At 39.6% G+C, this 144,179-nt stretch overlaps 1 protein-coding gene across 3 annotated transcripts; it reads right to left on the minus strand.

Moving 5' to 3' along the window:
• Positions 1-27,401: 27,401 nt before the first annotated feature.
• Positions 27,402-79,281, minus strand: mdfic (MyoD family inhibitor domain containing). 3 transcript variants are annotated; one of them, XM_043709555.2, is made up of 5 exons: positions 79,096-79,281; positions 78,136-78,270; positions 64,767-64,901; positions 40,679-40,954; positions 27,402-28,718 (listed from the first exon to the last, which is right to left on the minus strand). In XM_043709555.2, the coding sequence occupies exons 2-5, from the start codon at positions 78,218-78,220 to the stop codon at positions 28,468-28,470; spliced, it is 747 nt and encodes a 248-aa protein (XP_043565490.2). In that variant the 5' UTR covers positions 78,221-78,270; positions 79,096-79,281; the 3' UTR covers positions 27,402-28,467. The 3 variants fall into 3 exon arrangements, with proteins under 3 accessions (XP_043565490.2, XP_043565488.2, XP_043565491.2); XM_043709553.2 differs by lacking the exon at positions 79,096-79,281 and adding an exon at positions 78,725-79,050; XM_043709556.2 differs by lacking the exon at positions 79,096-79,281 and adding an exon at positions 78,547-78,718.
• Positions 79,282-144,179: the final 64,898 nt, after the last annotated feature.

Raw genomic sequence — 144,179 nt, forward strand, 5'->3', positions numbered from 1 at the left:
AAGTCAGGGATACCATTGAATTCAGTTTCATGTTGAAATGCATAAATATCACATTTCGTATTGGTTATAGCATCTGAAGTAAATGCAATCAGCCATATTTAAGGGCTGCCCTGTCAGTTTATCCACTTAAATGACCTGCCTATCAAGCATACTAATTTTTAAGCCACAATTTAAATTCACAGTGAATTCACATTAGGGATTTCCAATTTTATAACCTTCTATAAACTTTAAAGGAAAAATGATCAAAAGTAATTATTTGCCAATATTCATTGCTATACTGTGTATTTAAAATGTTCATAGAAATATGGATGACAGTGCTCATAAATTGAGATTTTCTGATGTTAGTTGAAACCACCGCATTATCTATGAAGTGATGATTAGTTCATTCTTGATGCTAATGGGAAAATTCACAAGTTTTGGTAGAATCTGAAATTAATTTGCTGTTAGCCACCTAGATTCAAGGGACATTGAAAATAAACATATAAAAAACCTCAGGATTTTGAATTTAGAGAAATATAGTTGGTAACTTCTCATTCTTTCAACTCCCAAATTTCCACCTTTCTGAAACATGGGGTTATTTTCATAGATGCCCAAGATTTTAAGGCAATATTAAAGTAAAACATCTACAAGGCAAGTGGATAAGTGGTACCAGTAAAATCCAAAAATGGTTATTATTTACCTTTATAGTATTTTCTTCTTACTTCTGAGAACAGATAGAATTGAATGTTGATGCCAATTCAGATGGTACCAGAGATTTACATGCTTTCCTTGTAATTAACTTCTCAGATACTCTTTAGGACAGAATGCAGAGAATGAGAACAACAAGGCTTCTTGCCACCTCACTAAGGTTGGAGTCTGGGGTTGGGCTACATCTTCTCAGCTCATTTTCTAGGAGTTGATCTGTGGACTGTAAGATAAAAAGAGGTGATATAAGCTCTGAGCTGTTGTCACACTTTCCAAATCTGACCCCCACTAAAATTCTGGTGTGGATCTAATCTTTGCTGAGAGCCAGCAAGCTGCAAATTGCCCAATCTTCAGGTTGCTGTATAATTATTCAGTCATAACTCCAGGTTTGAAGACAACCAACAGAGTTATCCCTCATAACAATAGGAATGTCGCAGAAAAGCATCATGCATTTTGATCACTCACTGACGTAAAAGAAATGACCGAAATGCAAGCTTAGTATCAGTTAGGAGTTACTGCAACCTATCAACAATACTGGCCCAAATTTTAACTCTCTCCCAGCTGACTAAAACGTGAATGAAAAGTAAAATGTAGCCAGTCACTTAACCTCTCCGATGCCACTGCAATCTCAGCGTCCCTGTCACTCAACCCAATCTTTTGAGCGGGCAACTATGTGATTTTCAGGAAAAAGCAGGCCTATTAATTAAATATACACCTATTCAAAAAGCTTTTGAAAAGCACTTCCTGTAGACAGTATCCACTGGTATACCTTGGATGCAGAGTGATAGATGAATTGCTGAACACAAGGGTAGCTTTGCCTTTTTTTATCAACTTGTTTTGAATCATTCTGTTCAGAGATTTTACTACACACCTCTGAAGCAGGTGGGACTTGAACCCTGTTTTTTTGGTACAGGGTTTGGGACATTACCACCTTACCACAAGAGGAACTGCTTAATCTTAGATTGTACTGAGGTGTTGTTGCACATGTACTGATCCTAACAACTGAGGAGAATTCTATCACACAAATGACTAGTGCCTTGAGGTGGAGGAGACATTATGGAGTCAGAGTGTGGGACCTTTGCCACAAATAGACTTAGATCTGTTCTAAAAGTCATGCTAATCATGTGGCTGTCCATTTAAGATTCCAGACAATGGCAATCCCTAAAAGATCTATGGATAGGTCATGGATGTTACAGGGAGGTAGCTAGATTCACATTGGATATAGTTACCACCTAGCATGTGTGCTACAAATGTTACTTTCCATTCCTCAGTCAGTGTCTAAATATTGCAAGGACTTCAAGAATGAAGGCTGGACTTCATATCTGATGAACTGCAAATGGACACAGTACAATTCTCAGAAAATAGCACTATTTAAGACCTTATGATGGAGCAAATATCATTGATGAGAAAAACAGACATTTGTTGGGATATGCCTTCAGCACAATAGTTGGGATCCTGCTCTAACCTGTAGCCTCTAAGGTGTTCAGCATACTCAGCAATTTCTTTAACTAAAACAATTTTACCTAGCTCTAAGTCAGGTGGTTTGACATTAGAATGTCAGATGGCTACCGAGAACAGACAGACACCACATCTACAAATAAAACTTCATGATTCTCATGCCCTAGGAGGCCAGAGAGGGAACCAGCTCTATGTCACTGACCCAGAAGGACAAAATCAAATAAAATTGAGAATCCAAGCTATAAATGATCAGCAATAAGTTATTCTAACTTGACTCCTAATATAAAAAGTAGACTCTTTGTTGTAGTTATATGATCTGTCAAATCATTAACTAACCTTCCTGATTTTATGCTGCTCTTAGACACAGTGTTTAATACCAATTTATATCAGCCCAACTGATGCTGAGTTACGGAGAAACACCTGAACCACCCTCATCTTTAACAGCTAGAAAGGATCATTACATCTGCTTATGTACTTGGCGGACTTTGTGTTTAGTATTAAACGCTGCTTAATTGGATTATCGTAAGTATTAAAGAAGTGTTAGTTCATGATTTGGCTCCTTGACTGGGACAATTTATCAAGAAGCAATTATTCATTCAGTTAATTGTGCATTGGTCCTTTGAAGGGTGGTTAATTGTATAAAAAGTTAATGTAATTTATTTAGCTAACCTAAAATAGCTCAGATTTGTGCATCTAATAATTATCTAGACATGGACAGCAAATCCTTAGATAGTTATTGATGAGGAGTTCAGGTCAGAGGTATCGAAGATTGATATCCTGTAAATTGTATGTGCTCGCTGATCATATGCTCCTTGTGCTCCCACATCAGCAGCAACAAACCTAGTTTACACTCTGGTGGTTTGAGTATCTGTAAAAACAACCTGAACCCTCGCCACTGCAGGTTTGGCTATTGCAAGGAACAATAGCTCTTTTATAACGTACAGGAAAAGGAAGAGAAAGATGAATGATAAGGTGGGACACCAAAAACCATGCATATATAGTGTTACATTATCTGTAATATTTATTTTATTAACCAAAAGCAGTATTAATAGCTAGAACTCCCAAAATGTGTTAAAGGCTAATCTCCATATGCAGCAACCATGACTTCAGCTGGATATCTGCAAGGCAGCAAATTGAAGCACTGTACAGACTTTCTTAATATGGCTTCCTGGAGGCAACTGCAATGCAAACAATTTGGCATTGCGGAGTAAAATGGATCTTCCTCTTCTGGGGTACAATTACCCACACTATAAGGAATTCAACTGAAGAATACAATTTCTCATCTTCCGCTGAGATATCATTCTTTGATTTAAGACTGAACATCGCAGATATTAAAACCCACTCTCCTCCTCTAGGCAACCACCTTTCAGTTATAGGGGATGGTATGTACAAATGCATGTACATTTTAATTGGCAGAATTAAGAAATGTGACATTTTAACTTTTTTTTGTAACTTTGCTAAATACAAATGCAAATCTTTCAAATCTGCAGAAATTTGTTTAGTCTGAGATGGATTTTATTCCAATTATACATCTCATATGTTCAAGGTTTTAGGAACTCATTTCAGCAATTCTTTTAACAGATCCCCAGCTTAAAATGCTTCTTACCAAAAGTGCAAGAGCTGATACAATGAAGATAAAGTTTGTACTGTTTACAGGTATAACAGCTAACCAATGCACAACTGGCAGGCTTGTGGTATTACTGAAAGTGCAAATAACCCCCAAGAAAGCATTATATTTTCAGGGTAAATATGGGAATAAATAATGCTCTTTATTTAACCTTCAAAATCTTGTTGTTTTTTGTTCAAATTGATCAAACACCCAGAGGTTAAGAAATACATTAACCTTCCTTTTCTAAAAGGTCATTGATTGCCAATAGTTAATAAAAGAGAATTTGGTTTTCAGTTCGTTTTCTCTTTACCCATAATACAAAATATTTTATTTATTCAGGAATAGTGATACTGTAGTCAGGATTGTCAACTGATATAGTTTGGAAATAACTCTGTGTGGAAAAAAATCATTACCAGTTTTGTCCAGTTCTATTGCCTAGTTTATAGCTGATAGGTCAATCTAAAATTTCTCTCAGGATTCGAGCCAGTGGCAGTTATTTTGTAATCATGCAACATGCTAGATGACTTCAGGAAAACATGAGTCAGTCACATACTATGGTACTTGAATTACATTTTGGCAAAGAAAGGCATAGGGTGGCAAGTTCCCTTTCCTGAAAGATGGTAGAGAAGCAGCAGCTTTCATTTCTTACATTTTCTTGTTGCTAGATCATAAATGACAAGATTTATTGAATTCAACTACATACTTGCTGTGGTGATATTTGAACTTTTTAACACATTTATGGTATCATGATGAATAGCACCATTAGATTAGCCATTCAGAGGAATGTGGACTATTTGAGTAAATATTAACTAAATTCAACTGTAAAATTCATCCTAAAGTATTTGTGCTAATACCATTTCAACTCATTATCTTGACTCATTTTAATATAGTACTGGGTCGTGCTCAATATGATGAGGTAATTCAGCATAGTTGTGAGTTTCTGAAATGATTAGTTAACAGTTGTGGATGAGTTTTTCCAGATACATTCAAGTCTATTCCTGCACATTGCCAAATAAACTGCAACATTTGATAAAATATCATGCAACAATGTCCTCTGAGACAGCCATTACAACAGTTGAACATATCTGCCTCTATTTGGTCACACCTGCAATGTCAATCTTCACTTAAAATCATCACATTCATCATAGCCCCACTCTGAAGGCAGCAATTCCATCCACTGCAACCCCAAATGATTTGGGCACATTCTGCAACTTCTCTGACCATGTCTTCTTCCAAGGAGACCCTGAAGACAAGAACTGCCTTTATTGACTTATCCTTTGGCACACACATGTATCTCTCATCAAAACATCAATGACAAACTGTTTCATGTGCACACTTGAGATCAAATCAACCACTTATACATAATTACTAAATTTTTGGAGAGGATTCTGAGAGACAGGATTTATGATGACTTGGAAAACCATTGTTGATTAGAGATAGTCAGCATGGCTTTATGAGGGGCAGGTCATGCCTCTCAAGCCTTATTGAATTCTTTGAGGATGTGACAAATCATATTGATGAAGGTAGAACAGTGGATATGGTGCACTTGGATTTCAGCAAGGCATTTGATAAGGTTTCCCATTGTAGGCTCATTCAGAAAGTAAGGAGGCATGGGATACAGGGGAATTTAGCTGTCTGGATACAGAATTAGCTGGGTCATAGAAAGCCGATGGTGGTAGTAGATGGAAAGTATTCAGCCTGGAACTCAGTGACCAATGGTGTTCCACAGGGATTGGTTCTGGGATCTCTGCTCTTTGTGATTTTTGTAAATGACTTGAATGAGGCAGTGGAAGGGTGGGTTAGTAAGTTTGCTAATGACTCGAAGGTTGGTGGAGTGGTGGATAGTGTGGAGGGCTGTTGTAGGTTGCAATGGAACATTGACAGGAAGCAGAACTGGGCTGCGAAGTGGCAGATGGAGTACAACTTGGAAAAGTGTGAAGTGATTCATTTTGGAAAGTCAAATTTCAATGCAGAATACAGGGTTAAAAGCAGGATTCTTGGCAGTGTGGAGGAACAGAGGGATCTTGGGGTCCACGTCCATAGATCCCTCAAATTTTCAACCCAAATTGATAGGGAGGGAGGTCAGAGAGGAGGGTGGGGCAACTTAGCAAAGAGTACAATGGGTGGTGGGGTGGGGATGAAGGTGATAGGTCAGAGGGGAGGGTGGGAAGGGAGATTGACAGGTAGGACAGGTCATGAGGACAGTGCTGACCTGGAATCAGCAGGCTCACAACAGTAGGAGTCATCATATTTTTCAGTCCACATACCATTAAACTGCCTATCCAAAAGTCATGGCTTCTAACAAATGCTGACAACTAGGTCTTGACTTTCTAAGCTAAAAACTTCCAAATGCTGAGAAAGTGCTCATTGAAGATTAGTTTGTTAGAATCTTACTTTAAAAGTAAAGAATGCAACAAAACACTTCCAAACGCATCATATCAGCTGCCCGCTTGAACAATGTGAACAGGGAAGAACTTCATATCCAGTCTTGTGGGTTATGAGTGAGTGATTGGTCAATGTTAAAATATCTTTATTGTGCATTTACCTACCAGCAACACCTTCATAATTGTGGAATAAAAATTAAGATGGAAATGAATCTCATGCAGAAATTGGCATCTATCACTGAGGGATGCACAGCCAACCCATTATGCATTTTATCACAACCCTAGTCCACCCAAAATTAGTTGACATAGAGATTAAATGGACAATTAATACAGTTCCACAGGAATTAGTATCAAAGCCTCAGCTAGTTACAAGCTGTATCAATGATTTGAATCAGGGAGTGAATGTACGGTCGCTAAAATTGCAGATGACATTAATATCGATAGGAAAAGTAGTTATCAAGGATACTCTACAAAGGCGTAGAAATAGGTTAAACATGTAAGCAAAAAAAAAATTGGTGGACAGAGTATAATGTGGGTAAATATGAACTTTGGCAGGACGGTTAGCATATCACTTAAATGGAGAAATTTCATAACTTGATAATGCAGAGAGATGTGGATGCTCTGATACTGAATCACAAAACATTTGTATGTAGCTACATCTATGATGAGGCCAGCAAATGTAACAATAGCACTTGCTGCAAGACGAATGGAACATAAACTGAGATATGTTGCTGCAGCTGCATAGGGTTTTGCTAAGACCACATCTGGAGTACTGTATGATTGTTCTCTCATTTTAAAAAGTAAACAGTTCAAAAAGGGCTCAATTGATTCACTCCTGCAGGCATGATTGGTTTTATTTATGAAGAAAGGTTGAAGAAATTGGGTCTCTCCCTTCTGAATTTAGAAGAATGAAAAGTGCTTTCATTGACAACATCCTGAGGAGTTTGATAAGGTGGATAGCAGGTTGACTCTTTCCTCTTGTGGCAGAGACTAGACCGAGGAACCTTTTAAGGTGGATACAAGGAGAGTCTTTTTTAATCTCTCAGAGATCATTAGTCTGTGGAATTCTCTTCCCCTGAAAGCAGTGGAGATTGGGTCACTGAATATATTCAGAGCTGAGTTAGATACATTTTGAATAAACCGGATATTCAAGGGTTACAGGAGGCAGACAATAAAGTGAAGTTAAGACCACAATTAGATCAAAAATGATCTAACTAACTGAGAAGGCTAGTCCAAAGGCCAGAATAGCCTATTCCAACAACCTATATTTCTATTCCCAAACCTGGCTTGAAAGCTTCCACACAAACGTAATTGGTACCTACCCCCAGGAAACCATGAGAATACTATCAACTAATTGTTGACATAGGACCTGAAAAGAAAATATTCTTGCACTCATCTGAAATCCCATACCATGTAGATCTTAATAAAAAAATACTTCACACCCTACAAATTAAGAATAGTCCCAAATCTCAATGGCACTCCTCCTGACTGACTGCAAACATCATCAACTGGAATCTCATAATTAATTCAAGAGTTTTCAATGTTCCACAGAAAACCTGGACAACCCTAAACCACTCAAGCACAGGTCAGGGAAGATGTAACCATTTGGTCCAAAAGAGCAGCATGATGAACAGTTTATCTTATAGCCATGGTCATCTAAGTCACACCATTTCCTTTTGAAAGATCTACTCGTGTGGCATCACATCATTCATAACATCCATTCGCCAACTTTAAGTACATTTAAGTAGTCATTGGACAAGCATATGGATGTACATGGAATAGTGTGGGTTAGATGGGCTTCAGATTGGTATGACAGGTCGGCGCAACATTAAGGGCCGAAGGGCCTGTACTGCACTGTAATGTTCTATGTTCTAAAGCTCCTCTGCACCCTTTCCAAAGCTTCCACATCCTTCTTATAATGCGGTGACCAGAACTGCTCACAATACTCCAAGTGCGGCAGCACCAGAGTTTTGTACAGCTGTAGCATTACCTCCTGGTTCCGGAATTCAATTCCTCTCTTAATAAAAGCTAAAACACTGTATGCCTTCTTAACAACCCTGTCAACCTGGGTGGCAATTTTCAAGGATCTGTGTACCTGGACACCGAGTTCTCTCTGCTCATCTACACTACCAAGAATCTTACCATTAGCCCAGTACTTTGTTCTGTGGTTACTCCAACCAAAGTGAATCACCTCACACTTGTCCACGTTAAACTCCATTTGCCGCCTCTCAGCCCAGCTCTGCAGCTATATATATGTCTCTCTGTAACCTACAACATCCTTTGTCACTATCCACAACTCCACCGACCTTAGTGCCTTCTGCAAACTTACTAACCCACCCTTCTACGCCCTCATCCAGGTAGTTTATTAAAATGACGAACAGCAGTGGACCCAACACCGACCCTGCGGTACACCACTGGTAACTGGACTCCAGGATGAACATTTCCCATCAACCACCACCCTCTGTCTTCTTTCAGCAAGCCAATTACTGATCCAAACTGCTATATCTCCCACAATCCCATTCTTCCGCATTTTGTACAATAGCCTACTGTGGGGAACCTTATCGAATGCCTTGCTGAAATCCATATACACCACATCAACCGGTTTACTCTCATCTACCTGTTTGGTCACCTTCTCAAAGAACTCAATCAGGTTTGTGAGGCATGACCTACCCTTCACAAAACCATACTGACTATCCCTAATCAAATTATTCTTTTCTAGATGATTGTAAATCCTATCTCTTATAACCTTTTACAACACTTTACCAACAATTGAAGTAAGGCTCACTGGTCTATAATTACCAGGGTTGTCCCTACTCCCCTTCTTGAACAAAAAAAATGTTTCCACCCAAAGGATCATGGGAATCTGGAACTCACCATCATCACTGGTGTCCCCTCACAGACTAGGATGGCTCTCTCCCACTCCCAGGGTGAATCCGTAGGTGGCTGTACAGACCAAAGCAGTTGCTGCAGACTCTATTATACTTGGGGCGGATGGTGGTCACAGGAAGGGAAGGGTGGGGTATTAGAGCTCACTGCCAATAGGGATGGTAGAGATAGAAACCCTCATAACATTTAAGTAATATTTAGGTGTGCACTTGTGATGTCAAGGTATTCAAGACTATGGGCCAAATGCTGGAAAATGAGATTGGAATAGTTAGGTGGTTGTTTTTAACTGGTTCAGTCTTGATGGGCTGAAGGGCCCTTTTCTGTGCTGTAGACCTCATGTATATTGAAAAGAAATCTGCAAATACAGATTTTGCCAAGGTGCCAGAGGCTTTTCGGCAGTATGCCACTAAAAATTGGCATCAGATTTGGGGAATTTTAACTGCAATATTACTGCAAAAATCTACATCTCATCAGTAAAGCAATATCAAGTTCAACAGGACATCCTTTCGGCAATGTAGAATCACTGATCACAACTTCTTGACTCCTCAAATGGACTTTTGCAGACTCCAGAAGTTGCTGCCAGCCTTAGAGAAGTAATGATGGTAAATGCTGACTATTTCACCATTATTATCACAAACTCTGATCTAATTTAGAGGTTTTGGGATACACAAAGTATCATTGTGGAATTATCATGTCTGAATAGATTAAATGGTTGAAACATTCGGAAAGCATTCTGCATAAAACAAAATCAAGCATAATAGAATCTCTATTTAATGGTAGTGAATTATTTTAGCAGTTTTGGAGCACTTATTCAATAGGCATTAATAAAGATATTTGCATATGATTATTGGCTAACTTTTCATGCAAGTGCACCTCCAATTTGGATTAATTAGATTAAGTATTTATCTTTGAATGCTGAATAAATGCTTCCAAATATAAAGGTGAGGAAAACAACAGCTTTTAACTTAGAGTGCAGCTATTCATATTCTAAGCACCAAAAAGATCTGTGAATATAGAAGTTATCAACTCCCCACTCCACAATACAGTACAGTGAAAAGGGGAAGCAGCAACTGTAATCTATTTGGATTTTTATAAAGTACTGCACATTAGGAAACTGAATAAGATAAAAGCCCCTAGTGTTGGACGTTGCCATAGGAATATGAACAGGGGTTTTGCTAACTAACAAAAGACAAAGAATTGGGATAACCAGCTTTTTCAGGATGGCAAACCATAACTAGTGGAGTGCCACATAGAGCTGAAAAATGTGTTGCTGGAAAAGCGCAGCAGGTCAGGCAGCATCCAAGGAGCAGGAGAATCGATGTTTCGGGCATAAGCCCTTCTTATTCCTGAAGAAAGGCTTATGCTCGAAACGTCGATTCCCCTGCTCCTTGGATGCTGCCTGACCTGCTGCGCTTTTCCAGCAACACATTTTTCAGCTCTGATCTCCAGCATCTGCAGTCCTCACTTTCTCCGAGTGCCACATAGATGAATGCTTAGTTATTTACAAGATATATTAATGATTTGGATGAGGGAAGTGAATGTACTATAGTCAAGTTTGTGGATGATACAAAATAGGTGGGAAGGCAAGTAATGATGATGACACAAAGAATCTGCAGATGGATACAGACAGGTTAAGCAAGTGGGCACAAACATGGCAAATAGAATATAATGTGGGATTATACACTTTGACTGGTGATTATTTAAATGGAGGAAGACTGCAGGAATTTGGCACTGAGGAATTTGGTAGTCCTCGTCCATAAATCACAAAATGCTGGCATCCAAATTAGCAAGTAATAGCAAAAGCAAATGGAATGTTGGCATTTATTTCAAAGGAAGTGGAGAATAAAAGTTGGGAGGTTTTGCTAAATCTAGACAAGGCACTAGTCACACCATAGCTGGAATACCGTGGACAGTTTTGGGTGCCTTACCTAGGGAAACATATACTGCCACTGGAGAGAGTCCAAAGAAGGTTCACGAGGCTAATGGCAAGTATGGAATTACTGCATTATGAGGAGAGCTTGCAAAGATTGGACCTGTACTCGTAGAATATACAGGAATGAGAGGTAACGTCATTGAAACATACAGGATTCTTACTGTCTTGACAGCTTAGATGTGGAAAGGTTGTTTCCCTTTGTGGGACAGTCTAGGACCAGAAGGCATTATCTCAGAATAAGGGGTCACATATTTAAGACAGATGTGGAAGAATTTCTTCTCTCAGAGGGTAATAAATCTGTGGAATCCTTTAGCGCAGAGGGCTGTCAAGGTTAGGTTTGTTAAGTATATTCAAGCCTGAGATTACAGATATTTTCATCAGTAAAGGTATCAAGGGTTATAGAGAAAATGCATAAAAATTGTATTGAGGATTATCAGATCAGCCATGACCTCATTGAATATCAGATCAAACTCCATGGGCTGAATGGCCTACTTCCACACGTACACTTTCCAGTTTTATTCATTTTTACAGCTTTCTTTTCTTTGCAAATAAAGACTTTATATAAAAAGAATATTTAATAAGAAAATACAAAGTATACATTTATTTTACTGGACAGAGTGGTGACCCTGTATAATTCTCCGACACAGAAAGCGCTTGAGGTCAAAACATTGAATGTTTTCAAGAAGGAGATCGATATGGTTCTCAGGGGCAAAGGGATCAAAGGGGCGAAAGCAGGAACAAAGTACTGATGGTCAGCCATCATCATATTGAATGGTAGAGCAGATTCAACAAGCGAAATGGCCTATGCCCACTCCTATTTCCTATGTGTCTTATGTTTTTATGGATTCACAGGACAATACAATTAAACATCCTGTAGAAATTCTTATCATGTGGAACATTAATCCCAATGCCAGCCAATGCATACATTCATTGTACTCACAAAGTTCTTTATCCTAGACACAATACAATTAGAACACAAAAATATTGATTTGTGATAACAGTTTTGGCAAAGAAATGGGAGGAGAATTGATACCCACAACTCAAATCAATTAACCTATACTTATATTATTTATATTGCTTTTTAATCTACATTTCATAAATAAAGTTAAAATTCTTGCAGAAGTGACATTTATAGCTTTCTATCGTGCAAATGAATACAGGATGCTGACACTGGTATTATTGCTATTTACATATTTGAAATACACTGGAAAGAATTTGCATAATATATTGTAGCTATTTACTCTTGGGAGTTGCATTATAACATATTTGTGCTTAATGAACTCTGAAAAATTAATTTTCCACAGAGTAAATTACAGAATGCATTATAACTGTTAAAGCAATCTTAAGGGAAATTGCAAGTTTCAACTGCAGCACCATGCTTGGTAAGTAATAAATTACATGTTATACTTATTTGCCTTAATTCATGCTAATTTTGCCCAATTAATGTATCACAGTAATTCAGAAGCCTGTCACAGGAGAGCTAATTATTTATTGGAATTTTGTGTTCTGCTTCCTAGGAGTTTACTAGCAAACAAACTAGGGATTGTCTTTCAATTGGGGCCACTCTGACATTTCCTTGGTTCATCTGTGTGGGTGTGCTCATTTCTTAGTATTCTCAGAGTTGGATATACGATCATTATTATCTAGAGTAGGCTTTGATTACTTTACAGTTGTAAAATGCTGACAGGCTGTCATCCAGGCAGAAAAACCTAGAAGCTTGTCCTGAATCATTTCCTGTAGGTAGTTCCTATTCTAAAGAAGAATGTGAACACCTAATAAGAACAGTCAGAAGAGTCAATTAGTCTTCAGCAATTTCTGGAGTTTGACAAAAAGGTGGTCAGAAACGCAAACTTCCACATTCGGGTTTTACAAATAAGGTACCAGATCAAATCTTCTGAAGTGAACATTCAATTAATGTTATTACACATCCAGAATGTGTGCAATTTTATACAGAGAAATCCCAGGATCAAGTTTTGCCAATATATCAAACAACTATCAAATACAATTATGTGTGAGAACTAGACCAATAACTTCTTGCCATAATGACAAGTAGTCTTACAATGCAAAGCCAAAATACTGCAAATGCTAGAAATCTGAACTGGAACAGAACATGCTGGAAATACACAATAGGTCAAGCAGCAACTATGTGAGAGAAAAATATCTACAGTCTCCCCGTCAAACCTTTACTTCGGAATCAGATATAGGTTTTAAGCAAGGGACCGGGTGGTGGGGGGATAGTGGAGGAGTTGAAGAAGAATACAAAGGGATAATGTAACAAGGTGAAAGAGAGAAGACATTAAATTACAAAAACAATATAAGTACCAAGAGTGTACTGAATCACAAAGAGTGTCTGTCTTTCCCGTGCAATATTAAACCAAGTACCCTCCTCGGTGGATGTGAAAAATAAAGGAAAACTATTTCAAAGATGACTAGGGAGTTCTCACCAGCACTGTGGTCAACATTTGTCCCTTAAATATCACAAACAAAATTACCCAGTCATCACTACGCTGTGACTTGTGGGAGTTTGCTATACTGGAATTTAGAGTATAAATCATGGCTATACTTCAAAATTAAAATTACTTAGTTACCTGGAAAGCACTTTAGAATGTCTGGTGGTCATGAATGAATGCTGTATAAATGCCAAAGCAAATAGATTACTAGATAGAAATGAACTGAATTTGTCTGGACCTTATTTTGAACACTTTGTCCAGTTTTAGTGACATCATACAGTAAGTGATTTGAAAAGGTTAGAGCAAGGTCACAAAAACGATAACTGGCAAGAAACCAGGTGTTTTCTTTTTAATTTAGTAATGCCTAAATAGAAGGGCAAATTGATAGAAATATTTAAAGTCGTGAAGTACCTTGTCTGTGCCAGACTGACAGATTATTGAATTTACATAAATTACAGAAGACAAGAGGTCAGGAGTTATATTATACATGAGGCAATTCTTCTTTTTCCAGAGAGTAAACCTATGAAATGTGTTGCTGGATTGTGTTGACGTGCTGTAGATCTTCAAAGAAGAAGCTGAAACAGCTCCAAGCTGGAGCAGAGATCACAGCAGTTCTAGTAAGTAACAAGTCAGTGTCAATGTGGTCTCATTTTTTACAAATTGCATTTGGGATGTCAGCATCACTGGAAGGGCCAAAATATATTTGCTTATCTTTAGCAGATTGTGGTCTACTTTCTTGAAACATTGCAGCCCACTCTGGTATAGGTTTCAGTATTTTAATCCAGTGAGGCTAGGTTAAAGGCAGCAGTGTAGTTCTAAATCAAGATGATTTAGACAGTTTGGTCAGTACTGGCACGATCGAGCCATTATCAGATGTAAAAAACAGCAAAAGTTGTAAATGATACATACTCGTCTGACTTCTCTTGTAAACCTCCAGTGGAGATCCAGTATGATCAGTACATTCATTTCCAAGTGCTAACTTTTTCCAAATTGGACTTTCCCTTTGGTTTCTGAGTGGTGCATATTGAAGGCCTCCAAAGAATATTCTGTCTCCTTGCTACCCTCAGTGCTTCCAAATGTGTTTGATAGGTACCTAACCAGATTCATCATTCGAGGGAAGGCAATAAATGGCAATCAGTAGATTTCCTTATGGACATCTGACCTGATACCAGGGTGCAGTTTGGAGTCAATATTGAAGACTCCCAAGTCCACTCTCCCCTGGCTGTATATCATTGTACTGCCAACAGTGGTCATTTTAACTTGCTGAAAGGGCAGAGTAGCCAGGAGTCGTGGTGGAGGTGTTTAGGATATTGGCTAGATGTTGGATTTCAGCATGACCTTCGAGCGTAAGTGCTCAGATGTTGGCAAAGTGGAGTAGTTTTGATCATTCAACAAGGAAAAACAGGAGTTCTCATTAAATTGAATAGTCTTTAGAAGGAACAAAGTTGACAGGAAGTATGCCAAGATGCAAAAATGTAAACATTAAATAACAGTATAGATATGCCGCTACATAATATATATCTCCTACTGCCAGAAGTCAATAAAATCCAACTTGGTGATTAAAAAGATTTTATCTGTGGACTTTTGTATCATAGGTGCTTTATTATTATTCAAGTGATCACAAACTCATATTTCTTACTACTATATCTCTTTACTTACTGTTGCACAGTCGGGCACTGAAAGCAGCAGAATATGGAAACCTAAAATTCAGCAAATTCACCTCACTCATGCAACAAGTGAACTTTGTAATCTTTTTCAGCTTCAATTTTTAGCAGACAAAAGGAACCATAAAATCATATTGAACACCTCTGGGAACTAATATTCTAGTATTATTTATTGCAAAACTATTAATTTCTCCATCATGACTTCTTTCAACCCGAAAACAGCATCTGAAGGCAGTGCGTGCACAGTTTAACATGGAAATTCAGAACGTGCCCTCAATGATTCTATGCTTCTCCAAAAGCAGCATCGCTGAAATCCCTGTAAGCTACAATTAGGACTGATTAAGCAGTGGGAACTTCCATTTTTATGTAAAAATGAGTAAAAATCATTCCAAAAGTTAAACCTTATAAAATGGGATACAACCGTGTTTAAATGACATAGTCAGTTTTATTATGGGACTACCTCTCTGGCACTGAAAACGAATATTTGTAAAGATTAAAAAGAATCCACATATGTTTAAGATTTTCATATCAATTTCCATTCCATAATAAGTCCAAACACATCTAATTCTTTATTACACACTGTATAATGATTAAAAGTAATGGAAAGTAAGTGTTTTTATTGCTTGTTTTGCTATTTGTGAGGACTTACCAACATGATTAGCTGCTCATCTGGCTGGACAGTATCAATGTTACTTCACACCTTGACTTAGATTCAGATCAAGCCAATATTTGGAAAGGTTAAATCCACACCTCAACTATTACCTGATCTTTGTGAGCAATGTCTCTCGCAGGCCGCTTTTCAAAGTCAATGGCAAGTACTATCACTTCACTACTAATCATAAAATTTGGGCCATTAATTTGAATTATTTTTCAGGACTACTGAAAAATGTATTGCTTACTTTTAGTTGGGGATTGTTCTTTTATTGATCTTTAGACTTACATATCCATGTTACATAGTGAGATTTATAACAAAAGGGAAATGAACAATGCTGTTTCTCAGATAACATCTCGCTGGAAATCACAGGCTTCACTTAACCAGTAAATAAACAGCATATTTCTTCACGGTTCAATTTCTTAAATGAAAATAATTGCATCAAAATAATCTATAAACAGTAAAATCCACTCACTTTATAGGCCCTTATGAAAGTCAGTGATGATTTCTTCCTGTGATTAAAATCTTCATGACTAAAGTAGAAATAATTATATTATCAAAATAAACATCTGGTTTTCTAAAATAAAAGAGCTTTCATCACCCATTTGTTATTATAATAGCCCACAGTGAATATTCAGAATGAGATAAGTCCAGCCACCTCTGAAGCTAAGAATAGATGGGTGTGCACTCAGAAGGAGTTATGTTGTTGTATTGCACTTCTTTTAACAAATCAGAAAGTTATCAAAGATTTATGTACAATAAAACATTAATTCAATCTCCTCACACAAAAAAGGGCATTGTAAGGTACAATAAATTGGCAATGGGATTCTTAAAAACTATGCTGAGTATAGCAACATCAAATAACACTGAGGAGCTGTCCATTTCCAATTATATTGTGAATATGTTTAATAAAAGCAAACATATTACAACAGATCAGTACCTTTGCTGAAACACCTAGTCATGGAGTTATACAGATATACAGCATGGAAACAGACCTGCGTTCCAACTCATCCATGCCAACCAGATATCCGAAATAAATCTAGTTCCATTTACCAGCATTTAGCCCATATCCCACTAAATTCCTTCCTATTAGGATACCCACCCAGATGCCTTTTAAATGCTGTAATTGTACCTACCTCCACCACTTCCTCTGGCTGCTCATTCCATACACCTACCACGCTGTGTGAGAAAAAGTTGCCCCTCAGGTCCCTTTTAAATGTTTCCCCTCTCACCCTAAACCTATGCCCTCTAGTTTTAGACTCGCCCACCCTGGGAAAAGACCTTGTCTATTTACCTTATCTATGCTCCTCATGATTTTATAAACCTCTGTAAGGTCACTCCTCAGTTTCCGATGCTCCAAGGAAAATAGCCCCAGTCTATTCGGACTCTTCCTTTAGCTCAAACCCTTAAACCCTGTCATTATCCTTGTAAGTCTTCTCTGAACTTTTTCAAATTTCACAACATGCTTCCTGTAGCAGGGAGGCCAGAATTGCATGCCATATTCCAGAAGTGGCGTAATTAACATCCCATACAGCTGCAACATGACCTCCCAACTCCTATATTCAGCGTAATGACCAATAAATGCTTTCATGTAATATTTCACACTTAGACACAAGTAGACATTTAAAGCACAATGAACTTAAGCATTAAAAGTAAAGAACTTTGAAAAATCATTAAGAATCTCTTTATATTTTACAGTTCAAGACCCCAACTTGGTGTTCCGACCATTTTTTCAATCTTACCCATCTTCAGAAATACAGTAGTTGTGCCCATACTCACAGGGGATACCTTCTAAGCCCTACCGCGGAAACCCGAAACCATGGATAGGAGTGAGCCCATTCATTTAAATGGGAAGTTTGCCTTCCCTGCAGGTTCTGCATCCCTGGTTCTGCAAAGTTCCCTGTAATATGTTTGGGCAGTGGTAAACCACGGTTAACTGAAACTGTGGAAATCAACTCCACAGATATGACGGTCGCCCTGTACATGTAATTATCTCTTGACTTATTTGTATTCTTTGCCTTAACAGCTAACCTGGGAAACTTTTCTCCAGGAATTCACTTTCACTGTTTCTTAGAAACAGTTCATATGAGTAACCTTCCTTTGATTTTTTTTGATTTCCAATTTCCAACTTTTATTTTTTTTTAAATAACTTGAATGATTAACATTTATGGTGGAATTTCCCTTGTTAAAGAGGAGGGCAGCAATATCAAAAAAGGGCTGTTTAAATCAACAACAAAGTTATAAAAATAATTGATACTTCCTTTAATACATGGAGAAACATATGCAAGTTTCCACAAAGAAGCAATCTACTGGCAACAGCAATATATTTTAGACATCAGAACAGAACTCCAGTGTTCTCATTCTGGTGCATAGCATTCCCTATTATTCCATGCACCTCTTCTTTAAAGGTGGAAAAAAATCTATCTGCAGTCATTAATTACCTACCTAATTCCCAAAGGCAATAGTGTAGAGGTCACAAATCTGCCAAAGCCACAGCCTGCCAAAAATTATCTTATTTCAACATCCTGGTTGCAAAGATCATCATTTAGTAAGGAAGTCAACTTCATGCAACCTCAGTTCTGAATCTGAAAATGTTTTACATTTTAAAATATTGTGCAATTACAGAGGACATTTGAAGACAGCTGTTATGGAAATTATTGAATGGGAGGGGCTCAGTCACTGAAAATACTGAGTGATACTCGGCAGGTTCCCACAAACAACTGCAGCCAATCAATGTATTTTATCAAATTCAAGTAGGCCTCAAAGTCAAATTATAGTGGCCAAAATGTAACTAAAACTTATCAATAAATATATAATAAAACAAGCCCAAATTCTAAAAAGAAAATATCCTGCTGAGTTGAAAACCAGTGCAAGTAATTTGTTTGGTGAACAGAATATCAAACAATAATCATTGAATTTGGGACAAGTACCAAATAGCATCAAAATACACAAACAGTTCCAAAACAAATTAGAAAAACTAGATTAATTGACTCCCCTTGTATCAGTTCATTCTGTATACTGCTGGCACAGAGAACTCTCAATTTAAAATAAATAAGTTCCTTCTGAACTAGAACATGATGTGACAAAGTTTGCTTTTTGGTAAACGGAGGTCAAACTTATTTTGAAATGCTTTAAACTAAGTTAACAGATCTAATGAGGCAAATGGAAAAACTTATTCAGAGTCTGATTTTTTTTCCTCTCTTACATAGTGTTGAACTGTGCAAATCCACCCTCCAAGGAATATAGAACTCTTGGGGCAGTATTCTTTCCATTCAGTCTGTAGTGTGTATATAACAAATGGCAACATTCTAAATACCTAATCATAAGTCAGAATGTGCAGAGGCATATGAGACATTAAAGGAAAATGGTAGCTGTTTGCATTGAAATACAATTGGTTGTTCTCGTCTGACCTCTACTATGAAAAAGATTGTATCTTTTTTACTTTTCTGCACTTTTGATCTGGGACTGAAGTGGAAAAAGGACCATTTTATACACCAAGGATTGTAAAAGGAGTTGTTGCTCTTGCTAAAAGCAAGTTAATGGATGTCCATTCGAAGTATTTACATTTTGCTCAAGCAGTGGAGGAGGTTTAGTTGCAGACTAACTGTCATAAAGTGGGTGTGTACAAAGTGAGATCCAACTGGCATCAAGTAGATGATTGGTCTATGAGTGGTCACCAGTTTTCAATGACAAAGTTAAAAATTACGTAACACCAGGTTATAGTCCAACAGGTTTAATTGGAAGCATTAGCTTTCAGAGCGCTGCTCCTTCATCAGGTGGTTGTGGAGTACACAACCAACTGATGAAGGAGCTGTGCTCCGAAAGCTAGTGCTTCTAATTAAACCTGTTGGACTATAACCTGGTGTTGTGTGATTTTTAACTTTTTACACCCCAGTCCAACACCGGCATCTCCAATTCAATGACAAAGACCTTCTACCTGTCAACAACTATGTTATTGGTTCCCAGATGGCTGAATAGCATGTGGCGTGAAGAAGATAGCCAAAAGCCTTCAAACCTCCCAGAGGAAAGATTCTGTCTTTTCATCTGCAGTCTCAAGAATAATTAAAGCCTAAAAAAGTCAGTGGAAGCTGTTACTTTTAAACAATAAATCAGAGACTTTATAAATGTGCATCAGCTGCCCTGTGCCTTGTTCAAGCAAGTGAACGTATCTGGAGAATAGAGGTAGAGAAACAGCAAGTTCTGGAATTATATGTCGTCAGTTTATTGTTGTTCACCTTATTTGTAATAAGTAGAGATTCTTGTTAAGTACAGAAACCTGATCTGAGGATTCTGTCAACCTGGATTTAAAATGACAAGTTAACTGAAGAATTTTGAGTATTGTGGTAATAACACCTTTAACTTCTGTGATGACTGCTTGGAAAGCAGGGCTTGATTTCCAATATACCATCCAAGTGAGGTGTTCCGACAGACTGTAGGCAGGTATCTTGAAACCACTTCAATCAAGTCCCATTGTTAACACACTGTTGTGTTGTACACTTGAAAGTAATGCATGCTTTAAAATATTTAAATTACAATTAACCCCACTGCTTCAAAAATGTTAAAACACGCGAAATAAAATACCTGACAAAATAACTTTGTAACTTTCAGGTCAAAACCGAGCAGTCAGCTTTCTGACCAGCACAAGAATCATCTCAGCAAATCTTGTGAACAGAGGCCACTGAACTACTTTCCAAATTGTCCTATTGTTCATAACACCCATATTCCTTCCCAGTCTATGAGTGAGTGAGTGCATATGTGTTGCAGAGGGAGTGTATAAAGGGATTAGAGTTTTAACCAGTTATATTATTTGCCAACAGTTTATAATTGTTTATCTATCGCTAGAGCCTATTGACTTGTAATTATTGTTAGGGACAGAAATCTGGTTTGTTCTCCGACTCATCCTGGGTTTGAAAATTAAATAAAGTGTGGAATGCTCGTACTTTTTGAGATCTTTAATTGTTGTGTTGACTCTGGGAAAATTGGAACTCAATTGCCAGCACACTATACAAGTAAGGCATGATACAAGGGAGAGTTATGCACAGGAAGTATGATAAATGATTGAAACAAAAACAGAAATTGGTGGAGAAACTCAGCAGGCCTGGCAGCATCTGTAGAGAGAAAGCAGAGTTACTGTTTCGAGCTCAGTGACCATTCTTCAGAGTTCATACTGTTTGCATTACATGCAATTTGATAATGTTGGTCAATGTAATCTTTAAAATAAAAAATTTTCCCAGAAAATGTAATTATCAGCTTACCTTCTCAGTCTCAATATTTGGAGGAAGCCACATCATCATCATGCTCATTCCAGAGTGTTATGTTTCAAAACAACAACAACAATGGTCAGTCGTAAAGATGGATCACTAAAATAAAAGAACTATGGATTTGGGAAATTTTAAACAAGAACAGAAATTGCGATATAAGCTCAGCAGATCAGGCAGCATCTGAGGGGAAAAAACAGAGTCCAGTGAGTTCAATTAATGTTTGTGATCTAACTCACAGCTAGGAATTTTACATGGCAGTGTTACTAAGGTAAACTTCCTTCATCCTCATGCTCCACTTCCGTTTCAGGGAACTTGAAGGTAGTTCCATTTTGTGTAGGTGGATTATGGACCATGCAGCAAACAACGATAAATCACTATAATACTTTGAGCTGCATTCAAGAACTCATGTACTCTTCAAGAAGTAGAATCATTCAGCTGAATAAAGCAAAACTGTAGCTAAGTGCAAATTTCAGCAAGTCTAATGGACAGCTTCTCTCCATAAGGTCTAACAACATACCTCACACAATTCTCATGTATAAGCGTGGTGTTGTAGAGGCATAGTGTCATATTGAACTCACTAGTGAGGGATGCGGCCAGAACCTTCCAGATTTCCAACCACCAGCACCATATTTGAAGTCCATTTGTGGACCAAGTTAAATTGCTAGCCAGAAATAACCTTTCACAATAAATGTAGTGGGAATGATAAGGCATCTCATATTTGTAAACATATTGCTACTTTCTATCTTCATGTGTCTGATCAAGTGTCAATTTAAGTCCAGCTACATGAATGAAGTAACATAAGCTCATCTCCCACAGCACAATACAATGAAGGTGCCTAATAGAATGCTACTTTTCCCCTAATGCCCAGTGAGCCTAGCTTACCATTGTTTGATTTGCAACACATGTTGGAAAGATTTCAAACTGTTGAAAAAGTTGGCTTTCCTGTCGTTTGATAAAAGTTGAAATAAGAACTAGAATAAAGTACATTTGCTTTTGGGAATAAACTGTGGCTGCTTGCTTTTTCATTATCAACACACTTCCTGTCAATGAATGTTTAATTCACACAACATTGATCTGCTGGAACCAGCTGTCAACAAAGTTCAGTCTGATTTGAGACACCCGACACTATTCCATTCTAGGTCCCAGAAGGTGATATTGCTCCTGCTCAATTTCTTCATTTTCCTCCTCAGAAGACTGCTGCTGCTCTGCCAGTGCTTCAACATCCATTACATTACCTCTTTGTGACCTACTACACAATGAGAGCAGGCAAAGTGTATTGCAAAGCCCACCTCTGACACCCCCCCATCCCAACTTCTGTCCTTCCCCCTCCAACACCTCCACAAGCCAGTCCAAGTGTAGGAACCTCACCTTCAGTAGGCCTATCATCTACTCCATGATGATCACAATGGAAGAATGGGCTATATAATTTCTATGCTTAGCCTCAATGTATTGCATAATGGAATCACCAACCATAGTTGAATAGATCTTTGAAAGTTGCCACCCAGTTTGATAGGGTTGTTAGCAAGGCATAGTGTGTTAGCTTTTATTGGTAGAAGGATTGAGTTTCGGAAATATGAGCTGGAGGTGTACAAAACTCTGGTGAAGCTGCACTCGGAGTATTGCATACAGTTCTGGCCATTGCATTATAGGAAGGATGTGGAAGCTTTGGAAAGGGTTCAGAGTAGATTTACTAGGATATTGCCTGGTAAGGAGGGAAGGTCTTACGAGGAAAGGCTGAGGGACTTGAGGCTGTTTTCATTAGAGAGAAGGTTGAGAGGTGACTTAATTGAGACATATAATCAGAGGGTTAGAAAGGGAGGACAGTAAGAGCCTTTTTCCTCAAATGGTAATGGCTAGCACAAGGGTACACAGCTTTAAACTGAGGGGTGATAGATAAAGGACAGATGCCAGAAGTAGTTTCTTTACTCAGAGTTGCAGGGGCATGGAAAGCATTGCCTGCAACAATAGTAGACTCACCACTTTAAGGGCATTTAAATGGTCAATGGATAGGCATATGGATGAGAATGGATGGGGGGGTGTCAGAGGTGGGCTTTGCAATACACTTTGCCTGCTCTCATTGTGTAGTAGGTCACAAAGAGGTAATGTAATGGATGTTGAAGCACTGGCAGAGCAGCAGCAGTCTTCTGAGGAGGAAGGTGAAGAAATTGAGCAGGAGCAATATCACCTTCTGCGACCTAGAATGGAATAGTGTCGGGTGTCTCAAATCAGACTGAACTTTGTTGACAGCTGGTTCCAGCAGATCAATGTTAGTCAGGCTTCAGATTGGTTTCACAGGTCAGCACAACATTGAGGGCCGAAGGGCCTGTACTGGACTGTATCATTCTATGTTCTAGTTGTCTCCCAGTAATAATCCTGAAGGAATCTGTTGTTTAACTGGAGCAGGAATCTGAAAAAGTTCAAGGATATAGGCATCCTGGCATCTTAGAAGGTCCCTGACAGACTTCTAAGATGTATTATTCATCATCACAAATGACTTCAAAATCTTTCCTGTTGATGAGTCAGGTTGATTATATGGCATTCTGAACGCAAGGTGTATATAGCCGGTCACATCTTGCATGTAGGGAAAACCACCTATACTGGCAAGGTCTACTGCCCAGATTAAAACACTGACCCCATATTACAGAACTAAGATGAAGCAGTACAATCTGTCACAAATTCCATCAGGAATAACCTAGGTACATTTGTGGGCTGGACAATAATGTGGTCACAGTTCCAATAAATCTGTGTGGGCCGTATCAGAAAGAAAACAAGTTGTCCAAATGCTTTTGGACCCATTAGAGACTTTGAACAATAGGTTACAAATGAACTTACCCAGATCTCTCACAAAATCAGATTGGTCAAATCACTCTAGACACAAAGTTGGTACTGATGCAAACTGTCACAACTTTATTAAGGAACAAGTAACAATAAGACTTTAGTACTAACAATACTATTCCAAATCTGCTCAATCCCCTGATCAGAATTCTCTTTCTCTCACTCCAAATGGTTAGTTAGTGTTTGCCAAGCCAGTCACTTTTTCTTTGTCTCCAGAATGTCTAAGAGATCCATCTGCAGGAAAGCTGTATTTTTAGATCCTTTGTGGTTTTATGGAACTTTCATAGTTCTGTCGAATCAGGGAGACTCGCTTCATGGTTCAAAGCATTGTCAACTATTTAGGTGGCTTGCTAATGTTTGTTTCTTTGCGTAGCAGGGCCTGGATACCCTTCTGTCAACCATTACAATGTACTGTTCACCCCAAACCCCCCCCACCCCCAAATCAAACTCAGGGAGGTAGAGCCTGATAAACACCACTCTCCCAATCTCTGTAATAACCCATATTCTCCAGTGCACTACCATCTCCCACATTTCTTTGTTGAGTTTGTCCCTGTATAATTTTTGACCAGTCTACAATTGAGACTGCTGCCTCCAATCCCCAAAAGTGATTTCCCCAGAGACCACACCACAGCACCACAGTAGTGGCTCCTGATAAGCCTCCTTGACTTCCAGTGAGCAGGCCTTCAGTCCTGATTGTGGCCCATCCCCTGACTAACTTGGACCTTTGGTCCTGACGGATGGCTGTACAGGATGGCTGTAATGATCCCTTATCATTATTGCCCCGACCGGTTTGCATTGGTGCTGTAGGACTGACAACGACCCCTTCTCTACACTTATGTTAAGAACCCTTGACCCTGAATACCTTGACCAGCTGACTGTCTATGTCCAAGCCTCTGGATTGTGATTAGACACTATAACTGACTGGCCAAGGCTGAACCCCAGATTGATGACCATCCCCTTTACACAAGTGAGGACTATCCCTTTATACTTTGAGACATGACCATTTGGTTGAAGCACAGTGAGCTTGCCATTGAAGCTGCTGGCATCATGCTGGAGGTGTAGCACTGACATTGGCATGGTGCCATACAGCAACATGGCCAACCTCTTGATGGATCACTACTGACAACAATGACAAGCTGCCTGTCTAAACTTAAAAAGAAAATGCAAGAACCGAGAGCCTGAAAGTTCAGAATGAGGCAAAGTGCACAAGCAATAGGCAAGGCGGAGGCATCAAAGATGATGCAAAGCAAATGAATGCAAGTAAGCAAAGAGCCCAGAGGTGTATCCTGCTTCAAGGTGTGCATAAAGCGACCTGGCAGCACCATTATAATGAAAGATGCTGGTGTGCTCCAAAGCACAGCATTGGGGTAGATAGCTGTATTCTAAATGAGTCAGGTGTGACATGACGAGTTGAGGCTCAAAAGAAAAGTGCCGACCTCCATCGACTGGGGGAGTAGGAGGGGGTGACGTCTCTATCCATGTGATGTATACTGTAGCAATATGGGTTGCTAGCTAAGATGAAGGCCTGGAGGAGTAAGCTGCAAGCTGGAGACATAGGATACTTGCTTTTATTTTCACATTAAGAATCCTTGCCACCTACTTTTTTTCCACCATGTGAAGAACAGAAAACCATGTATAAAATGATGTAAGAATAGGTAACGAAATGTTAATGCATGCAGATTGGCATTTTGCGAGTCACGACTGATAACCTCATTTTGCGTTCAAACCTCAGGTGAAAAACATCTGACTTTTTTTTCCTCAACAGTAAGAATCTGAGTTTTTGTCATTTTTTGCCACTGACCATTGCCAATCTTGTTGAAGGTTCGGGAAAATTCTGGGCATTGTTTCAGAAAGCAAATAGTTTACTCAGAGCCCTTATAACCCTGTGACTCTCATTAAATTACTATGCATTACCTATGTCAAGGTTCCATTTAGAGTCATGAATCAGTTTGTAAGGGGTTAGTCTAATCATCACTGGCCAGCCTGCCATGCAAATAGTGAGAGTAGTATTAAATAGGGAGACAAGTATGTGTTATGATTTCTGGTCAACAATCTGTACATATTTTTATATGCACTGACAAAATATTAAGCATTGATAGATTAATTGAAAGAATTTCCTATTAAAGGATGATTGACACTCAAAGGAGGGGTATGATGGTTGGAGAGAGAAGGATTCAGGTTTCCATGACTGCATTCCCTCCCTAAATTTGCAAGAAGCCATTATTATGGGAAAAGCAGTGCCCTGATGCTTTAAATTTCTTTGGAAATCCTCCAGGAGGAAGATGATACATTGTAGGAATGCATCAGTGACTTGCCAGACTACAAGCACAGAAATCTGCACTGTTTTACTGATGCCACTAGATGCCGTTTGCAACAATTCAAACATATGAAAGTTTATAGACACAGTGATCTATAGAATTTCCTTGGGCAGTGTAGTGCATACACTAACATTGGGCTGCAATTCTCACTCCAACAGATGGCACAAATAGTAACGTCTCTTTCTTGTTCAATACATCCTGCTTCTCCACTTGCAGAATGTTCAGTTTTGGAATGCCTTTTTCACTGTCACATCCTTTACAGCTCTTGCTGCTACTGTTTAATTGTGATGCCAGTTTAAAAGGTACAACTAGCAGCATTCTTATGTTCAGCCATTATGAATAAGTATCAAGGACTTTTCTTTTATAAATTCATGCTCACAAATACCTAAAACATGGGCCAATCAACCAAAAAGATGCCCAAAAGCATCCCTGAAGCCTAAAGTAAATAACCAGAGACTAGCCTTATTGAAGGTGATGATCTATTAAATGCTCATGAAAAGGTAGTCACCAACTCTTCTTCCCATGTTTTGCTGTGCAAGTTAAAGGAAATAACTTTTCAGGTGTGCACAGAATCAATTTTATAAAGTACAATATAAAGATTACCATTCTTAAGTTATATATTCTTTCAGAAAGCCACCAAGGAGGTTTGTACTGTTGGCAAACCAAAAGTACTAAGAGAAATGCCAAACTATCAAATTTCACTTTTTGGAATCAGCTTTTTAAACACAAAGTACTTAATAATACTGGCCACAACATTCCTAATATAATAAAAGGCTACTCTCTGCAAGACCGTTTTTTGCCTCAGGAATTGATTTAAAATCATATTCATTCATGTTGTTTATAAAAACGCACATCTCACAGACTTGTGTGGGGGGTTAGGTTGATACTTTATAGCCAACATTTAATCTCAAACCATTATATACCAATCCATTACTCTTACACAACTCATGAATGATCATTTTTTTTAAAATGAAGAAAAGTTTGCCTAGCAAAGCTGCCTTGACTACATATAGACTTACAGCTGTACCTATTGTCTAACAAATGAAGTAATATTCAAGGGCTTCATTATTTGCACTGTCAGACTCTTAGGCTGTTACGTAGTTGTCATTTTCATTGTTCAGTGTGACCCATATTTGCACATCCTCTTAATGTTACTAACTTTTTAAGGAAGAGAAATAATGCTTCAATTCAGAAAATATTCAATAAAGTTCAATTTGCCAATCCAGATTACACATTCACACAGGATTGAACAAAATATAGCCACATCTTTAAAGTCTAATTACTTTATTTTGATGTTGGTTGTTTTAGTACATGGCTTAGGGTAATGTTCTAGTCTTTAAAAAAAATACAGAAAGGCATAAAAATATATGTATCTGGCTTCCTTTCGTTGATCTCACAAAATAAAGCTACATACAAATCAAAAGGAAAAAAAAAACAACTTTTTAAAAATGTAAGCAAATGTTTCCATCCAGCAATACTATATTGCTTTATCAGCTTAATTTGGTCCATTATTACTCAACACAATAAAGTTTCCAGAAAATTTCCAGAAAAAAAAAGTCTTAAATTAAAGGAAACAAGAGTATGGAAAATCCCTCCCACTTTCCCCATGCAGGTACGCTTAATCTGGTTTTCAATTAAAAAATTACTTCAGGAAATTAAGCAGAGATGAATATTTGTAAAAAAAAAATCATTGTTTTTAAGAGTGCATCAAAAAGCATTTACACAATTAAATCCTTAATTTGTTTTTAAACCAGACACTTAAAGAATGTTCTTAACAGTAGTTTACAGTAAAATGCATATTTAATAATTTAATATGGTATTTAATGGAATTCACAACCAAACAGATTCCTTTAATGTGATCCAAAAGCATCAAGAAAAATTAAGGCAGAAAGTTGTGAACCTGGATTGTAAATCTAACTATATAATAAAGATTTTTTTTAAAAGTATGTATCACAAATGACATACAACATGAATGCATTTCAAAGGTTTGAGGAGAAACAGCTTTGGTTTTGAAACTGCATACATACATGTTAGTTAATATACAATGTTCCATGGCAACACCTTTGCCTAATAACAAAACAACATTTGCAAACTCGAACTGCACATTTTTTAAAACAAAATCACCAAATCTATGGTCCATATTCATATAGAGAGATGATATAAGATTCCACACAAGTTATTTTTAGGTCTATGTAGAAGTGAGAGTGCAACCATTTTGTCTTCACAATGTTGAACACGACCAGAGTATTTTGACATCTCCTGTCTTGGCAACAGTATGAACATTGTCTCCACTTTATTCAGCTTGCTTTTAGAAATCATGCTGCTCCAGATGATCAAGAAGGAAAGCAAATCCCACAACATTCCATACAGATTTCCAAGCAGTCCGAAGACTCGCAGCAGGCATCCATAATGCCACAATCCATGTCACATGGGCAGTTACAATCATCCCCAAGATCATCTGCTCCACAACAGCAGCAACAGTTTTCAGATGTACAGATACCACAGGAAGCTTGTCCCAGGATAATGTTGCAGAAGGTGACGAACTCACAGAATAGACAGGTGAGAATGCAATGTACACAGCCATCTTCAATGGGGGAAAACAGAATGCAAATTACTAGTTACACCACAAATTGTAATTGGGGGAAGGAAAGAGAATCAAAGCATGGCATCACACAATAGCAAGATAATAGACAACACTAAGTTAAAACACATTGAAGATGTTTCCTGATCAGCAGTAATGTACAATGATCATTTTGTTACTGTAAAAATTAATTATTTGAGAAATCTACAGGGGACATTCAAATTGGCCAAGAGAAAGCAGCAGATCTGAGCACTGGGAGCAGTTCAGGTTTCAAAAAATGAGGCAGGATCTCATAAAAGCCTACGAAATTCTAACAGGATTAGAACGGGTGACTGCAGAAAGGATGGCACAAATAACCAGAGAACACAGAATCAGGGCTCACAGTCTAAGGATACAGGGTACACAGTGTATGATCGAGTGGAGGAGAAATTTCTTCACCCAGAAAGTGGGGAGCCTGTGCAATTCTCTGCCACCGGAAGCAGTCGAGGTCAAAACACAATGTTTTCAAGAGTTAGATATAGTTTTAGAGCTAAAGGGATAAAAGAAAAAAGGAGAGAAAGTGGGAAAAGTGTACTGAGTTTTGATGACAAATTCCAATGGTGGAGAGGCTCAAAGTGCCAAATGACTTGCTCCTACTCCCATTTTCTATATTTCTACATTTAATGTCAATAATGGGTAGCAGAAATATTGAAGTATTTCAATATTCCTGTTTACTCAATTCACACTGCAGTGATCCTGATAGAAAGAAAGAGAAAAAAAAACACATTCTACTTTGTGTTCCATTCCCAAAAACACCAAAAGCAAATATTATGACAGCGTACATCTGGCTGTGGCAAGGGATACTAAATGAAGCATTCAATTTCCTTTCATATGTCCAAGGAAATATTTCATGCTATTTTGAAGTGATTAAACTGGGTGTTCCTTTCTTGACCATGTTAAGATTCTAAAAAGACCAGGATTGTAAAGTACTTTTGAACTGTGCTCGAAGTAACCAGAGGCACCAGTATACAGGCTGGATAAAAGACACATTGAAGTTTTAGTGGCTTCTGCATTCTTCACAGAATGTTACACACAAGTATAAACCATTTTGCTTAATTTATATCAAATGTTGGAGTTCATAAAAAATAAGTTCTTTACTTAAAAGTTAATATGTTGATGAGTATGCATTGAAAAAGATGAAATCACATGCAAGTGACTAGCTGGAATCATAAATTACACATTAACGAAACAAATATGAGGCAAGTAGTTCAATTTAAAGATAATATCTAAAATGTTTATCCAATACATCCCTGCCTCACAGCACCAGGGACCCAGGTTCAATTCCAGCCTCGGGCGACTGTCTGTGTGGAGTTTGCACATGCTCCCAGTGTCTGCGTGGGTTTCCTCTGGGTGCTCCAGTTTCCTCCCATAGTCTAAAGATGTGCAGGTTAGGTGGATTAATTATGCTAAATTGCCCTTGTGTTCAGGGATGTATAGGTTAGGTGCATTAGTCAGGGTTAATTATAGGGTAGGGGGAAATGAGTCCGAGTGGGTTACTCTTCGGAGGGTCGACATGGCCTTGTTGGACCGAAGGGCCTGTTTCCACACTGCAGGGATTCTATCTAATATAACTGAAGTCTTCCAAACAGAGTTTCAATGATTTATATGAATAATAAAAACTGTTTGGTGATTGCATTTTGTGCTATGCAATGGAATTCTTTCCACTTGAGTATTCAATATCACCAACATGAAACATTCCCTTTTCAGATGCAGAAACAAAACTTCCCCTGCTCTATCACGAAAACATGCTTCCATTTCAACTTATGAGCAAAATCTATTTGAGCAGTCAGATTTGATTTGCAATTTCTATACCACCCACTGGGAAATTGCCAATCAATGCCAGTTTTGGTTTGTAGATCCCTGTAGGCCAGGTTCGAAGTTTGGAATAACCAACTGATTTCACATAGGGTCAAACAGCAAATCTTCAGCTGATGTATATGGGCTTGATTTGAACTTATGTTCCACAGATCATTCCACTTCCATCCAAGTTTCTGATCATTTCTTTTTATTAATATACTAACTTACTGTTTCTTACATTCAACCAGAGTTTTTATTTTGTACAAGATTCTTGAATTAAAAATAGATCACACTTACATAAATAAAACTAAATCAAGGATTCTAAAGAATTGCACTGGTTATATCCTTATCGGTACATGTAAATTAGATAAAAATCAGGGATGCTCATTTAATCACTTAAACAATGTTTCTGATGTTACATCAGTCGATCTGGAGAACTCAAGAAAATGTTTGCCAATGCATATATTTGAATTGCACGCAAGTAGACTTTATAATTGAAGTTTGTTACCCAATTTAGTCTTTGAACTCTAATTTTTTGCTGACTGAAGAGAACTAATTCAAGGTTTTCCCTTAGTAGCTAATTTAAGGTTTGAACATGACATTAACATATCGTTAAGGTCATTTTTACAACATAAACCTTAGGCCAGTACGGTCTTAGCCAGCTATGCTGTCAGAGTTCAGAGCACTCAAAGCAAATCTCCAGACATTTGGTTGTCTCACACCAAGAATCAAAGACAGTGTAAAGTTGAAGTCACAGATGTGGTTGGGGTCCTCAGCAGGGGCTTCCTCAAGTTTCATACAGAAACAGGCACTGCAATCACAGCAAGAATCACAGATAGTAGGGTGGCAAGAGCAAAACTAAAGGTGATCTCAGAACAGTGACAAAAACAAAGATCCTGTACTAAAGAAGCCCAGCAATCTGGTGCAGAAAGGAAAGTCTGAATAAACAAAACAAGTCCAGTAAAATAAATAAATCCAAGATCATGAAAATTATCACATTCTTTCAAATCTTCTTCCCACATATACTCTTAAAAATTTGAGTCTAATTATTGTATACATGAAGTCTAATATACAAATAAAGAAAGGAAATATTCAAATGTTTAAACCAATTTATGATCTAATACAAGGACAAAAGAAAAAAGGTAAGAATATGCGAGGTGACTTGTTCCTTCAAAGTAGATAAACATGTGTATGTAGCAGTTAGATATTGTAAGCTTTAATTTCGTATGGCATTTATAGTGGACAGTCCAATTGCACTCTCTATAGTTTCCAAGATTCCTAATAGAGGCACTCAAATTCAAATCCACACCTCAGTTAACAGTAATCATTCATCTATCCTAACAGATCATGTTTTGCCTCTTAAAACTTGTGCTTGCAGGTGCAGCTCAAAAAGTGGTTCCCACAAGAACAAATCCAGTTAATACCAAAAGAATGCAGCTTCTTGTTAGCCAGCAGCAGAGAAATGCTACTGCTAAAACATAACCACCTTCATAACAAAAAAGGTCAATGGCGAAAGCTCATTGGAACACAAGAAATGAAACTGGTTTCAGTTATTTTAATGCTCATTAAGGTGTAGGTTGACCAAAATGAAGAAATGAATATTTTTCCATGAAATTTCAATTCAGAATCTTGGAGATCTCACATATTAAGCGTGTGGTAAAGTTTCTTCATTCCGTTGGAGTGTAGGATAGGATATACTATTCTAAGAAGGTGACCCAAATTCATCAGGACAGATGTGTGTAAATACCTGCAATGCAATCAAGTGGATTGAGACTGCAAAAACTAATTCAGAGTCCCTGTGTCAGTCTAAAGGACAACAAAGTTAATGGATTGTGTTACATAAATCAAGCTTAACTTGTACATTTTACACTACACAGACACTCATTGAAGTCTATAACATAAGGATATCAAACTATACACTTAGCAACATTCAAAATATAGAAGAGTTGAAAATTCTGTTGAGGTGTACTCTTTAAATTTAATACTAAGTGGACTTAGTGCATACTTATTTTCACCAAGACAGAGTAATTCACTGACAGATTTATCTCAATGAAAGTTCAGATGGCTTTAACTAAGTTTGAGATCTAGAAAGACCATTTTATAATAAAATTCAAAATGCAATTAAGAATACAGTATCATCATTGAGTCATAGAGATGTACAGCACTGAAACAGACCCTTCAGTCCAACTCATCATGCCGACCAGATATCTCAACCCAATTTAGGCCCACCTGCCAGCACTCACCCCTTATCCCTCCAAACCCTTCCTTTTCATATACCCAACCATATGTCGTTTGAATGTTGCAATTGTACCAGCCTCCACCACTTCCTCTGCCAGCTCATTCCATACATGTACCACCCTCTGCCTGAACAAGTTACCCCTTAGGTCCCTTTTATATCTTTCCCCTCTCATCCTAAACCTATGCCCTCTACTTCTGGACTTCCCCACCCCAGGGAAAAGACTTTGTCTATTTATCCTATTCATGCCCCTCATGACTTTATAAACCTCTACAAGGTCACCTCTCAGCATCCGACACTCCAGAGAAAACAGCCCAGCCTATTCAACCTCTCCCTATAGCTCAAATCCTCCAACCCCGGCAACATCCTTATAAATCTTTTCTGAACTCTTTCAAGTTTCACAACATCCTTCTGATGAGAAGGAGACCAGAATTGCATGTAATATTCCAAAAGTAGCCTAACCAATGTCCTGTTCAAGCCACAACATGACCTCCTAAATGCCTTCTTCACTATCCTATCTATCTGTGACTCCACTTTCCAGGAGCTGTGAACCTGCATTCCAAGGTCTCTTTGTTCAGCAACACTCCAGGAGGAGGAAAATATAAATTGGAGAGACATTCCATGGCAGGTTATTCTATTTGTTGTCATGAAGTGAGGTTTGCACTTTAAACCATATTCTTGTTAGTAAGCACATCAATAGGCAATGATCGGGGGACTTTAGACTTACTCGCTGGCTGGGAAACCCACTAACATCAAGTGGAATGTTGACTCCACACAAGTCTCTGGATTGATTTGAATGGATAATTTTAAAAAAATTTTTTTAAAAAATCGGGAGTAAATAACTCACAATTCTACCAATTGAACAGGTTAGCTTAAAATTGCCTCCAGTGAATTTATATATGAACAAGTGCTCAATTTGCAATCTCATTCAGCTGCAGGCTCTTAGCGCTGAGAATACTAACCTGCAACTTGGTTTTCCTTTTGACTGACAGTTTCACCAACAGCATGGGTGTGCTCCTGGGAACATCTCAAGATGCAGGCTACTGCTCTCACCAGAACAAGGCAGTCATATGATTACCTAGTTCACCATTCACAGCAAGCATAGCAGTAGCACAGGTTTACAGAAACAAAGTTCTGCTGCTGGTGAACACACAAGAATAATAACTCCTACTCTATGCACATTTGTTTTTGATAGCAGCATGAATATTGCTGAAGTGTTAAGATGAGCACAAAAAGTATAGAATAAGATTTTCGGCCAGCATGGTGCAGTTGTGGACGTGGTGGATTTTCTAGTATTTGTCCTCTACAAAAGTTACCAAAATAGTAAACATTAAACATGCAAAAAAACTAAATCTCTTATAATTTTGGATTCCAGCAAAGTACAGAAGGAGGTCACAAATATAGTTCTAGTAAGCTACTTAAAAAGATAGAAACAGGGCAATTAGAGGTTAACAAAAAAAATGCTGGCCTAGCCATCAACACCCACATCCCATGAACAAATATAAAGGCAAATAATACAATAGATGATTGGTCATACAAAATGGGGGTGGGGGGGGGGGGGGGGGGTGCAGGGAAGAAGAGAACTGGTTACATGGCTTGAGGAACACAATTCTACATCATGTTCAGGACAGAGCCTCCACGAACCATAGCAACCAGTACAGGGATTGAAGCTGCACTATTGGTATCGTTCTGCATCATCCTATAACCATCTAGCCAACTAGTCTAATTGCATCCTAATACACCTGCAAAGTTACTGCAGATAATTCATTTACATAACTGAAGGTTTTTTTTGTCAAATAATCATATTGCACATAGTATGGGGAAAAATAACTATACTAAACAAAAATGCCCTCCAGGCTATATCCTATTTTGCTTATTCAACAGCTTTCAACAACTTTGTTGCATATGCGACAGTTTTATATATTTTGTTGTTTATTGTACAGGTACTGCACTTGAAATGGATTGTGGCATACATTTTCTCTGTCCCAATTTGAATTAATTAAGAATACTGCCATACCAAAATGCACTTGAAAAAAAGAGATATTCTTCTTCAGGGATATTCTATTTTTGATCACTCCCCTTGCTTCATACATTCCCCAAGTCATATGTAGACATGTAACCTATTCTTGTAAGAGACAAATGCATATTTAGGTTCCAGGAGAAAAAAAAAATGAATGAGCTGCACACATATTCTGTCTACAGATCCAGTGAAATATCTGTATTGTTTATGGAATAGTTTCATGTGTAAATTTGTTTTCTGTCCCCAAAAAAATGTACAAAAGTGAAACATTACAAAATTAGATCAATGAGATAATGAGTTGAAGTCTATGAAGCCTACAGGCAGGAATGCTGTGTTCTTTGGAAAAAAAATCACCCATTAACATTCTGCTTCAAATAGAGCCCTCAACTCACTTCCTTCATGTCTTGTACATCCTGTTTTGATTTCCTGAAAAATTAGTTGCTCACTAAAGTCTATTAATTATCATTAATATAACTGACTGTTAGGCCCCGAAGGCAGAAGCAGTAATTGACTCATCAATTTATCTCCACTTTCAGGTATTATGCAAGTTCAAGACATCGATTAAAAGACTATAAATGCACTTTCTAGCTTCACTAAACGCAAAGTGATTTGAAAAGACAAAAAGTACATTAAAGACTAGAGAGAACTGGCATTCCTTTGGTTAAATACAAATACAAGAAATATGTATGACTGAGTTGCTCCATTATAAAATGCAAATAAGGCACTAGTAAAATAAACTACTGGCGAAGATTTAACTGGAAGAGGGAAATTCGCAAGTATGAATAAATCACATTTTTATTCAATACAGATCAGAAACTCAGCAGACTAGTCTCTGTTTAAATGCAAATTAGAAAAAGGATCTAACTAAGCATTTGATGAAGCCACTATATTTTAAACCCAATAAAGGTATCCAGTTCAGAAATTTTCATATTTATGCAATATATGTGCCAGTCCCCTGCAGAAGTGAAAATTAAATTGAATAAACACCTAGTTACATTGCAAGAAATGCAAACCATCACCAAATTGATGGCAGTTTCGAGTGTAATTTGTTGAGCGGCATTTAGAAAAGAAACAGGTGACATCTTCTTCTCTAGAAGCTGCGGTGTTTCTCCAGTGTCAGAATTCAATTTCAGCCTAAAAGTGTCCAGCCTGGTTGATACATGAATTCATTGGTCAGCTACATCATTGCTTGCCCAACAGTTATGTTCAAAATGTTCAGACTTATAGTCATACTTTAAATTATTTGAATGTAGGTTTTTGAAAAAAAAAAGTGCTTGAGGAGTGCAGTTGATCCAAGAGATTTTTTTAAAATGGGATGTAGGTAGTATTAATATGGCCTACATTTATCCATAAATGTAGACTGCAGAAGGTCGAACGCCTGCCCATTTACTTCCTCCCTCCTCAGTACCCAAGGTCCCAAACACACCTTCCAAGTGAAACAGCACTTCACTCAATCTAGTCCACTATATCCACTGCTCACAATGTGGTCTGCTTAACAGTGGGGAAACAATGCGTATACTGGTGATTGCTAGCAGAACACCTACATTTAGATTAGATTAGATCCCCTACAGTGTGGAAACAGGCCCTTCAGCCCAACCAGTCCACACCGACCCTCCCAAGAGTAATTCAGCAAGACCCATTCCCCTCTGACTCATGCACCTAACACGATGGGCAATTTAGCATGGCCAATTCACCTGACCTGCATATCTTTGGACTTTGTCTGCAAAAGAGACCCTGAGCTTTCAGTTGTCTGCAACGTCAACATGTCTTGTCCCCTGGCCAACCTCTCTGTCTCAGGCTTGCTGCAATACTCCAATGAAGTGAAGCTCAGGCTGGAGGAGTAGCACCTCATTTTCTCCTTGGAAACCCTACAGCTTTCTTATCTCAATGTTGAGTTCAACAACCTTAGGGCTCAAGGCACCAGTTACCATGTTCTAATGCCAAGCCCCACACACCAGGCCTTGTTATAGACCATAAGACATAGGAGCAGAAATTAGGTTATTCAGCCCATCCAATCTGCTCCACCATTCAAAGAGGGCTGACAAGTTCTCAATCCCATTCTCCTGCTTTCTCCCTGTAACCTTTGATCCCCTTGACACTCAAACATCTTTCAGTATTAAATATACTCAATGACCTGGCCTCCACAGCCTTCTGTGGCAATGAATTCCATAGATTCACTATCATCTGGCTGAAGACGTTTCTCCTTATCTCCATTCTAAAAAGATCTTCTTTTTACTCGAAGGCTGTGCCCTCGGGTCCTACTCTCTCCTATCAATGGAAGCATCTTCCCAACATCTACTCTGTGCAGGCCATTCAATATTCTGGATGTTTCAATTAGATGCCCCCTCATCCTTCTAAACTCCATCGAGTATAAACCCAGAATCCTCAAACTGACACTGAATGGAAGCAGCATGACTCTTACGTTGCTTTGGTCCAGAATCAGGCCTGAAACATTGGATTTGCATTATTCTTAAGTCAAAAACCTCAATTTGCAAAGGTTACACTGAAACTAAAAGTAGCTTTTTTTTAAGATACAATTTTGGTGTTGATTGTATGTGCCACAGACCAGTGAGAGCCTCATTTAAGAAACAAATTAGGTTACTTATCAATTATCAACATCCTTTTAGAATTCCTGCAATTTCTTTTCCTTCCTAGGATTTTAACATCCAGTGTAACTAACAATCATGCCAAAGGTTAATGCATCTTTTTTACAGTCCCAGGAGATGACATTTTCACAAGATGGTGAAAGTAATAGCAATTTAAATGCTATATTAAGTTGTAGATCTATCAACTACCAGCAATCTTCAACGCCATTTTGGGATTTTAGATCATTTCATTCACCCCCGCATCCCTCAGTTTCAAAGCAGGGATACACAGATTCAAAACTTTGTATTTCTCTTATTCACAAGTTTAAGTGAAGCCAATGGTTTCTTTTTACTAACCATCACTCTCCAATTCCTTAGCTATCTGCACAATAAAGTAACAATGATTTTATATGTGACCTCATCTCATTGAAGTACTTTGGCCAACCAACCAAAACAAAAACTGTCCAAGTGCACAAGGGCTGATACAAAAGCCAAAATACCAAGTTCAGGTCATCCATGTTAGTTTGGCCATCTTTCTAGCACACCTCACCCCCATCATCCACCATGATTAATGATTGTATTGGTCAGTGTGACACACACACAGATCATAAACCCCATGCTGTGCAACCAATGCCACTGAAAACAAAAGAATACTTAAGACAAAGTTGTGACAGCTATTCCAGTACATTAACAAACAACTGAATTGGTTGGATAAGTTCAAAAGAAAGTTAAACATCAGTCTTTTAGTTACTTGATCAGAATTCAAGCATCCTAGGAATGTTAATTTTTACTGCCTAAATTTAAATGAAGTGTGTACAACTGCAGTCGTAAAGGACTCGGTGTCATCTACACCTGCAAATCGTATCTCATCGTTGAATTATTCATCTCAAATTGGGTGAAAGTAAAAAGTGAGACTGAAAAGATTTGTTGAAAAGATTCCTCTTTTTCAGAGATCCAGTATGAAAATTGGTTATGGTTTATTTTTCAACCTGCAAACTTTTGCAGGCTGATTGCATGCAACCAAACTGGAAGGTCTGACAATTGTCCAAAATTGTTTCTCAGTCTGTATCAAGATTTGCCTGGTTACCGCTTAAGAGGCACCAATGCCTAAGAATTCCAACCAGCGTATTTCCCAGCTTCTGCTTCACTACTGACAAGTTTTACAAGCCTGAAGACGTTTCTCCTTATCTCCATTCTAAAAAGATCTTCTCTTTACTCGAAGGCCGTGCCCTCGGGTCCTGTCTAAGGCAAACTATATTCCCCTCACTTATTTACATTAACAACCTAGTACTCATTTTAGGCAGTCATCTCGGAAATCTGCAAAACAGCATTTATCAGAAGGAGTTGCACTCAAAAAAAAAAATGCTTGTTTTGTCCCAAACTTTTGCTACGAAGTCATCAAAAGCAGGTGGTTTTCAACTTCAAATTTCACTCCATGCTGAGTTAGCTGATCTCAGCAAGATTATGGGAGATGCAATACAGTCAATCATCAATATGATAGGGAATGGAAAATCAGCCATAACTACTGAATGAATATAGCATCCAATTACCCTACATCAAGAGCAAAGGAATGGTTGCCAAGTGAGGAAGAGGTGGAATTGGCTCATGTACAATTTTTGTGACGTGATCATAAGGGTGTCATAGAGTCACAGAGATGTACAGCATGGAAACAGACCCTTCGGTCCAACCCGTCCATGTCGACCAGATATCCCAAACCAATCTAGTCCCATCTGTCAGCTCCCGGCCCATATCCCTCCAAACCCTTCCTATTCATATACCCATCTAAATGCCTTTTAAATGTTGCAATTGTACCAGCCTCCACCATTTCCTCTGCAGCTCATTCCATACACGTACCACCCTCTGCGTGAAAAATTTGCCCCTTAGGCCTCTTTTATATCTTTTCCCTCTCACCCTAAACCTATGCCCTCTAGTTCTGGATTCCCCAACCCGAAGGAAAAGACTTTGCCTATTTATCCTATCCATGCCCCTCATAATTTTGAAAACCTCTATAAGGTCACCCCTTTGCCTCCGACGCACCAAGGAAAACAGCCCCAGCCTGTTCAGCCTCTCCCTATAGCTCAAATCCTCCAACCCTGGCAATATCCTTATAAATCTTTTCTGAACCCTTTCAGGTTTCACAACATCTTTCCGATAGGAAGGAGACCAGAATTGCACACAATATTCCAACAGTGGCCTAACCAATGTCCTATACAGCCGCAACATGACCTCCCAACTCCTGTACTCAATCCTCTGACCAATAAAAGAAAGCATACCAAATGCCTTCTTCACTATCCTACCTACCGGTGACTGCACTTTCGAGGAGCTATGAACCTGCACTCCATGGTCTCTTTGTTCAGGACCTTACCATTAAGTGTATAAGTCCTGCTAAGATTTGCTTTCCCAAAATGCAGCACCTCGCATTTATCTGAATTCAACTCCATCTGCCACTTCTCAGCCCATTGGCCCATCTGGTCCAGATCCTGTTGTAATCCGAGGTAACCCTCTTCGCTGTCCATTACACCTCCAATTTTGGTGTCATCTGCAAACTTACTAACTGTACCTCTTATGCTCGCATCCAAATCATTTATGTAAATGACAAAAAGTAGAGGAGCCAGCACCGATCCTTGTGGCACTCCACTGGTCACAGACCTCCTGGATGTACTATTTAACTTATTTATTAAAAGTGAGGCACCTTACATCTGATATGACACTTCCTTAAGAAAGGAGAACTTGTTTTTTTTTTACAAGGATAGAAAGACAAAGGAATTCAGGTCCTTGAATACGCACGTCTTGCATAATCTAAAGGGGTTTTGTCATTAAAAAAAACCTGATAATATTTTGAGGGTGACAAATCGGCAAAATCTATGTGAAATACAAGATAAACCATTATGAATGATCACGTAAACAAACAGTTTGCAAGATGTCAGATCCTTAAATTAGAAAATACTTCCGGTTGGTAAATCAGGATGTCCAGATAAAGAAAAATGAATCACAGGCAGAAAAGGGAAATAACTCATTCCTTTCTGGTTTAAAAAAACTGTCCTCAAAAGTTTACGGAATGAATTATTTCTGGGGAATCAAAATAGTGGTGCAATTTTAAAAATTCTAATCAGGTGAATGATAAAAGCATATCTAAAAAGAAAACAAAGGCTGCTCAGGGAAAAATTCAGCACAGATAAGTGGTGCCAAGTTTCACAGAAATATTTAACGGAATTGTTCTATGGAATTATTTAAAATGAATACTGTAAGGTTATAAAAAAAGACTTCTGCAGAATGACAAACTTACCTTCTGGTGTGGAAGTTGGTTTCTGAGAGTTTGTAGAGCTTAATTTGCTTTTTCTGCTACCATTACTACTCACAGAAAGGCTTGATTGAAGTTTTCTGTGCATTTTTTGAGAGACTGGAGCAGTGAGCTTTCTGTGGTCTGAAATCCCACGTGTGACCCCATTGTGAATTCCATTTACATTAGTCAGACTCATGTGGCCATTTTGTAATTTGCCAGTTTCCCCCTCAGTCTGTTCCAGTGCTGAAGTAGTTGGCCAAGGCAGTGATTGAGGTTGAGCTGAAAGAATATATGAAAGGAAGACAAAAGAAAACTCAGTTTCATTCTCCAAACAATAACTGACTTGTGCAATAAAATCAATATCAAAGATAAACTCCTGCAGAAATCCTTGAACATAAACTTTCAACTCAACACTAGAGATAACTGCTGTGGAATAATTTTGCTTTCTAAAAATGCTAGAAAGCAGCATTAGTTTCAATACAAGTTAGTGCACAGTTGGTACATAGTGAAAACAACTGAATTGACTCAAAAAAATTGAAAACAGCAAGAACAGTTATTCTGTAAGTGCCAAAGTTTGCCTTTTTTCAGGAAGCAGAAAGCCACACAACAGTGACGACATCTCAAAAATACTTTCAGCTGTAAAAAGCTTACAAGATTGTTATTTCTACTGAATAAGCACAAGTCTTTTATCAATCTAAGTTTGGTGAAATTTCAAAGCATAGAATCAATTCCTGCGGAAACAAACATTTCAACAATATACCATCTATAACTTGCACTTGCATAGCATCTGTAATGCAAAGAATTTCCCAAGATTCTCCATGGCAATGCTTTGAAAAAGCTTTGATACTGTTCCACAAAAGGATACAAGAGGACATTTGACCAAAAGTCTAGTCAAAGATGTAGGTTTTAAACTGCAATTCAGAAGAGGAGGGGTAGAGGGCTCAAGAAGTTAAGGTAGGGAACTTTAGGCTGTGCACCTAAAGCAGATAAAAACAATAGGCATCATTAGTGGAGTAACCAATACAAGAGATACAGCAAAGGCCAGAACTAAAAGGAAAACTTCGAGGGCTGAGGGATTGGAGGATGTTGTGGTGGTGGCTAGGGAGGGGTGGTGGGATGGGGTGGGGGATGCAGTGGAGGAAGCAAGGCCACAGTGAGACCCTCCCTTAATCCTCTCTGAATCTGACCACCTCAGCATGCTTCGGATCCACATCCCTTGCCCCACTCTGGACCCCACTGCCTCTCCTCCCATTAGGACTCTCTGTACTCCTTCCCCTACCCCAGAGCAGAGCCCATTGCCGCTCAATCGCCCAATCCAACACCCACCATTCTCTGTCAGACCCAAATTTCTTTTACCTATCCTGACCTACACTAAGCACTGCATAATGTACTTAGACCACTTTCCAACTTGTATCACACAATGTGCCTTCCAACTCACTTTGCATCCTGCAACCCACCCAACCTACTAGCCCTTAACCCCTCACTTACCATTGCAGAGCAGCTGTCAAAGTGTCTCAATGGTGATTCTGAACCTTTAAATGTCAGAATACAACAGCTGGTTGCTGTGGAAAGCAAGTGACGTTTGCTCTCCTCTGATAGTTCTTCACTATGTGAGAAGTGTCAAAAAATGAAGTACAGAACTGCCTTTCTGAAGGAGGCGTGATCAGAACCTCCTGCCAGAACTGCAGAACTCTTGCCTTCATTAAAAAAAAGGGGCAGAGTAGCAATCTATAAGAAATTAGCATTCCTTGGAAACTTCAGCCGATGGTATCCTCAGAATTTACTAAGCTACATAAAAACAAACATGAATCTGGGCTGGCAATTAGATTATTGTGCAATCTGCACAAGCTCAACAATATTGTTTATACGCTTAAAACATAACCCAAATACACTAACTAGGTCATGTGAGAACTATAAAAAAGGTTCTATGAAATCAAGGTGATCACCAACCTCATACAGAAGCCTTTCCTGATGAAGGGTTTATGCCCAAAATGTCAATTCTCCTGCTCTTCGGATGCTGCCTGACCTGCTGTGCTTTTCCAGCACCACACCCTTGACTCATATAGAAGTCAGTCAAGAAACATTTTCAACAAATGTTGAAAGGAAGGAAATGTTTAGAAATAGGTAGTTAGCATTCTGTTAACCTTATCACAATCAAAACTAACAGCAAATCCATGATTATCTTCTCTGAACCAATTTAACAGCATTCATAAGACAACAGTGAAGCAATAAAAAGGAACATTCAGCCAGCATGGACCAAATCTAACATGGAACAATTAGACCACTCACCTTCACAAATGTGTCCAACCCAGTTAAAACTGACCAGAGTTTGCATTTATCAGATTAAAACCCTCACACCCTTCTTGGTAGATTGTACATCACAGCTAGTACACAGTTCAAAAATATTCAATGGGGAAGTAGTTTAATAATCAACAGAATCCCACATGTTTTATGTAATTCCAGGGAGCCAACCTCCCATCAAATCAACACCACAATATATATCATGTCTGAAATTCTAAATCTATGTGGATAACCAATTATCTACTGATCAAACAGATAGTTACCAACAACTTTGTTGATCCAAAGTCAAAGCCAGATATTCCAGGATGAGAAACGTGTAGAGAATTAACACAAAGACAAATATCTCATGCACATTTTAGTCTATCCTAGATAATGTGAGGGCAGTACTAGATGCCAGTATTGTAAACCTTACGGAGCAGACATTTCTACTAGTGAGGAGCAGAAAATTCAGAAATACAGAGGAACCTCAATTATCCAAACGAGATGGGCAAGCAGTATTTCATTTGGATAACTGATTATTCAGATAATTGATTCAATGCCTCTCCTATGGGACTCTGAAGTTTTCTGAAGTTTCCTTTTTCCTCGCTCAGCCTGCTTTGCTCCCTCTCTTTGTCTCAGAGTTTGTTTCTGAGCAGACACACACCTATTTGTAAGGGACCTGCAGCATTGCTGAAGCCTCTCTCCAACGCTGCTTCACTTCAATGGGATTGACAGCGTGAGCACTTGTTATGTCCTCTCCCCTGTCTGTATCCCAATCATGAGTCAGACTGGTTTTATTTCCAAAGTGGAATTTACAGACATATTTGCAAATACATTCTATTTTGCTCAAACAAAAACACAATCTGCAGGCAGTCAATAAATCATGTAATATTTTATAAATTCCACTTTGGAAATAGAACAGGTCTGACTCAAGATTGGAATACAGACAGACTCTAACCTCACACCTTTAATGCACTGTCTAAGCTGAGATGTCACTGTTTTTTCTAAAACCTTAAGTTATCTCGAGAATGTGACTGAAAAGTAGTTTTGGGATTTAAGTGTTAACGAACCGAAACCTGAAATCCATTCAAAAGATGAAAGACCTAACAGCAACCTAGCTTTATTCAATATATCATTTTAGTTGCATGACACTAATCTTTTGCTACAAATTCTGTGTCTTATGGTCCTGCTCCACAGCTACTTGATGAAGAAGCAGTGCTCTGAAAGCTAGTGCTTCCAAATAAACCTGTTGGACTATAACCTGGTGTTGAGAGATTTTTAACCTTAATTAATGGAGGCACTCCAGAACAGCTATCGTAGTTGATAGCTAACTATGCTACAAAAATTTCTTGAAATAAGACACAGTGTTGATAATCAGCTGCTTAAAGTTTTTTTTTCAAAAAATCATTTTCTGAACTATAGGTGGCTGAGTCAGTGAGGTATAATACTTCATTTCCTAATACCTTGTTCATTTGCAGGATTATAATTATAATTTTTAAAGGTACATTCCAGCATTCAAATCAAAATATCCTGTAAACAACAAAAAAGTTTCATTTGAAAAAAATCTGAGGGCAGAAGGAGAGAAGTCTTCTGTTGGTTTCACAATCATGCTATTTTTGGATAATTAGTTGTGCAATTTTATTAAAGTTTTTTTTTTAAAAAAGATGGAATATTTCAATTGGTAAGAAAACATTTTCACTGCAAAAACCATTCCAAAATGATGTTTTATATCATCTTCATACTCTGTTTTGGAACTACTCTATGTAGAAATCATTGGAAAAAAGTTTGTAAAATGTCAATCATAAATATATGTGAACAATCAACTGTTTACAGTCTCAAAATACAAACTCAAGAAAATATTGAACAGAATGCAACTAATTTTAGAATTAACTTTGAAAAGCAGTCCTGTGTTTCAAATTTGCAAGACACAAACATCTGCTGTGAACTTTACGAGATTTTCAATATTCCCATAACAACAACAACAACAACAGATTAACTGACCATACTTTTATTTTGTATACCCTTCAGGGGGAAAGTATAAATGTAAACACTGCGGTGACTTTAAAGTACACAACTGGACTTTAGAGGGCTCAAGTCCAAAACATCTGGTTGATCATCTATAAAAGTGGCTAGCAATTGACAAAGATAAAATTTCTCCCATTGCATTTGTAATTAGAAGCACACATGGCCACCATACAAAATACCTTGCCAATGATTAACTTCCCAAATTCAAAAGCATTTTGTGGTGTAAGATCAGAGCTTTACATTGGAACATTTTTACCCATTCCTCTCATTCTTGGATGAAAAATGTTGGCATCTACACTCAGGTAGCGACCTATTTTACAATTCAGATTAAAAATAAAGTTCTGGCTCCTAAATTATTAACACGTGTTTGTGACTCTCCAACCTCATAAAAACAAAATTAATGACTTTCAAATGTTTTCCAGTTACAGAACCACCCTTTGCTGGGCATATAGAAATGCTCCTATTTAAACATCTCCAAGCTAAATGACATTGCTCAGGCAGAACAGGGAAACATTGTCTTCAGAAAACTTAAGTTCTCTATATCTTAAATCACAAACAGATGTGGAAAATAACTGTCCACAAATTTATTCATATTCAAAGAAAATACTGCTTGAAATAGGTGACTTAAATTTAACTTTCAAAATGCTCCTGTAGTCTACTTTCGAACAGCACACAATCATTCACATTCTTTGTCAGCTTTTCAATTTCTTCAAAACAAAATGGATGAACTGACCACTTGTTTTTCACATTCTTCATAGTGCAACATTTAAAGTCAATAAGACTATGCCTTGCACATGGCATGCACAGCTTTTGTTACCAGTGCCACATCATGATTATAAGGCAAGGAACACCATGTTTCTGAATGTGATAAAGTTCAGCCTTTTCCAAAATTCTGAATGCTGGTGCAAGTGGAAAAAGTGAGTCTTCAATAAAAGTTTGGTATGGAATTTCAGGTTTCTGCTGCAGAATGCACCTCATGCACTAGGTTTGCTGCAACCATCCTTCAAGGATCTACAGGGTGTGCTTGATCTCGAGTGTTAGAAAAAAAACTACTTACAACCCAACAGATCACAAGGATCGAGTGACATCATTACACAGACTTTGAGGAGGACTGGGATGTTCAACCTTATCACTGAGATTCTTATGACATGACAGCCTTATAGCACCCCTCCGTATTAATACTTTCAGGCACACATACAATAGCTTCAAACCTTATTCTGTTTTTTTGAGTCAGACCCTGAACAAAAGGGAAACTGAACCTTCAAGTTTGTGGCGATGAAAGCCAAAAGGAAACCTGAAGTTCGAGAACTTTGGGGAAACTAAAGCTGCTTGAAACAAATGCAAGATAAAGAGCCAACCATGTTCAGATCAGCCAGTGGTGAAGCACAGGCAGAAAATGAAGAGTTGGTCCTGGAGCCGGGAATAAACAAAGTCAGTGGTTGCTACAGCTGGTTTTTGACTGCCAAGCCTGACCCCACAATTCACAGATTTGTCACCAATTGTTCAAAATTAGTGTCAATAGATAGAGACTGCTGGGAGCAGAGCTGCCCAGAATCTGGAGAAATGCACTATTTTGAAGACATTGCCTCTGAAGTCAAGCTGGTCGGGAGCAGTCACTAAAATCAAAATGAAAGGAACTGGAATTCTGCTGATGTTCATTGCTTTGAAGGATTTTGTAGTTGGAATTGGTGCCATTTAGTCCAGGGGCACTGTCCAGTGAGTACATGAAACATATGTTATATTTTTTATTACAAGTTCAATATTCAATAGAAGTTGAATTAGTATATATGTCATGGTCGGGTGTAATTTATGTTGACTGATATTGGATTGTTAAATTAAAGTTATAAGAGGTGAAAAACATTCAGTAAAATTTGTTTTCTGTGCTGATTATAGACGTTTTTGATTTTTTTTTCCACCAGATGTGGGTGAAATTGGCTTGGCCAGCATTTATTTCCATCCCAAATTGCCATTAAAAAGTGATGGTAGTCTACTTTCAGACCAAAGACACAGGAACAAAAGCATGCCATTCAGTCCAAGTCTGCCCGGGCATTCAACAAGATCATGGCCAGTCTGATCATTCTCACCTCCACTTTCCTGTTTTTTCCCTGTAACCCTTGAATCCCATACGAATTGTTAGATCTGATCAAGGATGAGAGAGACAATCGAGCTTTGACAGGCCTTCACAATAAAAAATTCCGCAGATTCACTACACTCAGAACAAATTCCTCCTCATCACTGTCTTGACGCCTTACTGAGATTATGCTCTTTGGTCCTAAATTTTCCCATAAGGGAAACGACCTTTCCATATCTACCCTGTCAAGTTTTCAAACACACATGTATGTTTCGGTAAGGTCACCTCTCATTTTTCTCAACTCCAATGAGTAAGAGACAACCTACTCAACCTCTTCTCATAAGATAGTCCCTCCACACCTGGTATCACTCTAGTGAACCTTCTCTGAACTGCCTCCAATGCCAGTGTATCTTTCCTTTGATAAGGGGCCCAAAACAGTTCAGTATTCCTGTTGTAGTTTGACTATTACCTTGTACAGATATAGCAAAACGTCCATATTTTTAGATTCAAATCCCACTGAAATAAAGGCCAACAGTCCACTTGCTTCCCATAAGAATAGGAGCAGAAATTAGGCCATTCAGCCCATTGAATAGTGGAGCAGACTCAAACCAGTTTCCTGATGAAGGGCTTATGCCTGAAACGTTGATTCTCCTGCTCCTTGGATGCTGTCTGACCGGCTGTGCTTTTCCAGCACCACACTCTTCAACTCTGATTTCCAGCATCTGCAGACTTCACTTTCTCCACCCTTCCTGATGAAGGGCTTTTGCCCAAAACATCGATTTTACTGCTCCTTTGATGCTGCCTGAACTGCTGTGCTCTTCCAGCACCACTAATCCAGAATCTGATTTTCAGCATCTGCAGTCATTGTTTTTACCTACATTCAATCGTGCCTGGTAAGTTTCTCAAACCCATTCTCCAGCTTTCTCTCCATAACCCTTGATCCCCTTGGCAATCAAAATCCTACTTTCCCTTTTACCTCCTTAATTTGAATGCTGGCTTTTTTGAAATTTAAGTATGAAGACTGTCAAATCACTGTGCTGTAGCTTTCTGCAGCCTTTCTTCAGTTAAGTAATATTCAGCTCCTCCATTTTTTGTTGTGGTTTGTGACATCATTCTGCCACTGGTCTTCTTGTGGTTCGGCCTCTTGATTCATACTTTTTATTCTTTCCCACTGACCTCTCACTCAGGAAAGTTTACTTCCTGCAGTAGACTTTAGTGAAATCATTTCTGTCCCCCTTTGCACCAAATTCCCACTTAAACTCAAATTTCCAAAAACATACACACTCAGCTTTCGTGTCACTCTGCTGAAATTTCCTCACACTGACTGTGGGGTGTAGGAATTCCCTTTCTTATATGGATGTGGTTAAGGAGAGAGTGGAGAAGAACTTTCTTTCACTCAGAGGTTTTGGAAGTCTGCACTTCACTGCCTGAAAGGGTGTTTGAGTCAGAAACTCTTGTGACATTTAAGCAACAATTAGAAATTCACTTGTGTTGCCAAAGTTTCCAGGGTTATGGGTCAAGCACTGGAAAATGGGCTTAATGCAATTGGATTTTTGTTGCCTGACAAGCTTATGATGGGCCAAATGGCCGCCTCCTGTTGTGTAATTGTTCAACAGCCTGCAAAGGTAGATTGATTGGTTAAAATGAGTGCACAAAAAAAAAAAAACTGGCAACTGGAATAAAACGTGAGTAAATGTGAACTTGTCCTCTGGGAGAAAGAATTTTTTAAGAAGTTGAATCTTTAAATGGAGAGAGAGATGCAGAAATTGGCAATACTAAGGGATCTGGACATCCTGGCATATGATCAGCAAAATATTAATTTGCAGGAACCACAAGGAAAGTTGAACATTGAGGTTTATGCATTAGGAATGGAATACAACAGAACAGATGTTTTACTGCAGCTGTACACGAGGATGTGGTCTCACCAAGGCCAAGTACGATGCACAGTTTTGGTTTCCTTCTTTGAGAAAATATATATAATTTTAATGAGAAGCAGTTTAGAAAAGCCTCATAAGCCTTTTATCTCAGAAATGACCTATGAGGAAAGGTTGAATAAGTTGGGCCTATAATCACTGGACTTCAGAAGAATGACAGGTGATCATATTGAATTAGATAAAATCCTGAGGCAACTCGACAGGATAAGCACTGAGGGAGTCCTGATGAAGGGCTTTTGCCCAAAACGCTGATTTTCCTCGGATGCTGCCTGACCTGCTGTGCTTTTCCAGCACCACTCTTATCTTGACTCTAATCTCCAGCATCTGCAGTACCCACTTCTGCCTAAGTTAAGCACTGAGGATGTTTCCTCTTCTGAGGGAGACTACAGCTGTGGGATGCAGTTTAAGAACATGAAGGTCTCCTTTTTATGATAGAGATTAGTAGTTTTCTTTTCTCCCCGGAGGAGAACCAGGGGATCTGTGGAATTCTCTTCCCTAAAAAGGCTAGGTCACGGAGTTTATTCAAGGCTGAGTTACATACACACCTGATAGATGAAGGCATCATGGGTTAGCAAGGAAATGTAGAGATAAAGATGAGACAGGAGAATAGATGGATACCACAACAATGATTAGCCATGATCTTGTCAAATGGAGGGACAGACATGAAGTAATGGCCTACTCCTGCTCCTGATTCATACACTTCATATGATCTGAAACATATAAAACTTATGTGGTCAAGAAATAGGTTATAAAGTTACTTTTCACAGGAGATCAGAATTCAAAAGAACTTTACTCTATAAAAAGGTCTAAATGAAAAAAGTTATTTATGGCATTTTCAAATATTGAAATTTGGATCTCGGGAAGTTCTTCCATCAGATTTTGAGCACAGGGTGGGGGATTGTTAAAAAGTGTAAACGTGAAACAGGAAGCTCCAGCAACTTATTGCTTTATATTGGCATGAAAGTGGGTGATGAAACAGATGATCAGCAGGTGAAAGCAAAAACTTTGTGAAGTTTAAAAACGGCATGCATTTAAATACTCTTGAAGTATTCTTAACTATACTCTTCAGCTTTCAGAATTTTACATTTATTTACTATTCAGCCAGATTGAAACTGAAACCAATGACTACTGTTGCTGTAAATATTTCCAATACATTCTCACCTACAAGGAAATTAAAGAATAGCCAGAGAGCATCAAATAGATGCAATTTGATCAGACACGTTCTACAATTGTGAAAGTTGCACTTTAACAAAAGAAATTAAGTTAGTTTTCCTTCCTGCGTCTCTTGGGAGCACACACCAGTCACTTAAGTCTGTAAATACATGGATGTAAAGCATGGGAAACACACTTGTCAAAAGACTTTTAAAGATCGATGGGCAAGCTTGAAGAACTTACCTAAAAGGGGAAAGCCATTTTAGCCCTTGGACCCTTGTTTCAATGGTATCAACCATGATCCTTTGAATGGCAAAGCAGGTTAGAGGGGACAAATGACCTACTCTTATTCCTATGGCTTTATAACTGCTCTAGAAACTACATCTGTACACTAATCTTTTCCACATCCCCTTCAATATGCTGAGAACAAAAATGTCCAAATCAAGCTCAGATTTCAAATTTGTAATACATTTAGCAAACATTTGATGACAATTCCAAACCCCCTGCACTTTGTACACGGGAGCAGAAAATTGACCCTACAAAATAAACCTTTGCAGAGACAGACATTAAAGAAAGAAGCATTGCAGTGAGCAGCTGCAAATGTCAAGGATAGTATCACATTGATCTATATTATATTTTGCTGCCCTTTGCTGTTGTAGATGTAGCTAGCATCATACATCAATCCAGATGGACAAATTCAGTAGCACTTACATCGAACAGGAAGAAAGGAGATTTTCATTTTGAAATGCAATAAGAATTCTCCTGCACTTATATACATCAGTTTGACATTTTCATAAATTATTAAGCCCCAGTCAATTTGAAAGTAACTATTGAGTCACATTCACTTTTTTGCACCACAGATAAGCTTTGAAAATAATTTCACAAATGTGCCGTATATGTAGCTGGGTTGGTGAAGGTAGTATTTGGAATACTTGCCTTCTTTGTCAGACCACGGAGTATAGGAGTTAGGACATCATGTCGCAGCTGTACAAACCAATGGGAAAGCCTCTTTTAGAATACTCTGTATAATTCTGCTTGCCCTGTTATAGAAAAGATGCTGTTGAACTTGAGAAGGTGCAGAAAACATTCACAAGGATATTGCTGGATCCGGAGGGTTTGACTTATAAGGACAGGCTGGGATTTATTTTCCCTGGAGCATCAGAGGCTGAGGGGTGACCTTACAGAAGTTTATAAAATCCTGAGGGTCATAGATGAGGTGAATAGCCAAGGTCTTTTTCAAAGTGTAGGAGAGTCCAAAACTGGTGGGCATGGGTTTAAGCTAAGAGAGGAAAGACTTAAAACAGACCAGAAGGGCAACTTTTTCCACACAGAAGGTACATAGAACGAACTGCCAGAGGGAGTGGTAGATGCAAGTACAGTTACAATATTTTAAAGCTATTTGGATAGATACATGAATAGGAAAGTTTTAGAGGGATATGGGTGAAACACAGGAAAATGAGACTAATTAAGTTTGGGATACCTGGTTAGCATGGATGAGTGGACCAAGGGTCTGTTTCTGTGCTATATGGCTGTGAGTACAGCAAAATTAAACCGAACAAATGTAACCACATCCGCTAATTGTATACTTTATATGACAAACCACAAGAAAATTGCAGAACCATGAATGTAAATTGAACAAGTGGTTGAGAATATCAGAATTGCTAGAAATAATATTTGTCGAAGAAACATCAAGGCTGTGGTTACTTCATGGTATAAAGTTTCTTTCTCTCCCAAGTTCAAACTTTCCAGCCCTCGACAGAGATAACAAACCCAGCAAGTCAATTATCCATTGTTTTACAGATTGCTACCTAGATGACATAGTTCCTTCGACCACAGACTTTCATGTGAGAGGAGCCCAGAGTCTGACAAAATGGAGGCCAAACCCACTTATCCAAATAAGAGAACAAAAAGGTTCTTCCAGAAAGTAAGCAATGTGGTGACCGCACTCCCCCCTTCCCCCTACACCCAGAAGCCTATCTCTTGAAAACTGGTCAAATTGAATCAAAAACTGCAATTATTTGGTCCAACGCACTCACCAATCCCTAAAACATAAAATTAGGTGGATAAGAGGAAAAGTGAACGGAGGAAAACTCTTCAGGGTTGCCAGCTTTGGCTCAACATCCCAATCAGCTGACAGGGATGGAAGAGATCATTCTGGCAAGTACCATAGACCAGGCCATTCCATCCATCAAATCCGGGACCTGGAAGCCTTCTCACTTGTTAAAGGTCCTATGTGTACTCTGACCATTCTAACTGTGTTATTATGGAATGGTCACAAGTCAATGAAACCCTTCAAAGCTAAGCCACCTGCCATTCCTTGTCTAAGTAAGGTTACCCCAATAACATCTTACTGAAGTATTGAAGTATCTACCAATTGATATTTCACTTAAAAAGCAGCATGGTAGGCAGCAGGGAAGACAGAACCTTTAGTATTATGGCACCCACTGCATAAATTGAGGGACTGTTCCATCTTACAAGATGTTCTAATGTTTCAAATTAGTTTCATTAAACCAGTTATTGGAATCCTCTCTCTCAAATATATTATCCCTTGATGCAGCCACATAAATCAAACCTATAGCATGCCTAAACAACGCCTTTTAAACTTTAATTACAAGTCACTCTGCTATAATGCGTGTTTCGTCAGCATGAATTGACTATAATGCGATCAACAAATGGTGGACGTTGCTTAGATAATGCAAACTTTCTGAGCGGATATAGCGATTTTCTATTAGCAATCTTCTACAGCGCAATTTTCTGCAGCAGTTTCCCATAGTGCAATTTTCTATAGCATGAGATTGTACAGGAACACAACTGTTGCTTTATAGCACAAGGACCTGGACAGTTTAATTGTAAAACAGAAGTTGAGTTAACTTAATTTACAGGCGTGATTATAGAAAGAGTTGATAACCAATCTAAAGGTTCCCCAGTTCTCAAGTTAAAATACCACAACACCAGGTTATAGTCCAACAGGTTTAGTTGGAAATGCTAGCTTTCAGAGCACTGCTCCTTCATCAGGTAGCTGTGGAGCAGGATTATAAGACACAGAACTTATGGTTTCATGCAAGTTAAATGATTTATTGAACAAACATAGATTGTTCAAGCACCCAAAGGAAACCCACATAGACACAGGGAGAACATGCAAACACCACAGATGGATACCCAAGGCTGAATCAAACTAGAGTCCCTGATGCTGTGAGGCAGTAGAGCTAATTACTGTGCCATCATGCTGCCACCTAACTTTCCTTCTGGGGTCTCCACGATTGCTGATATTGTAAAATGTTCTCTCTCCTCTTGGACTGTCCATGTACTTTTCAAATCTTCCATCATTACCTTCCTGATCTCTTTGTCCTCGCAAACAATCAATCAATCAATCACCAATCTCTAACTACTCATCTATCTTTTGGTATGCTGTCATGTGGAAATCCATATCATCTATCCCATCACTGCATGTTTGAATCTCTCAATTACGCTTTTACCCCCCCAAAGAAGTGAAATAATCCATATCATGGCACAATCCTTTCTCATTCTTCCCAACCTGTAAAATAGCCTTGACCACAAGTCACTCCTACTAAATCTTGCCTTTTTTTCCCTAGTGGGAGTACTGCAAAAGGGGTGCTTTGATGTTGTTTCATTTTGGAATTTATAAATGAGTATTTTGGAACTAATGTCGTTACATTTTCACTTTGTGTTTATAAGTCTGTGTTAGAAGTAAATGGTTTGGTTTGTTTTATTTTATTGTTTCTTTCAGTTAATAAACATGTTTTATTGTTAAAACAAAATCTGCAACTTTGTGTGCTTATGTTTCAGCGAGATGCTACCTCATTAAAACAAAAACATTTATCAATCCACATTTCAGTCTGGGATCTGATTTGAATAATAATAATAATAATAATAATAATAATAATAATAATAAATCAGCTGGGACCGTAATATTTGCAGATTAAAATGGGTGGAGAATTGTATAAGGCAAACAGATCCCACTGCAATACTCCAAGATAAGATTTATTGCAAACCCTCTTTCAACAATCCAACATTGTCCAGTGCTAAATATGAATATTTTATGAATTACACTTCCTCAAAAATCAAAATCAACCATACAGATCATCCAAACAGCATTTTAAAAAACCCTTAAATTCTGAAAACTGAAAATAAAACAGAAATTACCAAAAATATATAGATAATACAAGACCTCTACAGAGAAAAGTTACCACTGCAGTTTGAAGTGGTCTTTAAAAGGCTTTTAACCACAAAGAATTTGTAAATGCTGAATGACCAGATGGGCATTTTTATTTATATCTTCAGCCACAACCCCTTCCCTATGCAATCTGAGCACACATTAGTAAACCATTTCCCTATCTCCACACCAATGTTCATCATATCAATCTCTTTGGAGGTCCATTAAAAAGCACCTAAATCTCCTTCCAAACCAACTACATACCCTTGCTCCAATTTTGCTAAAGTCACTCTGTATCCCTTCATCCTCTTGAAATATCAAGCTATCAACAAATTCTCTGTCTTCTCCATGTCTTTGAATGTAATGAACACCCAACTGAGTGCTAATCTCTCTGAAAATTTCTATTCCCAAAACCTCTAAAGCCAGCTCCTAGACTGAGCAGAATCTCTGACATTCCTGTTTACATCTGGTTAACAACCCCAAACAGGGTACTCAAATTCTATGACGTCCACCTGGCTGAACTCCTTACAATCACTACAATCATCAGTTTAGTGATCAATGTCTAAGGCATGTTCTGTAATTGCACCTATAATAGGGCCCTTTTAATCATATCCCAACCTTTGAGATGTTGAAACAGTCAACCACACTACGTTCGTCCACCACCATTTCTCTGGTGTATCCACAGAGGAACTGATCTTGCATTGCTCTACCTTTATTTGTCTGCCACACAAGACTTCTACTCACTTTTGAACAAACATTTCATTCACAACACCCCTATCTTCAACAACTTTATTTTCCTATATTAAAACAAAGAACTGCAGATGCTGGAGATCTGAAACAAACAGGAATTGCTGGAGAAACTCAGGTCTGGCAGCTCCTGTGAGAAGAAAGCAGAGTTAACATTGATTCCAGTGACTCTTCATCAGAACCTTATTTTCCTTTATTGTATGATGCTGACGATTGAAACAATAGCAATGGGCAAGTTCTGAAGACAACTGGAATTGTCTTTATCTTATGGTAAATGCAGCCTTTAGGCAACATGCTATGATCAAGTTTACTTTCAGTTTGAAGGTGAAAATTGTGGGTCTAATGCATGTGTTTTAAACTTCAATAAGGGAGTATGAAGGGAGAGCCAAAGTAAACTGGAACAACTAGTGAAAAGGTAGGACAAGGGAGCTGCAGTGGCAAACATCATAAAGAAGTATTTATTGACTCGAAGGATGCAACATCCATTGCAAAAGGTTGAGAATTGTCTCAAATCAAAAGAAACACCGAACAAATCTGCGAAGATTTGTGGTAAGATTAGATTACATTACAGTGTGGAAACAGGCCCTTCGGCCCACCAAGTCCACACCGACCTGCCGAAGCGTAACCCACCCATACCCCTACATTTACCCCTTACCTAACACTACGGGCAATTTAGCATGGCCAATTCACCTGACCTGCACATCTTTGGACTGTGGGAGGAAACCGGAGCACCCGGAGGAAACCCATGCAGACACAGGGAGAACGTGCAAACTCCACACAGTCAGTCGCCTGAGGCAGGAATTGAACCCGGGTCTCTGGCGCTGTGAGGCAGCAGTGCTAACCACTGTGCCACCGTGCCGCAGTGATCACATTTTGAAACCCAGTAAATAATTACTAAACCAAAAGTGAGAAATAATAGAGTTTGTGAAAGCTAACTCATAGCAATAAAACACTATGATACAAGTTTCAATAAACATTCAAATTTTTTTTTAAAAGTCAGTCTAGATTTGGTCCTCTGGAGAGGGGCTGAGGAATTGATGGAAAACAAAGAAATGATAGAGATGTTAAAAGAGTGTCATGTTGTGTCTGTTCTCAGTGTTGAAGATGGAGTTCATTGTCCAAAGTTACTTGAAAATCAAGAGACGAACAGAAAGAAGGAACTTAAACAATCACCATTATCAAGGAAAATGATCTTGGAAAAGCAACGAGACCTGAAGACTAACAAGACCTCAGGATCTGACAGCCTACACCCTAGGACCTTAAAACAAAGTGACTACAAAGATAGAGGTATTGCTTATTATCTTCCAAAATTCCTCTGATTCTGGAATAGCCACACCAGATTGGAAAATAGCAAATGTAATGTCTTTGGTCAAACAAGGAGGGAGACAGAAAACAGTAAACAACCAATCATTTAGCCCAACATATGAATAGGGAAATTACTAGAACTATTATGAAGGAAGTCAAAATAGAACGCTCATAAAATCATCGTGGCAGAGTTAATATGCTTTCCATGTCCAAAAGGCATTTGATAAGTTACATAATGTAGGGGATTAGGATTCTTTAGCTAACAGAAGGCAGACATCTTTTAACTCCATTTTGATTTAGCCGTCTCCCGACATCTTCCTCACCTTTGACGGTTTGCATCGTCCTGAACGAGATTTGCATGTAAATGAATCAATTGGAAAACACGGGTGATTTACTGGTGATACTTAATAGATAGAGAGAAAAAACACAGGTGATTTGGTGATGGGAAAACAAGTCAGTTTTGTATCAGAGCACTTCTGGATATTAAAAATATTAGGGATAATGTATCATTTTCATGATGTGGAGGTGCTGGTGTTGGACAGGGGTGGTCAAAGTCAAAAGCAAAGGCAAGCTTTTGGAGCCCCCACTCCTTCCTCAGGCTCCGAAATCTTGCAGTTTAAAGTAAACCTGTTGGACTATAACCCAATGTCGTATCATTTTCAGGTTGTCAAACTGCAACCTGTGTGCCACAGGGATCCGTGCTGGTTCCATAACTATCTATTATTTATGTCAATGACTTGGATGAAAGGACCAAACATAGGAAGGTGGTGGCACTTGACTTGTAATCCAGCATCCTAGGCAAATGTCCAGGCAAAGTGGGTTGGAGTCACACTATTGCAGGCTGGGAAATTTGGATTCAATGAAAAATCTGGAATTAAAAAACTATTGATTTAATAGTGACCATGAAAATACCTGTCACAAAAATGTCCTCAATGGAAGGAAATCTTTACCTGGACTATCCTCACCTGGTCTGGTTTACAAGTTTATAACAATATGGTTGACTCTTAACTGTTCCCTAAAATGGCCTAAGTCGTCACATTTTGAGGGCAATTAATGATGGGCAATATATGGTAGACATACCAGCCAATGCCCATGAACAACTAAAAATAGATTGGCAAATTTGCCAAGGCCACCAAGAATTATAGGAAAGTAAGTTATCAAGAGAAGGTAGAAAGTCTGCAAAAGGGTAGATAGGTTAACAGAGTTGTCAAAAAGTTAGCAGGTGGAGCAAAATGTGTGAAAACATGAACTTATCCATTTTGACAGGCAGAAGATTGATGAAATTACTATTTAAGTGGAGAAATTGCAAAGCTCAGTGGTACAGAATGATATGGACCCGCGAGTACGTGAATCACAAAAGGTTAGTATGCAGGTACAGCAAGTGACCTGCAAGACAAATGTTAGCATATATTGAAAAATGAATGGAATATAAACATAGGGAAGGTTTGCCCTTTGCATAGGACATTAGGCAGACTACATAGAGTGTAATGTGTAGATTTTTGGCTCCATACACAGGAATAATAGTACAATTCCTTGAAAAGCAGTTCAGAGAACATTAACCCAACTCACTCCTGAGATGAAAGGCTTATATATGATAGAAGGTTGAGCTGTACATATTGCAGTTTACAAGAATGATTCTTGGGGGTATTTGACAGGGTGGGTACCAAGGAAATACTGCCTCTTGTGAGAGCAAATAATGAGTATTTTGCATCAGTATTTACTGTGGAAAAGGATATGGAAGATATAGACTGTAGGGAAATAGATGGTGACATCTTGCAAAATGTCCATATTACAGAAAAGGAAGTGCTGATGTCTTGAAACGCATAAAGGTAGATAAATCCCCAGGACCTGATCAGGTGGACTCTAGAACTCTGTGGGAAGCTAGACAAGTGATTGCTGGGCTTTATGCCGAGATATTTGTATCATTGATAGTCACAGGTGAGGTGCCGGAAGACTGGAGATTGGCTAACGTGGCACCACTGTTCAAGAAGGGTGATAAGGACAAGCCAGGGAACTATAGGCCAGTGAGCCTAACATTGGTGGTGGGCAAGTTGTTGGAGGGAATCCTGATGGACAGGATGTACATGTATTCGGAAAGGCAAGGACTGATTAGGGATAGTCAACATGACTTTATGCATGGGAATCTTGATTTTTTTGAGGAAGTAAGAGGATTGGTGAGGGCAGAGCGGTAGATGTGATCTATATGGACTTCAGTAAGGCATTCAACAAAGTTCCCCATGCGAGACTGGTTAGCAAGGTTAGATCTGAATTGGCCATACTAAATTGCCCGTAGTGTTAGGTAAGGGGTAAATGTAGGAGTATGGGTGGGTTTCGCTTCGGCGGGTCGGTGTGGACTTGTTGGGCCGAAGGGCCTGTTTCCACACTGTAATTTAATCTAATCTCATGGAATACAGGGAGAACATGCCATGTGGATATAGAACTGGCTCAAGAGTAGAAGACAGAGGGTGGTGGTGGAGGGTTGTTTTTCAGACTGGAAAGGGTTCAGAAAAGATTTACAAGGATGCTGCCAGGATTGGAGGATTTGAGCTATAGGGAGAGGCTGAACAGGCTGGGGCTGTTTTCCCTGGAGCGGGAGAGGCTGAGGGGTGACCTTATTGAGGTTTACAAAATTACGAGAGGCATGGATAGGATAAATAGACAAAGTCTTTTCCCTGGAGTCGGTGAGTCCAGAACTAGAGGGCATAGGTTTAGGGTGAGAGGGGAAAGATATAAAAGGGACCTAACGAGCAACTTTTTCATACAGAGGGTGGTACGTGTATGGAATGAGCTTCCAGAGGATGTGGTGGAGGCTGGTACAATTGCAACATTTAAAAGGCATCTGGATGGGTATATGAATAGGAAGGGTTTGGAGGGATATGAGCCAGGTGCTGGCAGGTGGGACTAGATTGGGTTGGGATATCTGGTCGGCATGGACGGGTTGGACCAAGGGTCTGTTTTCATGTTGTACATCTTTATGACTCTATGATTCTAAATAGAGATCACAAAGTTTAAGAATAAGGAGTCTGCCTTTTAATTGCTGATGAGGAGGTCTTTACTTCCCTGCCCTCACTGTCTCATTAATTTGTCGAACTCTATTCCCTAGAAAGCAATGGAGATGAGGTAATTGCATTTATTTGAGGCTGAATCAGATAGATCCTTGATTGACAACGCAGTCAAGGTATATGGAGGAGAGGAGCAGACAGGCACGTCGAGATGAGATCATAATCAGATCAGATCAGTCCCAATCTTGGTGCTCCCAGGAGGACCAGTTCCAAAACCGTACAACCCAGATGGCCTCCTTCTTCAAGGACCTCAAATTCCCGCCAGATGTAATCGACGATGCCCTCCACCGCATCTCTTCCACTTCCCGCTCCTCCGCCCTTGAGCCCCACCCCTCCAACCACCACCAGGACAGAACCCCACTGGTCCTCACCTACCACCCCACCAACCTCCATGTACAATGTATCATTCGCCGTCATTTCTACCACCTCCAAACGGAGGCCACCACCAGGGATATATTTCCCTCCCCTCCCCTATCAGCGTTCCGAAAAGACCACTTCCTCTGTGACTCCCTCATCAGGTCCACACCCCCCACCAATCCAACCTCAACTCCCGGCACCTTCCCCTGCAACCGCAAGAAATGCAAAACTTGCGCCTACACCTCCCCCCTTACTTCCCTCCAAGGCCCCAAGGGACACTTCCATATCCGCCATAAATTCACCTGCACCTCCACACACCATCTATTGCATCCGCTGCACCTGATGTGGCCTCCTCTATATTGGGGAGACAGGCCCCCTACTTGCGGAGCGTTTCAGGACCAACCAACCCAACCACCCCGTGGCTCAACACTTTAACTCCCCCTCCCACTCCACCAAGGACATGCAGGTCCTTGGATTCCTCCATCGCCAGACCATGGCAACACGACAGTTGGAGGAAGAGCACCTCATCTTCTGCCTGGGAACCCTCCAACCATAAGGGATGAATTCAGATTTCTCCAGTTTCCTCATTTCCCCTCCCCCCACCTTGTCTCAGTCAAATCCCTCGAACTCAGCACCACCTTCCTAACCTGCAATCTTCTTCCTGACCTCTCCGCCCCCACCCCACTCCGGCCTATCACCCTCACCTTGACCTCCCTCCACCTATCGCATTTCCAAAGCCCCTCCCCCAAGTCCCTCCTCCCCACCTTTTATCTTAGCCTGCTGGAGATAGTGATGGAACCAGGAAGAGCTTTTCCGGTCAGAACTAAAAAAACTGAGCACATTCAACTTGAGGAGCAGGAAATGTCAACGTAATAGTCAGACAACAAACATACTGACTGTTGTTGTTAACAGGTTCTTTTCCCATTACTCACTTTTCAAAACCTGGCCTATCTTGATGAAGGTGAACTCTAAATTAGGGGAGTAAATGTAAAATTATCCTAATTAAACTGATCCTCAAAACACCAGTAATTTGAGTAGTGTCAGTATCAACGTCATCGAGTGTGAGTCATACTCATCCTGCCATGCTTCCAACAGGATTTCCATCCTCGTGGAAAATCCGGACTTTCATAACATGAAAAAAAACAACTTTTGATCTCCGCTTTGATGATGCTGTAACTGTTTTAACACATGCCACTACCTTGTAAATATAACCCCAATGTTTGACCTCCATTAACCTCTCAGAGGTTTTCTTGCATATAAATCAGGAAATTGAGAGTACAAATCATGGATGTGAGGATGGAATCTACACTGATAACTCTGTATAATACGGAGGGACAGCAATAAAAAAAAACTGCAAAAACCTCAGCAGGTCTTACAGCATCTGTGGAGAAAAATCAGAGACAATGTTTCAGCTCCAATGACCCTCTTTCAGAACCAACAGTAGCTAGGAAAAGGTTGATGAAGGGGTGAAAGGGGAAAGGAATAATCAATAGATGGAGATGGAGCCCAGAGAGAGACAGAGAGAGAAAAACAAACAAACTGTTGGGCAGACAAAGGACTAGGTAAAAATCAGTTTGGGATAACAGCAGCTAATGTCAATTGGTTGCTATTGGTAGCAGCCCATGTAGTGACAAGGCCTGGTGTGTGCAGGGTTGGGATAAAGACATTGGAGAAAGTGCTCAAGGCCTAAAATTACTGAACTCAGTATCAACTCCGGAAGGCTGCAGGGTTGCCATGGAGAAAATGCGATGCTGTTCTTCCAGCTTGTACTGAACTTCGTTGGAGCACTGCAGCAAGCCCAAAACAGAGATGTTGGCCAGGGAACATGGTGGTGTGTTGAAATGGCATGTAATAGGAAGCTCAGGGAGTCATTTCTGCAGTCAGAACGCAGGTATTCTGGAAAGTGGTCACCAGTCTGTGTTTCATCTCCCAATGTCCAGCAGTAGGGCTAATAGCAGTACTGCTTTCGTTGGCCTATAGTAATGACCTTGATTGGTGTGTGCAGCATACAATTTCCCCACCTCCAGATAACAAACATTGGAATCATGAAATAAGAAAGAGGATTGTGAATGACTTTGAATGGTAAAAGACAAGTTCATAGAGCCGCTGGATATGTGGCAGATAAAATTTAAAGCAAAGTGCAGACCTGCAACACAGAATTTAATACAAAGTTTGAAGTAGGAAATTTTATAAGGAAGAATGATTGGTGGGGGGGGGGGGGGGGGGGTGAAAATTAACCCAGATTACACACTACTAAGGGGCTACAGAACCAGACAAGCACCCGGAGGTGTATGTGCTCTATTCAACAAATAGTTGAAGATAACATAAAGCATTTAAAATGGTGTAGGTGATCCTGGGTATTTTAAGTAGGGTGACAACTACAAAAATCAAGAAGGTTAGAGTCACAGAGATGTACAGCATGGAAACAGACCCTTCGGTCCAACCCGTCCATGTCAACCAGATATCCCAACCCAATCTAGTCCCACCTGCCAGCACCCGGTCCATTTCCCTCCAAACCCTTCCTATTCATATACCCATCCAAATGCCTCTTAAATGTTGCAATTGTACCAGCCTCCACCACATCCTCTGGCAGCTCATTCCATACATGTACTACCCTCTGCGTGAAAAAGTTGCCCCTTAGGTCTCTCTTATATCTTTCCCCTCTCACCCTAAACCTATGCCCTCCAGTTCTGGACTCCCCCACCCCAGGGAAAAGACTTTGCCTATTTATCCTATCCATGCCTCTCATAATTTTGTAAACCTCTATAAAGGTCACCCTTCAGCCTCAGACGCTCCAAGGAAAAAAAGCCCCAGCCTGTTCAGCCTCTCCCAAAAGCTCAAATCCTCCAACCCTGGCAGCATCCTTGTAAATCTTTTCTGAACCGTTTCAAGTTTCACAACATTTTTTCGATAGGAAGGAGACCAGAATTGTATGCAATATTCCAACAGTGGCCTAACCAATGTCCTGTACAGCCGCAACATGACCTCCCAACTCCTGTACTCAATATTCTGACCAATAAAAGAAAGCATACCAAACACCTCCTTCACTATCGTATCTACCTGCAACTCCACTTTCAAGGAGCAATGAACCTGCAGTCCAAGGTCTCTTTGTTCAGCAACACTCCCTAGGACCTTACCATTAAGTGTATAAGTCCTGCTAAGATTTGCTTTCCCAAAATGCAGCACCTCGCATTTATCTGAATTCAACTCCATCTGCCACTTCTCAGCCCATCAGCCCATCTGGTCCAGATCCTGTTGTAATCAGAGGTAACCCTCTCCGCTGTCCACTACACCTCCAATTTTGGTGTCATCTACAAACTTACTAACTGTACCTCTTATGCTCGCATCTAAATCTTTTATGTAAATGACAAAAAAGTAGAGGACCCAGCACCGATTCTTGTAGCACTCCACTGGTCACAGGCCTCCAATCTGAAAAATAACCCTCCACCACCACCCTCTGACTTCTACCTTTGAGCCAGTTCTGTATCCAAATGGCTAGTTCTCCCTGTATTCCATGAGATCTAACCTTGCTAAATCAGTCTCCCGTGGGGAACCTTGTTGAACGCCTTACTGAAGTCCATATAAATCACATCAGGTTAGGAAAAATAAAAACATTGCACTAGAGAAACTCAGCATTTGTTGAGACAGAAACAGAATTAACAGAGTCCAATGATTCTTCTTTGGTAGTTATAATATACCTACAAACAAACACTGATTCAGTACTCGATTTCATCTGTCTCCTCCAGAGGCTCCCAACAGTGATGCCAGCCTTCATCCAATTTAGTTCATTTTACATAATATTGAGAAACAGCTGAAGGCACTGGATACTGCAATAACATTGTCCTCCGACAACTCCAGCAATAGTACTGAAGTCACGTGCTCCTAAACTAGTCCTGTCCCTGTTTACCAAACTATTCCAATAAAGCTACAACATCAGCATCTACCTGGCAGTGTGGAAAATTGTCACATCTGCCCTGTACACAGAAAGCAGGACAAATGCAATCCAGATAATTACCACCTCATCAGTTTACTCTTGATCATCATTAAAGTGATAGAATGGGTCACCAATAGTGCTTGCAAGCAACACCAGCAAAATGAGAGGGAGTGGAACCTGACAATGTGTCAAAATGACCATTTCCATTAGATTGGATTTCCTTTCAAGCATATATCAGAGAGGCTCCTAAAACCAGGCACTAGTTCCCTTGGATATGTCCATTATGGCTTTATATTTGTTGTAAGACTCCTTTACAAAAATAATTGCCAATGAGTAATAGCAGTAATAGGCCTTGCTGATCTCTCAACTTTGCTATCACATTTCCATTTTGCTTGACTAAAATTCAACAGTGGAGTTGGTTTTCAGAGAATACTTTCTAGAACTGGTTTCTAAAATAATTGTAATGATGATTAATTTAGGTAGATTTAATTGAAAAAAATACAAGCAAAGAGCAGAATATCAGATTTTGATTCAAAACTATGCTTTCCATATTGTAAGATGTACATACTAGTACAAATTTCCTTCCTAAATATTTTGACAGGGAACTGTGAGAAATGGAATTTATAGAATAGAACTGTTCTAAATCCTCAACAGAGAATATGTACATTCAGACAGCAGCCAATGAATTGTGAAATTATTCTGGCACACAATCATTTTTTCTTGTTCCTCAAAACAATGGCAACAAATCTGTAACGCAAATATCGTCATAAGTGCACTCAAGTTTGACAATATGCATGGTAATCAAAGTAGTGCTGGCTCAGCAAATACCTGTAGCAGTTGCGCAAACTGTTAATGCACTCAGACAGCGATCATTCTGTTAAAGCGATTCCCGTTGATTCATGTTACTTTACTGACATTATCACATTTGACACAAGTTAACTGTATGTCAATATTGCCACTCTGTGTAATTGTGGTATTATTGTAATACTGTCAGACAGCAATTTGTTCCAGAATGCACTACATTAGTCAAAAGACCTTCCATGCACTTACTTCTGATGAGGTCACCAGTAGTGTCATTCACCAGGGATGATGGGTGCTCTGCATCCTGATGTATGGGCCAGTTACCTGGTGAAGGTAAGTCCTCCCGCTGTGTTACTTCTCTCCCCTCATCATGTTTATTGGTATCTGAAAGAGGTAATTATTCAATGTTTACCTGAGCTCTCCAAATGATAAAACTATGTAAAATAGCATGTTTATTCCAGTTTATACAAACATGTTTTATGAACATGCTTCCTTTTTGCTGGCTATATGAGAAGATAAATATACTAGGGATTTCTCAAACATTTGAGCAAAAGTCATACAACCTAGTTACATTAGCAGGTTATACATTTTGTCTTAAATTTGATGGAAAATAACTTTACAAAATATCAAATGACAGACAACAGAACACACCTAGACAAAAAAAAGAAAATCAATGATAGAATCAAGAAATATTACCATAGGAAAGTAAAATAAAAAAAAATTGTAAAAGCAACCTTATCAATCCTGAACAATGGTGGAATGGGCTACACAAGTGTCGGCATTGTCGATATGATAGCAACATAAACAACAAATAACAATCCTGAAGATTAAACCTCTGATTAACCACTTTTTTTTTGAGGAAAGACAGTTCGATAAAATTCTATAATGCTTGCAATTTCAGACCAGAAAGACTGGGGATTAGGGGTGAACCCTGGGAGCAATAAAAAGTTTAAGGATAGATGGTAATAAATCATTTTTGAGAAGTTATGTCAGTAAATAGATAAAGATGAATGGGATGAATGAATATCTCCAAAGATTGATATTGAGAACCAAGCTGCTTTAATGTTCATTCAGCATCTGAGCACAACCTGGTCAAATTTTCAGACAACATGAATGGTGGAAAGGGTGGAAAGTAACTGCAAAGGATACAATTCAAGATCTAAACAAATGTTACGTAGAACATACTCAGAACATCAATAAAAAAGGTAAACTTGCAAGACAAATAAATATCAAGTAATACAAATATAAATATCAAATTGTGCTCAAATTGACGAAGGTGGAATTGAAAGAAATCTTGGGTTTTAGCAAACATTCAACTGACCTTATCACAGCTGGGCAGCTACCAACATAGCAAGTTGAATACAAAATGATAGTGGCAAAAGGACAGAAGACGTGCCTGCTTTAACTATAAAATGCTCTGGTCAGACAGTACCTTGAATGCTGTTACCCCATTATGTCAGTGAACAGGATACAATTACGTGCTAGAAGTGATTTAGTAACTAACTAAATATTAAATATTTTTCCTTACAATTCTGCAATAGGTAGCTTAACTTGGGGTCATTGAAGAACCACATAAAATCATAAAAGATAAATTTAGAACACAATTTCAAATTTCTACATGAAAGTAAGACAATGGGTTTAGCTTCAAAGTGAAGTGCAAATTCAGAAATGACATCAAGAAGTTCTTCTCCACATTAAATACCATGGATGGGGTTTTCAGGTTGAGAATTTGAGGCAAATTCCTTGAGATAATATGAAAACAGCTGGCTACCAATCTGGAAGTTATTGGGGTCTTCCTGGATGGATAAGCTACATTAGACTGCATGACAAATCATTTGTAATTTAATTGGGAATGTTCAACAAACCCCAAGACAGTTATGATTAATTCTTCCACATCTATGAAGACTTTTCTAGATCCTGTTTGCATGCTGGGGAACAAGTAATGCTGATTATCAGATATTGAAAACCTGTAAATCTCTGACATTCCAATTTTATATCCATTGTAATTATTCTACCTTTCTTTGTTGCAAACTACCAGGTCAATGCTGCTCCAGAACATTTTCAGCTTCACATTTAGCATCCTATATGACCTTGTTCCTCCACTGTCAAAGATTGCATGATGGGTATTATCATTTGAATTATTTATGCATTTTTTGGGCTGTGCCTCAAAATGGACACCCTTTAACTATCTCAATTTTACATTCTAACAATTCTCAAACATTTAAATGGCAAATTTAGCGTCACTATTGAGATAGCGTGTTTTAACTTTGGCTTATCTATTTTTTTTTAAAAGAAGAAAATCTGAGTACCTTAACAGATACTCTCAGAAAGGTTAATTCTATATTAAAATGCAATTATGCAAAGGGACAGTGAATTGAGCAATGACACTGTGAATACCACAAACACGGTTAGTCATGTGTGAAGATTTACTTATGTTCAGTGCAGACTCCTTTGGACGGTGTAGTAATGCACATTTTATGGAACCATGTTTTAGATTAAAAATCCTGCTATTGTATTTGCTTGTCAACTCATTTTTAATGCCTCTATCTGTCCATTATTCAACCAAATGGATGAGTTAACATTTCATTATTTTCCAACTCACCATGTGGCACATACACAGTTCAGTGGGTTGCTTATATCACTTCTTAAGAGACGGCAAGGCTAAATTAAAAAAAACTTAGATGATGATGTGTTACTGCTTTCACTAATTTGCTGCTATAAGCCACGATACAACTGAAAGCAGAGTTTGCTGTTACCAAGCTGCTGGCTGACCGGAGGCAGCTTACTGAAGGGAATTTGGAATTTAGAGCCACATTAATCACATGCATAAGGCCTGTTGACAAACTGGAAAAGAAACAAGAAGGATAGACAACTGGAAGGAGTGGGTGGCAGTAATGGTGTGGCACAACTGCAGTGGTAACTAATCAAGAAATGGAGGACTGGTAAATGTGTGTGGGAGAAGAGAAGGAGAGCCAGAAATAACAATTCTCAAGAATTTTTGATGGTGATGTTTTAATGTCTGTTGGTTACATTATTAATAGTCTTGATTCTTGAATGATGTGGGCTAGGCATCCTAAATGTACAAAAATATTCTTTTATTTACATATACAAAGTTTAGTGCAGGTGCAAACTCTGTACGTTTTTTTCTACTTCAAAATATCATGTAGGTCTTCTGCCCTACAGATACGATTTGGAGGTGTCGGTGCTGGACTAGGTTGTACAAAAGTTAAAAATCACACAACATCAGGTTATAGTCCAACAGGTTTATCTGGAAACACTAGCTTTTGGAGTGCTGTTCCTTCATCAGGTGGTCGTGGAGTATAAGATCTTAAGACACAGAATTTATAGTATAAGTTTAGAGTGCAATTCAAATGAAATTATACATTGAAAAAGACTTGGATTGTTTGTTAAGTCGCTCATCTTTTAGAATGACCAAGTTGGTTTCAGTTCTTTCATACGTAAATCCCAGAACTTTTTATTTAAAAAGTTCCATTCTCAGGTGACACCCTACAGATAGTCAATTTCTACTCTCATTCTGCTCGGATTACTTCATGCCTGCTTGCCACGCAGAAAACAGATAAAACCCCACCAAAGGTAGAGGGTACTATATTGATGCAGATGCACGCAGAGAAAACAGGGAACCTTTGTTAAAAAGACATTATGATAACATATTAGTCAGACTAATCAATCAATTGGCTCATATTAACAAGTCCGCTTATAAGTTTTTCTTAGTGACATATTTCGATTCAGGAGGTCTTTTGCATTTCTTTTTTGCTAAAGATGCTCTTCTTTCTGTGGGGAAACATCCTCCAGAACAGCAATCAGGAAAACAATGTCCCTGGAGGATCACTAAATTGCAAGCACATTTCTGTCACTAACTGACAAGAAAATTCACTCACACATGCTAGAATTTGTCCAGGCAAACTACTACTGTCATGACCAATTATGAAAATTGTTTGTCAAAAAAGGTAGACAGAAAAGAGAAATTAGAATTTAGAAAATTGTTCTGAGGAAGGGTCATCAGACCAGAAACTTTAACCCTGATTTCTCTTCACACTTGCTGCCAGATCTGCTGAGCTTTTCCAGCAATTTCTGTCTTTGTTTCTGTTTACAGCATCAGCAGTTCTTTCAGATTTTAACAATTAGAATTCCTTAAGACAGGACACATTTTTATGTTCAGACTTGTGTATGACATTCAGAATTTGTTGTTTAAATACACTTCATTACTATGAACCTACCCCTATAAGTACAAGTATCATGAACTTTTTTTAAAAAGCTGAAAATTCTGGAAAGACTTATCAGGTCAGGCAGCAACTGGGGAGAGAAAAACAGAATGAACCTTTCAAATCAAGAACCTTCTGTTCAATCATGAATACTGCCAGCATTTTGCTTCTGTTTCAAATTAGCTCTCTCACTGGTGTTTGATGAAGCTACACAATAATGGAGTCATGAGTGACACTGTGTCCCTGCCACCAGAATTCATAAGGACTCAGCAAAACGGGGGATAAAAAAGACCTTAAATCTTCAAGAAGTGTTTTCATAAAGCAACCAACTGGTCTTGGCAAACTGCTGTTGTCAGTGAGCAATGTTTTGTGAAGTTCTCAGGGAGAAATGAGTTGGAGTTAAATTCTTCCATATCAGCTAAAACAAATGCCCCATGCTAACCGAGTATAAATAAACATCAGCCTATATTATGTTGACACAGGAACTTGGTAGAGAGCCAGCAGTCCATCCATTGGACAGACCTAAGACATATCCCAGATCCACAAAGAGGCCTTCCCAAGAATTTTCAATCCTTGACATTTAAAAATATCAAGTTGTGTTTATGAACATAAATGGTGTCCTATAGAATTGTGTTTTCACAATTTGGAGCAGCTGGCAGAGCCAGCGGGCAGCACAGTCAAAATGGAAACAAAATGCAATGAATGGAATATTCAAAAGAAAGCAAACAGTGTAGAATCCTCTACATTCCTGACTAACAAAGTAACACTCAAAAAACTTTAGGATGGCACAGGGAATAATTTAGAACAACTGACCTATTCACTCATTTACAACATTAGAATGGTAAAGCCTGAAAATGAAAACATGGTGGGAGTAGGAAAAACCAAAAACTAAAGCTCTCTAATCACCCTCACAAATCTCACTCCCAGAGATGAATAGAACTACTCCCTTCCAGAAGGTTGTGTGGCATCACTCTCATGCTGAACGAGATGGATTTTGGATAGACCTGGCAATTCCTGACTGGGCATTCATGGAGCACTCTGAGAAACCAGCAGCAGCAGATTCAGACCCAAAGATGCAATCTGTATCCATGACTCAATATATCCATCATGCTCCCAGCTGGAGATCAACCCTTGTATAATGAAGAGTGCAGGAACAGCACCAGGCAGATCTACAAATAAAATATTAACCTGATGGAGCTAAGCACAGGATTACTTGCCCGCCAAGAGGTGCAAGCGACACGTGATATGCTAGGCTAAAGTTATTCCACAAACAATAGACCCCAATTTATCTCTGCAGTCCTGCCGCAGTCTCAAATGGTGCCGGGAAATTAACTACCAGAAGTAGGTGGCTCCACAAACATTTCCATCCTCCTTGATGGGGGAAACCAGCATGTTAGTACAGAAGATAGGGGCTGAAGGGTTTGCACCCACCTTCAGCCAGAAATGCCAATTGGACCAAGCCATCTCAAGCAAACAAAACAGATATTGCTGGAGAAATGCAGCAGTCTGGTAGCATCTGTAAGAAGAATGCAGTGTTAGCCTTTCAAGTCCAGTAACTCCTCATCAGGACCTTATCAGTCCCATTAAGGTAGTATTTGAAAGAGTGTGGTGAATTTGGAGTCAATGGGAAGCAGTGGTCAATGGTAAAAAACTATGTTTGCTGGACTTATGCTTGACAAAACGAAGATGCTGGAGGTTGTTCGAGATACTGATCTCTGCTCCAGGATCTCTCTGCAGGAGTTCCTCAAGGTCATGTGGTAGGTTGAACCATCTTCAGTGACCATCCCTCCATCAAAAATTCAGAGGTGGGGACATTTGCACAAATTTCAGCAGCATTTATGATTCCTCAGATACTGAAGCAGTCCGTGTCAAAATGCAGCAAGACCTGGACAACATTCAGGCCTCAACTGCCAGGCATTGACCATCTCCAACAAGAGGTAATCTAATCATCTCACTTTGACATTCAATGGCATCATCATTAAATCCCCCAAGATCAACATCCTGGAAGTTACATTTGACCAGGAACTGAACCAGACAAGCCATACATGTGGCTATGAGAACAAGTCAGGGGCTGGGAATACTGCGGTGAGTCCCTTACCTCTGAGCACTTGAGAGCCAATCCACCATCTACAAGTCACAAGTCAGGTGTGTGATGGAATTCTCCCCCCTTGCCTGGATGAGTGCAGCTCCAATGACATTCAAGAAGCTTGACACTAACCAGGACATAACAGTTCACTTAATTGGAACCACTTCTAATACCTTTAAATATTCATGCCCTCCTCCACCAACCCACACAGTGACAGTGATGTGTACCATGCACAGTAATAACTCACCAAGGCTTTTTAAACGCCATGTTACAAACCAACAACCTCTACCTACTAGAAGGACAAAGGACAACATCACCACCCTGAATTCCATTCCAAGCCATGCACCATCCTGACTTGGACCAATAGATTTTTCCTCCTCTGCTATTGAGTCAAATTCCTGGAACTACTTTACGAACAGCAATGTGGGCATTCCAACACCAGATAAACAATAGCTGCTCATCACTTCCTTCCCAACGACAATTAAAGTTGGGCAATAAATGCTAACCTTGTCAACGAAGGCCATTTGGCCTTAAGTCAATTTTTTACAAGTGTTATTTTGACAGAGGAAACTTCTAAGAGCCAGAAAGAAATGTGCACTTGGGTATAAACATACAGAAGACCTGATAAATCATCATTCAATCAACAGCATTTAAATCCTGATGCTCCAGCAGTCATGTAACAATCCGCCCTTTCTGATATCAGGAACATGTGCTCTCACCTTCTGGGGCTCATGCGAGCCAATGTTATGCTGATATTTTCACTGATTGTGGATAAAAATCACTCTAGTATTTATTTATAAACAACCACAAGTGGTTACGTAGGCAGTACTGCTTCCACCATTATACTGATGTTAAAGTATATATTATTGGACAAATAGAACCTTGTGGAGAACTAAATGAGAATGCTGTGAAGGTTTCTTCACTCCTGGATAAGATTAACATCTTGGTGCCCCCATCAACTGATTTGCAGGAATATTAAAGAGCACAGTGAACACAAAGCATTTGTGAACAATTTCTATTTGTCTTACAGGTTTCAAAGTGAGGTTACATTGTTACATTGTTTCAAAGTGAGATGGCCAATTTAGTGCCAGGTCCAATCATTTCAATTTATTCAATTGCATCACCAGAGAGACTTGTGGTCTGACCAGCTTTTTTTACCCCTGAAATGTCAATCTGGATGTCGAAGGCTGAGACAAGGGAAAATAAAAAAGGGAAATAAAGAAAATATGACTCTGACTCTAAATAGCAAAGATATTAAACAAATAATTTGTGACCTTCTTCATAGCAGAGGATATAAAGAATTCCTGACATACTGCAGAATCATGAGCCAATTGAGAGTGAAGCAGAGAAAAAGAGGTAGGTAACAGGAAGGGCTAAAGAAAAGGAAAAGGAGAAATTAATGGGCATCAAAGTTGACCCAACCCAGCAATCTGATCACCTAAATCCTGGGATTCTAAAAGAGGTGATTACAGGAATACTGGATGCAGTAGTGGTGATCTTCCAAAATTCCCTAGATTCTGGAATTGTTCCTATGGATTAGTAGGTGGCAAATGTAACATAGAGAGTCAAGAGCAAGGCAGCAACAGACAGACAGCACACCATGGACTGCATACCAATTAGCCTGACATCAGCCATGAGCAAAATTCTGGAAATTCTCAGAGAAGTGATAACATAGAACATAACAGCTCATTCAGGCCCTTCGGCCCTCAACGTTACGTCGACCTGTGAAACCAATCTAAAACCGATCTAACCTACACTATCCCATTATCATCCATATGTTTATCCAATGGTCGTTTAAATGCCCTTACTGTTGGCAAGTCCACTACTGCTGCAGGGAGGGCATTCCATGCCCTTACTACTCTCAGAGTAAAGAACCTACCACGGACATCTGTCCAATATCTATCACTTCTCAGTTTAAAGCGATGCCCCCTCATGCTAGCCATCATCATCTGAGGAAAAAGGCCCCCACTGTCCACCTTATCTAATCCTCTAATCATCTTGTATGCCTCCATTAAGTCATGTGTTAACCTTCTTCTTTCTAGCAAAAATAGCCTCCAGTCCCTCAGCCTTTCTTCTTAAAACCTTCCCTCCATACCTGGCAACACCCTGGTAAATCTCCTCTGCACTCTCTCCAATGCTTCCACATCCTTCGTATAGTGCAGCGACAAAAACTGTATGCAATACTCCAAGTGCGACCTCACCAGAGTTTTGCACAGCTGCAACATGACTTCATGGCTCCAAAACTCAATCCCTCTACCAATAAAAACTAACACACTGTACACCTTCTTAACAACCCTATCAACCTGGTGGCAACTTTGAGGGATCTATGCACATGGACACAGATCTTTCTGCTCATCCACACTACCAAGAATCTTACCATTAGCCCAGTACTCTGTATTCCTGTTGAGCCTTCCAAAGTGAATCACCACACTGCTCCATATTAAACTCCACTTGCCACCTCTCAGCCCAGCTCTGCAGCTTATCTACGTCCAGGTGTAACCTGCAACATCCTTCCACACTGTTCATAACTTCACCAATTTTAGCGTCATTCGCAAATTCACTAATTCATCCTTCTATGCCCTCATCCAGGTCATTTATAAAAATGACAAATAGCAGTGAGCCCAAAACAGATCCTTGCAGTACTCCACTACGAAGTGAACTCCAGGATGAACATTTCCATTCAACCACCACTCTGTCTTCTAGCCAATTTCTGATCCAAACCGCTAAATCACCCTCAATCCCATGCCTCTATTTTCTGCAATAGCCTAATGTGGGGAATCTTATCAAATGCTTTACTGAAATCCATATACATCACATCAACTGCTTTACCCTCATCTACCTGTTTGGTCACCTTCTCAAAGAATTCAATAAGATTTGAGAGGCACAATCTATCCTTCACAAAGCTATGCTGACTACCTAATTAAATTATTCCTTTCTAGATAATTATAAATCCTTTCCAAAACTTTGCCCACAGTAGAAGTAAGGCACACTGGTCTATAATTTCCACGGTTGTCTCTGCCCCTTCTTGAAGAAAGGAGCAACATTTGCTATCCTCTAGTCTTCTGGCAGTATTCCTATAGACAATGACGACATAAAGATCAAAGTCGAAGGCTCTGTAATCTCCTCCGTGGCTTCCCAGAGAATCTTAGGATAAATCCCATCAGGCCCAGGGGACTTAACTAATTTCACGCTTTCCAGAATTGCTAGCACCTCCTCCTTATGAACTTCAATCCCTTCTAGTCTAATTGCCGGTTTCTCAGTATTCTCCTCTACAACACTGATGAAAAATATTCATTTAGCACCTTTCCTATCTCTTGGATCAATTTCCTACTACTGTCCTTGACTGGCCGTAATCTTACCCTAGTCATTCTTTATTTCCTGACATACCTATAGAAAGTTTTAGGGTTTTTTTCTTGATCCTAACTGCCAAAGACTTTTCATGTCCCCTCTTAGCTCTTCTGTGCTCTCTCTTTAGGTCCTTCCTGGCAGACTTGTAACTCTCAGCACCCTTGCTGAGCTTTCACATCTCATCTTTACATAAACCTCCTTCTTCCTCTTGACAGGAGATTCAACTTCTTTAATAAACCATATTTCCCTCTCGCAACCACTTCCTCCCTGCCCGAACAGGGGGTATATGCTTATCAAGGACACGCAGGAACTGTTCCTTGAACTTGCACCACATTCCAATTGCGATCATCCCCTGCAGTTTCCTTCCCCATCCTATGCATCCTAAAAATTGCCTAATCGTATGCAAGTGCTTTTCCCTCAGCTATAACTCTTGCCCTGCGGTATATACCTATCCCTTTCCATCGCTAGAGTAAACATAACCGAATTGTGGTCACTATCACCAAAGTGCACACCTACCTCCAAATCTAACACCTGGCCTGTTTCATTACCCAGTTCCAAATCCAACAGGACACCTAAATATATGACTTGAAGTCAACATGGTTTTATGAAAAGGAAATCAATTTGATATCTCTGATGGATGTTTTAGATAGATGAGCCAGCAGGGCAAGTTAAAAGAGCCACTAGGTGTGACATATTCACATTTTGAAAGGCACTTGACAAAATGCCACAGAAAAGCACGTTGCACACAAGATAATATTTCATGAGATAGGGATATTATATTTTCACAACTGGAAGATTGATTAAAGGATAAAAACCAACTCAAGAACAAAAAGGGTCATTTTCAGATTGACTGGTTACAAATGGGATGCCGCAAGGATCACTGCTGGGGCCTCAGTAAGCAGGTGGGCAAGAAGATAATACACGGAGTATAAATTATGAAGGCAAGGTCATTCATTTTGAGAGGAAGTTTTTTTTCTCCAAAATGGTTCAGAACTATGAAATGTTGGTTAAATGGCATGGACAGAGGGTATTAACTGTCATGTATTTTAAAAAAAAATTACAAAGTGAACATGTATATACATCGAACAATGAGAAACGGAAATAGTAGATTAGTCTTTATTATGAGAGGTTTAGAGTATTAATAAAGAAATCTTGCTACAATTGTGCAGGGGTTTGGCACATTCCCAATCAAAGTACTATTTGTATTTTTGATCTTAGCAACTACGAATTCCATGGCCCGAGAAAGGCCTCAAAAGAATACAAAGGTTCATGAGATTGCTTCTTGGGATATGAAGATTGCCTCTTGATGAGAGACATTTTTGAGGGAAGTGGCAGACATTATGAAGGTGTTTTTTCTCCACGGCTGGAGAGTCTACAACTACGGGACATAGCCTGACACTATGGCCATTCTGGTCCATGATAAAGAAGAATTTTTGTTCAAACCTGACAATATTTGGAAATCTCTACCCTACAGTGTTCAGTTGTTGACTGTATTCAAAGCAGAAATCAATAGTTTATTGGGGTTGGAAACTGGAGTGGAATTTGAGAACCATAATGTTATTACATGGCAAAGCAGGTTCAAGGGGCATTATGGCCTACTCCTGTTGCTTTGTTCTTAACTGGAGACCATAATTTTTATTGAATTTAACAATTAGAAACTGGAGAAACAATTTCTGTACTCAGAAGAGTGTTAAGAGTGAGAGACCCAGTACCACGTTATGTGGTCAAAATGTTTTAGCAGAGACGTATATAAAGGGAAGCTAAATAAAAGTACGAGGGAGATAGGAAAAGAAGAATATGTTGCTCAATTGGGATGAAGTAGAATGGGAGCAGTCTAATGCTGAGCATTAGAAGCTAATTGAAATATTTTGGCACAGAAACCTCTTTGTAATTCTATAAACTTCATTTAAGTTTGTAGAGGTGAAAGGACAGTGAACTAAACATCTGTACCATTAATTACACCCAGCTTAATGTAAGGTGAAAATTTAAAAACCTTTAAATCTCATCTGAAAAACAAATGCATAATATAAACGCAAGTTAACATGGGTAGATGTTCCAAAGCAAGTTAGAGTATTAAATACAATTTAATATTAAACCACATAAGGAGATATTAAGGACAACAATCAAAAGATCTGGTTGAGGAGAAAGATTTAAGGAACATCTTAAAGGTGTATTGAAAAGTAGAGAGGTTTGGATGGAGAGGGAAGTTTCAGTGCTGAAGGTATCAGTGGCTGAATGTATGGTTATTAGTGATGGAGTGATTAAAATCTGGTTTGTGCGAGAGAAGAATTGAAGCAGCACAGATATCTCAAAGAATTGAGTGACTGGGGAGGAAGCTGAAGGGGAACTGCTAAGGACATCCATAGGGCTTTGAGAACAAAGATAGGAATTATTTGTCTTGAAGTAAACAGTACTGACAGTTAAACAGAGCTTTGTTCAACACAGGCAGTGGAGTTTTGGTTGAGCTTGAGTTTATGGAGGTGGAAGATGAGAAGCTAGCAAGTAGGCATCACGTGGGAGTTTCAGTAGTAAACAAGCTGCGGTCTCACTTCAGTCATGTAATATTACGACAAGTGGTCTTGGTGATCATGTGGATTTGTGTCTGAAAGTTAATTCACAGTCTAATGTAACACTGCAGTTGTGCACTGTTTTCTCCAGGTTCAGGCAGTTGTCAAGACCAAGAACACAGTTCACGGTAAGGGCTAAATACATTAGTTTAGATGTCCCAATAAAAATGAAAACAAATCATTCTTTGTAGTTTCTACACCTAGAAAATAGCAGAATCGTCAATTTCATAACATCCAAGGCATGTTAAACCCTTGCTCCCCTTGCTAATAAATTAAACTCATTTTATTTTAGCATTCGTATCAAATAGTACACTTTCACTGACATCAAATTTAACAGTTCTAGCAATTGGTTTCATGTTTGCTAACAATTTAATAATAAGGCCATTTCATTACTTAAAGACAGAAGCAATTCAGTAAGTCTACAGTTCACAACAATTGAAGGGTTTAAAATAAACAAACAATAGAAGGATGACAGAAATAGCTGTCCAGCACATAATTCACAATGAATTGCCAAAATTAAGCTTTTGGCTACTGATCAGGTGACACACCCGAGCATCAATTTCATATGCCCAATCTCTCTAGTGTTTATTTAATTTTCATATAAAATTCCTTATCTAACTGGGTGGTTTTAGCTAGAGAAGGATATGATAAGATATGGATAACATTAAAAGCAAATCCTAAAGGAAATTATTTAAAAGGAAAAGAAAGGTCAATTTCCACAACATGAATTTCAAGTAAGAGACTTTTATACATAGTTTGATATATTGATTGTCACAGCATTTTTTTAATTTACTAAATTTCAATGTATATCTTATACACAGAAAGAATTCCTTCAAGAACCAAAAATATTGTTTAGATTTTACTATGTAGATAATAAATATTTCAAAATGATACTAATATTGAAACTTAAGGATGCACTTTTTTGGAATGCAAATCACTTTCAGGTACACAACTAACAGTGTAAGTCTGAAAGCCAATAACTGTACTCAGGTGTGAGGTACCTCAGTTTGAATACTCAAATTCTTCAGTGAGAATATAATTTAATCATCTGAAACAAGCCAAAGACTTGGGGAAACTTATAAAAGAGCAACAACAGGATTTCAAACTTGAACATACTCCCAAAACCAATTGTAGGTTAGTTGCATATTTTAAAAGCTCAAGTCTCAACTAACATCCTGAAACAAAACATCAATCATTTGTATATCTACAAGTATGAAAGCTTGGTACTTTTTTTAAGTTTGATAGATAAGAAGTAACATTAGTGAGTAAAGTGCTTCTAATCAATTCCTATTGTCAAAACTATGCATAATTTGTATTGAGTATTAGATTTCGTTCCAGCTGAATTCCCCAACTGTATGAGGTTGCTGGAGTTTTAAAACCCGAAGTTTCCTTACCATCAGTGTGAAGTAAAAGACTGTTTTCACTAAAAATGTCCTCTTCTGGCCCTTCAGGCCTTGGAGGTTCTTTCACCCGGGACATCTGCCAAGCAGCTCACTCAGGCACAGATGCCAGAAACGGAACCAGCAATCCTAGGAAATGCAAGGAGAAAATCTCAAAACTACAAAAGCAGCAGACCATAAACATATACAAAAACTGCATTTAGTCCTTTATTTAATTTCTAAAATTACTTTGACATCTCCATCGTAAACTATTATTTGAACTACGTCAACAGTTGTTCCAAATCTTTTTTTAAAAATAATACATGAAATATAGTTTTCCTTGAACGAAAGCAATTTCAGAGAAAAGCATGTATTATTTATATTGCACTCAGATTCTTAGCCCTATAGTTTCCTTGGGTTACGTACCTGCAAACCATCCCCAACCTTTACTTTATTCGAAGGTGATTTGGTTATATCAATCAACAAAAAAAAAGTTCAAGTATCCAAACGACACCACTCGGTTACTTTCTGCAGCCCAGACCCTGTTCTACGAGGACTGAATGAAGCCGGATAGCCAAGCTGCGAGTAAACTTGCTATACTTACATTACTCCTCTGCAACTCATTTCTTCACAAGAGAGGCTTTTTTTTCCCCTCTCCCTTTTTCACCCCAGACCACAGTTTTCATCATTTCCGGATGCCAATGGTATTCAGCGCTGGAGTAGGGCCATTGAGAAGTGCAGGGTCCACACGGCCGCCGCTCACAATTTAACTCAATCAAACCTCTTACTTTACATTTGACTCTTAATCTGATGTATTTGTATTTTGACTTACTTCCGATATATGCCAAATTGTAGTCAAATATGTTTCGAAACCAAAATAAGATTCAGACCGCCTTTCTTTAAAAGCTCCAGCCAAAGAACAAAATATTATTCGGGTTTATTGCATTGATACAGTAAAACAGCTGATTCATTTACCAGATTTAACAGTCCTATGACATCTCGAAGCGTGTTGTGATATGACACAGCGTCCATCGGTTAACGCCCAGATAAACTCAAGGATCATGAAGGGACTGTGTTTCGATGTTTTCATTTGAAACTTTAGCAGGAGTTAACCACTGGGTGGGATAGGCGGCGGCACACATAACTTCTTTTTTCATTCAGTTCTGCACTTTGAACGTATGCCTCGCAATGCCGTTTACATTATGAAACTACATACAACTCACTCAAAGCACCTCTATACGCAGATAGTGGCCAAAACTCTTCCAAACCAAACGTTTGGTTTCACCCTCTTATCTGTTCTCTTTACGTGCAGCTGCATGACTGAGATAAAGGTAACCTTCCCTCCCCCTCTCACCAACAAGAAAATTCCACTGCTTATCTCCAAACATTGCAATTACAACATTTAAAAAGCCATCAGGATGGATAAATGAACAAGAGGGGTTTAAAGGGATATGGGCCAAAAGCTGGCAAATGGAACTAGACTGACGTTCAGCATGGACGAGTTGGACGGAAGGGTGTGTTTCCATGCTGAATGGCTCTATGACTTTGTTCAACTTATTTTCTGTATCATGTTTGATGAATTTAGACACTTAGACTGCCACATAACAGTGGTCTGCTCAGAGGGAAGATTCTCTGATTTTTTTAATAATACTTGGAAATGAACTTATTGATTTTACTGGACGTCTATTTTGAATATACAAATTGGATGACAACGTAATATACGACATTGCAAAATTAAAACTTGCCCAAATGGCATGTAAAGGGAAGGCCAGACGCTGGGGTTCAGGTACATAACTCTTTGAAATTTGCATCACAGGTAGAATGGGTGGTTAAGAAGGCGTTTAGCACACTTGCCTTCATTGCTCAGACCTTTGAGTATGGAGTTGGGACATCATGTTGAGGTTGTACGGGAAATTGGTAAGGCCTCTGCTGAAGTAATGTGTGCAGTTCTGGTTGCCTTGTTATGGGAAGGATATTATTAAACTGGAGAGGGTTCAGGGTGTGCCAGGAATGGAAGTTATGACACATAAAAATAGACTGAATGTTGCCAGGCATGGAAGGGTTGAGTTATAAAGAAAGGTTTGACACGCTGAGACATTTTTATTGGAGCTTTGGAGATTCAGAGGTGACCTTACCAAAGTTTATAGAATATTAATGGGTTGTCTTTTCCCTGGGATTATGTTCGGCATGGACTGGATGGATCAAAAGATCTATTTCTGTGCTGCATGACTATGACTGGGATTTCTGTTTTCACTGGAGCATAGGAGACTGAGGTTTATAAAATCATGAGGTACAAGACAAGGGTCTTTTCCCTGGAATGGGGACATTCAAAACTGAGGGGTAAATTTTTAAGATGAGAGGAGGAAGATTTAAAAAGGACTGGAGGGACAATGTTTTTTAAATGGAAAGTGATTCATGTACATAGAACATTACAGCGCAGTACAGGCCCTTCAGCCCTCAATGTTGCGCTGCCCTGTGAAACCAATCTGAAGCCTATCTAACCTACACTATTCCATTCTCATCCATATGCCTGTCCAATGACCATTTAAATGCCTTTAAAGTTGGCGAGTCTACAATTTTTGCAGGCAGTGTGTTCCACGCCTCTACTACTCTGAGTAAATAAGCTACCTCTGACATCTGTCCTATATATGAAACACCCCTCAATTTAAAGCTATGTCCCCTTGTGCTAGCCATCATCATCCTAGGAAAAAGGCTCACACTATCCACCTGGTCTAACCCTCTGATTATCCTGTATGTCTCAATTAAGTCACCTCTCAACCTTCTCTCTAATGAAAACAGCCTCAGATCCCTCAACCTTTCCTTGTAAGACCTTCCCTCCATACCAGGCAATATCCTCATCAATCTCCTCTGAACCCTTTCCAAAGCTTCCACATCCTTCCTCTTATGGGGTAACCAGAACTGTATGCAATACTCCAAATGTGGCCGCACCAGAGTTTTGTGCAGCTGCAGCATGACCTTGTGCCTCCGAAACTCAATCCCTCTGCCAATAAAAGTGAACATACAACATGCTTTCTTAACAACCCTATCAACCTGGGTGGCAACTTTGAGGAATCTCTGTCCATGGACACAGAGATCTCTCTGCTCATCTAGACTACCAAGAATTTTAACATTAGCTCAGTACTCTGCATTCCTGTTACTCCTTCCAAAGTGAATCACTTCAGACTTTTCTGCATTAAACTCCATTTGCCACCTCTCAGTCCAGCGCTGCAACTTATCTATGTCCCTCTGTAACCTGCAACATCCTTCAGCACTATCCACAACTGTATTGACCTTAGTGTAGTCCGCAAATTTACTAATCCATCCTTCTATGCCCTCATCCAGATCATTCATAAAAATGACAAACAGTGGCCACAAAACAGATCATTGCAGTACACTACTAGTAACTGAACTCCAGGATGAACATTTCCCATCAACCACCACACTTTGTCTTCTTTCAGCTATGCAATTTCTGATCCAAACTGCTAAATCACCCTCAATTCCATGCCTCCATATTTTGTGCAGTAGCCTACTATGGGGAATCTTATCAAACACCTTACTGAAATCCATATACAATACATTAATGGCTTTAACCTCATCCTGTTTGGTCACCTTCTCAAAGAACTCAATAAGATTTGTGAGGCATGACCTACCCTTCACAAAACTGTGTTGACTATCTCTAATCAACTTATTCCTTATTCCTACCTTCCCGATGGGCGTCTGGTACTCGCTGTTACTCCTCCCACTGCAACTGCCACTGAGAAAATGAAGCTGTGCACGGAATGAACTGCCAGAGAAAGTGATGGATGCAAGTACAGTTAGAACATTTAAAAGGACATTTGGATAAGTTCATGAATAGGAAAGGTTTGTAAGAATATCAACCTAGCAGGTGGGGCTAGTTTAGATTGGGAACATCGTCTCTGTGGACTGGTTGGACCAGTCTGTTTCAATGCTGTGTGAATCGTTAACTAAGTTGGGGAGGGAGACTTGCAGTATGGTTCAAAGGGCTACGTTTTGAGGAGACCTTTGAAATAATGTGACCACACCAATATGTCTTCAGTGTTACTGCCATGTACTTGGAGAAGGTATTAGGGAACTGCAGCTGGAGCTGGATGAACTTCGAATCATTTGGGAGGCGAAGAGTGTTATTGAGAGGAGTTACAGGGAGGTAGTCACACATCAGGTAAAAGAAGAGGATACGTGGGTTACTGTCGGGGGTGGAAAGGGAAGTGGCAGGCAGTGCAGGGATCACCTGTGGCCGTTCCCCTCAACAACAAGTATCCTGTTTTGGATACTGTTGTGGGGGGTTGGGGGGCGGTGAAACTTATCAGGGGTAAACAATGGGGCACAGGCCTCTGGCACAGAGTCTATCTCTGTTGCTCAGAAGAGAAGGGGGAAGAGGAGCAGAGCATTAGTCATTGGGGACTCCATAGTTAGGGGGACACATAGAAGGTTCGGTGGGAATGAGAGAGACTCACGGTTGGTGTGTTGCCTCCCAGGTGCCAGGGTTCATGATGTCTCTGATTGTGTTTTCGGGATTCTTGATGGGGAGGGGGAGAAGCCCCAAGTCATGGTCCACATAGGCTCCAATGACAAAGGTAGGAAGCAGAAATTCAGGAAGCTGGGATGGAAGTTTAGTGCTAGAACAAACAAAGTTGTTATCTTGGTTTGTTGCCCATGCCACATGCTAGCAAAATGAGGAATAGGAAGAAAGAGGAGTTGAACACATGGCTACAGGGATGGTGCAGGAGGGAGGGTTTTGGATTCCTGGATAATTGGGGCTCTTTTTGGGGTAGGTGGGATCTCTACAAACAGGATGGTCTTCACTTGAACCAGAGGGATACAAATATCCTGGGGGGGGCAGGGGGAGAGGAGTTTGCTAATGCTCTTCAGGTGGGTTTAAGCTAATTCAGCAGGGGGATTGGAACCTGAATTGTTGTTTGCTTATATGGGAGGATGAGGGTAGTGAAGTCAGAACTAAGATTTCAAGATCTCAAGAAGGCACTGGCAGCAAGAAGTTGGTTTGAAGTGTGTCTACTTCAATGCTAGGGTCATCCAGAATAAGGTGAGTGAACTTGCAGCATGGGTTGGTACCTGGGATTTCGATGTTTTGGCCATTTCAGAGACATAGGTAGAGCAAGGACAGGAATGGTTATCGCAGGTTCTGGGATTTGGATGTTTCAGTAAGAATAGAGAAGATGGTAAAAGAAGGGGTGTTGTGGCACTGTTAGTCAAGGACAGTATTATGGTTGGAGAAAGGACATTTAAGGACTCCTCTACTGAGGCAGTATAGGCTGAGGTTGGAAACAGGAAAGGAGAGGTCACCCTGTTGGGAGTTTTCTATAGGCCTCCAAATAGTTGCAGAGATGTAGAGAATAGGATAGCAAAGGTGATCTTCAAAAGGAGCAAAGGTGACAGGGTAGTTGTTATGGGGGAACTTCAACTTTCCAAATATTGACTGGGATTACTATAGTTCAAATACTTCAGATGGGTCAGTTTTTGTCCAATGTGTGCAGGAGGGTTTCCTGACACAATATGTAGACAGACCAACAAGGGGCAAGGTCACATTAGATATGCTACTGAGTAGTGAACCTGGCCAGGTGTTAGATTTGGAGGTCGGTAAGCACGTTGGTGATAGTAACCACAAATCAGTTATGTTTACTTTAGCGATGGAAAGGGATAGGTATACACTGGAGGGCAATAGCTACAGCTGGAGGAAAGGCAATTACAATGCAAGTAGACAAAATTTAGGATGCATAGGATGGGCACAATTGAAATGTGGAGCTTATTCAAGGACCAGCTTCTGTGGTTCCTTCATAAGTATGTACCTGTCAGACAGTAAAGAAGTTGTTGAGCGTGTCAGCTGTAGTTTATTAAGGAGGTTGAATCTCTCTTCAAGAGGAAGAAGAAGGCTTATGTTAGGATGAGATGTGATGGCTCAGTTAGGGCACTTGAGAGTTACAGGTTAGCCAGGAAAGACATAAAGAGTCAGCCATGAAGAGCCAGGATGGGACGTGAGAAGTCATTGGCTGATAGGATTAAAGAAAACCCTAAGGTTTTCTATGGCTATATCAGGAATCAAAGAATGACGAGAGTAAGATTAGGGCCAATCAAGCATAGTAATAGGAAGTTGTGCATGGAATCAGAGGAGATAGGGGAAGCACTAAGTACTTTTCATCAGTATTCACACTAGAAAAAAGACTGTGGTCGAGGAGAATACTGTGATACAGATTACTCGAGTAGATGGGATTGAGGTGCATAAGGAGGAGATGTTAGCAATTCTGGAAAGTGTAAAAATTGGTAAGTCCCCTAGGCAGGCTGGGATTTATCCTAGGATTCTCTGGGAAACCAGGGAGGAGATTGCCGAGCCTTTGGCTTTGATCTTTATGATTACTTACTTTACTTTACTAGATTAGATTATTTACTTACAGTGTAGAAACAGGCCCTTCGGCCCAACAAGTCCACACCGACCCACCGAAGCGCAACCCACCCATTCCCCTACATTTACCCCTTTACCTAACACTACGGGCAATTTAGTATGGCCAATTTACCTGACCTGCACATCTTTGGATTGTGGGAGGAAACCGGAACACCCGGAGGAAACCCACGCAGACACGGAGAGAATGTGCAAACTCCACACAGTCAGTCGCCTGAGTAGGGAATTGAACCCGGGTCTCTGGCGCTGTGAGGCAGCAGTGCTAACCACTGTGCCACCGTGCCGCCCACATGTTGTCATTGTCTACAGGAATAGCGCCAGAAGACTGGAGGAAACCAAATGTTGTCCCCTTGTTCAAGAAGGGCAGTAGAGACAACCCTGGAAATTATAAACCAGTGATCCTCACTTCAGTTGTGGGTAAAATATTGGAAAGAGTTATAAGAGATAGGATTTATAATATTCTAGAGAGGAATAAGTTGATTAGGGATAGCCAACACTGCTTTGTGAAGGGTTGGCCGTGCCTCACAAGCACTATTGAGTTCTTTGAGAAGGTGACCAAACAGATGGATGAGGGTAAAGCGGTTGATGTGGTGTATATGGATTTCAGTAAGGTGTTTGATAAGTCTCCCCACGTTAGGCTATTGCACAAAATATGCAGATTGCTTGCCGAGGCTGGAAAATGGAGAAGATGGGAATACAGGATTTGAGGTCTTTTTTTAGGACTGAAATGAGGAGAAATCCCTTTTTAAAAGTGTAATGAATTCATTGGAATTCGTAATGCCAGAGGATTGTAGCTGTTCCAGTATTGGTTTTTTTTTAGAAATATTCTGAGAAATAATTTTAGAAACTTGCAGCACACACTGTCTCATCCAGGGCATCTCCCATTATCAAAGCATTATCTTAGCTGACATGGCACCTATTTTAAAGTTCCCTTGAGAATGTAACTTTTTAAATAAGAAGTTCTGGAATTTACATATGAAAGAACTGAAACCAACTTGGTCATTCTAACAGATGAGACACTTAACAAAAAATAAATGTTTTTTCAATACATAATTTCAGTTGCATCACACTGTAAACTTATGCTATAAACTCTGTGTCTTACGATCTTATACTCCACAACCACCCGATGAAGGAGCAGCACTCCAAAAACTGGTGCTTCCAAATAAATCTGTTGGATTATAACCTGGTGTTGTGTGATTTTTAACTTTGTATACCCCAGTCCAACACCGACACCTCCAAATCATGTTACAAAAACATGAGCAGGAGGTCCAAATGCTTGATCGATGTGTCAAGGCCGTCGAACAAAGGACTGCAGCGTCAGAGATCATGGTAGAGAATTTGGAGGGGAGGATCTGAATGCTGGAAAACCAGGTTCAGGCCCTGATAGACCAGGTTGATGACGTCAAGAATTGAGATCGCTGGAAGAACTTATGGATAATCAGGCTCCCAGAACATGAAGATGGTGAGAACCTGGTTAGCTTCCTAGAGCAGTGGCTCTCGCAGTTCGTGGGGCTAGGAGTCAAGTCAGGCCGGGTGCATGTGAAGTGGGCCCACCTGATTGCGATGCGCACATCCGGGTGGGATCAGCGCCCCCGCCCGGTCCTAGCATGACTCCAGTGCAAGGAGAAGCAAATGATTATGGAAGCCTCCAGAACGCTGGGAAAAGACTCACAGGCCCTGATGTACAAGGGGTCGATCATTCTGTTTTTTCAAGACTTCTCTGGGGCTATAATCAAGAAGGGGAATTCTTTTGATGAATTGGTTGTTGGTTTTATATGCTTGTCATTGCTTTGATGTAAATGTCCTTTTTTTAAATTAATCCCTGTTCATCCCTTGTTTTCTCTGGGCGGTTATCTATTTTATTAAAGACAAATGGAGTTGACGTATGAGGGGATGGGTTGGGCATCCACTTTTAATTTTCATGTGTGTAAATAATAGGTTTTCTTTGTCTCTGTACTGCTTGGGTTTGGGGCGTGGCTTTAGCTGGAAGGAACCATGATGGTAGTAAGGATTGGGACAAGTGCCTCTATAGGTGAGGGGGGAGATCTCCAGTTATTTGTTGTTTGCATGTTTTGTTTGTTTAATTTAAGATAAGTGGTTAGTTTTATTAGGTTTTGAAGTATCTCTAGCAGCAGTTTTTAGATTTTATAAATCCTGTTTTTTCTCCACTTAGTGCACCATGAGTAAGCTTCTTTCCCTCGGGGAGCCGTGGGCCACTGTAGACAATTGTGGCTAGTGGTTCATTTAGATGGTGCACCTGCAACACAAAGGGCAGTCAAAAGAAAGAAGATGCTCTCAAACCTCAGAACGGAAATGGTTGACATCACCCTGCTACAAGAAACACACTTGAATGACAAGGAACATTTGAAATTACATCAGGGAGGCTTTGGGAGGGTATTCTTTTCCTCTTTCAATTCTAAAAGCAGAGGAGTAGCCATACTAGTACAGAGGAACCTCCCATTTCAGATAATAGACCAAATTAAGGATGAACATTGGCAGTTCATCATCCACAAGGCCTTAATACATGGGGAAGAGTATGGTATGCTGAATGTCTATTGACCCCCGGCACACACCCTTAAATTCTTAATTGATGCATTCTCCAAATTGATGGCTCTTGGGGTGCGCTGTACGATTATAGAAGGAGACTTCAACCATCTCATGGACCCTGAGGTGGACAGGATGCCAAGGGGACTCTCGGATATCTCCCTGCCATCCAGATAGTTAGTGGACTTATGTAGGGAGTTGGGGTTGGTAGATGTGTGGAGACGTCTCCACCCTAATGCGAGGGATTTTACCTTTTACTTCAACCTGCACAAGTGCCACACAAGAATTGATTTGTTCTTTGTTCCATCAATCTGTCTGGATTCGGTGTTATCCTGCAGGATTGGGAATATTGCCATTTCGGACCATGCGGCAGCGTACTTGGACGTCAAGATCAGAGGTAGTGGAATAGATACACAACATTGGCACATGGATTTATTTCTTTTGAAGGATAGCAAGTTTATAGAGTACTTTACAAGTGAATTTCAGGACTTCTAGAACATTAACTCAGGGACAGGCAGTAACCCATCGCTGCTTTGGGAGAACACCAAGGCTTATTTAAAGGGCTTAATTATTTCATACTCAACAAACAGGAAGAGGTAGAGAGGAGAACAGCAATGTATGCCTGAGGCCTGGCTGAAGGCAGCTGAATCAACATTTTATGACAGACTGTCAGTGGATCATAGTATTGCTCTGAATTCAGTACTTATCAGGCGGCAAAGAGAGCGTACTCTTTTGTGAAGCTAGAGTTATTTGAATATGGTGATAAGCCAGGTAGATACCTGGCATATTTGGCGAGGAAGAAAAGTGCCTCGCAGTCCATTGTGTCCATTAGGTAGAGAACTGGTACCATCACTCACAAGTCTAAAAAGATTAATGCAATAGTCAGGAAATTTTATGCAGAGTTATACCGGTCAGAGGGTGGTGAGGATGGAGTAGCAAGGATGGAATCCTTTTTTGAAAATCTGGACATCCCAGTTAGAAATGCAGAGCAAGCTTCCCTTTTGAATGCACCCTTGACAATATAAGAGATACAAGAGGCGGTAAGGCAGCTCCAGAGTGGCAAAGCACCTGTCATGGACCCATTTCAGAGCAAGTTCTACAAGGAGTTCATAAACATGTTGGCCAAGCCAATATTGAGAATACACAATCATTCACAGAGCCATGACTGCCTTCTGCCCTCTCTTAGGGAAGCTAATATTTCCCTTATTCTAAAGAGAGGGAAAGATCCTGAGGACTGTGCCTTGTATAGACCTATCTCGCTGCTGAATGAAGACTTTAAAATACTGTCCAAAATGCTTGCTTTGAGATTGGAGAAGGTACTGCCCACTATCATAAAGGAAGACCAGACAGCTTTTATTAACGGCCATAGCTCTTCCAATAATCTCAGGAGAGTATTGAATATAGTATACGTATGTCAGCAGAGGTCAATTCTGTGCTTGGTGATCTTGGAAAAGGCGTTTTGACCAGGTGGAGTCACCGTATCTTTTTGGTGTCCTGCAACATTTTGGCCTTTGGGGGGCTTTCACTAGGTAGGTGGCAGTGCTGTGTAACAACTCTATGGCAGCAGTCCTTAAGAACAGTATAAAATCAGTTAACTTTAGCATTGGGAGAGGCAGGCGACAAGGGTGTCCTCTCTCACCGCTGCTATTCACCTTAGTAATCGAACTGTTGGCGGAAGCCATTTGGAAGTACTCTAAAATAGTTGTCCCAGAGGTAGGAATGGGAGAGCACAAGATCACTCTCTACGCAGATGATGTTCTTCTCTTTTTGGCTAACCCAGAAATGTCTGTACTCTGGTTAATACAAAAGATGAACTTATTCAGCATGTTCTCGGGATGTACAATAAATTTTACAAAATCGAAAGGTGTGTCTGTGTGTGTGTGTGTCGTGCCTGACCTGGAGAATGGAACACAATTTCCTTTCCAGTGGTCATGGTCAAAGCATGAAGGATGATGCAGCAGGGTGAGGGTAATCCGCACCATTTAGTTGGAGCCCCAGGATTCAGGCCGGGGTCAATGGATTCCGGCTTTAAAGCATGGGAGGTCAAGGGAGTCTCGTGTTTGGGAGACCTATTTGAGGGAGAGGTCCTGATGTCTTTTCACCAGCTAAGCCACAAATGTGGGCTACCTATTGGAACCTTTTCTGTCATTTTCAGATTAGCAGAGGGATTGAATTCAAGAGTCGTGAAGCGATGTTGCAACTGTACAGGACTTTGGTTCGGCCACATTTGGAGTACTGTGTGCAGTTCTGGTCGCCTCACTTTAGGAAAAATGTGGCAGCTTTGGAGAGGGTGCAGAGAAGATTTACCAGGATGTTGCCTGGAATGGAGAATAGGTCGTACGAGGATAGGTTGAGAGTGCTAGGCCTTTTCTCATTGGAACGGCGAAGGATGAGGAGTGACTTGATAGAGGTTTATAAGATGATCAGAGGAATAGATAGAGTAGACAGTCAGAAACTTTTTCCCCGGGTACAACAGAGTGTTACAAGGGGACATAAATTTAAGGTGAAGGGTGGAAGGTATAGGGGAGATGTCAGGGGTGGGTTCTTTACCCAGAGAGTGGTGGGGGCATGGAATGCACTGCCTGTGGGAGTGGTAGAGTCAGAATCTTTGGTGACCTTTAAGCGGCAATTGGATAGGTACATGGATGGGTGCTTAAGCTAGGACAAATGTTCGGCACAACATCGTGGGCCAAAGGGCCTGTTCTGTGCTGTATTGTTCTATGTTCTATGTTCTAGTGATTATATACAGAGAAGGACCATGCTTTTAGCTCAACCGTACAAGTCTGACATGGAGAGAAGAGTGCTCCAGTGCACAGGCACTCTCTCGGTCAGTACTCGATACCATTTATTCAACATTCTCATGTGTTGTGCAAGGAAGCCGGATCTCAGAAAACACTCCAGGTCTCATGGAGTGGCATAGATTAGTGATGGAGCACGTTCCTCTGGATTTTCTTATGAATGTGGTGCACCAGAAAATTGAATTATTCTATAAAATGTGGCGGCCCTTTTCAAATAACAGAGACACAGACTTGTCAGCCATATTGACTAGAGACTTTATATCGCCGTGAAGTCCGGGTTTGGCAGTCCGGGGGCCTTGGGGGAAGGAAGCTTGAATAAATACGGGTATAGTAACTGATATTCCCGTGGATGGGAGCCTCGGTGGGGGTGTGTCAGGAGGTGTAATTTAAACTAATTTTAATTTAAGTTGATTTTATCTAATTTGATATAATCTAAGTTAGGTTAGTCCAGCATAATTTAGGCTAACTTAAACTAATTTGCTAAATTCATTTATCTATTGAATTGTTCCGTACCTTTGTGATAATTTTGGTTTGTTTTTGTGGAGTAGAAGATAGTTAATTGTTAATGTTTTTGTAACATAATTTTGTTATATTACCTTTAGTACTTTTATAATTTTGCAAAAATTAGAAGCATTTTTCAATAAAAGAAATTCTTCTTTGCTGCTTGCGTTGCCTTTTTCTTTCTCAGTACTACATTTTCTAAAAAAAACACTTGCTGCCAATGCTGGAAATCTAAGTAAAAACAAAAAAAAATTAGAAAGGAAGCGCTGTTGTAGACAATGAAGAAGGTTACCTCAGAGTTCAATGGGACCTTGATCAGATGGCCCAATGGGCTGAGTAGTGGCAGTTGGAGTTTAATTCAGGTGAATGTGAAGTGCTGCATTTTGGAAAGGCAAATCAGAGAAGGACTTACACACTTAATGGTAAGGTTCTGATGAGTGTGGCTGAACAAAGAGACCTTGGAGTGCAGGTTTATAGTTCCTTGAAAATGACGTTGCAGGTAGACAGGATAGTGAAGAAGGCATTTGGTATGCTTGCCTTTATTGGTCAGTGCACTAGTATAGGAGTGGTAGGCTATGTTGCAGTTGTATAAGACATTGAATTGGCCACTTTTGGAATACGGCATTCAGTTCTGGTCTCCCTGCTATATGAAGGATGTTGTGAAACTTGAAAGAGTTCAGAAATGATTTACAGCGATGTTGCCAGGGTAGGAGGGTTTGAGCTTTCGAGAGAGGCTGAATAGGCTGGGGATCTTTTTCCTGGAGTGTCAGAAGCTGAGGGGTCACCTTATAGAGGTCTATAAAATCATGAGGGCCATGGATAGGATAAATAACCAAGGTCTTTTCCTGGGGCCAGGCCGTCCAGAACTAAAGGACACTTTTAAAGTGAGAGGGGAAAGATTTAAAAGGGACCTAATGGGCAACTTTTTCACACAAAACGTGGTGTGTGCATGGAATGAGTTGCCAAAAGAAGTGGGGGAGGCAGGTACAATTTTAACATTTAAAAGGCATTTGGATTGATATTGAAGAGAAAGGGTTTAGAGGGAAATGGGCCAAGTGCTGGCAAATGGAACTATATTAATTTTGGTTCTCATGGATGAGTTGAACCAAAGGGTCTGTTTCTGTGCTGTATAGCTCTATGACTCCAAGCATCCATTTGCCAGTTTTAAAAATTATCCACCCTTACCAACTTTTCATTTGGTCCTCCACCCCCACTTGTCTTTGAACTATTTTTATTCGCTTCTGTGGCCTTTTCTAATAACATAGTCCATAATTCTACAGTCAGTTAAGATGTTCTGCTTGAGTTGCCTTCCACAAACATTCTACATTCTAAAAATGATCTTCTGGTATTGATTCACAGTGAATCATAATCTGCCATGAATGATTATATAGCATATTGAAAATAATAACAGTACATGTGCATGCACACAGTGGAAGAAACTGCCTTGTTGCATTGTTGTAGTGTGGCAATCATTTGTACATTTCAAATAAATGATCCAGATAAACAGTGAACACCCTGCATGTCAATGTATTTATTGGATGAAATTAATTTTCTTATTCAAATTTTTACATCCTTAACTATAACTATGCATGTTTTGCTAAATCTGACAAGATTGAATGAAATTAACTTTTTTTTTAATATTAGGATTTTCTTTCCAAATGTCAATTTACTGAGACTCATACCCTTTCTATTTTTTTCTTTGAAAAATGTCTTTTACAGTTTACCAAGAGGGTTCTTCTACAGGTCTCCACCATAAGCAATTGATTTACAAACCCAAGTATAATCTAATTATTCCAGTTGGCCTTTTTATTGTCTGTTCCCTTTGCTTGAATTGCAAGACAGCATTCCTGATGACTCAGTTAGAAATGGCAAATTATACTGCGTCTGAAAAGCCTGAAATATAGGCTGTGGAACATGTCAACTAGGGTTTCTGGTCACTCTCCGATGTTTTCTGCTGAGAGGTCTAATGTTGAATAGTTAGCTAACACACACTGCCAAGACTCTCATAATTGGCAATTGGATACACAACTGGCCTGACAGTAGAAGACAGAAGCTGGTAGTGGGGGGTTATTTTTCAGACTGGAGGCTGGTGACCAGCAGTGTTCCACAAATATTGGTGCTGAGTCCAGTGTTGTTTGTCATTCATGAGAATTTAGGAAGCATGGTCAGGAAGGTTGTGGATGACAGCAAAATTGGTGGTATAGTCAACAGTGAAGAAGATTATCTAAGATTGCAATAGGATCTTGGTAAAATAAGCCAATAGGCTGAGGAGTGGCAGTTGGAGTTTAATTTGCATAAATGCAATGTGTTACATTTTAGTAAGACAAACAAGGGCAAGACTTATAAGTTAGTGGCAGGGCCAAACAGAGAGACCTAGGGTTTCAGGCACATGGTCCTTTGAAAATTGGGTCACAGGTAGACAGGATAGTAAAGAAAACATGCTTGCCTTTGTTGCTTAGACCATTTAGTATATGAATTGAGTTATGTTGCAGTTGTACAGGATGTTGGTGAGGCCATTTTTGCAATACTGCGTACTGTTCTAGTCACCCTGAGTTTTTTTTAACTGGAGTGTAGGAGGTTGAGGAGTGACCTTATTGTGGTTTGTAAAATCATGAAGGGCATAAATAAGGTGAATAACAAATGTCTTGTCCCTGGGGTAGGTGAGTCAAAAACTATAGGGCATAATTTTAAGGTGAGAGGAGAAAATTCAAAAGGGACCTGAGGGGCAATTTTTTTCACACAGAGGGTGGTTCTTTTGTGGAATGAACTGCCAGAGGAAGTGGTAGATACTGGTACAAGTACAACATTTAAAAGACATTTGTACGGGTACATGAAAGATTTAGAGGGATATGGGTTAAATGCTATCAAGGGCCGCAGCTCCTCCAACAATATTAGATGGGTATTGAATATAGTGAAAATATGTCAGCAGAGAATGATTCCAGGTTTGGTGGTCTCCCTGATGCAGAAAAGGCTTTTGATCGGGTGGAATGGTCATATCTCTTTGCTATTCTAGATCATTTTGATCTCGGAGGGGCCTTCGGCAGGTGGGTGGCAGCGTAATACAAAGACCCCAAGGCAGGGGTTATCACGAATGGGGTTAAATCGAGCAATTTTAGTGTTGGGAGAGACAGCTGATGGGGATGTCCCTGTCACTGCTGCTGTTTACCTTGGTACTTGAACCATTGGCAGAGGATATCTGAAAGGACCCTGCAACAGTGGCATCAAAGGTGGGAGTTGGGTAACACAAAATCACTCACGATGCGAATGATGTCTTTCTGTTTTTGGCTAACCCCAAGAACTCCATACCCCAGCTAATACAAAAAAAATTAATTTTTCAGCAGCTTTTCGGGATACAGAATAAATTTCACAAAATCGAAAGTCATGCCCATGGGGGGGTTTGGTGGAAGTACTGAAGTTGGAGGATGGAATGGAGTTGCCTTTCAGATGGTTTTCTCTATCTGGGAATTTTTATTACCCCTTACTTCCAGCAGCTGTAAAGAGCTAACTTTGTGTAGCTGTTTGGGAGAATAAATCAGGACTTGCAGCAATGGGAGGGACTACACCGATCATGGAATGTTCTTCCTCGGTTGCTATATCCTATGAGGATGTTCCCGTTGTTATTACCCGAGCAGGTGCCAAGGAGGTTTGCTGGGTGGCTTGGATCATTTATTTGGTGCCGTAGGTGCCCTCTAATTAAATTTACCAAGTTACACCTTCTGCATGATATGGGGTGGGGTCGTGCACCTCCCAGATCTGAAGAGATACCAAATAGGCACCCTGTTGTCATACGTAGGCGATTGGGTGCGCAATGACTGGAAGTCAATATGGCCTGATGTGGAAGCCTCACAGGTGAGATGTCCCCTCATAAACTTACTGTTCATGGATAAGGTGAGATCAGTAGTTGAGCATTGTGAGAATCCAATTACCATATATCTGGTGAAAGCATGGAGGTTAATGTGGCAGGGTGAGGGCAATTTGCTTAAGACTTCACGGTTCACCTAGTTAGTGGGAGCCCCAGGATTTAGGCAGGGGTCAATGGACTCCAGCTTCAGAGCATGGGAGGGTAAAGGAATCCTCTGTCTGGGAGATTTATTTGAGGGAGAGGTCTTGATGTCTTTCAGCCAATTAGGTCAGAAATACAGAATCCCTAATAGGGACCTTTTCCGATATTTCCAGGTTAGGGATTACATACAGAAGAAGACCATGCTCTTGGCCCAGCCCGACAAGTCGGATATAGAATGAAGAGTGCTCCCATGCGTGGGCGCTTTCTCAGTTAGTACCATATATCATCTGCAGAGTGGGAATGCCTTGGGGGATATGGAGAGACTCCATGAGATTTGGAATCAGAAGTGAGGGGAAGAAATATCTTTAGAAACATGGGAGGATATATGGGGGAATGTAAAGAAAATTTCAATGCAAATAAGGCACAAATGATGCAATTGAAGATGCTCCACAGGTCCCATATAGCGCCAGAGAGTTTAGCAAAGTTTAAGAAAGGATCGTGCCCAAAATGTCCCAAATGAAAAAACGGTATTGGCACGCTTACACATTCGTCTTTGGTCCTGTTACAAAATCTGCAGATACTGGGGGGACCATAGTGAATAAGCTGGAGAGGATCCTGGGAATGAGTTTAGGGAGGATCTGGTGTCCCTCCTTTGGGCATACCGATTTTTCCCTCTTTGGGTGAGCATGAAAAGAGATTATTCAATATACTTACTCACTGTGCGAGGAAGAACATCCTAATGAATTGGATATCAGAAAAGCTTCCAGGTCTTGCAGGGTGGCACAGACTTGAAATGAAGCATGTCCCTCAAGATTACCTGAGAAGTTTGATGCGCCACAGAATCAAGCAATTTTATAAGGCATAGAGTCATAGAGTCATAGAGGTGTACAGCATGGAAACAGACCCTTCGGTCCAACCCGTCCATGTCGACCAGATATCCCAACCCAATCTAGTCCCACCTGCCAGCACACGGCCCATATCCTTCCAAACCATTCCTATTCATATACCCATCCAAATGCCTCTTAAATGTTGCAATTGTACCAGCCTCCACCACTTCCTCTGGCAGCTCATTCCATACACGTACCGCCCTCTGTGTGAAAAAGTTGCCCCTAAGGTCTCTTTTATATCTTTCCCCTCTTACCCTAAACCTATGCCCTCTAGTTCTGGACTCCCTAACGCCAGGGCAAAGACTTTGTCTATTTATCCTATCCATGCCCCTCATAATTTTGTAAACCTCTTTAAGGTCATCCCTCAGCCTCCGACGCTCCAGGGAAAACAGCCCCAGCCTGTTCGGCTTCTCCCTGTAGCTCAGATCCTCCAACTCTGGCAACATCCTTGTAAATCTTTTCTGAACCCTTTCAAGTTTCACAACATCTTTACGATAGGAAGGAGACTGGAATTGCATGCAATATTCCAATAGTGGCCTAACCAATGTCCTGTACAGCACAACATGACCTCCCAACCCCTGTACTCAATACTCTGACCAATAAAGGAAAGCATACCAAACACCTTCTTCACTATCCTATCTACCTGTGACTCCACTTTCAAGGAGCTATGAACTTGCACTCCAAGGCCTCTTTTTTCAGCAACATTCCCTAGGACCTTACCATTAAGTGTATAAGTCCTGCTAAGAGTTGCTTTCCCAAAATGCAGCACCTCGCATTTATCTGAATCAAACTCCATCTGCCACTTCTCAGCCCATTGGCCCATCTGGTCCAGATCCTGTTGTAATTTGAGGTAACCCTCTTCGCTGTCAACCACACCTCCAATTTTGGTGTCATCTGCAAACTTACTAACTGTACCTCTTATGCTCGCATCCAAATCATTTATGTAAATGACAAAAAGTAGAGGGCCCAGCACCGATCCTTGTGGCACTCCACTGGTCACAGGCCTCCAGTCTGAAAAACAACCCTCCACCACCACCCTCTGTCTTCTACCTTTGAGGCAGTTCTGTATCCAAATAGCTAGCTTTCCCTGTATTCCATGAGATCTAACCTTGCTAATCAGTTTCCCATGGGGAACCTTGTCGAATGCCTTACTGAAGTCAATATAGATCACATCTATTGCTCTGGCCTCATCAATCCTCTTTGTTACTTCTTCAAAAAACTCAATCAAGTTTGTGAGACATGATTTCCCTGCACAAAGCCATGTTGACTATCCAGAATCAGTCCTTGCCTATCCAAATACATGTACATTCTGTCCCTCAGGATTCCCTCCAACAACTTGCCGACCACTGAGATCAGGCTCACCAGCCTATAGTTCCCTGGCTTGTCTTTACCGCCCTTCTTAAACAGTGGCACCACGTCTGTCAACCTCCAGTCTTCCGGCACCTCACCTGTGACTATTGATGATACAAATATCTCAGCAAGAGGCCCAGCAATCACTTCTCTAGCTTCCCACAGAGTTATCGGGTACACCTGATCAGCTCCTGGGGATTTATCCACTTTTAACGTTTCAAGACATCCAGCACTTCCTCCTCTGTAATATGGACATTTTGCAAGATGTCACCATCTATTTCCCTACAGTCTATATCTTCCATATCCTTTTCCACAGTAAATACAGATGCAAAATATTCATTTAGTATCACCCCCATTTTCTGTGGCTCCATACAAAAACCGCCTTGCTGATCTTTGAGGGGCCCTATTCTCTCCCTAGTTACCCTTTGTCCTTAATATATTTGTAAAAACACTTTGGATTCTCCTTAATTCTATTTGCCAGTTATCTCATGTCCCCGTTTTGCCCTCCTGATTTCCCTCTTAAGTATGCTCCTACTTTCTTTATACTCTTCTCATGATGCACTCGATCTATCCTGTCTATACCTGACATATGCTTCCTTCTTTTTCTTAACCAAACCTTCAATTTCTTTAGTCATCCAGCATTCCCTATACCTACCAGCCTTCCCTTTCACCCCAACAGGCATATACTTTCTCTGGATTCTTGTTATCTCATTTCTGAAGGCTTCCCATTTTCCAGCCATCCCTTTACCTGCGAACATCTGCCTCCAGTCAGTTTTCGAAAGTTCTTGCCTAATACCGTCAAAATTGGCCTTTCACCAATTTAGAACTTCAACTTTTAGATCTGGTCTATCCTTTTCCATCCCTATTTTAAAACGAATAGAATTATGGTCTCTGGCCCCAAAGTGCTCCCCCACTGACACCTCAGTCACCTGCCCTGCCTTATTTCCCAAGAGTAAGTCAAGTTTTGCATCTTCTCTATTCGGTATATCCACATACTGAATCAGAAAATTGTCTTGTACATATTTAAGAAATTCCTCTCCATCTAAACCTTTAAACTATGGCAGTCCCAGTCGATGTTTGGAAAGTTAAAATCCCCCACCATAACTACCCTATTATTCTTACAGATAGCTGAGATCTCCTAACAAGTTTGTTTCTCAATTTCCCTCTGACTATTCGGGGGTCTATAATACAATCCCAATAAGGTGATCATCCCTTTCTTATTTCTCAGTTCCACCCAAATAACTTCCCTGGATGTATTTCCAGGAATATCCTCCCTCAATACAACTGTAATGCTATCCCTTATCAAAAATGCCACTCCACCTCCTCTCTTGCCTCCCTTTCTATCCTTCCTGTAGCATTTGTATCCTGGAACATTAAGCTGCCAGTCCTGCCCATCCCTGAGCCATGTTTCCGTAATTGCTATGATATCCCAGTCCCATGTTCCTAACCATGCCCTGAGTTCATCTGCCTTCCCTGTTAGGCCCCTTGCATTGAAATAAATACAGTTTAATTTATTAGTCCTACCTTGTCCCTGCCTGCCCTGACTGTTTGACTCACTTCTGTTCTCAGCTGTACCCGTCTCAGATCGATCTCTTTCCTCACTATCTCCCTGGGTCCCACCCACCCCCACCTTACTAGTTTAAATCCTCCCCAGCAGTTCTACCAAATTTCACTGCCAGTATATTAGTCCCCTTCCAATTTAGGTGCAATCCATCCTTCTTGTACAGGTCACTTCTACCCCAAAAGAGATTCCAATGATCCAAAAAAGTGAATCCTTCTCCCATACACCAGCTCCTCAGCCATGCATTCATCTGCTCTATCCTCCTATTCCTGCCCTCACTAGCTCCTAGCACTGGGAGGAATCCAGATATTACTACCCTTGAAGACCTCCTTTTTAAATTTCTGCCTAACTCTCTGTAATCTCCCTTCAGAGTCTCAACCTTTTCCCTTCCAATGTCGTTGGTTCCAATGTGGACAATGACCTCCTGCTGGCCCCTCTCCCCCATAAGAACATTCTGCACCATCTCTGAGACATCCTTGATCCTGGCACCAGGGAAACAACACACCATTCTGCTTTTTCTCTGCTGGCCACAGAAAAGTCTGTCTGTACCTCTGACTACAGAATCCCCTAACACAATTGATCTCTTGGAAGCCGACGTATCCCTCGTTGCATTAGAGCAGTCTCAATACCAGAAACTTGGCTGTTTGTGCTACGTTCCCCTGAGAATCCATCACCCCTACATTTTCCAAAACAGCATACTGTTTGAAATGGGTATATCCACAAAAGACTCCTGCCCTCGGTGCCGACCTCTCTCACCCTTCCTAGAGTTAATCCATCTATGTGACTGTATCGGAGACTTGCCCCCTCTTCCTATAACTGCCATCCATCACATACTGTTGCTGTTGCAAGTTCCTCATCGCTTCTATCTGTCTCTCCAACCGATCCTCTCGATCTGATAAGATTCGTATCCAACAGCATTTATGGCAGATATAATCTGCAGTAACCCTTAAACTTTCTTTAAACTCCCACATCTGACAAGAAGTACATATTACTGCAAAGACCATTTTTGCTCCTTCACAATCCCTTTCTAAATTTCATAGACATGGACCTGTCGGCAGTACTAATTGGGGTCTTTGCATAGCCATGAGGGGCATATATGGTGGTCCGGAGACCCTGGGCAGGGGGAGGAGGCCTAGTAAATACAGGTATAATAACATTTGCTCCCGTGGACTGGAGCCTTGATGGAGGCGCAGCGAGTGGAGTAATGTAATATAGTACAATGTTATTTTATTTTATTTGAGGTTATGCTAATTTGGGTTAAGTAAATGAGACAACTGTATTTTGAAGAATAGACAGTAGTTTATTGTCAACATTGCTGCAATATAATATTATAGTATAATATTATTTCTACTTTTCTATACTTTTATATTTTCATAACTTGTTTGGTTTGCTTTTTTGTAAAAGAGAGAAAAGTTATTTCGATAAATATATGCATAAAAAACATTTCAGGTTGTGGCTTGACTTTGCATACATGCAATAATTACAGTTAAGAAAATTTCAATTAAAAAGTTATATCGGCCATTAAATTTATTGACATGCAAGGTATTCACCTGTTTATCTGGATAATTTATTTCAAATGTACAAATTATTGATCCTGGATTGTTGTAGGCATGGCAATGGGGGACTCAGGGAATAGGTGAGTAAGTGTGGTGTGGCAGTCATAGAGAGGGTTATGTAAAAAGGTGAGTCGAATACAGAGGCAAAGACAAGGTATGCCTCATAGCTGGGCCACATGAGGTGTTAGGAAGGGAGTAATTAAAAACATTTTAAAAATGTTTTGAAGAACATCTCAGATAAAGGAGAAGACAGGGAGGCAAAGAGATTTTTTTTTCTTGGATTTCTTTATTGCACCTGGATATTAATGGTAAGGCCAGCCTATATTGCCCTTTCCTAATTGTCCTTGAGAAGGTACTAGTGAGTAACCTTCCTAACCATTAGGGTCCTTATTGTGTAGATACCTCAACAATACTGGTAGGCAGGAAGATGTTCTGATCAAAACACAGCTAGTGAAGGGGAGGAAATATGATTTGCATTACGACACATTCTTTAAATCCTGTAATCCTTTGAAATTTGTATTAACAAAGAACACCTTAAGTTAAGGACAGGTTAAATGCATAATACAGATGAAAGAACAATCTGAAGTGTTAACCCTGTTTCCATCTCCAGGGATATTAGCATTTTCAGTTTCTATTTCAGATTTCAAGCATTTGCAATTCTTTGTTTCCGTTGAAGTATTTAATTCTCTGGTTACATTGCATGGCTATGTCTGGTCATCAGCTTCTTGCTTTGTAGGCACTTTCTCATATAGTGAAGTAAATAGTTACTGACCAAGGTTCCTCTCTCCCTTTGCAATCTATTCAAAAATATAGTTCCCTTCTTTGGTGTTTACACCGCATCACAGTGGTAACTTTAAAGACCACAATACCTCTCTCAGGGTACAGTGTTAAAATGCCAGATGTCCCAGGCAGGCTGCAAATAGAGATGAGTGTGACAAAATACTCCTCCCCTTACCTGCTGATTGCAGCTCCAATAACACTCAAGAATCTTGATACTATCCAGGACAAAGCAGCCCATGTGATTGGCACCAAACCCACAACCATCCACTCGCTCCACCACTGATGTTGGTAACAATAGTGTGTACTCTTCTACAAGATGGCACTGCAGAAATTCACCAAGGCCTCTTAGATATCACCTTCCAAACTGACGAAACTACCATCTACAAGGATAAGGGCAACTGATAGATGGGCACATTACCATCTTAAAATTCCCCTCCAAGCCACTCAATATCCTGACTTGGAAATTATATTGCCATTCCTTTAGTGTGGCTAGGTCAAAATCCTGGAATTCCATCCTTGAAGCATTGAGGGTCTATATACAGTGAATGGGCAGCAGCAATTCATGAAGACAGCTCGCCACACCTTCTCAAACGCAACTAGGGATGAATAATAATGGTGATCAAATCAGCAATGCTCAAATCTCATCAGTAAATTAGAAAAGAGAGAAGTTTAAAGGCAAGCCACTATGAACTAGGCCAGACCCCACAAGGTTGCTACTGCAAGTATCTTCACTGTTGTAGAGACTCATCAAAAGTCAGAAGCTTGCATCATGCAATTGCAAACAATTTCACTCCAGGTTTTATACCCAAGCTGACAGAGCTTGAGATGCCATCCCTTATCTTAGATAAAATCCCAAGATCTCAAATCTCTCACAAGATCGCAAGTGACACTCAAGTCCACTTAGAAATCATGGGTTAGTTTTTATGTTTTTTTGGGTGAGGTAAGGGAGGCAGAATGGAAAAGGAGTGGTCCACTAAGTTTTGCCCCAATCACCTCAATTTGTTGAATATCAGAAAGCCAATGAAATCGCTGTTCAGTGGGAAGGCAGCCAAAGTAAAAATGTAAAATGGCACCCAATCAGATGTTTCGGCTAGGACAAAGGAAGTGATCAGCTCTCTCATTCTGGTCTCCAAATAGTTGATCACACTACTTCATCCTGATCTAGTTAACATATCCTAGTGTCCATGTATGCAAAGTTCGCTCAGCTTATCTCAGCGTCAGGATAGAGGAAGTGACCACTTCTTTACTTCTGGTCTCCAATTAATCTTGCCATTTCATCCTGAGTGAGCGAGCTATTATATCGGACCACATTGGGTTATAACCCAAGCAGTGCTTTTTACCCATGTGATTGGCTCCAGAAAGGTCAAATCTGAATTCTTCAAGTTCAGTGATAAGTCAATTGTGCTCTTGACAGCCACATTAAGGTTTTTTTTATTGTCTTCCCTTGCTAGTTATAGAGTCAGAGAGATATGCAGCACAGAAACAGACCCTTCAGTCCAACTTGTCCATGCTGACTAAGTATCCTAAATTAATATAGTTACATTTGCCAGCACTTGGCCCTCTAAACTCTTCTTATTCATATACCCATCCATATATCTTTTAAATTTTGTAATTGGACTATCTTCCATCACTTCCTCTGGCAGCTCATTCCATACATGCACCACCCTCTTTTCCCTCTCACCTTAAACCTATGCCCTACAGTTCTGGACTCCCCCACACCAGGGAAAAGACTATCTATTTAACCTATCCATGCCCCTCATGATTTTATAAACCTCTACAAGGTCAACCCTCAGCCTCCAACGCTCCAGGGAAAACAGCCACAGCCTGTTCAGCCTCTCCCTATAGCTCAAATCCTCCAACCCTTGCAACATCCTTGTAAATCTTTTCTGAACCCTTTGAAATTTCACAACATCCTTCCCATAGGAGGGAGACCAGAATTGCACACGATATTCCAAAAGTTGCCTAACTAATGTCCTGTAATGCTGCAACATGAACTCCCACCTCCCCTGCTCATTGCTCAGAGCAATATAGGAAAGCATGCCAAACACTTTCTTCACTATCTGGTCTACCTGGGACTCCACTTTCAAGGAACTATAAACCTGCATCCCAAGATCTCTTTGTTCAGCAACACTCCTCAGGACCTTACCATTAAGTATATAAGTCCTGCCTAATTTGCCTTTCCAAAATGCAGTACCTCACAGTTCTCTGCTCTCTAGCCTTCACACCACTAATCAACAACAAAATTGGGGATGTGATGACCTAGTGGTATTATCACTAGACTATTAATCCAGAGATCCAGTGAAAGTCCTGGGGACTAGGGTTCAAGTCCAATCATGGCAGTTAGTGAAACTTGAATTCAATAAAAATATGGAATTACGAATCTAATGATGACTAAGAAACTATTGTCAGTTGTCAGGAAAAGCTTATCTGGTTTGCTAATGTTCTTTAGGAAAGGAAACTGCTGTCCTTACCATGTGACTTCAGACCCACAACACTGTGGTTGATTTTTAACTGTCTTCTAAGCAATTAGGGATGGGCAATAAGTTCAAGCTGAGCCAGCAACACCTGCATCCTGTGGATAAATTTTTGAAAAATCTCATCTCCACCAACTTCTTGGTTTCCAAGCAACCAGCCCATATGTTGCATTTGTTACAAATTTAGCAGTAATTTTAACCTTAACGCTGTAATATTTAACCTTATCCAGAGCACCAACTTGCACGGTTTCATCTTATCAGTTCCTTTAACAAAGGCAGAGTGACACCAGATTAATCATGTTCCAGGCTTGAAATCAAGATTGGCAGACCTTTGGAATTAAAGATCACTTAAACTTTAATTACTGCAAAAAAAAAAGTCTTCATGCTAGTGGATCATTTGATGTCCACATTACAGATTCAGCATGTTCCATTAGCAGACATGCCATTTCCTGTATTCTCCATTAGAGACATTTCTTTGTCTCAGTTATTTGTGTACATCACTTTGATTTGATTTGATTTATTATTGTCACGTGCACTGAGATACAGTGAAAAGTATTGTTGTGCATGCTAACCAAACTAATCGTAGCTTACATAAGAGCATCAGGGTAATAGAACAGATGCAGAATATAGTGTTACAGCTGCAGAGAAGGTGCAAGGAAAGATTAACCCTAATATATGACAGGTCTGCTCATAAGTCTGATAACAGCGTGGAAGAAGCTGTTCTTAAATCTCTTCGTACATGTTTTCAAACTTTTATATGTTCTGCTCGATGGAAGAGAATATAACTGGAGTGGGAGGGGTCTTTGATTATGTTGGCTGATTTTTTAAGGCAGCAGGAAGTGCAGATGGAATCAATGGAAGGAAAGCTGGTTTTCATGATGGACTGGGCTACGTTCATAACTCTTTGGTGATTGCTTGGAGTTTTAGGCAGAGCACTTGCCGTTTCAAGCTGTGATGCATCCAAGTAGGATGCTTTCAATGTTGCATCTATAAATATTGATAAGAGTCATTCTGAACATGTCAAATTTCCTTAGCCTTCTGAGGAAGTAGAGGCATTGGTGCGCTTTGTTGACTGGAGAGTCGATGTGGTTGGACCAGGACAGATTATTAGTGATATTTACTTCTTGGAACCTGAAGCTCTCAACCACCTTCACCTCAGCATCATTGATATAGACAAGAGTGTGTCCTCCACTTTGCTTCCTGACGTCGATGACCAGTTCTTTAATTTCACTGGTATTGAGAGGGAGATTGTTGTCTTTACACCATGTCATTAAGCTGTCTATCTCTCTCCTGTACTTCTTTTTGTTGGTTGAAATCTGACCCACTGCAGTGGTATCATTAGCAAGTTTGTAAATGGAGATGGAGCTGAATTTGACCCACAGTCGTGAGTGTATAAGGGAGTATGGTAAGGGACTGAATACTCAGACTTGAGGGTCACCACTGTTGAGGATTATTGTAGAGGAGATATTGTTACCTTTCCTTACTGTTTGTGGCCTACGAGTCAGGAAGTCAAGAATCCAGTTGCAGAGGGACGAGTAGAATCCTAGACCTCTGAGTTTGTAGATGGGTTTTGTTGAAATTATGGTGTTGCAGGTGGAGCTAAAGTCAATAAATAGGATTCTGATGTATTTGTTATCCAGATGTTTCAGGGGTGAGCGTAGCACAAGGGAAATGGCATCTGCCATGGACCAGTTGTGATAATAGGTGAATTGTAGCAGATCAAGGCAATCTTCCCCCTTCACCATACTATTCACAGGGGCAATGGGAAAAGGAGGGAGTCACTTAGATTGGTTTGGTTTGTTCCGTATCTACTGGAACTATGTGCATACAGAATTAGATTAACATCTTGGAAAATATTATTGTGTCGTGACTAGTGAACCAAACAACCAGCCTGATCTTTGTCCGAAATGTCAATTCTCCTGCTCCTCGAATGTTGCCTGAATTGCTGTGTTTTTCCAGCACCACACTCTCATTTGGTAGATGTCACAGTCTACCAAATACTGATCTCCACATTGAAATTTGGACAGGAAAGTCAGTTTCCATTTTAATTCTATCTATTTGAAGACTTCTAAAATAAAATTAGAACTTTACCCCCTCTTTTATAGGACAAAAATATTGGTTTCTTTATAATGCTTTATTTAGCTTATGATCATCTGCGTAAGGACTATTCCAGTGCTGGAATAGAATTCAACACAACATTGTCCTGGATTTTCCCCAAAGCGGTGCTTGGTCCATAGCTGGAAGTTGGTAACAGAAGCACTGAGGGAATACTATTCAAGTGTTTAAACTAAACCATGAAGACAGAGCACAAGTAGCTTCAAGAATTGAAGTTTTAGGATGTTAAAAATCTCAAACTTCTATATAGAGGCTTCATAATATCAAACATAAAGGAAAACTACATATATGTATAAGAAAAATATGACCACTGAGAATATATTTAAATAATTTGAAGTGAAATTAATGCAGTCTTTTAGCCTGCAATTTTTCACAGTACTGTGTACAAAATGGGGAGATTATACCAGGCCTCAGGTGGGAAGAGGCATGGGAGAAGTGCCCATCACCTTAGTGTCACCATTTTATTTTAACAGTGGCAAGGTAGAGAGCAGCCCTTCCATCCAGAAGTGCCAGTATTTGGAGAACTGTTCCACTGACTACATACCCAAAATTATCGCATCATGCCTCAAAGCCAATACCTCAAATACCTCCACTGCAAATTCGGTGTATGCCCTTTCTCACTGACAGATGTGGTGGCACAGTAGTGCTCAGTTAGGCAGGAATTGCCTTGGGAGTCCTTAACATTGATTTCACACCCAATAAGATCTCATGGCATTAGGTCAAACATAAGCTTTTCTGCTGATTATCACCTACTGCCCTCCCTCAGATGGTGAGTACTCGTCCACCTTGAAAACCACTGAGAAGAATCACGAAATGTAGTAAGGACACAAATGTACTCTGGGTGGAGGTTTTCAATGCCTAGAGTAGCTTCACAGTGCCAGTACTCAATGAGTCCTGTAGGTCATCTGACATGAAGCATGAGCACACTGATGGTCCAAAGATAATGAAGTATTGATTCTTTTGTTCATTGCGTTAGAAACATGAAGGAAAATTAAGGTTAAACATGGAAGACACAGTACCTACATGGAATCATGTGGCTAACATCTGATTGAGAAAATCCATTGTCTCACTGATTCCTCTCCCCATCAGTTGCCCTGTTCAGTACTATCCCTGACTGCTGTCACCTGATGTTGGACATCCATTTACAACTTCACCAGTTGCTCTGCTTGGTGCTGTCCCTCACAATCACCACCTAGTGCTGCAGGTTCTGTTATAAACATCCCCTTAGAGACTCCCCATCCCAGCAGCTACACATATTGCACAGTGACTATTTGCTAAGCAGTTGCATAATTAACAGGTTTGACAATACAACATTTGGGTAGAAAGTTTGGGTGTACATTAATGGCAGCATTCACTTCTCGCATCACCCAGCTGGTCAAATGGTTATGGTTGTCAAATGGTACAGGAAATCCAGTATTTCCTGAAAGTACCATCTCAGCCTTTCATCTGTATTGTACGATTCAAGGGATCCAGGTTCACTGGTGATCACGCACATTGAGGCCTAGGTCAGGTCTCCAGGAGTCTATGACCAGCATTGGCAGTCTGATACTTGAGTTGGTTGGATGGCAAGTTTATGATGTCAAGTGATGCCAGCAGCATGGGTTCAATTCCCACACTAGCTGAGGTTACCATGAAGGACTCTGCTTCTCAATGTCTCCCATCTCATGACATGTGATGACCACCAGTCATCTCTCTCTCTCTCTCTCTCTCTCTCTCTATAATGAGAGTGGTCCTCAGATCTAAGGCAATTGGCAGCATTTGTTGTTCCAGTTTGCCACTTCTGACAGGTCAACTCTTTCCATAGTAGCAACAGGGGTGCACCCTGGATTCACAGTTCACAGCTGTACTCAGGGATCTTCATCATTATATTAGCCATAATGCATGAAAACTTCAACTTCCACAATATCACCGAGTGAGCTGTTTGCCTCCGCATCATCCACCAAACTTCTGGTTTCAAGCAACCCTCTTCATATTTTTCCATTAATTGGTGTCGTGCTTGATGATGAACTGTGACCAACACTTGAAACTTGAGGTTATCGGGAAGGTTGACCTCTCTCCTTTTCATTAACCAGCCGTCAGAGGACTTCATTTTCCTCTTTGATTCTTTTCCAAAACCTGAACAGTTTCGATGCCCGTTTGGACTTGCTCCTCAACTGGCACTGGGTTGATAGATGGTGAGCCATCCTGTAATAGTGCAGTCTATTAATGCCTACATCAATCAGCTGGAGCTGCCTAAGGTCCTTTTTTGAGATAGATGGCAAGCTTTCCCTTATCTGTCCTCAATCACACTTTTCATATCCTGGGATTTCTGGTAGTTCATGACAGATCGATACTCCAGTAGAAGTAAGTAAACTGAAACTATTTGTGTTCTTGTTGGTTTCAAACACATTAGAAGAAATCTGAGCATCCTTGGAAAGCATGTACAGTGTCTCGCATGAACAAAGTATTACACAGAGTCTTTCACCTTATTCCACGCATTCAAGGTGTATCGGCCTGCATGAGGCCCCAGAACAAAGGAATCAGGCTTTTTTTTACCTAATCATACCATCACTGTTCAAGAAGGCTCATGCCAGTCTATCCAGTACAGGCCAGGCAAAGATAATGCAAATGTTGATGCTTTAATTCAGAAGACTGACCACAGGAGGGATCCAAGTCCTACTCTGCTGGATGGATTTGTGGCTTATCCCAAGTCATGCCCTAAGTCAAAGGCACCACTCCGACACCGATTCCCTATGATATTTGAACTAAGATTTAGCAGAGATGAGTGAGATCCAAACTGGATCCAGGCAGATAAATGGCAAAATGAAACGCTATCTCCATTCCTGACAGCAATAGCGGCTGTGGTTCTTTTTTTCATTCACTCACAGAATGTGGGCATCTCTGGTTAAGCCAGCATTTATTGCTCATCCCTAATTTCCCAGAGGTCAGTTTAGAGTCAACTACATTTATGCGGGTCTGAAGTCACACGTCAGCCAGTCAAGGTAGGGATAGCAGATTCCCTTCCCGAAAAGACATTAGTGCACCAAATGAGTTTTTCTGACAATCTGCAATGGTTTCATGGTCATCATTAGATCTTTAATTCCAGAATTATTATTGAATTCAAATGCCATCATATGCCATGATGAGATTTGAACCTGGGTCCCCAGAATATTCATTGAGTTTCTGGATTAATAGTCTAGCAATTATATCACGTGACCATGAGACAAATCTGGTTTGGACTGCCCAGTCCTGTCTCAATTCCAATCCTTCTTTGGAGCATCGTTTGAGTGGGATCAGCCATGAAGTTGTCTGTGGAGAGAGGACAGAAAGGACCGTGCTTGCTGAGTCACAATCTGTTCTGCCTCCCTCATCTGCCAAAGTTCAACATTCCCAACTAGAACAACAATCAACTCCCTGATTTCAACCTCTTTTTTGGTCTTAGGAGTTCAATCTTTCTCCATCTTCTGGATGATGTGATCCTGCATATCAAAGATACAGAGCTTCAGCAAATTCATCATGAGAAACAGTCAGAAATTTGCCTTGCACTCTTATATTGGTGAAAAGTAATTTTGATCTGTAATGGGGAAAGAATAAATTCTCAAATGTTCAGATTTTCCTTGCATATTTGCATGAGCAGACAATTTTAAACAGTCTCAAGATGTTAAAATATCTTTAGATCTCGACTGCTGTCAGCATGTTAATGCAGCAAAATTAAATCCACACATACTTCTCAGTGCATGTTAACTAGTTTCAGGTTACAGTAATATTTTAGACATGGTTAGAGACACTATGGAATGGACCTTTCAGGTCTTACTCCTCAGAGATCCTTAGCTGTTCTGCCCACAAATCCACATGAAATCATAAGAGTAGGTGGTGCCTATGCTACTCCTCAGTACTAACACTTTCAGATCCAGAAACAATAATTTTACAAGGTGCTGCTCATAACATGGGAACTTGCAAGTGTGTAGCTTAAAATTGGAGGCATTGTTGATGTCCGATTGAATCTTGCCCAGTGGCTTGAGATTCTGATATTGGGCTCATTTCTAGGTCTTAACAAATTAATGGCAGGCCAGTGAGGATGCCAGAAAAAGTAGTTCATGAACGAGAGTTGGTGCCAAAAGGGGCTTCAGGATGCCATCTTTAAATGGGGGGGGGGGGGGGGGGGGGGGGTGGTGGTCACACTGGCTATGCACAAAGAAGGCTGCAGACATGGTGCAGCACAAAGCAATGTGTCAAAGAAATACTGGATTGTGAGGAAGTCACTCCATACTTCAATGACATCTCCCTGGAAGTGCTCCTGTGAGAGAAAGGAATAAGGTACTGACAAAGGGGGCAGGAGGAGAGATCATTTAGCCACATGAAGAAGGAGGCAGCAAGAAAAAAGAGAGCAGCTGCTGGGTTATAATATCCTAGGAGAAAATGAGGACTGCAGATGCTGGAGACCAGAGTCGCGAGTGTGGTGCTGGAAAAGCACAGCAGGTCAGGCAGCATCTGAGGGGCAGCAGAATCGACATTTCTTACCTGAAACATCGATTCTCCTGCTCCTCGAATGCTGCCTGACCTGCTGTGCTTTTCTAGCACCACACACAACTCGGGTTATAATATTCACCTGGTTTAGCCATGTTTCCTCCTTTTTCTTCTCAGAAAGAAGGTGCACTCAAGAGAATAGTCAAACATTGGTTCATCCTCTCTCTGCTGTGCCAGGCTGTGCAAAGAGCAGGACATTACCACAATCCAGGAAACATTGGTGGGGAATTTGCTACAGAGAAAGTTGACCAAGAAGTTCCACTATTCTCTGGTCTCTTTTTTTTGTTCCTCTTCTTGGCCAGAAGAGCTTTTCATATCTGCTCACCGCCTCCAATGCTCTTCCTCCAAAGATCATGGCAAGCAGCAGCTGTCTCCCAGTTGTCTTTGTCAATATTAATCATCTTCAGATATTGTTTGTAAGTGTTCCTGTAGCAAAGATGTAACCTCCCATGAGGTCATGACCAAAAGTGTCAGTTCACCATCCAGAAGGTCTTTGGATACAAGGCCATCATTCATCTGATGAATATAGCTAACATAGAAGTCTTTGACTTAGCAATAAGTACATGCTTGTGGAATTATGAGGAACCAGGACTTCTGAGTTGGTGACCTTGTCCAGCTACACCTGAGATAGCAAAAGTGGAAGCATCTCTTTGCTTCTGGTCATCAATAGAGATATATCTTATGTATGAGAACTAATGAGATATTTTTCAGCATTTCTCACTTAAGACCAAAGACAAAGTTAAGAAATCCACATTAGAGAGTTGTTTTGCACTGCACAACATTCCAGACCAAGAAATGCCTTTGATAGCAAATGGACAGACTCTTTCAACTAATAAAGAGTTTGATTTGACCATCAATATCAGCATCAGCATCAGCATCAGCACCAGGAAAATAAACATCTTGATCTATAATATTGCTATGTCACTACCTATCAGCACCAACAATGGGATATTGAAGGCTGTTGATAGCTTCACTTACTTAGGCTCCTCAATCACCAGCCATTTGTCATTTGATACTGAAATCAACATATGTATCACAAAAACTGAAACTTTCATTCCAAGATGAATAGGAGAATATGGGACAACATAGCTGAGACACCAAACTGTGATTTTACCAAGCTTGCACATTCCTCTATAGTGATGTGACCCCTGGAAAAACCTGCTGGGCAGGAGAAAAGGTTGTTCAGTTTCTACATTTACAATGTCAAGTACATTCTCAGCATCTTTCAGATATTTCCATAAATCATGATTCATTTGGCTTTCCACCTTGTACCTTAGTCAATATTGCAACTTTTTCCTACTTATGTTTCCACATAAAGAAAGCATAATGAAACACTGGGGATCATCTTACAATGAGAAAGTGAGGACTGCAAATGCTGGAGATCAGAGCTGAAAATGTGTTGCTGGAAAAGCGCAGCAGGTCAGGCAGCATCCAAGGAACAGGAGAATCGACGTTTCGGGCATAAGCCCTTCTTCAGGAACCTGAAACGTCGATTCTCCTGTTCCTTGGATGCTGCCTGACCTGCTGCGCTTTTCCAGCAACACATTTTCAGATCATCTTACAATCCCAATATTTTATATACAATAGAATATATAAAAAATAAATGAAAATAAGTCAAATTTCTATTCTGCATAGTATTAATGTATAAGGTTAGGGATATTATAAATATTGTGTATCTAGAAAAGTTATTTTTATTTTTCAACTTATCAGTACAATCTAAGTGAACGTTTATACTGTAAGTTATTTGCCAATGGCTGAACGCTGAAAATTATTACCTGTTGTTTCCATGGCAGCAAGCTAAATCCAAGTCCAGCAAAATCACACTTTCTGCATATGCTGTGTGCTTATCAGACCACCTTACTACATTAAGGACATTTTTCAGAAAATAGCACTAAGCCCTGACTGTTGGGAATGCATGTGATGTTAAAGGTAAATTAATTTGCATGATTCTCTCGGATTATAGTGTACGGGTTCTTCTTGATTTTACAAAGGGATTGACCTGCTTTGATAGCTAATTTTGACATACTGGTCCAGAAATTGATGAAATGGTACTTCTCAAGTTGATTGATGTGAATCGCATTTATTTCCTTACCCTTCTGATTACATTGTATTTGCACTGCAAATGGCCAGAAATGCAACAATGTCACTGCTGCATCTAGGAGCTTGTGAAGATCATGTTCATCGGTCTATCTTTCAAATCAATTCAATTTTAAGGTAGGAGAAAAAAACAGAGCTAATGGCAAAAGAGAAAATAGATTGAATTAAAGTCAAATTAGATCCAGAAAAAGAAATAAAGAGAGAAGAAAAAGTAGAGGTAGTTAAGGAAAAAAAGGAACAAAATGGTAAAGGTGAAAAAAGTAAGCAAGTTATAGACAAGGACATTGTAACCTAATGTATTTAGAAATTGTATTGATCCTTGTTAAAAAATATGAATGAATGAATGAATGAGTGAGTGAATAAATGAGTGAGTGAATGAATGAGTGAATGAATGAATGAATGAGTGAATGAATTAATGAATTAATGAAAGAAAAATATACAAATTGTATAAACATTTTTATCAACAATCCAATTCCTAAAATATTTCCTGAATGAAATCTAATCTAATTTGCATTTTTGAATATCTATACAACATTGTACCCTAAAATGTCAAGCCTGATGAGCAACAAACCCTCATAGAGCCACAGAGTCAAGGAAGGCTGCAGCAAAGAAAAGATCCACTAGTCAAAAACAAGCACCAAACTATTATGGTCATATTTTTCAACATTCGGCCTGTATCCTTGTACACCTTGGCATTGCAAGTGCACATCTAAATACTTATAGAGTAATAGAGTCATACAGTACAGAAACAGACCCTTCAGACCAACCAGTCTGTGCCAAACATTCTTAGATGCTATGAGGATTCCTGCTTTTACCACTCTTACAGACAGTATGTTCCAGATTCTCACCACCCTCTGAGTGAAAAAGAAATTCCTCACATCCCATCTAAATCTCCTGTGCTTTACCTTAAATCTATGGCTCCAGGTCATTGATCCATCCACTAAGGGGAAAAGTTCCTGTCTACCTATCTTATCTATGCCCCTCATAATTTTATACAACCCAAACATTTAGAGGCAAATTAGTTTATTTTGGAGTGTTCAGGTGATTAAGTAAAGTGTGTAAACTCTTTAAAATTGTTTTGCGTGCCAATGGGTAAATGTAGAGTAGTAGGGGAATGGGTTTGGGTGGGTTATTCATCAGAGGGTCAGTGTGGACTTCTTGGGCCGAAGGGCCTGTTTCCACACTATAGGGATTCTATGAATCTAAGCACATGCCATAACTTTAAGGTGCCAACTTGTGCCTCAGAACTTTGAGGTTTCTACATGTGCATGGCTGCAAAACATAGAAGGAACATTGCTCCCAACATCTACTAGGGTGCAAATAGGAAGACTAGCACAAAAATACTGCCAAAGACAAACTGAAAAAGAAACATAACAAACATTTCAAGGGACAAATCAAAACAAGTTTGGGGGAAACTCCATAGTTTCTGACGTGTTTTTTTAAATATATTAAACCTTCTCAGTTATCAACTCTAAATTTTAATTTTTAAAATTTGAACATTGGAATCCTCAGTTGTCTTTGACATTATAAGGTAAGAATAACTAGCATTTATGAATCAAGTAGAATACATTAAGCAAGATTTTAAAAATGCTTAACAAAGACAACGTGGAGGTTTCTTATCCTTCAAAGCTTAGAATTAATTTAACATTGCCTGCACTGCTGAAGTCTTTCTTCTCCTGCCTGTGAAGTGATGTTATGCTGAAGTGATACTCTGAAAAATACATCATGGAAATCCTGGTGAAGCTGTGCCACAAAGCCTTCCGAGTTTTGAAATCTTATTTCTAATTTTGAGCGTATCTTATTTCTTGTTAGGAAATGGTTCAAATTAATTATTTCCGTTGACTGACAATGAGGTCATAACATGTCACCCATCCTCAATATGTGGCGTGTGGGCTAAATCAATGTTTATTTCTTATTCCCTAGGTCCAGAAACTAACATTTCACCGTGTGAACAAAGTGACACATCCAGTCAGATAAAAATTAGTAGTGTAAACAAAGTTACATTCTCTAAGCTGTAATGATGACTATTATGAAAAATATTTGACTACCTCCATTATCCACTGGACACCTATCTCCACCACCCACGATGTACCTTATCCCCACTCAGCCACCTGCCATTCTACCCACCTACCCACCCGGCAAGTATTCATCTCATTCATATGAGATCATATTGCTCTACCCAACTGCCACCCTACACCCTTGCCCACTTATCTTCTTTCAGTCATTGCCAAAGGGACTTTGGGACTTTAATACTGTGTTTACTTACTAAATGCGGCAGCTATTGCCATTGGAGGGAGGTTTAGTTTTTTGCAATGATTCACTCTGACGCTGTGTGGTTTGCTGGACAATTTCTGTTATGATGGATCCTGTTTCAGAACTAACCTGTGCTAGGTTTTGCCTCCACTAAAACCTCTCCAGCCCAGAATGCTGGGGACCAAGTCACATTTGGATTTTGGAATTTTCCGAATCATGAAATGACGTCAGAATATCTAAACAGAAGTATGTGAACAGGCAAATATTCAGATATAAAGATTTATTTGAAACATAAGCAGTACTAAAGCATTAAGCAGTAATAAAGAAAAGTTAAATTAGGCAAGTATCTGCATGGGAAATTTTGTCTCATAAATGATTGAGTTTTTTTAAGGACCTAACCAAAAAAATTGATGAGTGCAGATTGGTAGATGTTGTCTACATGAAGATTATTAAAGCCTTTCACACTGTTTCACATTGTAGGCTGATTCGTAAACTTAGATCACATGGGATTCAGGGAGACCTGTCAATTGAATACAAAATTGGCTTGATAGTAGGAGCACGTTTCAGGTATTTCATCCAGCATTACTGAAGGAACATCAAAATATTTCCAGTTCTGGATGGTGAGTGGCTTGGATGGGAAATTGCAGGTGATGATGTTCCCATGCACCTGCTGCCCTTGTACTACCAGCTGGTAGTGGTCATGGGTTTGGAAAGCACTTTGGAAGGCGTTCCAAAGATTCATGACTCTGTGTGAAAAGAAATCTCATCTCAGTTTAAATGGACCAGCCCTTACTTTTAAACAGTGACCCTTAGTTTTTGATTCTCTCAAATAACCTTGGTGAATTTCTGCAGTGCATCTTGTGGATGGTGCGCACTGCTGCTACTGAGAGTCAGTGGTGGAGGGACTGACCATTTATTAAGCAGCTTGCTTTGTCCTGGATGACATCAAATGTCTTGAATGTTGCTTCAGCTGCAATCATGAAGGCAAGAAGGGAATATTTCATCACACTGCTAACTTGTGATTGTAAATGGTGTACAGGCTTTGGGGAGTCAGGCAGTGAGTTACTTTGACCTGCTGTTGCTGCCACAATATTGATATGACTATTTGCCCATACAAATTCCAGACAATGACCATTTCCAACAATAGAGAAGCCAACCATTGTCCTAATGGCATTGCCATCACTAAATTTCCCATCCTCAACATCACTGCAATTCTCCAAGATATACTGAAGTAATTTACCTTAATTCACAGCACCATCCAAGTCTACCACTTCTATATCCAGAAAGACAGGGACAACAGATGCATGGAAACACTACCAAATAAAAATTTGCCTCCCACAAGCTACAAACATTCTGCCTGGTGACTATATCACCCTATCTTCACCATCACTGGGTCAGAATCTTGGATTACTCCCGCTAAGAGCACTGTGGCTGTCCTTATAAAATTTCTAGAAGGCAGCTCACCACCACCTCCTTCAGGACAAATACGAATAGGCAATAAATGCTGATTTTGCTAGCAACAGCCCAGTCCCATGAACAAATATTTAATAATGTTGTGCATCAACTGCTGAAAGGAAGCTATTTTGTTTTCACCTAATATAGTCTGTTTTTCTTTTGCACTGGCACTAATTTGTGTTGATTTCCCTCAGTCTACTTTAACAGTGAATCTATATGAATGTTTCGAACTCACTCACGAACATGCATTGCTACCATCCTATGCATTTTGGTTCCCATTCACAATCATACGTTTAGCTTCAAATTACTGGAGAATCATCATGTGTACATCTTGCTGCTGTCCAATTAGATGGTGGACTGATTTGTTGCTTGCCACTTGACAGTACCTCAGCACTAAATGTAATGTGCTGGATGTACTGTACTTTTGCATAATGATCAGCTCCTATCTTTTGATGGATAATAATGTGTTGACCACTTTTAGCCCCCTTGATCCAGTGAGCCTGAGAGGAGTGATAATCTATTGCCCTGAGGTTGTACTACTCCTGTCAAACAACAGTGTAAATTCATCAACTTTGAAGTTGGCTCGGTCCTACTGAAACAAACAATGTCTCTACTTAGAAGTAAAGGTCACAACATAGAATCCCTACAGTGTGGAAACAGGCCCTTCAGCCCAACAAGTCCACACTGACCCTCCGAAGAGTAACCAACCCAGACCAATTCCCCAACCTTATTATCTTATATTTACCCCTGACCAATGCACCTAACCTACACATCCAGGAAACCAGAGCACCTGGAGAAAATGCATGCAGAGACAGGGAGAATGTGCAAACACCACACAGACAGTGCCCTGAGACTGAAATTGAACCCAGGTCCCTAGTGCTGTGAGCAGCAGTTAACCACAGAGCCACCATGTCACCCAGCACCAACTGGACAGAAGAAACTAATGTAAGTTTTACAAAAACATTCACCAGTGAAACTAATCTAATCGTTTCACCTTATTTCACAATTACATTATATCACACCATCTACCTTCAGTCTCTTTAATAACTATAGCTTTCATAGCTCTTACTAAATATTTAATATTCTGAAAGTTAAACAATTCCTTTCAAATGTTTTACAAGTATAAAGTTGCCAACTCCTTAACCTTGATTTTTCTCAAATTTTATCCCATTTTATAAACGTTTTCTTTTCTCCTTTTCTTGTTTCCATGCACATATTATTGGTGGTGCTTTGTAGTTCTGTGTGCAAAACTCTTCCACACTCCTACTTTTCACATCAACTGACTCTAAATGGATCTGTCAGTAATCCTATAAAGGATATCAAAAGTATATGTGAATTCATACACACAATCAGTAAAGATGGTAAATCTATATCATGTTTTATATCTCTCAAATAATATATTTTTCTGCTAAATCATTGTCAGATATCAATCTGCCTTTCTTTGAACTCTGGTTTTCCTAGTACATACACCAGAAAATAATGAAACATAAAACATTATTTGTTAAATTACAGTCTCTTTCTTCCAAACTCACCAGAGGTAAATTGACCAATTTCACAGTAGCAATAGAAATTGACCAATTTTCTCACAGAATCATCCTTTAATTTTTTGTACTGTGCCCTTAAATGTTCTGTTTCAATACAATGAGAAGCCAAGAGATTTTTCAGAACTCCAGATTCATTCAGAAAACTTCTTTGCAATATAGTTCACATTTGAGGAATCCTTTAGAAAGCATTTTTGCAGGCAGTGACCTCTGTCATAATTTATGAATAACAAACAGTAAAGGTTTTGAAAGGATTGACACAGAGAGAAGTCTGTGTTGTCGTATTGAATGCACAATATTTCTGGCATCTCGCGTAATTCTTCATTGTTCTTATTTGTAGGTATCAAATCATATTTTGAAAATGACACTGAAATTTTTGGAGACCGTTCATGAGAATGTGTTTTTTTATTGAAACACGAAATATAAGCTGAAAATCCATAATTTTCTAATAACTGAGTGAGGAATCCAGCAGATTGATACACTGAATAGGTTATGGAGAGGTGAGGTAGACAAGGCAATAAGGGATGGCACAGGGGTGAAGGAAGGAAGGGTTTTTCATTCCTCAGAGATTTTCCAATACAAGGACAGCTTTCACATGATGCAGAAGGCAACTTTGGCCTTGCAGAGTGGATAAATAGAAATGTGGGAAGGGATGTTCATCAATGTACATCATAGACCACTAAACAGTGGCAATGAGAGAGAAGTCTGAAAAAACTTTACCTAGCAATAGGACAATAACATTTTCACGATCCCAAGACAAACTGAAATAAAGGTAATGCTTATAGTCAAATTGAAAATACTATTCAAAATTTACTCAAGACTGCTTCTAAGATCAAAATAAAGAATGGCCCTTTGATTTATATATGCAAAATGAATTGGGAAGAATAGCAGTTCTCAGAAGAAAAGAGCAGTGTAGCGACTTTTCCTGGAGTATGTAAAGAAGTAAAAGAAATTCCTTAACAGCTAGCTATACTTCCTCACCTGTCTTCTGTGAGCAGCTTTGTTTGTAAATCCCATATTGACAGGACATAGAGAAGACCACCTTCAAAGAAACTGAAGGGGTGAATTCTCAACCAGTGAATAAATGATTCAGAATTGATATACCCACAACCTTGTGTCTTCAGCAAATAGTCAGAAGAAATAAATATCAAAATAAACCAAAGAAAACTATTCATAAACTTCCATGAGCCTGAACTGTGCTTCTCTGACTTCTCCCCCTTCCTCAGCCATAATAAATGCGTCTTGTCTTGTTTCTTTGTGGTTTTGTTTGTATGTGTGTGAGAATTTCAATAATATGCACATTTAAGTTAAGAACCTCTAAATTAATAATTCATGTTTCTTTTTTGCCATTGGTTAAAAATAATTTTTCTGCAATAAATAGTTACTTACTTTTTAATGCAAAATCCCTAGTGTGCATATTCTTTTAACCTGAATTAGACAGTTGGGTAAAATTGGACAATTTACATGTTTTTTAATGAAACATTCATATCTGCAATGACTCTAGAAATAATGGGGACTTGATTTCCAGTGTACTAGCCAAGTGAGTTATGATAATACTAAGAGTTAAAAAAAGAAAGTAAAATAATAATGTTGTACTAAAGCAAGGGTACTGGGCTGGAAAAAGAAATGAACTGAGATAAAAATGATCTGGAGCAAATTAATAGGGCAGTAAAGTTGAGAATTGCACAAATAGTGAAATATCAGATAGATAAAATACAAAATATTTTACTATTTGATAAAATGAAATATTTCAGTGTAGAATTCTATGTAGAAATTAAAAAAAGGAATTATAAAAGGAAAATATAATAAAATTAGGAATAGCAAGATGAAAGATAATCATGAAAAATATGAAAATTATTGTGGGAAAATGAAAAAGGCTGGAAGAAATGGTAGTAAGGTACAGAGATAGTATAAAGGGAATCATAAGAGCCTATGTAAGCATACAAAAAGTAAAAGTATGCTTAAAGAGAGAATAGGAATATTCAGAGATGAAGGAGGGAATCTAGTTATGTTGCATTAAGATATGACAGAGATAAGCATTAGCTTTCACACATGATGATTGAAGTCTAATGTTGTACACCAGAGGAGGAAATGGAACAATTGTTCGAGACAAATGTAGAAAAGGAATTGGTTCTGAAAATATTAACAGAATTCATTGTTATTCTTTCACTTGGCCCTGATGGCATACAGCCTAGGTTGTTGAAACAAGGTAGAGGCTTGATAGCAGAGAATCCAACAGAAAGCTAGCACATGGGTACAGCGGAAGGCTAATGGAATGTTGGCCTTTATATCAAGGACATTGGTGTATAAAGGTAGAGAAGTCTTCCTGCAACTGTACAAGGTGCTGTTGAGATCACATCTGGAGCACTGAGAGCAGTTTTGGTTCCCATGTTTAAGGAAAGATATCATTTCATTAGAGACAGTTCAGAGATAATTCACAAGATGATCCCGGGTGTGGAGGGATTGGCTTATGAGCAAAGGCTAAACATTTTGAAGCTATACTCACTGGAGTTTAGAGATTGAGAGGTGATTTCATTGAAACATATCGGATTCTTAAGGGCTCTGACATGGTAAGAGCTGAGAGGATATTTTCCCTCATGGGAGTATCTAGGATCAGATGACATAATCTTAGAATAAAGGGGTGCCAATTTAAGACTGCAATAAGGAGGAATTTCTTCTCTCATAGGATTGAGAGTCTTTGGAACTCCTTGCTGCAGAGAGCTGTGGTGACAGTGTCTTGTATAGATTTAAGCCATAGAGTCATAGATTCATACAGCATGGAACTAGATCCTTCAGTCCAACACATCCATCCTGAACAAGTTTCCCAAACTAAACTGGTCCCATTTGCCTGCGTTTGGCAGATATTCCCCTAAACCTTTCCTATTCATGTACCTGTACATGATGAAACTGTATCTAGGCTGAGATAGATAGATTCTTGATCAGTAAGGAATCAAGGGTTACAGGGAAAGGGCTGGAAAGTAGAATGAGGAATGTCAGATCAGCCATGATCCTACTGAATGGTGGAACAGGCTCAAGGGGCTGAATAGCCTACTCCTGTTCCTATTTCTTATAGCCTTATGGTCTTATGGACTCCAACCACAAATTTTCAATCTTCCTTAAGTGTGCTACATACTGGAGATTAGCTAAAATGATTCCTTTGTTAAACTAAATGGAGAAAAATAAATTGTGAAATGGTGCAAAGTGCATGTAAACTTTTAGTTCCCAATTTGAATTCAGATTATAGTCTGATATAGTGTCACGGCCTGGTTAACTTGTGTTCTGGGCCTTTTTATCTATAAACAGCCTATTGGAGGAAGCATTGCTGCCTGAACCTGATGAAATTTAAGAGGACAGAAGCGAAGTATTGGGCAGGAGCAAGACATTGGGGGGAGCACAATATTCTGTGGCAGGAGTACCTGCCAGGGATTGAGGGAACATTAGTGCTAAAACAAAGGGTCCAGAGACAATTGTACTTGAAAACAAAACCAAAGTTTCCTGGAAGACCATGTAAGAAAACTCTTCACTTCCTTCTGACCTGCAGGGAAATCTTAAACAAATTAAAATTTCAAACATACCAAGGACTTTTCTGGTTGTGATCCTGCCTGTAGCTAGATTTATGTGACAAGTCCAGCACACAATATACCCAATTAGATTTAACCAGGTTGTTACAACCAAGTACATTTTCTTTCTCATTTCAATGATAATGGTTATGACAAAGATTGACTTTTTTTTAAAAATGGTGGGCCTCCTGATTTTTGCGCTCCCATATCTGCTGGCTGTGGATGAAGGATGGGTACAAAACCTACCTCTCTGCACCAATATTGCAGTTTAACCAAAACCAAACATGTTCAAAAAGGTCCCTCAGCCATCACTGCTGATACTCTTACCCCCACCCCTCCTAATATGTTCCTGTAGCCCAGCCATACCAACACCAAGACACCTCAAGTATCTGTGTCACTGTCTTGACACCTATATGTCTCCTCAAACCATAATGACATCCCATGCTCTTCTAACCAATCCCCATGGCCACTCAGACCATAAATGCCCAAATATAGCCCTGTGCCAAAAGCCCTGGACCTTTAACACCTCTTTGTTCACCATGCTCTTGAACCCATAACTCTGCCCTTTATAGCCTCTATACCAACAGTGCCAATTCATGCCAGCTCATGCCCCATCCAAATCCCATAACATTCTTACCAATTTTCCTTTTATCCACAGTGGGAAAATCTCAACAGACATGTTAACATAAGATAAAGCTTCACATCTATGTGAAACTCTATCTTAAAAAAATCAATACTCTGAAATTCTTTCAACTGGTTGCTTATGAAAAGAAGTATCTGTAGTAGAAGTTGTTTGACAGATGTTTACAGTTTTGACAGTTCTCTGACAATGATTTTGGCAGTTTTTTTTGACAACTTTGACAGTTCTTTTTTGACAGCATTAGCAGATGCAATGGGTCCATACAGTTTGTAGGACCAATTGTGTCCACATGTCACAATTCTCAATAGTACTTGATATCTAGAAACTCTCATTCCTGTACCTCAAAGTATCCTAGAATCATATCGACAAAGGCACTTTACCTTTCCAAAATGGTACTCTGGATTTCTAAAATAAATTCACTGAAATGGATTTGCTCTGACTTCAGTTGGTCTGTGTACTTCAGGTTCCAGAGAGTGTGAATATCAAAATCAGATTTAAATGTTCAGATAGTACGCTGACTTCTAATTCTCTAAGATTTTGAAATGTAGTGAAAATGTGGGTCATGGTTTCTCAATTCTTTTCATGCTTGACCATGTTAAATATTAAGAAATATATCAAATAGATCACGAACAAAAATAAAGAGCTATTTTTATTGTAAAACATAAACAAACAAAATATAAAACTCTCTAAAAAAAAATCAAACCTGTCACAAATCCAGTGTGAAACATGCATTCACACCACCATACAGTCATACAGCACGGAAACAGACCATTTGTTCCAACTCGCTTGCACTGACCAGACAAACCAGTCTGAGCTAGTCCCATTTACCAGCATTTGGCCCATATCCCCCTAAGCCCTTTCTAATCATATACCCATCCAGACACCTTTTAAATGTTGTCATTGTACCAGCTTCAACCACTTCCTCTGGTAGCTCGTTCCATACATACACCACCCTCTGCAAGAAAAAGTTACCCCTCGGGTCCCTTTTAAATTTTCCCCTCTCATCTTAAACATGACCTCTAGTTTTGGATTCCCCCATCCTAGGAAAAAGACAGCGACTATTCATTCTATTCATTTCTTCAAAGTTTTTAAAATCTCTATAAGGTCACCCTTCAGCCTCCAACAGTCCAGAGAAAATAGCCCCAGCCTATTGACCCTATCGTTCAAAATCTCATGTCTTGGCAACATCCTTGTAAATCTTTTCTGCATCCTCCACCAGACAAAACTTTCACAAACTACAGGATGGGAGGGTTGGGGGGCAGGGATCGGTGTGGGAAGATGCATTTGGAAGGAAAAGGTTAAAGTTCATAAGTAAAATCACAGCAGCATGGTGGCTCAGTGGTTAGCACTGCTGCTTCACAGTGCCAGGAACCCGGTCTTGATTCCACCCTCAGGTGACGGTGTGAAGTTTGCATATCCTCCCCATGTCTGCATGGCTTTCCACCAGGTGCTCTGTTTTCCTCCCACAGTCCAAAGGTATGCAGGTTAGGTGGAGGCCATGGTAAATTATTCATAGTGTCCAGGGATGAGCAGGGTAGGTGGATTAGCCATGGTAAGTGCACAGCTACAGGGATTGGAGTGGTGGGGTGGGTCTGGGTGAGATGCTGTTCAGAGAGGGGATGTAGACTCAATGGGCTAAATGGCCTGCTTCCACACTTTAGAGATTCTATGAAAAGAAGTTGCATGTTCCAATGTTCTATTGGTTGTGTTGACATTCTGGTGTTGAAGCCTATCTAAGCTAATTGATCTCCTGAAAACAGATTCCTTAAAACTACAATCAGTCCTTCTCCAGAATGGATGCAAGGTGAAATTCCTTTAAAATCAAAATTCTGTAACACGACAACATGTTACAAACTGTAACTTCATTTGCAGAATGAGAGAGAGAGATGCTGTCATATTCTCTGCAAAGAGTCCTTTTTGATGTTTCTGTGGCAATTTGCAGATTCCTGTGTGTAAATGTACCAAGTAATTAAGTAGGTTATTGAGGTTAATTGGCTGGGTAGATATCAAAGTGATGCAGGTGAGACTGGTATGTAGAAGGAACTGTAAGACTATAAGACTGAGTTGTTAATAAACTTTATCTACAAAGAAGAGTCTCAGTTTCTTTTTCACTGACTGGCTTTGATCCGAATTGATACTGGTAGCAGATGATCACTGTCAAAAAGGTGAAGATTAGAAACAAGGTGTTCTTTTTAGAAGATCATAATTGGAACTACATGGAGAAGAATGGCAGAAACCAATTGCAAACTGTCAGGATGTGACTTCCATTAATGTTTTTTGAAGCTGAACCTTGTGATCAATGAAAGTAATAAAGTGGATATACACAAGTTATGTCTTTAACAAGAAAAAAGCAAGGTTTGGCCTTAGTACTGTTGTTCATACTGGAAGCGAGATCTAGTGTAAAATTATTGTCATACCTATCAAGTCAATAACTGAACATTGAGGAAGGTTTGGAAACTATTAACATTTTTGAACAAAATTTACAAGAAAGGTGATCTCTTAAATGCATATAGACAGGTAAACTTTTATAAATTGTACAATATAAACAGGATGGATATTCTATAGAAAAATCTTTTATGGCATTTTACAGAGTGTATGGTAAGATTGCAAAACAATGCTACTGAGATTCTTAATTCAGTGCGTGCTTTTAAACTATAGGATTGTGCTAATGTATTGAAATAGATAGTTTGTATTAACTGGAGTTAGATTTTCAGAAAGAAATATACATTTAAAAAAGATATTCAAAGCTTGTGGGAAGATATGTAGCTCGGGTGCTCATTGCTGTGGTTCTGTTCGCCGAGCTGGAAGTTTTTGTTGCAAACGTTTCGTCCCCTGTCTAGGTAACATCCTCAGTGACACTGAGGATGTCACCTAGACAGGGGACGAAACGTTTGCAACAAAAACTTCCAGCTCGATGAACAGAACCACATCATATTCAAAGCATTAAAGGAAATTCTGTGAAAGCATTCATTTCTAGCATCCTTCATGTCTCAAATAGCACACTTAGCAGAAACACAATGTGTGGAGGTTTCAATGATAGTGGCAAGATATTATCACCCAGGTACAGGTTGAAAGCTTTGATATGAATGGAAATTCATAACCAAAAGGAATAAATCTTGTCACTAAAGGGATCAAGGAATGAGGGAGGGTGAGCTTAGGGTACTGATTATAATAAATGTCGGAGCAGGCTCAAGGGGTCAAATGGCCTACTCCCGCTCCTATCTTTTACGAATTTATGCTATGAACCTAGAACAGAAATATCTCTCATAGTTATAGCCGACAATGAAAATTAGGGAACTACAACACAAAATGAACCAAGAACGTCTGGTGTATGATCAAATGTAGATGTGATTTGAAATGCCATCATGTAATGAATTGTCCAAAATGACATAGCAAGGTTTTCAAAATGACGTACAACACAAAAAGTTTGAAAGAAGAAATGGCAAAACTGTTCAGGTAGAGGGCATTGTACTTGTTGCAAAAAACATCAAGCTTTAAAGAACACTTTGCATCACAGAATTGCTTGTTGTTGCAGTGACTCACTATGGCATGTGAAGTGGATTGGTTAAAGTGTGGCCTGAAATATTTATATAATAAGGATTGAAGTAAGTTTAAGCAATTTGAGAGTTCTCCTTGTTTCAGCTTTGGGAGTAACATATTGAAATCACTAAAAAGAGTGGATAAATGCGTGAAATGTCACTGGGGTAAACCATGTTATTAGCACAGATGTAGTGTCAAGTGAAATAACCATATTGTTGAGAAGCCAGGTATGAAAAAGGTGCTTAGAAAAACTACACGTCACATGGGGTAATTGTTTTAGTGAAGTCAGTGGATTTACAGTTTGCACAATCAAGACATTAAGTTTCTTTAACAAGATCTAACATCTCTAACCAAAGTATTAAGCAGGTGATGTTCGTATCAGGAGATAGGGGTTTAAAGGTCAAAAGGTTAATTATCTTGAAGCAATATCAGCAGTTTTCCCATCCATCTTCCCACAGGCTGCAAATCTTACTAAAGGATGCAGGAGTAAGGGATGACAAGTACAGTAAAACTATAGAGGAGATCAGTGATAAATGTAATAAATATAGAAGGACACCATTATGGCTGATAGTAAGATGCTATTATCAAGAGACTGTAATTAAGTTGTATCAATGGACCTGAAGATACAGGATAAAGAAAACAAATCTTGCACTTCATTGACACTGCAACTAGACTTAGTCAGTCTACAACAACACATAATAAAGAGCAAAGAGTAATGGTGAATAAGATAATGGAGAAATTAATGGGGAGCAAACTAGACGCACACGCTGAATTCTTAACTGACAATGGTAAGGTATATATCAATAATGAATGTAAAGATGGGTGTGAAAATATGAACATTGCAATAACAAAAATGGCAATACAAAGTTCCTTCTGTAATTGGTATATGAAAGAAATCACACTGTAATAGCCGAGAAACTTCATAAATTCTTAGTAGGTCTAGCAAGTTGTAAAGTAACACCTGTCCTGGCATATGCAATTAATGATTGGGGATCACAGTCCATATTAAATAATCTTGTGAAAAAAATCCAAAACTGCTGTGGTAATAGGTGATCATCTCCTCATTTGAGGAGGGCCTACAGATTGTTGCACCTTTCTGCGCACTTGAATGCTCTGCATACAGGGAGAAGGGAATTTGTTATGGCATCTTATAAGGCCATCAAAATAAAGTTTAATACAGGGGACATGGTATATTACAAATCAAAATGGCAGAAAGCGTGGAAACGTTCAGTTAAGGTTTGAGGTAATGATAAAAAGACAGTAATTTTAAAGCATGACATCCAAACTGTTAGGATACATTCCTCAGGGTTATTAGCACTGGTTGCACATGTTCAGAATCTGAAGAAGGTCATGAAAGTGATGAGACATCATGCACTTCACAGACGTATAGTTGGACAATTATGACACCAAGTTTTGGCAGATGAAGGGCTGACTGAGTATGGTTAAAGTGATAGAGAGAGACACATGATTAGCCCCAGAGGACACCGAAGTGACATGTATGCCAGAAGGGGCTAGTGAATGAAGGAATGTCCCCATTATAGGGAGAGCTGGAACATCTACTAGCAAATACAAACAACTGCCAAGCATGCTACATGAGAAAGAAGGATGTATAGGCTAAATGAGATAAAGATGTAGAAGGCCAGAAAATACAGTATGAGTACTCAGCATGGATCTGGAAGTGAGCTTCCAAAAGATTGCAAACTTGCAACAAGAATTCTATTCACAGGAGAGGGAGATATTGTAGTAGTAGTCCAAAACAAGCTAGGATGGCAGGAAAGGGCATTGTTTGATGAGAAGGAGGAGTATGGAACAGGCTGAGGACACTAAAGAAGTAGAATCTCTTATAATCGAAGGTTTTGGTGACCACAAATGCTTAGAATATAAAGGATAAAAGATGCCAAGCATAAAAGAGATAGAAAGATAAAATGAAATTGCCTTGCATATGAAGGCAATAAGTAGACTACAGACAGCCTTATTATTGCTATGATCCCAACTGGTAGTATTGCTTGACAGGTCAGCTCCAGGCATGAAACTAGTTTGATAGACTATATGTAATTTTTTTGAGTTAGTGTGGTGACGTGCAATAAAAGATTTTTAAAAAAAAGCTGACCCAATGACAAGCATGTTACCATTGTGATTGTCACAAAAACCATCTCGTTCACTAATGTCCTTTAGGGAAGGAAATCTGTCACATTCACCTTACCTGGTCAACATTTGACTGCAGTGTCCAGCAAATATGATAGACTCTTAGCTGCCATCTGAGCATATAGGAGGAGGCATAACAGTGCCATCCACATCTCATGAATGAATGAATAAAATTACGTAGGTCTGCATATCTCTTTAATAACAGAACAGAAGTAAATTGCTCAAATCACAAACAAACCAAGTTATATAGATGCATTATGTTCGAACAAGCTTAACATAAACTTTAAAACAAAGTTTCAACCTGTTTCCCACTACTGTATGTTACAGAATTGCAAGTCCAATGACATTATACTCTTGGCTCAATTCTTTAAATTTCTCCATAACTAGCACTTTCTGATTCCTCCTTCCTGGACAATAGAGACAATTTTAAGATTACTCATTGAGTCCTGATGGTATGAACACTTCACAGTTCCAATTGTATTAAATTTTTCAGTTCTAACTTTACCTGAAGATTTCAGTCGCATACTCTCCTGATTTGGAAACTTCACAACCCAAAAAGAAAAGAATCATTGTTACTACAGTAACTAATTTCCACTGAACTGACTTGAACCAAACTAAATTCTGTTCAGAGAGTAACTAAAAATTTGCATCTGACCTTAGCTCTTGATTTTACTCAACTGAACTCTGAGGTTCCGGCTCTGAAGTTAAAACAAAACTAATGATTTCATGTGCTTACACCGCCTGTCATTAATCCTAAAGTGTAAATATCTTACTTGATTAATATTCCTGATATATTTCATATACCTTTTGTCACATCTCCCCACAAAGAAAAAGAAATGTAAAGCTATCCTTAAGAGGCATTTTGTTTTTGATCAGAGTTCATTTTAACACTATTTCTATAATATACTATCAGTAATTGTACATTTGCAAATACAGAATGAGTTTCATATCAACTATTTTGTACCATGTCTATTTATATCATGGCTTTTGGTTTCCTTCATATGTACAGAATATCTGCTATGATATCATTAATTCCGGCCAAGTACAACTGCGACATTAAGCTTTAACAAAATAATCTTGTGTTTTTGTCATGAAATATTTGCAAAAGGAACCAAAGAGTTATTCTCCATATAAATAAATCTCTTCAAAGTTGCTGGATACGTACATAGCAAATTGATGTGCAGCCAACACAAGTCTCAACTTGTTTTTCTCTTCCATTGAATATTTTTCTGGATCAGCACTTTTTACCTGGGGGGGGGGGGGAACTGATGGACCGTACAATTCCTATTTCATTTTCTTGTAGTAAAATAGCATCCACACCAATGTTGATTACATCGACAGCCAGTTTGGATGGTTCTTAGAATTTGGTACTACAAGAACTGGTGTAGTTTACACCACAGCTTTCAAACTGTCACAGGCAATCTGTATTCTCCTGTCAATTTTGTTTTTTACTTCTCTTCATTAAAGTTGTCAAAGCATCCTCTGCAGTGCTGAAATTTAGAATAGACTTCCAATAAAATCCTCTCATGCCAATATATCACAGAATATCATATTTTGTCTTAGGCAAGGGAAAATCCAAACTAATCCTTATTTTCTCTTCTCTAGATGTTACTTGGTTTTGTCCCACAGTGTGCCGCAAATAAATCACTGTTGCTCAGGAAAATCCAATTTTAGCCAGGCTTATGACCAGATGATTCTTTGTAGCAGATCACACAGTTCATGCAAATAGCATGAATGTTTTTTTCACAGATTTGACGAAACACAATCAAGACACTTATATAAACAGTGCAATACATATTTACATAGTGGCCATGTCATTTAATCATTGGAAAGTTGCTGTGCATTTTTCATTCTGAACCGCATCGGTAAAAATCAATTTGGTGACAAAATCTGTTCCTTTTTTGACTTCAATAGGAAATTTAACTTGTCAAAATCCTTTTAATAAGTCAATTTTGGTGATAAATCATGCATATTCAATTCTCTAATGCGGTGTTTGAGACATGGAATTGGATATTAATCCACTCTTGTTATCACATTGTCTTTAGGATAATCTTGATCTTTGTCACTCATCTGGTTTTGGCAGCATCACAATAGTTGAGCTCCAACTACCATGATTAATAATTCATCATGAACTTAATCTTTTCCTTCGTATGAGTTAACTTTCCTGCATTGAGTCTGTAAAGATGTCATTTTATAGTTAATGCATCCCCTACATTAATAGCATGTACAGCCCATGGTGTTTCTCCTGGTCTGTTTACAGAAATTGCCTTATCAGTTTAATAGCCTTGTAAGTCCCTTGAATAGTTTTCTGGAAGATAACATATCATGAAATCAGATTGTGCCATTTAACCTTTTAAGCACCTTTGTATTATCCAATTACTGGAGGATCAAAGTTTGACTTTTCAATGCCTGATTCATTGTGTAATTGTTTTTATATTTTTGTTTCAGTCCCTTTTTCTTTCACTATATTCTAAAATAAATTTTGCCTGCACATCTCCCTGGTATAATATCTCTTTGATGTATTAACTGAATTTCCTCCTATCTGGAGTATTCACTGCAAAATTCAGATCATGAGTTTTTTTTTATTTGTTAAGGTCCAATGAATTTTAATTCAATGGTTTCTCAGAGACAGGTAATAATTCCTAACATCTTGTTGCAAGCAACAATATTTCAAATTTTAGTCTGTTTATCTTCTCTAGCTATCATTGTCGAAGACACTTCAAATGTTTTTGACCAACTTTGGTTAGTTTGGCTCTGACACATAAAAAGTTAAATGGAAGAATATTTTATGACCTTTAGTTTGAGGATTTCTCTCTTCTCATGTCCACACATCAGCTCAAATCTATTGAATCCCACAGACTCGTTAACCTAATGTTTAATGACGAACAAAAGCAAGATAATGTCTTTATTCCAATCATTAGGTCATTAGTGAAAATGAGCCCTAATCGTGGTCTTCAAAACTTGATCTGATCTTTCCACCTGCTCTTTGAGATTGTGAATGATAAACTGAAGGGATAGATTGTTTTATTCCCAAAGCAGTTATTATTTATTTCATTATGTATGGCACAGAATTTGAACCTTTATCTGGTTCTATTTGAATTAACCATATTTTCTAAAAAAAAAACTATCTTCTCCATTATCATTTTTGCCATTATCTACTTCCACAACCTCACTTCAAATCTATCAGCACATTAATAATTGTGAAAAGACACTGATTTTCATTATTAGTTTTAGGTCAACGTCCTACACAATCACTAAACATTTATAAATTCAAGAACAAGTTCTTCCCTGCTGTTATCAGACTTTTGAATGACCATGCAAATGTTAATTCTGATCTCTCTCACCACACTTTCTCTGTGGTTATAACACTGTCCTGATGCATTTTCTATGGTACAAATCGGCCCGTCTAACATGCAAAATGACACCTTTCACTGTATCCCAGTACATATGACAACAATAAATCAATCAATATAGTTCCAAACTATAAAGCTGAGAGAGATCAAATTTCTCCTATAATCATGGATCAAAGACAGCAGTGCACAATACACCAGTGCTGAATGATTAAGGAGCATGGAAGGGTATGCAGAGATTGGGTGTTATAAAGATGCACTGGAGTTTAAGCTTTGGCAGTGTTTTAAATCAAATGTATTATCAGAAAAGGAGTAAATGTGCATTACTGATGGGCAAACAAAAAAACAAATGTGTGCCAAGATACAAGCAACTGTGCTCGAGTCCAAAGAAAGTTTATAGAAGGTGGAGAATTTGATGTCAGTAGAGAAGATGTTACAGTAATTAGTTTTTAAAGCATGGATAATGATGTCCAAAGTATGCAGATTGAAAGGTGGATGGACACACGCAATATGCAAAAGATTGGTTTGATCATGGAATAGGATGCTTAATAAAACAAATCTATGAAATCAAGAGAAATTAGAATGTATCTCATCTATGGATTGACAGAAATAATTGTTTTGTTATGGATTGGCAGAATATTTAAGGCAGATTTGGATGGATTCCTAAAAAAAATTACCACAGTAACATGGCAACAATAAACAATATTCTCATTACGTGGAAAGATTTTGTGCAAAGTATCTATACTCGTTTTATTTTAATTTGAATTTGTCACAATTAATTAATTTTATTATAACCGTAATCCAAATTGAACAAAAGAGCTGAATTGCAAAGATAATATTAAATGAAGTAAGTGTGATTACCTTTGACAGTAAAGTAGAAAATGAATGAGTGTAGTCCCAAGGAACCATAGTAAACCCATTAAAAACACAATAAATAACTGCAGTAGGCTATTTGACCTTACAAGCCTACCATTCAATAAGCTCATGGCTAATCAGATGTAATCTTAGTTCTAAGAGGTTACTTCTAAAATTTTGTTCATTGGACTGTTTTTTGCTTAAGGCTCTGTGTACTGCTTAGGGGCATGCTTTTTAAGTTAAAGGTAATATATTAAGTTAAATTTGCTAATGCATTTTTTCTCATGAAAGGAGCAGCTATTCAAAGTCAATGGACAAGGCAGTATCAGTCTATCAAAGCAGACAAGTAGGAGATCCAGCCAATGTATGACAAAAAACCTTGTCTGGATGAATAGCCAACTACCTTTCTTGACATTGGACTTCAGGTTGTACATAGATGAACATCAGTATTGGTTGGTCTGCCAAGCTATCAAGTACTCTGAAGAAGTTTTATGCCAAAATTGGACGAAGTTTCTTCTCTCTGTAGCCTCTCGACCTGCATGCCCAGAGGCACTCAGGTTTCTATGAGCCAAATGCAGTCTTTGTGTGGATGAATCGCTTAATTCTGTGCTATCTCTGTGAGAATGGAGTAACATTCTCTGACAAATGAACTAGAACAACTCAAAAACTGTCAGGTGTACTTTCAGACTCTTTCCTGTTAAGGACCCTCCATTAGTCCACATTTGTCCACAATAAGGAGGATGGCTCTCACCTGGTTGTTTCATGCTCTTTGCCTTGGAAGTAGACAAGCAGGTGTTGCTTAGATCTGCAGTGCTCAAGCTTGAAATTCTGGCATAATATCAGCCAGTTATGATGTAAGGCATCAGAGTAGCACTAATATAATGTGTTCAGGCAAACCAGGGAACACAACTATGAGTGCCCATTCCAATAAAGTGTAAGGTACATGTCATAAAGGTTGGCGTATGGTGTTACTTATCACCACAGTAGCCAGGGGATCAGGCAAAGAGGTATTATATCAATTCATTTCTTGCCCTTTTTGCATTCTTGTTAATCTATTTTGAGAGGTAAGGCTAGTATTTATGGTTTTGAGGTTGCAGAACGCTTCAGTGTCAATTGTACTGTTATCTGACTGAAATTACATGGACACGAGACTGAGATCTGCTTCTCTAAAAGACCAAAACTAATCTGGTAGTTTCATGATGATATTTTTATGATGCCAGTTTTTTTTTATTTCCCAAATTCAAATTCTCAAATTGAAGTTGTGAGTCCCTTTGGATTATTAGTCCAAACATGTGGGGTACAAGAGTGTTGTTCCAAGAGTGCATGCAGATTCTAGATATAAAACCAAAGTTACACATAGAAACTGATGAGAAACTGAAAGAAATTCATCTTAAGTTCATTTATCTTATAAATACAACGAGAAGCAACTTGTTACCCATTATGGCAATTGCATTGTTCAATGGATTAAGAATGTCTGAAAATTTTTTTAAAATGACATATGAAGAACATCTGAAATAACCATCTTCAATAAACACTGATTAATAGTGGCATTACCATAGCCTGTAAATCTCTATGTATGCTACAGTTTGCATCTAAATCTGAATGCAAAACAAAACTCCCCAATTAAAAATTACTTTCTATCATTACCATGCATATGTTTTTCACTGCTCTTAAACTTTAAGTGCTTTTGAAATATAGAACTGAATATTTATGTGAAGGATTATGCTTGTGTAATATGTGGATTGATCACACATATGCAGCTTATGAAACCTAACTTCCCCACAAAAGCAACATATTTTGCCAAATTTTAAAATGAACCATATGCTATCATTAAGTCAAACTGCCAAGATGTGCTGCCTGTCAACTACAAATAACCTGTAAAACAAAAGCAAAAATATTGCAGATGCTGGAAGCCTAAAATACCAATCTTGCATAATCTGTGTTGTAAATGATCCCAAACTTTTAGTAAATGGAAACCTTTTTTGGAAATTTTACATCTGGAAAGCAATTACATTGTGCAAAATAGGGGGGCTAATTTTAACCTTGCCTGCCTGGCATAGTTTAGGGAAGTGAGCAGTTAAAATGAGCCATGCAACTCACCAGCACCAATCCTACCGTCTTCGTACAGGCTCCTACTCTTCTGAGCAAGGGGAAGTTAATGAGGTCTGTCTTTAAAGGTGCAGATTGGTTTTGCTGACATCTTCAGAGGCTGACTACAATTTCGGAGAACCATATGGACAAGTAGTTGGGCAAAAGATAAGTGAACTTTGTTTTAGTCTCCCAAGTGGATAAAGAAACAGTTCCCTTCCCCTGACCAGACTGACATTTCAGTGGAGAAAGTGAGGTCTGCAGATGCTGGAGTTCAGAGCTTAAAATGTGTTGCTGGAAAAGCATCCTGTTCCTTGGATGCTGCCTGACCTGCTGTGCTTTTCCAGCAACACATTTTTAAGCTTCCTACCCTTGGGCTCCCAATACACTGTCATCACCCAGATCCCCCTCCCTGCTGGCTCGGTCAGAAACCTGAGGGTCTTGGGAGTTTCAGCTCACCGCTGAGGAAAATGCTGTTTTGAAGTACAGCTGGCTGTTCCTGCTTGCTGTGCCCAGAGTCTGGGTGAAGACTGTAGACTGCAAAGGCCTCTTAGTTTGAGTTGAATCTGCTGTTGCGGTACGGTACATCAACCCCAGTCCTTCTCCAGTCTCCGATCCTGGAACGTGTCACTGTGGGTCACACTGCCTGTTTACAGTACACCGTGAGGAATGCCACTGTGACACGCACTGATATTTACTGGCACCGCAAGCAACGAGGTTGACAGAGGGAGTGGATTTTGGAACATTATGTTTTTAATCGTGCAATATTGGGCCAAGGATTCACTAAGTGATTCCACCTTTCCAGTGACCCTTCCAGTAACAGCTTTATTTTGACCATCACAATTGTGCAGCCCAGTGACACTGGGGTCTATTACTGCTCAGGTCCCTCCTCCCTACCTTTTATCTTAGCCTGCTGGACAAACTTTCCCCATTCCTGAAGAAGGGTTTATGCCCGAAACGTCGATTCTCCTGTTCCCTGGATGCTGCCTGACCTGCTGCGCTTTTCCAGCAACACATTTTCAGCTCTGACATTTCAGTGGGTCTCATGTTGTCTGAAATCCCATTCCTGCTGCTGGCCAGCTGCTGCGCCCTATCCTGTTCAAAAGGCTCATTCTAACAGATGATTCATAATGCTTTTAATCTTCTTGTGCTAAACTAGGTGGTTTATGACTATGGTACAGAGACTGCCCACTTGCAAAATTGAGACTAAAATTTAAAAACAAAGTGTGCAAGCTTTGAAAAACATTAAGCTTAAAAGTAAGAAGAAAGGCCAAGTAATTTGGTCAGGTATTAGGCGCGAACTTTCAAAAGATGATTGGGGGCAGATGTTCGCAGGTAAAGGGACGGCTGGAAAATGGGAAGCCTTCAGGAATGAGATAATGAGAATCCAGAGAAAGTATATTCCTGTTAGGGTGAAAGGAAAGGCTGGTAGATATAAGGAATGCTGGATGACTAAAGAAATTGAGGGTTTGGTTAAGAAAAAGGAAGCATATGTAAGGTATAGACAGGATAGATCGACTGAATCCTTAGAAGAGTATAAAGGCAGTAGGAGTATACTCTCAAAAGAGAAATCAGGAGGGCAAAAGGGGACATGAAGTAGCTTTGGCAAATAGAATTAAGGAAAATCCAAAGGGTTTTTACAAATACATTAAGGACAAAAGGGCAACTAGGAAGAGAATAGGGCGCCTCAAAGATCAGCAAGGCGGCCTTTGTGTGGAGCCGCAGAAAATGGGGGAGATACTAAATGAGTATTTTGCATCAATATTTAGTTTGGAAAAGGATATGGAAGATATAGACTGTAGGGAAATAGATGGTGACACATTGAAAAATATCCATATTACAGAGGAGGAAGTGCTGGATGTCATAAAGGTGGATAAATCCTCAGGACCTAGAACTCTGTGGGAAGCTAGAGAAATGATTGCTGGGCCTCTTGCTGAGATATTTGTATCATCGATAGTCACAGGTGAGGTGCCGGAAGACTGGAGGTTGGCTAAAGTGGTGCCACTGTGTAAGAAGGGTGGTAAGGATAAGCCAGGGAACTATAGACCGGTGAGCCTGATCTCAGTGGTGGGCAAGTTGTTGGAGGGAATCCTGAGGGACAGGATGTACAAGTATTTGGAAAGGCAAGGACTGATTAGGGATAGTCAACATGGCTTTGTGCGTGGGAAATCATGTCTCACAAACTTGATTGAGTTTTTTGAAGAAGTAACAAAGAGGATTGATGAGGGCAGAGCGATAGATGTGATCTATATGGACTTCAGTAAGGCATTCAACAAGATTCCCCATGGGAGACTGGTGAACAAGGTTAGATCTCATGGAATATGGGGAGAACTAGCCATTTGGATACAGAACTGGCTCAAAGGTAAAAGATAGAAGGTGATGGTGGAGGGTTGTTTTTCAGACTGGAGGCCTGTGACCAGTGGAGTACCATTGGGGCTGTTTTCCCTGGAGCGTGGAGGCTGAGGGGTAACCTTATAGAGGTTTACAAAATCTTAAGGGGCATGGATAGGATAACTAGACAAAGTCTTTTCCCTAGGGTGGGGGAGTCCAGAACTGGAGGGCATAGGTTAGGGTGAAAGGAGAAAGTTATAAAAGAGACCTAAGGGGCAACTTCTTCACACAGAGGGTGGTACATGTATGGAATGAGCTGCCAGAGGAAGTGGTGGAGGCTGGTACAATTGCAACATTTAAGAGGCATTTGGATAGATATATGAATAGGAAGGGTTTGAAGGGATATGGGCCGGGTGCTGGCAGGTGGGACTAGATTGGGTTGGGACATCTGGTCAGCATGGACGGGTTGAACTGAAGGATTTGTTTCCATGCTGTACATCTCTATGACTCCATAAAGCACCCATTTTTGGATGATAAATTACTTATAATATTCACAATATGATGAGAAGGAAGTGTACAATGCCAGTTGAATGTATAAAAGGAATAGAAATAGGCCACTGAGTCTCTCAAACCAGTTCTGACAAGAGATTGTGTTTAATCTCCACCTAACTCCATGTACTCACGTTTTTCTTGTATCCCTGGATACTTTCTGCTGACAAAAATCGATCAATCAGTCTCAGTCTAAAAGTAGGAATGTCTCCCAGAAAGAAAAAAACAGTAAAACTGGTGAATGAGACAACTCACCTTATATACTTCAAAATGGAGGATGAGTACATCCAGTAAATCTGTTTCCAAGCATTACTAATCTTTTTTTTTCAGATCTTCCCTCTGGCCTGGCATCAATTGTTGTCTGAGTAAGGGAGCTTCAAACTTTCACCAACTTTTGTGGGAAGAAATGTATCCCACTTTAATTCTCAAAATGCCTCCTTCTAATTTTCTGACCCTAGACCAAGACTACTCTATTAACTCAAACTGTTCTATTTACTCTCCTTAATACTTTGACAAACTTTGATAAAATCCCAGCATAACCTTCTAAATTCTAAGACGTATCATGCCTGACTTTGTAAACCGTACTCACAACCAACATTAGAAATTATTATCCTAATAGAGCACATTTATTTACTTTCTATCATATTGATTGGATTTTTTCTTCCTTGACAGCAAATCTTTTCTCATTTGCTAAACAGCAAATTACAAAAAAAATGACATTTTGAAAATTGACCACAATACTGAAATTAAGATGAACACATTCAGTGTGTCAGACAATTCTCACAAAAACCTCCAATCAACTGTCAGCTTAAAGAATACAATACAAATATTTCACAGTATGAAATAATGTTAGCAAAATAACAATTTATTTGCATTTGAAATGATCAAAATATGTTTTAAATGCCTCGGGAAATTCAAGAATGAACTAAATTGTCATTTTTTTTCATTGCGGTGGAATATTTTCTTCAAGTAATGCCACTTGACAGTTAAGTGGGAATTTTAACCAGAGCATGATCCCAGGTGATTATTCTCCCCCTCTGAAGACTGATCTTTGCTGAAATCAGTACATTCTGTGCAGATGAGAGTCCACTTCCCATAAGTAATATTACTATTAACACTGGACTGCTAATACACATTACTGTATCTTTTCAAAGAACTATCTTTGGATATTTTCTGAAGTTCAAAATAATACAACTGAATCTCGTATTAAATTATGGCACAGTTACCTCTTATAATACTGACTTCTTTTTGACATATATAGGTATCACTACCATCAATCTTCCGTACTGTCCAAAAGTACTTAAATCCTAGGTGTGGTGGTCCAGATAGAAGTCTTATAATGTTGGTTCCCCATTTGCTTATGAGATTCAATATTGAATATCACATGCAGAGTTTAGATGATTACTGATTTGCAAAACTAAATCACTGACCTTTTTTAAACTTTGAGAAACTTAGATGGATGGCAAAGCTCTCTGTGGAAGACAGTTGAAAACAATAGGAAGGAAGATAATGTAATGAAAGCAATGGTTGGTGACAGCAGATTGGAATTTGAAAAATTTGATTGTAGGAAGAAGAAACTGCTGAGAGATGTAAGGATCTTCAGAGTTTTGAAGTCCTGGGGGAAAAAAAAGAGTTAGAATAAGAGATGTTGTAATAAGTTTTAACTGCAGACTTGTACAATACATCTCTTTCATAAATCCAATCACTTAGATCAATGGAATGTTTTTATGTGATGCTGTTTGCTCATGTTTGTTATCTAATTTTGATCCTGTCAGAAGCCCTTTCCTTTTGCCTCAATCTACTCTTATGATTTGAAAAAGCCACATGCCTTGAGGCCCTGTCTGCTGGGTGAAAGTGGTTAGAGTATGAATGGATGGCTTGATATTTTCCCTAAATATTCCATATGGGGATGTTAGAAATAAGCGATATACGCGTCTGCTGGAACCGTTGTTTAACACGATCAAAATATATTGTAGACGACTGGGTCAGTTCAGGATTATCAGTTCTTTTCAGCAGAATTGTGTGTCCTTTAGATAATTGCCGCTTCAAGTGAAGAAGGAAATTTTAATCCCAAAAGCTGGTAGGTTTTCTCAGGCAGGAAACCAACCCACCTCAAACCTGTCCACTTGCAGTTTTAATTGAGATGATAAATCCACTCACTGGAGGGACCGTGGCAATTTAAGTATTTTGGCTAGGCTATGTGTCTTTATCTGTATTTAATCACACGTAGTCAGTTTTTCTTGGCCTCAGGAAACTTGACAGGCGAAAGAAGGTGAGAGGAGACAAATTCTGTGGTAAATATTTCACCTCTTGTGAGCGACGATGTATCCGAATGTTCCTTCTAGACCTAACAATCCTCCAGTTTGCACACCCTTCCTCTCTCAATCCAACACTGCCTTGGCCTCTTCTGCTTTTCCTGATCATCTGCCTGAAATGGACCCACCACCACCAAAATACATAATTTCTCCAACACTTGCCCCCCTCACACACACATTAGAAAAAAGGAGATTGAGTGGGGACCTGACTGAGGTCTACAAAATCATGAAGGGTATAGACAGTATAGATAGAGGTAAGCTTTTTTCTAGGGTGAGGTATTCAATAACAAGAGGTCACACATTTGAGGTGAGAGGTGAAAAGTTTAAAGGGGTTATACTTGGCAAGTAGTTTACACAGAGGGTGGTAGGTGCCTGGAATGCAATGCCAGCAGAGGTAGTAAAGAGGCAGGCACGGTAGATTCATTTAAGGTGCGTCTGGACAGATGCATGAGTAGGTGGGGAGCAGAGAGATACAGATCCTTAGGAATTGAGCAATAGGTTTAGACAGTGGATTTGGATTGGCTCAGGCTTGGAGGGCCGAAGTGCCTGTTCCTGGGCTGTAAGGTTTCTTTGTTCTTTATATCTCTCTCTATCCCCTTTCCATAGCCCTTCATGCCACATAACACTCTGCACCCACCCCCACTGCCCACTATGCCCTAAATTCTAATCTAAGAAACTCTACCCACACCAAAATTCATAATACTCTTCATGTAACCTAGTGCTACACACTTGCCGTAGCACCTCATTTTCTTTCCCCCATTGCCCTAAACCTCCTATGCAAAACTATGCATCCCACTCATCCCCAATGACCTAAAATGCCTCATGCCAACTCATGTCAATCATGACGTCTACACACCATCCTTTGCCTTTTCGTCTCCACACTAACTGACTTAGTATCCACTATGGACAAACCTCAAAAACAACATAACCCAAGCCTGGACAGAGAGAGTTATTCTTCTCCATTGTTTGCTATAATCTCTTGCTATAACTAGTGACTGTGAAACTGAACAATTAATGTCCAATCCCATGTGTCATCAGCAATGCTTGAATTTGGTGACAACATTCAACTCCAGTAACACTCCGCTGTGGTGGTCCATTAGCAAACCAGATGAGACATCAATATGGTGGTGGAGGAGAAACTGAGGACTGCAGATGCTGGAGATCAAAGTCAAACTGAAGAGCTTTTGCCCAAAACGTCGACTCACCTGCTCCTCAGATGCTGACTGACCTGCTGTGCTTTTCCAACGCCACACCTTTTGATATCAATATGGTGGCACTGAATGACATCGACTTCTCGGTGACAGGCAGCCTGAGAGAGCTCAATGCAACTACACCTTCTATTGGTCACATGGATCTCAAGGCAAGCAATGCCTCTTCGGTAGTGGGTTCATGATGAAGAAAATGATCACCAATAACCTTTCTTGCCAATCAACCATTCACTATGTATTATGTCTCTATGGTTCCCTTTCCAACACCAACAGCATGCAATTCTCAGGGTGTTTATGCTCAAAGCTTGCAGGCTACCTTAACTGACAAAAATACGTTCTACACAGATCTCCATGAATTCATCAAGAATGGCCCTCCCAAGGACAAATTTGTCCTCTTTGCTGATTTAAATATTGTGATGGACAGCCATGGAAGAAAGGACTCAGAGATCATGGAATTGGAAAGTGCAATGAAAACAGATGTCTCTTTGTGGATTTCTATGCAGAAAGGCAGCTATCCATAACCAACAATGCCTTTCAACAAAAAGATGGCTCCAAGACCAAATAGAAGCAATACTGGCAGATTACATAGTTAAGTAGCATAGATAAGTAAATAATAGGTAGACAGTGGAAAAAACAAAAACACAGGTACAAATGAATGTTATGAGTTTGTGAGTCCATTCAATATTCTAACAACAGTAGGGTAGAAACTGTTTCAAAACCGGCGTGTGCTTGTGTTCAGGCTTCTCTATCTTCTCCCCCGCTGGTAGAGGTTGTACAAAGACATTGCCGGGGTGGGATGCATCTTTGAGAATGCTGGTGGGCTTTCCTTGACAGCAAGCCTGGTAGATGGATTCTATAGATGGGAGGTTGGCCTTTGTGATTGTCCACCACGCTCTGTAACCATCTCTGATCTTGAATGGTACAGATGCCATATCGGGTAGTGATACATCCAGGCAGAATGCTCTCGATGGCGCATTTATAAAAGTTGGCAAGGGTATTCTCCATCATGCCAAATTTCCTCAGCTATCTGAGGAAGAAAATACATTGTTGGACCCTTGTAACCAGTGCGTCCACATGAAGAGTCCAAGAAAGCTTGTTGTGGATGACCATTCCCAGGAGCTTGACACTCTCCACTTGTTCCACCTCTGTGCTGTTAACGTAGGGGGGCATGAGTAACATCCCGCCGAAAGTCAATAATGAGTTCCTTGGTTTTGCCAGCATTGAGAGCTAGGTTGATCTTGGTGCACCATTTTTCCAGGTTTTCCACCTCCCATGTGTAGTCTATTTCGTCATCATCGGAGATCTGACCGACTATGCTGGTGTCATCAGCGAACTTGTAAATGGCATTAGTCTGGTATTTGGTAATGCATTCATGGGTATACAATGAGTACAGTAGGGGGCTGAATGCGCAGCCATGGGGGGCTCCAGTGTTGAGTGTTAGTGAGGATGAAATATTGTCCCCAGTCTTCACTGATTGTGGCCTGTGGGTCAGGAAGCTAAGGATCCAGTTGCAGAGAATGGGGCTTAGTCCAAGATCACTAAGTTTAGTAATCAGTCTTGAGGAGATAATCGTGTTGAAGGCTGAACTGTAGTCAATGAGTAGGATTCTTACATAGCTGTTCTTGGTGTCAAGATGTTCTAGGGAGAATTGAAGGGCAAGTAATATGGGATCTGTTGGTCCGATAGGCAAATTGGAGTGCGTCAAGAGTAGGGGGGAGGCTGGAGTTGCTTAATGCCAGCACCAGCCTTTCAAAGCACTTCATGACCACCAAAGTTAGGGTCACTGGGCGGTAATCATTGAGACATGCTGCATGAGCCTTCTTAGGCACAGGGATGATGTCGGCCCTCTTGAAACAGGCAGGGACATTGACCTGCTGCAGGGAGAGGTTGAAGATGTCCAAGAAGACCTCTGCCAATTGATCTGCGTATGCTGAGTGCACGGCCTGGTACTCCATCTGGTTCCATCGCTTTCCTTGGATTAACATAAAGGAAAACTGATCTGACCTCTGAAGAAGTGACTTTTGGGACAGATTCACGTTAAAGAAGCCATCTCCTACAGAAAAGCCCTGCACATACACAGGGTGTGCTCAGATGAGGAAGAATGCGATGGACGGATTTTGAAGGATACCCTCATAAGAATGGGATACGATGCTCAACTCATCAATCACCAATTCCGACATGCCACAATGATAAAACCGCAATGACGTCCTCAGAAGGCAGACATAGGATACGGCTGATAGGGAGCAGAGAGACTACGCCATGTTCTTCACAGCCTTCAACATGTCACCAATGATGATGAGCACCTCACCAAGATCATCCCCACACCTCCACATCTTGCATTCAAACAACCGCCAAACTTTAAACAGACCATCATTCTCAGCAAACTACCCAGTCTTCAGGATATCATATTACAACACCACACAAACCTACCATGGCAACTTCTGCAAGACATGTCAGATCATTAACATGGATACTACCATCACATTGGGGAGACCATTCACCACGTACACGGCAGATACTCATGTGACTTGGTTAATTTTGTCTATCTCATATGCTGCAGGCAAAAATGCCATGAAGCATGGTATATTGGCCAGACCATGCAGATGCTATGATAACGGATGAATGGACACTACACAATAATTGCCGGACAGGAATGTTACCTCCCAGTTGGGGAACACTTTAGCGGTCAAGGATTTACAGCCTCTGATTTTCTGTCAGCATCCTCCAAGGCAGCCTTTGAGATACACAACAATACAGAATCACCAAGCAGAAACTGAAAGCCAAGTTCTGTAACCATAAAGATGGCCTCAACCATGATCTTGGGTTCATGTTGTGCTGCATGTAACCCCACCACACTGCTCCGTATCTGTTAAATCTTCCTTGCTGTCCTGTTTTGACACCATCACCTCGATAAATTGTTAAGGTGTCTCTGCCTTAATTAGTTTATACAGTTTTGGATTACAGGTAGCCCCTGCTATCCAAAAGTACAGCATTCCCAGGAAACCTTTTGCAAGCCGAAAATGGTGTAAAGCGAAGGTGAATGATTTGTGTGGGAAAAAGTATCGCCATTTTTCATAAAAGCAAGAATCTTCTTCTGATTCGCAAAAATGGGTACTAATGCAGCTCTGCTCTAAAAGCAAAATTGCTTAAAGCAAATGTTCAAAATGCGTGTGTTACATGTACTTATTACTTCAGTAAGACCCTAAGCAAGCAACCTTTATACCTATTACATTGTTCCAGTCATTTGGTTTGTCGCCTGCACCACCTTATTTTTTTTTTGTAATTATCTCTCTGCCTCATTAATTGGATTTTAGGTCATCTCTTTGCTTTCTATTCCGCTGTTGATACTTTACACACACAAACTGACACTCTGAAGAGACTTATTATTTGGCCTGTTGACACTCTACTCATACCATTGGTATGATCTTTTGATCTCTGCCTATTGCCTATAAGTTCTGTGCCTGTGCGCTTCTCTCACACTTCACAAGTTTGTGATTTCAAATAAACCTGTTGGACTATAACCTGGTGTTGTCTAACTTCTGGCCTTGTCTACCCTAGTCCAGCACTGCCACTTCCATATCATGAGCCATTAATGAGGGAGTTTGTGTATGATTCCAGACTGATGAAGGACTTTCCACCCTCCGGCATATTCAGGTTCACACAAAAATAAGAGGAAAGCACATCCATGAACTTATTTTCACTGATCACTAGACTCTCAAGCCTACAACATATAAAAACACATTTTATCAAGATGGGACAATTCTTCCGACAAAAAAATCAGTTTAAAGAAGCCTGAAGTGCACAGCCTGCAACCCATGTAGAATATGGATCCCCAAGCATTGGCACCAAGGGAACAGAGTCTGAAGCCAGCAAGCAATTTACCTGTTTGAGGTGTGTCATCTCATTTGAGATAGAAGTGAACAAAAGCCTTTAAAAAGCATACAGCACATTTGGCAGTCTTGACAAACAAGAGAGGAGCAACCACAGCTTCAGGGCACAGACAAAACTCAAACTATACGAAGCCATAGTCTTGAGTCCTTTACTGCTAACATGTGATACCTTCACCAGTGCCTCTGCAGCATCCTCAAGATCCGATGGCAGAAATGTACCGCAAGTATTGAAGTCCGATCAGCAGTCAATGTCATCAGCAATGAGGCCATCCTCCTGCAAAGCCAACTGCATTTCGTGGGTCACAATTCCAGGATGGATGATACTCGCATGCCCAAGACCATATTGTATACAGAGCTGGCCACTGGTAAAAACAACCGAGGGGTTCCACACAAATACTTCAAGGATTCTCAGAAGCTGCTCCTTCTACATTCTGCATTGACAATAATCAAAACCCACATATCATGAAGACTAGAGGTGCTCCATTGGGAGTGCTATACGCACGTTTGAGACTAAGTGAAGAACCAGTGTAAAAGAGAAAAGGTAGAGAAGGTTACTCCCCAGCAGTGACTACATCTTAATTTACATCCACTGTGGAAGAATCTACAAATCATGGATAGGCCTGACTAACTATCAGCAGTTCTGTAACTGATGAGGAAAACCTTCCTAAAATCTTTGTTTGCAAAAAAATGTCAAGAGAATACCCTACAATGCCAAACATTTTACATGATACTTA

Source organism: Chiloscyllium plagiosum, unplaced genomic scaffold (assembly GCF_037043375.1).
Source record: "Chiloscyllium plagiosum isolate Xiang-an unplaced genomic scaffold, Cpla_swu_hap1 HiC_scaffold_19, whole genome shotgun sequence".
Taxonomy (NCBI): domain Eukaryota; kingdom Metazoa; phylum Chordata; class Chondrichthyes; order Orectolobiformes; family Hemiscylliidae; genus Chiloscyllium; species Chiloscyllium plagiosum.

What these genes read in the sequence shown, in the direction of transcription:
- mdfic (XM_043709555.2), bottom strand. Translation starts at nt 78,220, where the DNA reads ATGTCCCGGGTGAAAGAACCTCCAAGGCCTGAAGGGCCAGAAGAGGAC. An exon ending in TCTTTTACTTCACACTGATG is followed by an intron (nt 64,902 to 78,135) that starts GTAAGGAAACTT and finishes TACCTCTTTCAG; the next exon opens with ATACCAATAAACATGATGAG. An exon ending in ACCAACTTCCACACCAGAAG is followed by an intron (nt 28,719 to 40,678) that starts GTAAGTTTGTCA and finishes CCCCCATTGAAG; the next exon opens with ATGGCTGTGTACATTGCATT.